Below are 144,179 nucleotides of genomic sequence, written 5' to 3'. Positions count from 1 at the left end.
CAATCTAAAGAATGCCTTTTTTATATATCTAACTATGCATGTTAATATGTATATATTGTATATTATAAAAGTTATGTTTTTTAACAAGGTATATATATATATTATATTTATATATTGAATGAGAGGAGGGGTTATTGTTAAATGCTTTATTTATTTATGTATTTATTTGTTAAAAGAGAATGGACTAGGGGCCTACACAGGTATTTACCCCAAAATGTTGTGGATAAAATCATATATATCTGACTGCTAAACAGCAATCACTAACTCAGAGAGGCTGCTGTATACATTGAGACCCAATCACGGTGCATGTCTGGACACTGTAATGAATGGATCACTAGTCACTTTAAACAATGCCCCTTTAAATAATGTCACTATAATAATGGTTACATATCTTACATTAAGCATATCACATGTATATTGCATTTTATACCCTCTACTGGATCATGCCTTTGCAGCGATGCCGTCGTTCATCCATATATTTATATGTACATATTGTCATTCACCCTTTTTTTACATTTGTGTGTGTATTAGGTGGTTGGTGGGGGCTTGTTAGATTAGTTGTTAGATGTGTGTGTAGTAGGTATTTGTCGGGAATTGTTAGATATTACATGTTAGATATTACTGCACTGTTGAAACTAGAAGCACAAGCATTTCGCTACATATGCATTAACATCTGCTAACTCTGTATGTGACAAATAAAACAAGATTAGAATTGTTCTGAAAAATGAAAAACATGCAAACCATAGCCTCTCTCTCTCTCTCTAATAAGGTTTCTTCAAATATTTAACAGTAGTTATATATATGGTTTTGCAGATATTTTAAAAGTGGATGACATCCAATTTTCAGGTAATTCATATTATTACTAAATGTTGTTTTTATGTCAATTGTATGTATTTTTTTAAGTAAACATGTATATATTTTGTATAAATGTATTTCTATATTATTTAAACGTCTATAGGATACCCTACATTTACCCAGCTGTTACCTGCAATAATTGATTTGGATCATCAACCATCAGAAGTTATAGTTATAGAAGACGATGATTTTGAGGAACAACCGACCAACAGTGTATCTTTACTCGGTCCTACGCCCTGAAGATGATTTAGGTGTAAGTCAAAAAATAAAATGCGTAATAAGCTTTATACATTAAGCATTAAACAAATTGTGTACACTATTTTAAAAACCTAATCTTGTGTTTACAGCTGACAGCCCCCAGACAAGAATACCAGAGGCATTATGGGCTCTACCATTGAATGACTTTGAGGGTAATGAAAACGACAATATTCTACTGTTCTGTACGGCCGGCTTTGCCAAACTCAAAACAGCCCAAGAATCAAAGATTTAGCACACATATACACACCTCCAAGAAGCTCCAGCCCTTCAGTATATAATCCTGCGCCTACACCATATCCTAGTCCTGCACGGTTCCACAGAACAGCAGTTCAAATACACAGAACTGCATCACCTCTGCCCGGGAAGGCCGACTGGTCTGAAACGATTGGATTCAAGAGCATGCTCTCTATGGATATGGTATGAACAGTTTTTATTAGTTAGACATTTTTTGAAAGAATATGTTAAAACTATTTCAAATAATGTTATTTTTTTCAGACTCCAACGATACCTATACGAATCTTGCAGAGTCTATACATCAAGAGGACATCAAACGCATCATCAAGAATTCTTCAGAAAAACAGGCATCAAACAACCAAAGGCCTAACAGTGAGAAACAGAAACAGGGAGTTAGGTGATGTGTTAATATATTTTAAATGTACGGTTTAAAAAAACATTTTCTCTTTTAGTACTTTTATTGGTTATCTAATATAATGTATATTTTATTTCTAATACACTATTTTGTATGTATTTTTCTTTCAGACTCCTCCCAGGCCTATACAAACATAGAAGACCCAATACACCAAGAGGAAGAGGAGGAAGAGGATGCTGATGACATACAGAGTAAAACATCTAAACCGGTTGATACATTCAATTCTGTTAATGTCAAGGATGATTGATGTTGCTGATGAAGGGTTGAGCTATGATGAGGATGGCGTGTTGATGTATGATGCGGCTAAACAGCTTGATACAATCAATTCTGAGGTAGAGCCAATACTCATTGAAGATAGCATCAATGAGGACACTGATCCTGAAATAGAACTTCAAGATAGGTTTCTCACAGCCTTTTACAGGGCTCTAAAAGCCAGAGAGGTCAAGCTACACACACGTATGGTTGCTTTACTAAGACGTCAGTACAGCCAAGATCTATCCTTCTGGCATAAAACCATGCCACGCTTGTTAAGCATCGATCTGATTAAAAAACGCCCAAACAAACGATAAAAGCCATATGTAACATGGATACTTCTAGAATACCACCAGAACTGATCTCCGTAATTAACCAAATTAACGAGAGAGGTCCAACCCCCCCACATCAGCCCTCATCTCCTATAATCATTACACATGAACACCCATTATCACAGGTGAACTTATATCCTTAATTAACCAAGTGAATGAGAGCACACCGTCTTCAGCCCCCAACACACACACACCTCCTATAACTCCTATACATGATGACGATGAGCAACCACATGATGATTTTGAGGAATTTGAAAATGGTGTAATAAATCAGAGGGGGGACGGTATTGATAGAAGTGTCCGTGTTGTGTACCTCAATAAATGTAACAATACAGCGATTCGTCAGTTTTTTTTAATTCACATGTATCAATCAGAGCCATGATTATGCAGTTTTTCATGTGATGATTTTGGATACTCTAGGAGAACTTTTAGATATGGCTACAGATTTTGCCGAACCTCGTGATGTCTAACAGCTTGAAATATGTGGCGATAGTATGCAAAACACAGTATCTCTTGTTTTACCCAACGGCGAAGCAGATCTTGAACAATTTATAGCCCTGCTGTCTTGTTCAATCTAATTTATCCATCATAGCTGATAGTACCTTAGAACTTTTTGTACAAATAGTCTGCCAACCCCCTAGGCAGAGGGGGTCAAAGAAGGAAAATTGATAGTCTCATGCAATCCGAAATCATTTTTAAAAAGCAGGCCTATCTCATAAACGTTAACAATCCTGGTAATCAGTTATGCTTTGCAATAGGCCTATCACATTTACTCAACCTTGGATGTACTGATCTAGAAGCTTTACAAAAGGCTAGTGAGCTCCAAAAGGCTGTAGGTCTAGGTATACAGGAGGATGTGGCTTTCTCTGACATAGTAAAATTAGAACATTTGCTGAACATCGAGATTGTGGTTTTGTACCATATTAGAGCTAATTCAGCTCTCATGAAATTCCAGAACAACCCTCAATCTCATCCTCATATTCTGTACTTTTATGTGAAAAACAACTATTTTTATGGTATTACCAACATCAGAGCTTTCTTAGGAGCACAATATGTGTGTCCATCATGTCATTCAGGCTACAGCCAACAGGGGGGCACTCTTGTCGTTATAACTGTTCAGTGTGTCAAGATGAAAAATGTCGATGCAGCCCTTACACCTAACACCCTGTGAGGATTGTCATCATACATGTCGTTCTGCCTACTGTTACGAAAAACACAACATTGAAACATGGCAAGGCATGTAAATCTGTAAACAGTTGTGACATTAACAAGAAATGTCCAAAATGCCATTACAATTACAACCTTTAAATAGACAACCCCCAAACTCATGTATGTGGTATCATACGCTGCCCAATCTGTAAAGGGCTTCGAAAAGCAGAGACACTGAAGTGATTCAAGAAGTGGAACATGAGTTCTATTTTCAGCCCTTGGCTGAAGATGAACATTAAGAGAAATATATGTTTTATGACTTTGAGAGTAATCAGGAATCAGGGATTAATTTGCCTATTTTTGTATCTACCATGACTTTCAAGGGTGAAAAGTGGTCGGGGCAGAGGGACCCAATTGTGCACTACTCTTTCACTACTCTTTCTATGATTCCTATCTTCTTTTGAACCCCTGGATACAACAAGGCGTTGCACCCAGGGTCATAGTCCAATGTAGTAAAATATTGTGTTTTGTAGACCCCGCCTTCAACCAGAGATACATTGACAGTTTAAGTTTCTTACTCCATGACCCCTGGAGTTGTACAACTATTGCATCGGCATGCATGAAAACCTATCGCACACACTTTTTACCTCCAGTATCTGTAGCTATTCCATCGCCTGACAACTACCGCCGACAATTCAAGTCATACTCTAGCGGCTCCATTCAATGGTTGGAGTACTTATCCCAGGCTAAAAACATTTTTATTCAACATAAAATAAGGGTAAAAAAGATTGGACCCTACCATGTAGATGGTTACACACATTTTGACGCTGTTGAGACAGTGTATGAGTACAACGGTTGTTTCTTCCACGGTTGTAAATCTTGCTTTGTGCCCCAGGCCATGTGTGTCTTAACCCAAAATAATTTTGGGGATATGTACCAGAAGTTCCAAGACAAATTGGAATCTTTACAGGCTGCTTATGGGGTGAGCGTTACGGTTATCTGGGAACCTGAGTGGACAGAACTCAAAAAGTCTGATCCTCATGTTTGAGCTTTCCTTTCCACCTTTGACATACCCGAACCCCTGGAACCCCACCAGGCCTTGTATGGAGGTCATACCAATGCTTTGACATTACGGTATATAGCGCAACCTGATGAGAAAATTGGATATGTAGATTTTACATCCCTTTATCCTCATGTAGTGAGTTCCTCTTGTTAACCCATGGGTCATCCTGAAATTATTCACCATGACTTTGACTTCCCACAAAACTATTTTGGTCTGATAAAAGCAACTGTTTACCCTCCCCGGGGCTTGTTTCTGCCACTGTTGCCTTACAAGGGACCTCAAGGAAAACGTTTCTTTCCCCTTTGTCGCACCTGCAGTGAAAACAACAACCAGGAAAAACCTTGTGATCATTCAGACCCATACACCCATAAACTGGTCCAAGCCCTGACCGGTGTATGCGCCACTGTTGAATTCTCTAAGGCTATAGAAAAGGGGTACCGTGTGGCCAAAATCTTTGAAGTGTGGAACTTTTCCAGGAAATCAGACACTCTTTTTAAAGAGTACATCAAGACCTTCTTGAGATGGAAGCAAATGGCTTCAGGGTATCCAGTCACAGATCAAGAGAGCAAAGACAGTTCATTTCAGGACCATCATGAAAAAGAAGGCATACGTCTTGACCCTGACAGAATAGAGGTCAACAAAACCAAAAGAAATCTGTTGAAAATGTATTTAAATTCGCTTTGGGGAAATTATCCCAGAGAAGTAATATGTTAACAATGTCGATTATTTAAGATCCCGAAGAATTTATGGAATTCGTTTTTTCAGACCAATATGAAATTTCACATTTTTCATTCTTGAGTCAAAACATTGCCCTGGTGCAATGGAGACGTAACAAGAAGTTGCTTCTACCCCCGGGTAATGTAAACGTGTTTCTTGCAGCATTTACCAAGGCCTATGGTCGACTTGAACTATACACCCTCGTGGAGCAGCTGCAGAGGAGGGTTCTTTACCATGACACAGACACTGTGGTCTATGTAAGAAAACCTGGTGATTGGAACCCCCCTCTTAGCAACTATCTGGGTGGGTTAACGAGTGAACTCGAAGATGGTGACCATATCATAGAGTGGTTATCCTGTGGCCCCCAAATCTATGCTTTTAGTACTAAAGACAATCATGTGGTGTTGAAAGCCAAAGACGGGACTCAAAATTATGAAAATGCCTCCCGTGTAAACTTGGAATCAATCAGACACTTAGTCGAGGGGTTCATAAATGACCAGAATAGTGAATTAGAAATGTTTAACTCCTACAAAAAGATTGTTAGGGATAAAAAGGGGTTCCATCTATGTAATGCCCCACTTACTAAAATATTCCTGGTAGTCTATGACAAGAGATTGCTTGTACCTGACGGGACCACCTTGCCCTTTGGTTACTGACTTATGTTACAAGTCCTGTGTGTCTTAACCCTTAAGATATAATGGCTGCTGTAGAAGGTTTTGATCCCAGGTTGCAACTACCATTTTCGGCCTTAATCGCAGGCCCATCCAATAGCGGTAAAACTTGTTTTGTAAAAAGTATTTTAGAGAATGTATTATCTCAGAAACCTGACAATATTTTGTGGTGTTATTCATGTTATCAACCTTTGTTTGATGAGTTGTTGAAGAAAATAAAAATCAAGTTTGTTGAAGGAATACCCGCATCCCTGTCTGATGATGAACTTTTACCTCCTTATAAAAACAATCTGCTGGTTTTGGATGATATGCTTTTTGCCGGAGTGAACATCCTGAAATAGCACGAGCTTTTACTCAATATACTCATCATCAAAACATGTCCGTGTTTTACTTGGTACAAAATGTGTTTCACCAAGGTAAAAAAAAAAGCCGTAACATTAGTTTGAACGCCAATTACTTGGTTTTGTTCAAAAACCCTAGAGACAAACTACAAATAAACATTCTAGCTCAGCAGATGTGCCCTGGAAGGAAATCCTACTTTATGGAAAGGTATGAGGACGCTACCAAAGCACCATTTCCTTATTTAATTTTGGATTTAAAATCAAATACTCCAGAACACCTGAGGCTCCGAGCAGGATTGTTTCCGTGGGATTGGCCGAGTTTACATTCCGAAAAAATGTAAATATGTCTCTGTGTTTAAAAAGAAACCTACTGCTCTTGAGATCCCTAGTTGGGGCTACCCCTAAAGAACGCAAGGCCATCTTGGGTCATTGTTCTTCAGATCTCATATTATCACTATGTGAGATTGCTTTGAATCATCTCAAAGGCCGCATTCCACTCACCGTGACCCAATTTAAAAAATGAAAGAGACAAAAGACTGCGATCAAACTCTTTTCCAATAAAAGAGTCAGTCTTCAAAAGAAAAGACAGTCTGGGGGTTTTCTTCTACCTTTACTAAGTATAGCCGTGCCCTTCATCACCAGCCTTATTGCTGCTAACGTCGGGGTTGAACACAGAGTGTGATGGCCAATAAAATGTACTTAGTGCCTCAACAAGAGTTGGATAGACTTAAACAGCAATTCCAAGATCCTGAAAATATCAGATAAACAGCGGGAAATTATTTGGATATGGCCATGAAGGAAATTTTGAACAGAAAATATTTGAATCCATATGATAAGGTCCAAAAATACACAAACCTCTTGCAAAGGTATTTGGCACTTCGTTAAACAAGATGAGAGAGAGACCAACCATTTATCGCTTTCCCTACCGGAACCCTTAAAGGATGAAGAGCATAGAGAGAGCCATGTAGAGAGAGTAATGCCTGGACCAGAGATCTTACTGGTTGAAGATCAAATGCATGTTGAAGTAAATGTTATGCATGACATGTTGACACGTTCCAGCACATAACAGGAAAAATGTTAGATACATTATGAACAAAATAAAAGACTCAAAGGGGGCCGCTACTTGGAATGACAAAGGAGAGTTTATCTTTCAGGGGGATGTTGTCAGTGGTTCTCATATGATGGACTTGCTTAAAAGTACCACAGCAACCCACAAGATTGCTGATGACAGAAGACCTCCTCGGTGGCGTCAGTTTCTTAAAGCCCTGGCAGTCCTCAACATTCCACTCTCAGGTGTACCAAACTATAAGCTTCGCCAACAGATTTAAACTTTAAAACAAAACACTTCAAAGAGCTACAGCACTCCTAAAAATGTTCTTGGAACCCCTCCCCCTTTTGAAAGGGCCAATAATAACTCATTTATGGATGAGTCCTCACCCCTGAATGCCTCTGGACCTTTTCCTAATCCTGATCTCTCAGGGTGGTTAGCCTTTTGAATGACTTTTGATTAAATTCAATAAAAAAAAAGTTTTTTAATTATACAATTTAACATTTGTGACATTTAAACATTTAATGTGAACATACACCTTGATTATAGAGTATTAAAGGACACATACTTAAACACCTTTGATATTTTCTAACAAAACAATCTACGGTGCTCTCATTACTTCTTAAATCATCATTATAAAGAGACATAACATCTTCAAAAGAAACTCCACAGGCTCTTTGGCATAGGTAGAATACACAGTGTTGACCACATGTAGTAGAAAGGTTATATTGTACTTGTTTGATGCTGTAATAGTTCTTTGATCCATTTTTGTTCAAAAACTGTTTAGTAGATGGGGGAAATGTGAAAATCCGGGGGGAAGCCGTAGGAATCCAAAAGTTGAGATTTGTCTACCTCCTTCTTCATCTTCTAATGTCACACACCTCTCTTATCATCACTCAGTGCCTGGGCTTACCTCCGCTGTACCCGCACCCCACCATACCCCTGTCTGCACATTATGCCCTGAATCTATTCTACGACTGTCACGTTCCTGACCTTATTTCCCTTGTTTTGTATTTATTTAGTATGGTCAGGGCGTGAGTTGGGGTGGGCAGTCTATGTTATTTGTTTCTATGTTTAGGTTTGTTCGTTTGGCCTAATATGGTTCTCAATCAGAGACAGGTGTTTGTCATTGTCTCTGGTTGGGAGCCATATTAAGGTAGGCTGTTTTCACTGGTTGTTTGTGGGTGATTGTTGCTGTGTCTGTGTTTGTTCGCCACACGGTACTGTTTTGTTCCTGTTCATGTTTTATATGTTCTCAAGTTCAGGTCTGTTCACGTCGTTTATTGTTTTGTAGTTTGTTCAAGTGTTTTTCGTCTTCGTTTAATAAACGATAGTATGTATTCAAACCACGCTGCGCTTTGGTTCTATCCTTGCTCCTCCTCAGACGAGGAGGAAGACGAACGTGACAACGATGCCCAGAAATCTGCTCCTTTTATTCTTTGTCCCCAACGCTCGAGGCAACCAGTTTTGATAGCCTTTAGCCGTACCCTCATCCTACTCCTCCTCTGTTCCTCGGGTGATGTGGAGGTAAACCCAGGCCCTGCGTGTCCCCAGGCACCCTCATTTGTTGACTTCTGTGATCGAAAAAGCCTTGGTTTCATGCATGTCAACATCAACATACAACAGAAGCCTCCTCCCTAAGTTTGTTTTACTCACTGCTTTAGCACACTCCGCCAACCCTGATGTCCTTGCCATGTCTGAATCCTGGCTTAGGAAGGCCACCAACAATTCTGAGATTTCCATACCCAACTACAACATTTTCCATCAAGATAGAACTGCCAAAGGGGGAGGAGTTGCAATCTACTGCAGAGATAGCCTGCAAAGTTCCTTCATACTTTCCAGGTCTATACCGAAACAGTTTGAACTTCTAATTTAAAAAACTTACCTCTCCAGAAATAAGTCTCTCACTGTTGCCGCCTGCTATCGACCTCCCTCCGCTCCCAGCTGTGCCCTGGACACCATTTGTGAATTGATCGCCCCCCCCATCTAGCTTCAGAGTTCGTTCTGTTAGGTGACCTAAACTGGGATATGCTTAACACTCAGGCAGTCCTAAAATTTAAGCTAGATGTCCTCAATCTCACACAAATCATCAAGGAGCCCACCAGGTACAACCCTAAATCCGTAAACATGGGCACCCTCATAGACATTATCCTGACCAACTTGCCCTCCAAATACACCTCTGCTGTTTTCAATCAGGATCTCAGCGATCACTGCCTCATTGCCTGTATCGGCTATGGGTCCGCGGTCAAACAACCACCCCTCATCACTGTCAAACGCTCCCTAAAAAAATTCTGCGACCAGGCCATTCTAATCGACCTGGCCCGGGTATCTTGGAAGGATATTGACCTCATCCTGTCAGTCGAGGATGCCTGGTCATTCTTTAAAAGTAATTTCCTCACCATCTTAGATAAGCATGCCCCGTTCAAAAAATGCAGAACTAAGAACAGATATAGCCCTTGGTTCACTTCAGACCTGACTGCCCTTGACCAGCACAAAAACATCCTGTGGCAGACTGCAATAGCATCGAATTGTCCCCGCGATATGTAACTGTTCATAGAAGTCAGGAACCAATACAGTCAGTCAGGAAAGCAAAGGCTAGCTTTTTCAAGCAGAAATTCACATCCTGTAGCTCTAACTCTAAAAAGTTTTGGGACACTGTAAAGTCCATGGAGAACAGGAGCACCTCTTCCCAGCTGCCCACTGCACTGAGGCTAGGTAACACGGTCACCACTGATAAATCCATGATAATCGAAAATTTTAATAAGCATTTCTCAACGGCTGACCATGCCTTCCTCCTGGCTACTCCAACCCCGACCAACAGCTCCCCCCCCCCCGCAGCTACTCGCCCAAGCCTCACCAGCTTCTCCTTTACCCAAATCCAGACAGCAGATGTTCTGAAAGAGCTGCAAAACCTGGACCCGTACAAATCAGCTGGGCTAGACAATCTGCACTCTCTCTTTCTAAAACTATCCGCCGCCATTGTTGCAACCCCTATTATCAGCCTGTTCAACCACTCTTTCGTATCGTCCGAGATCCCTAAAGATTGGAAAGCTGCCGCGGTCATCCCTCTCTTCAAACGGGGTGACACCCTAGACCCAAACTGTTACAGACCTACAGTGGGGAGAACAAGTATTTGATACACTGCCGATTTTGCAGGTTTTCCTACTTACAAAGCATGTAGAGGTCTGTAATTTTTATCATAGGTACACTTCAACTGTGAGAGACGGAATCTAAAACAAAAATCCAGATAATCACATTGTATGATTTTTAAGTAATTAATTTGCATTTTATTGTCTCTTTGAGGAACACCAGTTCAAAGAACACCAGTCCAAAGTGGTTGAAGAAGAAGTACTTGGGTGGGTCATATAAACAAGGATGTTGTCACTGGCTGGGGTGGTTGAAGAAGAAGTACTTGGGTGGGTCATATAAACAAGGATGTTGTCACTGGCTGGGGTGATTGATCTCACAACCAGGGAGTTTTTATCTTATATACTTTCCAATCACCACATCTAAAAGTGTGGCTACAGAGGCCTTGATGGTGTTCACAAAAATAGTACTGACCATCCCATCAAACACATCCTCATGATGTGTACATGTAGAGGGTGTCGGGGGCATGCCTGTGGGGAGTAGAAAGGAGGGCTGTGAGGCATAGAGTCCTTAGGGTCTGGTACCCATGACGTATTGGAGTCGTCATATGGTATATGAATTTCCAAGGTATATTGTTGAACCATTCCTTTGGTATCGGGGCGTGGTTAACATAACAGCCCCGTACTTAGTTTTCTTCAGGGGATGACCCTTCTGGGGGTTCCTTTGAATCAACATCCTTAGGATTCATACGTATAATGCACCTCCTTTGTTTAACAATACACTGCCGGCATTGGCTGGCCAACTTGTCCTCCAAGAGAGCATCCACTAACTCTAACATTTTCAATTCCAATATATCCCAACTATTTAAAAGGAATAAGCATACGCAGCCTAAAATCCCAGGTCAGTCCACCATCATGGATGTTACCGTTGTGGATTTTCTCATTGCTGATATAGAACTCCACGCACCCACATGGAAGTCCGTTCTTCTTTTGTATTTTCACCCTATGAAATATTATTCTTGAGGAATCAGGGGCACCTTCCCAATGGGCCTCGTAGCCCGTGAACAAGCTATACCCCTTGTGAAAACTTTCAGTTCAGGACGAACCACCTTGCGAAACACATGCCAGTCTTCAAGCCTGTAGTCCACTCCTATGGTCTGATCTGTATATTCTTCTCTTTCGACTATGGTATAGATTTTCACTCTACAGGCCGGGTAATCAAACATATACCCGCATAGTTGTCCATTAGACATTAACACTTGATCCCTCAGCACAGTTGCGGGCGGTATTTGGGCTCTATACAAATTTAGAAAACGCTTTTTTGGCGCATTGTATATTGATGCTTTATACTCATCCCTTTCTCTGTTTAAACCCGGGGTCCTGCTTCCAATGTTAAGGTCGTTATGGGCGTGTCAGTAATAGAATGTCTTTCTTCTTTAGTCTTCCGTGGTTTAGCTCTCGAGGTTTTTTGGCGCTCGTTGTGTTCACAGATCTTACTTATACTCCGGCTGACCTACCCCGGAAATTACTGTTTCATATACAAGATCCCGAAACAGCAGAGCCATAAATTCACTACAACATTGCCCTACTCTTTCAAATGTTCAAACACATTCCACAGTTCAACAAGGTCACTACACATCAATCACCATGACAACTTTAGTTCAAACACATGCTTTACTTCAAAGGAACAGCTGCACTATCAGGTTACATAAACACTCACTCGATAGTGTGAGAACATCCGGAAAGGATGTACATATATGGGCATAACCACGTGACACATAACATACATCATCAATCACTTTTTGACACATGCCGAATACTGTATTCTCTCTGGGGACCATGGGGGGAATTACTGTTAAAAAACAAAATAAAAAATAAATATCGATGCAATACAAAATTGGTTAAACTAATGTAAACTTTATGATAATGGAGAAAGATGAAGTCCATTCTTCTCATAGTCTGCTTGGCAAACTGGTCAATGGCCTTCTCACACCATTGAGAATTTTTCTGCAGTGATTTAAGAATTCTCCTCTCTATGGATAGGATTGCAAGGTTCCTCAGACTCTCTTGTCCCATAGTGTTCCGAGAGTAGCTCTTCAGCCTCTTGAGGCAGGAGAAGCTTAGCTCCACCACAGCTGATGTTGCCCTATAGTAGCAACTAGGCGCATGAGCCTGTACAGCTCAGGCATCGCTTCAAGTCCACTGCTCTTATAGTACAGGATTGTGTCACACAGCTTTGCAATGTTCCCTTGAATCTCCTCGTCACAGTAAACTACTTGCAGCGCTGTTTTCAGTGTTTCGTGATAAAAAAAATGGCCATATGTCTGCAATAGGTTTGTCAGAGCATCATCTGGGAATTTTCTACCATCAAACAACTCTGAGAATCGCATGCTGTCCAGGCTTTTGTACCTCTGTGCTATCTGAGACTTGATATTATAATGAATTGAGTCATACAGTGCCTTGTAGGTGTGCGTTACATCCTGTGTACCCTACCGACACTTCCTCCTGTGCATGATCTCTGGATCCTCTGTCATGCTTGCTGCCTTCTCATTTATGGCACTAAATGCTACATCAGACTTGTGCTCCTCCATTCTGCTTGTCAGATTCTCTATGCTTCTCTTACAGTAGGCTACATCCATGGCTTTCTGCTGCACTATGCCAAACAAAACATCTGTGTGAGCAAATATCTCCTCAAATGTTAGAAGTATAACAAATATTTAAAAAATCTTCCAGCTTTGCCTTGAACCCATCTGCACATGACACAGTATCATCGTCCATGGTAGGGTGCTCTATGATAGGTGAATGGGTCCCTCAGTTGCTCATAGTTTTTCAACACAGTGTTGACAATTCTAGAAGTGAAATTCCAACGTGTTGATGTGTTTTTCGGCAAGCGTGCACATCCAGCCTGTTCAAGCAACATCACCCTCTTGGTCGACTTGCAAAAAAAAGTGGTGAAGCAGCCAAGTGTCGCAAAGAAAACTTTGGAAATGATCTTCACGCTCTGACTCAGAACTAAATTGAACCGGTGTGCATAGCAATGAACAAAAGTGGCACTTGGAGCTACTTCAAAAGCCATTACAACAGCACGTTCATAGGTTTGGGCAACTTTCTCCATGAAGTTAACCTCTCTTGGGTAGGGGGCAGTATTTTGACATCCAGATGAAAAGCGTGTCCAAAGTAAACTGCCTGTTACTAAGGCCCAGAAGCTATGCATATAATTGGTAGATTTGGATAGAAAACACTCTAAAGTTTCTAAAACTGTTAAAATTATGTCTGGGAGTATAACAGAACTGATATGGCAGGCGAAGCCCCAAGGAAAAACCCCCCCCCCCCCCCCCCTAAAAAATCAGCCTACCCCTATTTTAAATGGCTATCACTTTTATTATAAGGCCAAGTCCTCCCAGATTGCAGTTCCTAGGGCTTCCACTAGATGTCAACAGTCTTTAGAAAGTTTCAGGCTGGTTTTTGAAAAAATGAGCCAGAAATTGTAGTTTTTCTAAGTGGCTCCCATTTTGGCTGTAGTGTTTCCAAGCGCATGGAAGAGAGCGCGTTCTTTGGTATTTTTCTCTGGTAAAGACAATAACGATGCTCCGTCTTACATTTTATAGTTTATTTACGTATTAGGGTACCTAAGGTTTAATTATAAACGTTGTTTGACTTGTTTGGAAAAGTTTATTAGTAACATTTGGGATTCCTCATCCATTTTGATGGAGGGAAACTGGGTGGATTATTGACTGAAGCGCGCCATATAAACTGAGTTTTTATGGATATAAAGAAGGACATTATCGAACAAAGGGACCATTTGTGATGTAACTGGGACGTTTTGGAGTGCCAACAGAAGAAGATCATCAAAGGTAAGACATTTTTTATATTGCTATTTCTGACTTTCGTGTCGCACCTGCCTGGTTGAAATATGTTTTTCATGTGTTTGTATGCGGGGCGCTGATTATCCTCAGATAATCAGATAATCGCATGGTTTGCTTTCGCCGTAAAGTCTTTCTGAAATCTGACACAGCGGCTGGATTAACAATTACACTTACACACTAAATACAAATATTTATAATACTGTCATTTGAATTTCGTGCTCTGCAATTTCACCGGATGTTGGCCAGGTGGGACCATAAGAAGTTAACTTAAACTCAGACATCTCAGAATTCACAAAGTCAAACAGACTGTGCATCTCGCCCACTTGACACATCAAAGTAGCCTAAGAAATGTTCCTGAATAAAGCCCTGATCATCCACATAACAGATAACTTTATTCAGGAACCGGGTGTGACAGCTGATGTCTGTGGTTTCCTTCATTTGCCATGCGAAAAACGGTGCTGCTTCCACTTCTCTTTTAATCTCACTTTTAATGGATGATGCGATGGAGGCTATAAAAATCATTCTGAATTGATTTCGACATACCAGAAAAGACAGTAAAAAGTTCCATATGTTCAGCAAGTAATGCATCCTAACGTGTTATTAACTCTGCAAGCTCCTTGTAGTTGCCCTTGTTAGCAGAATTTTCCCTCTCGTTGTGTCCTCTAAAATTCAGAGTTCCTCTGTCCAGTGTCTGTGTTCTTTTGCCCATCTTAATCTTTTCTTTTTATTGGCCAGTCTGAGATATGACTTTTTCTTTGCAACTCTGTCTAGAAGGCCAACATCCCGGAGTCGCCTCTTCACTGTTAACGTTGAGACTGGTGTTTTGCGGGTACTATTTAATGAATCTGCCAGTTGAGGACTTTTGAAGTGTCTGTTTCTCAAACTAGACACTCTAATGTGCTTATCCTCTTGCTCAGTTGTGCAGCGGGGCCCCCCCACTCCTCTTTCTATTCTGGTTAGGGCCAGTTTGTGCTGTTCTGTGAAGGGAGTAGTACACAGCGTTGTACGAGATCTTCAGTTTCTTGGCAATTTCTCGCATGGAATAGCCTTCATCTCTCAGAACTAGAATAGACTGACGAGGTTCAGAAGAAAGTGCTTTGTTTCTGGCCATTTTGAGCCTGTAATCGAACCCACAAATGCTGATTTTCCAAATACTCAACTAGTCTAAAGAAGGCCAGTTTTATTGCTTCTTTAATCAGGACAACAGTTGTCACCTGTGCTAACATAAATGCAAAAGTGTTTTCTAATGGGCCTCTGTATGCCTATGCAGATATTACATAAAAAATCTGCCGTTTCCAGCTACAATAGTCATTTAAAACATTAACAATGTCTACACTGTATTTCTGATCAATTTGATGTTATTTTAATGGACAAAAAAATGTGTTTTTCTAAGTGACCACAAACTTTTGAATGGTAGTGTATATATTTTTATTATTTTCGCATGTTATTTTGGCATTAATACCTGTCCCATATCAGTTTGCAAACAATGTAAAAAGTTAATAAAGCCACATACAAACATTGTCTCTTTTTCGCTTTCTTGAATAAGGCAGCTCCAAAATGCAGGTGTTTCAGCCTAGCTCAGTGCTTTCTATGGTGGAGGGGCAGCTTGCGGAAAATACAGAGTGTAGGTGTAGGTAATCTTCTCTAGTTGCAACGTGATTGGCTCAGTGTTCTTTCACTCATGGGGACATTTCGGCACCGCAGAATCTACAGGAAGAGCTAGGCAATTAAAGCCCCCTTGGGTGCTACCATAGATTTACATTAGAAGTGCCCATCCAAGAAGGCTCAAGGTTATTGGCCACAGATAAAATGATGTCAAATCACGTTATATCTACCGTAGCTTTGATTGGAGTTATCATGTCAAAGTCAATGAAGATAAAGTATAGATAAAATGTATCGGTGCTCATCGGCCATTGGACAAAAATTACACAAGTTGGAAATCGCAAATTCAACTATGAGTGGTTTGGATGAATCAGTGGCTAACTGCAAGCGTTGCAAAGCAGTCACTATTTTGCTCCCTCTGCCTGCTATTTTGTGGAGAGGGTGTGTGGTCCAAGTCTGGGTTTAAGGGTCTCTTTTCCAAGCTGAAAAGTATAAACATTCACACGCATCACCATGGGCCAGAAAAGGTTGAATACATTGGCCGTGCTGTCAATCCATCATGATTTCTGCCGCATTCGTAACAACTGGAAACTCGGAACTGGGAAATCTCAGACTTCAGTGAGTTCAAGACAACTGGGAAATAGGGGAAAAACGAGCTCCGACTGGGAAAATACATTTTCAACGGTCATCCAACTCGGAATTCCAGTCCAAAATTCCAGTCCTTGTATGCTGCTGCATAAATGACATAATATGCCAGAGAGATATGTATACTGTATCTAAGAAAGTAATACTAAGTGTACAGTATGTTGTGTAGTAAGTTGTTAGTAGCCCATGTGCCTCACCCTAATAATTCTGACTTGATGGTGCACATGTAATCTATAGCCTGTTTTAGAGAAATCATTTAATATTGTAAGAGCTTTCATTGTCTGCGTATATGCCCCCTTAATTTATCCTACGGTTCTGACTTGGTGTACAGGGAGAATACTGTAAGAATGGCCCATGTCCTGAATTCTGTCGCTGTAAATTTCAAAGGTGCTGAACAAATAGTTATATTGACTACGTCCGTCTTAGCTCGCTCGTTAATCAAAATTACGGATTGCCTCTTATCCGCTCACCGTTGCCTTATACCATGGTTTGAGATGTACAATTGTCAGTAAAAAACACAGTAGCTTAAGCAAGTCAGCCATATCAGTAATGTTTTTTATCAAATGGCAGTAAATGAGGCTGATTGAACTGTTTGTCTGCCAGACAAGGCTCCGCAGATAACCAGATGTGGCGGTGGTAAGGATTCACTCCATGGTGCTGAAAAGAAAGCTCTGCTGTTGGGCAGCTTTATGTAGGCCAGTTTGTGGGCACCGTTTGTCAGCATTATAGTGCAAGTAATGTATTTTTTGTGTTGTGTTGTATAGTGGCTTTGCTGGCATGCATCTAAAAAAATATATATCTTGGCCCACCAAGATTTACATGCTAAAATCGACACTGATTCTAGGGACTCAAGTGAATAGACTGGACCCGGGTTATATGGACACTCAATCAATCGTTTTTCCTGTACAGTGCTATATATGTACTGTATAGTGTCCAATGGCTCCATTTTAAGCTGTTTGATCACAGTAAAAGTCCAGCAACACTTGCTATGACCTTGCTTTTTGTTCAAACACACCTTTTTTTGTATAATAGGGACTTTAGTGAGTAAACTACTGGACCCTAGTTTTATGGACACACAATCAATCGTTTTTCCTGTACAGTGCAATTCGTTTGTGCAACACAACAAAAATACAGCAAGACTTTCCTTAAACATTACATTTTAAACATTGTATCCTTGAAAAATAGTGCCAGTTAGTTAACAATAATCATACAATCAAAATATTGTTTTTAAATGTTCATTGTATTTTTTCGGTAGGCTATTATTATTATGTTCTTTACATTCATTTATTTAAGCTACAAACATTTCTCAATGTGCTCCACCTTATAATATTTGTTATCTTATACAAAGTAGTAATTCTCTTTAGTTGAGATTTTTCCCCCATGTAGTTATAATATATATATTTTTTAACATTATGCACCATGCAAAGCTGCAAAAATTATTCTGTATCATACAGTTTTAGCGCAGACTTTTATTTGGAAGGAAAAATCTGAAAAACTGAAATCTTGACGTTGCTTCCGGGACACTAACATTTCCAGAGATACTTTTGAGGAGATGGAAACTCTATTGAAATCGCATTAACGCCCATTGTGTACGTTTCCCATGCGTCGTCAATGGGCATTCTGGGCTATTTTGGGACAAGAAGAGCTATCTATCAAGGGCTGTATTCCAAACACTTAAAAGACACACCCTCTCCCCTCAGCCCTCAAATTAAGTGGACACTTCTGATGACGTATCATGATGTCTGAAGAGTTTACACTTGCAGGGCAAGGGGCGAGGGAGGAAAAAAAATATTTTAAATGGACCGCCCTTGCCCAAAAATTTGTCACTCGTTCGTCCCATTTACGATTGTGTTTTCAGCCACCGGTCGCTAGTGGGTGTTTTATATGCGCTACAGTCAATTATGATTGCATGTCTACTTATAGTAACCATCACGGTCACCTAATACTCCCCAGTTTACAATTGGCTCATTCATCCCCCTCCTCTCCCCTGTAACTATTCCCCAGGTCGTTGCTGCAAATGAGAACGTGTTCTCAGTCAACTTACCTGGTAAAATAACGGTAAAATAAAAATAAATAAAATAAATAGTAAATATATAATTATTAATATACACCTTCTGTATGATAGCTAGCAAAGGACTTAGCTAACTAATGTTAGCATGCCTAAATGGAACTTCTGAAGAAGGAACATCTTTTATTTCTACAATTTCCAGAAGCGAACCAAACAAAAACATTACTTTTACGAGACGTGTTGATGCCATCATGTGCATTAGTAGCACAATTTCTAACTTATTTACATTTGTTTTTACTTACACTTGTATGTTTATTTCTCCATATTAACGTTGAGGTTTTAAGTCTTGCTGGATACTCGATTCCCTTAAAGAAAATTGATGTTTCGCCAAAAATAATATAATTACTCCTGTCTAAATAAAATCATTCAGAATACTTCACAAAGGAGCATGACTTAGCCACAGAGGCCCTAGCTTCTTTAAAAAGGTTTTTAAAATGATATACTTTTCTTTATTATTTCGTTTTATATGTGCATTTATTAGTTTTTTCGGGTTAGTTCTGTCTTTTCACAGCAAAAATTAAATAAACAATTTTCCTCATCAATCTACACACAAAACCCCATAATGTCAAAGCGAAAACAGGTTTTTAGAAATGTTTGAAAATATATTAACTTTTACTGCCTCAGAAACCCGGATCCGGGAGCACCCCCCACCCCCCACACACTGATTAGCATAGCTAGCATAGCTTCAGAAGTAGATAGTAGCATCTAAATATCATTAAATCACAAGTCCAAGACACCAGATGAAAGATACAGATCTTGTGAATAAAGCCACCATTTCAGATTTTTAAAATGTTTTACAGGGAAGACAAAATATGTAAATCTATTAGCTAAACACGTTAGCAAAATACACCACTATTCTAACTCCATCAGTTTCTTACTCCTTCAGGTGCTATCACCAATTCGGCTCAACTAAGATATTGATAGCCAATAACCTATAAAAAAAACCATCAGATGACAGTCTGATAACATATTCATGGTATAGGATAGTTTTTGTTAGAAAAAAGTGCATATTTCAGGTAGAAATCACAGTTTACAATTGCACCCACCATCACAAATCGACTAGAATTACTAGATAGAGCAACGTGTATGACCAATTTACTCATCATAAAACATTTCATAAAAATAGACAAAGCATAGCAATGGAAAGACCCAGTTCTTGTGATTTCAGACCATATTTCAGATTTTCTAAGCGTTTTTCAGCGAAAACACAATAAATCGATAAGTTAGCATACTACATGTGCAAACGTTACCAGAGCATCGATTCCAGCCAAAGAGCGCTATAACGTAACCACCGCCAAAAGATATTAATTTTTTCACTAACCTTCTCAGAATTCTTCCGATGACACTCCTGTAACATCATTTTACAACATACATATACAGTTTGTTCGAAAAGGTGCATATTTAGCCATACAAAACCGTGGTTACACAATAAAAATACTAGGAAATCAAGCCTCAATATGTCTGACGTCATCTATCAGAGTGATCTAGTTTAATTAAAAGCTAATCATATACTTGACTAAAAAATACAGGGTTGACAGGAATCGAAAGACAAATTAGTTCTTAATGCAACCGCTGATTTACATTTTTAAAATTATCCTTACTTTTCAATACAGGGTTCGCCAAGTGAAGCTATACCAAACAAAATGGCGATATATACGTTTAAAATATTTCGACAGAAACACGGTTTATCATATTAAATATTGCTTACTTTGAGCTGATCTTCCATCATATTCTTGGGCAATGTATCCTTTCTATGTTATAAACGTCTTTTGGTCGATAGATGTCCTCTGTCCTTCGAAATATCCACTAACGATCGAACGGGACACCTAAACGTGTCCAAAGTTTCAGAGTGCACAACAAAGAAATTCCTCAAAATCGCACTAAACGGATATAAATTGCTATAAAACGGTTTAAATTAACTACCTTATGATGTTTCTAAGTCCTATATCGAATTAAATTACAGACGGATACATTTCAAGTTGATAACCGAGCCTGTGAAAATGGCGTCCGGAGGTCCCTTCCTGCGTAAGGGCGAGCGTCGAAAGGGGGGCTACTCTCACTCCTTGGTCTTTTATAACCTCTGAGAGCTACCTAGAAGGCCCATTCCACTTCTCATTGGTTACTGACATCCAGGGGAAGGCGGGTGCAGTTCGTGTCGTTCCATAGGATAGACAGAGACCTTAAAAACTGATCTGAAACCAGAGCTTCGCTCTCAGACCTTTCACTGTCTGTCATGGATTTCGTTCTAGAAAGAGTTCTGGGTCACCCACATTCATAATTTCAACGTTGTATGAAACTAGAAAGTTTTTTCTATCCAATAGAATTAATAATATGCATATTGTACGAGCAAGAATTGAGTACTAGGCAGTTTAATTTGGAGACGACAAAATGCTAATTCGGAACAGCACCCCCTGTAGTCGCAAGAAGTTAAACATTTGAATAACCATACCTTATTTACATAAATATTCAGATCCTTTGCTATGGGACTCGAAATTGAACTCAGGTCCATCCTGTTTCCATTGACCATCCCTGAGATGTTTCTACAACTTGATTGGAGTCCACCTGTGGTAAATTCAATTGATTGGACATTATTTGGAAAGGCACACAACTGTCTATATAAGGTCCCACAGTCAGAGAAAAAACTAAATCATGAGGTTGAAGGAATTGTCCGTAGAGCTCCGAGACAGGATTTGTGTCAAGGCACAGATCTGGGGAAGGGTACCAAAATAATTCTGCAGCATTGAAGGTCCCAAAGAACACAGTGGCCTCCATCATTCTTAAATGGAAGAAGTTTGGAACCACCAAAATTCTTCCTAGAGCTGGCCACCCGGTCAAACTGAGAGATCGGGGAGAAGGGCCTTGGTCAGGGAGGTGACCAAGAACCTGATGATAACTCTGACAGAGATCCAGAGTTCTTATGTGGAGAGAAGGTCCCAGAAGGACAAGCATCTCTGCAGCACTCCACCAATCAGGCCTTTATGGGCGAGTGGCCAGACGGAAGCCTCTCCTCATTAAAAGCTACACGACAGCCCGCATTGAGTTTGCTAAAAGGCACCTAAAGGACTCTCAGACCATGAGAAACAAGATTCTTTGGTCTGATGAAACCAAAACTGAACTCTTTGGCCTGAATGCCAAGCGTCACATCTGGAGGAAACCTGGCACCATCCCTACGGTGAAGCATGGTGGTGGCAGCATCATGCTGTGGGTATGTTTTTCAGCAGCAGGGACTGGGAGACTAGCCAGTATCAAGGGAAGGTGAACGGAGCAAAGTACAGAGAAATCCTTGATGAAAACCTGCTCCAGAGCGGTCAGGACCTCAGACTTGGGCAAAGGCGCACCTTCCAACAAGACAACAACACGAAGCACACAGCCAAGAACACACAGGAGTGGCTTTGGGACAAGTCTCAATGTCCTTGAGTGGCCCAGCCAGAGCCAACATCTCTGGAGAGACCTAAATAATGGCATATTAAAAATAAAAAAAATAAAAGAGCAAACATTCCTAAAAACGTGTTTTTGCTTTGTCATCATGGGGTATTGTGTGTAGATTGATGAGGAATTTTTTTTATTATACATTTTTGAAAAAAGGCTGTAACTTAACAAAATGTGGAAAAGGTCAAGGGGTCTGAATACTTTCCGAATACACTAGACATGTGTGTGCCTTTCCAAATCATGTCCAATCAATTGAATTTACCACAGGTGGACTCCAATCAACTTGTAGAAACATCTCAAGGATGATCAATGGAAACAGGATCCACCTGAGCTCAATTTCGAGTTTCACAGCAAAGGGTCTGAATACTTATGTACCCTTTTTATAAATTTTCTAAAAATATATGTTTTTTTATCAATTAGTATATTTGAGTTGAACTATAATATTTGTTCTCTTTTCTGGTGGATTAAATTGAAATTGCAACCAGCTTTCTATTGCTGTGTAGTGGATATTTTTTGTGTCCTCTGTGTCTCTGCAAATGTGTGACTACATGTAGCGTATTGTTTCTTGTTATTGTGTTAGGATGTTCTGTGACTGCTCTCAGGGAAGAGACTGACAGAAGAACAGAAAGGGGAAGGGAACACATCGTTTCTAGGCTTTGGGCCAAAGTAATAATGTGTGCAAGGTCATGATCAGCCTATTGAACCCTGAGAGCAGAGATGCCTAGTTTGTGCATGAGTGTAAAGAGTGCTGAAGGGAGAGCTTCCCTTCAGAGCTTCTGACAGACTTGTACTTTGAGTATTACGTTTGTTGTAACCTCTCCGGCCGTGAAAATAAAGATCTGTTCATTAACTTTGACTTTGAGTCCTAAGTGGTGAATTTCCACGACAATTTGGTATCATGAGCGGGATGATTGACTCTACCTGTGGAGCTAAGCAGTGAGGGTCTGTGAGGGAACTCCTTTGGCGCATTATATGTGAAGGCGTGCAAAGACAATTCCCGTCTGACAAAAGAAGACGAGGACCTGCCCAGAGCAGACACTCACTGTGGGCTGTCCGGGAGAAAACACATCATCTACGAAACCTGGAAGGACTGACAACTGAATTTCAGTAAGTCAATTGAATGAATTCTGAACAATAAGAACTCTTTTCAGAAGCTCAGAAAAGGATTCACAGTTCCAAGAGGGGACTAGGCTGGGTTAGAGAGACCACGTCGGCAACATTGTCTGTAGGTATTCAGGGGATACTTAGGTAGTTCTGGGAACTACATAGAAGTTCTGTGAACTCCATTTTAGGATTTAGAGAATAGTAAGTGATTGAATGGAATGATTTTTGTATGACTGATTAATTTACTGATAAAGGGAAAGTAGCTCCCAGAATGATTGAGGTATGTGTGTGATAATTGTTAGAGTAAAGTAAATTGATAAGGTATAATTAAAAGTAATAATGGGGAAGGGAACTGTAAAAGTAGATATGAAGACCAAGATTTGTATTTGTATTTTTATGGATCCCCATTAGCTTAGTCTTCCTGGGGTCCAGAAAAATTAAGGCAGTTTATACAATTTTAAAAACATTACAATACATTCACAGATTTCACAACACACTGTGTGCCCCAGATTGGGCACAAAAGGGTCCCAGTAAAGGGATGGCAAAGAAATGTGGTAAGGGGGTACTGTGCCAGACAGAAGATTGGACAGCATGGACTGATGGTGGTTTCCCTTAGGATGGCACCCTGAGCTCTGACAAATTGAAGGAAATAAGTAAGCAGCTGGAAAAGAAAGAGAAAATTAATAAGAAGATTAAAGTGAAGTGGGATGATTTTAGAAAGTGGGAGAGAGAAGCAGATTCTCTGAAGGAGAAAACAGTAAAAGGACTGATGGTAAAGCAAGTGTCACGGCTTCTAGGAGTAGTGGGTGGAGGAGTCAGGCGCAGAGAGCAGAGGTAGTTCAATCGTGATCTTTTATTCCAGAACAACAAGTAACGGTAACGCCAAACACTGAGGCGCATCACTTAAACCAGCCCAAAAACAGGACCAAACAGTCCGGAGAAAACAGTCCACGAGAATACACACCACATGAACAGAAAAACAAGCCCGCACAAAAGCAGGCGGGCATACCTGGTTTAAATAGCCCAAATCAAAACCCAGACAAGAAACAGGTGTAACAAATCAGACAAAACTAACTGAAACAGAAAAGGGGATCGGTGGCAGCTAGTAGACCGGCGCCGCCCGAACTGGAAGAGGAACCACCTTCGACGGGATTCGTGACAGCAAGTGCAAGAGAAAGACGAAGACAAACAAAAGGAAGATGTAGAAGAAGGATGAGAGAAGAGTTTGACCAACTGTATCCAATCTTGGCAACAGCAACGCCACAGCCACCACCCCCTCCGGTTCCTCTGGGAGGACTTCTTGGTGGGGTGACCAACAACCATGCCAAAACCACCCCCTGGGTGCCAGACTAGTGAACCCCGGGTACGGGCCAGTTTCCGTGGAACCGCGGGCAGGTTCCACGACCATGGAACCTGCCCGCACCCCAGCCTATTATTGGCAGCAGGCGGGAGCCTATGTAGAAGAGGTGAAACCCAAAATTGATTAAAAACCCAAGATAACCCAAGATAAGGCCAACACCAAAGACCGACTATGACCTTAGACGAAGGGACAAAGCCGGCAGCCCTCCAGAATCCAGCTCTGATAAGGATGATAAAGACCGCAAAGGAGACGAGCGGCACCTACTCAAGCTCTTCCCACTGATATTATATCCAAACCCTCGGGGGAGCTGCTATGACTGTGGATCGACTCTGGGATGTGGATGAGGTGAAAGCCATTGTAAAGGATGTGACTGACCCCGTGAAAGATGCTATGACGTTTGAAGAAGAGGTGAGAGAAATCATTGCCATGTATAACCCCACCACTTGTGAAATTGAGGAAATACTCTGTCGGTGTTTGAAGTTGTGAAACCAGTGTAAGGGAGGTTGGATCAGGGATGCAACTCACTGCTGTGTTTGATAATGTAAAGACAACATACCCAAAGCACACAGACTGGCAGAAAATACATTCCACCGTGATGAAGGCCGATGAGAGCTTTGAGGACTATCAGGAACGAATGGAGAAGATCTTCCTCCAGAACTCTGGTCTGACCCTTTACGAAGAATCATATGGCAGCCTGCTGTGGCCTGTGACAAGACTTGATAACAGCTTGACCACTACATGCATTGGGTGGGAGACAAAGACCCTTGCTGATGTGACTGACCATGCAGAAAGACAGATCAGGTCGAAGAACTCCAAGACTGGTGCTAAACTACAAGCTGCACAGTTTATGTTTTTCACTGGAGGAGAAGGATGAGGAGGAAGAGGATACTGTGGAGGTGGAGGTCAAGGACGAGGTAGAGGAAGGGAGAGACTGGAGATGCTACAACTGTGGCAAGCCAGGATATTTAGCAAGGGACTGTCCTAGTGATGGAGATTACCAGGGTGAATGTCCAGGACCATCTGAAGATGTAAGGGTTGGAAATCCCTTTGGTGGGTAAAGAACATAGGATGAGGTGGAAACAGAAGAAGATTCCGATGATGAAGAACCACAAGAAACATGCCAGATGCTGAAACGTACCACCTTTTCGACTGAAAGGTTCCTGATGAAATTGAAATACTTGGCCAGATGATTCCAATCCTAGAAGACACCGGGGCTGCTATCTCAGTGTTGAAACAATCTGCCCCAAAAGTAATCCACAATGTTGGAGCATCAGGAATTCCCACTAAAGAATGCCTCACTTACGTTAAATGGAAAGATGGAAGTTGGAAACATCGATTTCTGTACTCCTCCACCTGCCCTGTAAACCTCCTAGGAAGAGATCTGATGTGCAAGATTAATTTGACGATCCTGAGGTGGAAGGTGAACTACAAGAGAGATCACTTACCTCCCCACACCACTATGCATGGGAGGTCCCGGAACATCTTCACTACACAGCAGCTGTCCCCTCATGTGGAGAAGACCCCGAATATCAACTGTTGGGATCTAACTTGAAATATCCTTATTCATGTTAACATATTAGAACTGAGTGTATGGAAATCTACTGAGTGAGAAAGGGGACTGCAGAAAGTTTACATTCTGTCAGAAATCTCATATATCATATGGAGAGGAGAAGGGCAATGGTCTGGTTTCAGTCAACAGATAAGGCCGTGAGTTGGGGAGGAATTTAGGAATTTGGGCCGAGGTCAGGTCAGAGGAAGTGAGATAGAACAGTCACCACTAAAATCCTGCCTAACAACAGAGATGTATTGGCTATCTAGGAGTTTACTCTGCCAAGTAGAGGGTATAAATATATGTACCAGTGTAAACATGTCTTTGTCTTTTTCAGCTGTTTGACCCAGTGGGTGAATAAACTTGTTTTGAGCTTTTCCTAGTTTTCCGTCTGAGTTTTTACTCAGTTTGTCAGAACCTAACACAACAAAGATGGACAAAGCAGAAAAGCAGAGTGGAAGTGACAATTGATGGAATATGCTATGGTGAGGAATTTACAGCTGTCGGAGTTCTGATGTCTGATGTACAGAGAACACTGTATGAAGTAACAGGTGCTGTCCCACATTGTAGTATGTAAAAAAACAATACAGATGACAGCCAATGATTGGGTGGCCTGGGAAAGTGATGGGAAGTGGTCACCATCAACAGCAACCTTTTTCCTCCACTTTCTGTGCTACCACCCAAACGATACCGAAGAAAGAACCTATTCCTGCAGAGAATTTGATGGTCGAGTCTCAAGATAACTTGAACATACCAGAGCTGGATGAAGTGCCAGAACAGCTCTGGGCTGTCTCCAAGACCGATATTGGGAAGATGAGAGGTGCCACCCCGGTGAATGTTGTCCCGAAGTATAATCACAGACCATATAAAGCTCAGTACACTCTTAGCAAAGAAGCAGAAAAGGGTATTATTCCCATCGATCAGGCCCTGGTTAAAATGGGGCTTTGATGCCATGCCCAAATTCTCCCTGTAACATCCTTATTTTACTTGTTATCAAATCAAATCAAATTGTATTAGTCACATGCGCCGAATACAACAGTGAAGACAGTGAAATGCTTACACTGTAGACAGTGAAATGCTTACTTACTAGCCCCTAACCAACAATGCCGTTTAAAAAAATACGGATAAGAATAAGAAATAAAAGTAACAAGTAATTAAAGAGCAGCAGTAAAATAACAATAGCGAGACTATATACAGGTGTGTACCGGTACAGAATCAATGTGCGAGGGCACTGGTTATTTGAGGTAATATGTACATGTAGGTAGAGTTATTAAAGTGACTATGCATAGATGATAACAACAGAGTAGCAGTGCTGTAAAAGAGAGGGAGGGTGGGGTATTCATTAGGTATTGATTAGGTATTCAGGAGTCTTATGGCTTGGGGGTAGAAGCTGTTTAGAAGCCTCTTGGACCTAGACTTGGCACTCCGGTACCGCTTGCCGTGACTAGGGTGGCTGGAGTCTTTGACAAATTTTAGGGCCTTCCTCTGACACTGCCTGGTATAGAGGTCCTGGATAGGAGGAAGCTTGGCCCCAGTGATGTACTAGGCCATTCGCAAAACCCTCTGTAATGCCTTACGGAAGGAGGCCGAGCTGTTGCCATACCAGGCAGTGATGCAACCAGTCAGGATGCTCTTGATGGTGCATCAGTAGAACCTTTTGAGGATCTGAGGACCCATGCCAAATCTTTTCAGTCTCCTGAGGGGAAAAGGTTTTGTTGTGCCCTCTTCATGTCTGTCTTGGTGTGCTTGGACTATGTTCGTTTGTTGGTGATGTGGACACCAAGGAACTTGAAGCTCTTAATCTGCTCCACTGCAGCCCCATTGATGAGAAGGGGGCGTGCTCGGCCCTTTTTTACATGTAGTAAACAATCATCTCCTTTGTCTTGATCACGTTGAGGGAGAGGTTGTGGTCCTGGCACCACATGGCCAGGTCTTTGACGTCTTCCCTATAGGCTGTCTCGTCATTGTCGGAGATCACTGTTGTGTCATTGGCAAATGTTATAATGGTGTTGGAGTCGTGCCTAGCCATCCAGTCATGAGTGAACAGGGAGTAGAGGAGGGGACTGAGCACACACCCCTGAGGGGCCCCTGTGTTGAGGGTCAGCGTGGCGGAAGTGTTGATACCTACTCTTACCACCTGGGGGCGGCCCGTCAGGAAGTCCAGGATCCAGTTGCAGAGGGAGGTGTTTAGTCCCAGGGTCCTTAGCTTATTGATGAGCTTTGAGGGCACTACGGTGTTGAACGCTGAGCTGTAGTCAATGAATAGCATTCTCACATACTGTAGGTGTTCCTGTTATCCAGGTGGGAAAGGACAGTGTGGAGTGCAATAGAAATTGCATTATTGATAGAATAATTTGTATGGTTTGAGATAATGGCTAAAGTGTTCCACTCTGATATTGTATAACGGTGTGAAATGTTTGAGAATCATAAGAAGATGTGTGTAGCTATGTTAGAATTATAATACTAGGGCATTATAGTAAGGATGTAAGCAGAGTGAAGTTGTAAAACAGATAATAGGATTAGGGATTAGGCAAAATATTGGAATTTGCTGTTAGCCTTCAAAATAAAAGTACCTCATTGAAAGTGATGCAGAAGGTTACAATTGGTGTAATCATGCCATATTTAGACTAGATAATGTTAAACAAGGCTGGAATGTGAAGCAATGAAATGGGGTATCCGTCTACTCGGTGACACCCAGAGGAGTACGCAAATATTAGCATTGTAGCTCTTATCGCAGAACTGTGAAATCACCTCCCCAGTCAGCCTATTGTGTGTGTTGACATTCATATTGCATTGTACAGCTTTACCCAAGGTTTGGGGATCAATGAAATGGGGTAACAGTCTACTCAATACCCAATATATTTTTCCCCCAACATCCTCCTCAGAGTTATCAGAATCCAACACACCCACGCAGTATTGGTTTTCCTCTGGAATAGTGTTCAATACATTTACATTTAAGTCATTTAGCAGACGCTCTTATCCAGAGCGACTTACAATACACATAGGTTGACAATAAATGTGGCTCAATTCAGTTCTTTCAGTCCCACAATCAAAGCTACGACACTAATGTTCTCTGGGTGTCATTGACCCACAGGTAAGGCTGTACAGTGAAATAAGTATGCCCCTAATTAAATTCTAAAATCCAATACATCCAGTGTGATTTCAGATTAACAAGTTTTTTGGTTTTAACATTTCAAACTGGTTTAGCATGATCTATTCAATGTCATAATTCTACTATTCGTATTCATTCGCATCAATGATACTTTTATTTTGAAGGCTAACCGCAAAGTCCACTATTGTGGCTCGATTCACAGATGGGCTTGACCACCATTGATCAAATAAGAACCGTCTTATAAATTAGGATTATTTTAGATGAGTAATCTAGCCATAGCTACTGAAAAAGGTTGTTTTGGGGAAGAACATTGTTGCATCCATGAGCTAGCTAGCTTTTTATGACCAGCACTAAGAGCGTGAGACAACTTTACCAGCATCATAGCATACGTAATCGATGAATTGTGACATATGAAATACGAGTGACAGTGTAATCAATGTGTATTAACTGTGTAAAAAAATAAACGCTTTAAATTATTGTGCGACGTGCAGTCATATTCAGGTCGATTGGTCAACACGCTTATTTGACACGTCAGTGTTATTTGACGCATATTTTTTGACATGCAAAGACCCAAATGGCGTTCCATACTCACCTACTTCTTCCTATCATTCAAGGGAGGCGCTTCAGTAAGTTAACGGGCAAACTGCCATGCCACTCTCCCGCTGTATTTCCAGAGTGCACGCTGATACTGTAACTAGCACACTTGTCTCCTCTCTTCAGTCGTATGCTGCATTGTTATGTGAATGATTGGCTGAGACACTTGTTCACATACAGCCAGTAGTCAAGCTTTTCTCATCGGATCTACACAAATTGCGCAGCTCACATTCAAAACGGCAAATTGCGCTGGAAGGTGACTAGTTTGCATCCCTTCAATTGACTGATTTCCTTTTATGAACTCATTAAAATGGTTGATTTTATATTCTTTGTTCAGTATACACACAATCCAATCTGACAAAAGACCAGAAAAAACTGCATATTTCTTGGGACATTTATTTTGATAGCAAACAGCTTATCCGAGCTTGGTAGCCAGTTCCTTGGCCTTTGCCTTCTCCAGCTTTGTGATGCGTGCTGTGGACTTGGGGCCCATGATACCACCTCCCCAGTGACGACGGATCTAGGAAAGGAAGCACATTGTCATGATTTAATTCAGTCTGGTAGGAATGGCATAATAAAGACATTTTAGAGAAAGGCGAAGACTGCAGCAATCTGGTGATTTGTGTACCTCCAGATCCCCCTCCAGTTATGTAGCAACAGGGGGATATCGCAATATTTTTGGACAATCGATATTGACTCCAGTATCAGTTTGTAAAGAGGTAGCGTTAGCTAGAGCTAGCCTGCGGTACCTGTGCCAAAAGGTGGGTATTTTTAATCTTATAGCTTGTTCTCAATCCCACAAAAAACAGTTAGCCAACATGTTCAGCACTACCATTTCCCTAATTGATCAGAACTCGTTCTCATGCTCTCTGTCTCCCTGCAGCATACAGTGAGCAATACATTTGGAACATAAAAATCTCAATACATTTTGTATCGGCACGTAAGTATCGTGAAATTGTATTGTGAGGTTCCTGCCAATTCCCAGCCCTGAAGCCATATACAGAAATGAACACAGGTCTTTAAAAAACATTTCCTTAGTGATCCTAGTGGGTGTCAATATCCCTTTTAAGAGAGCAAATATTTCAAGTCATCTGCAAAACCAAAATGTGAACCCGCAAGATAATCCATTCCATCTTCAGGACACCAAAACATGCTGGCTTGACCACTTGTCAATATTAACAAACAGATGGTGGGCAGACCAGCCACTCACCTCCTCGTATCTGTCATTGTAGTTGGTCTTGATGGCTTCCACCAGCTTGGCAAGGGCACCTTTGTCCTCACTGAAAAGGTAGGAACATGTCATCAGTGCACCGTCACAAAGAACATTTCAGATCCAGTTAAAACTGCACACAATCCTTTGGTTCAGGGTTAAAAAGCTCACAAAGCCACATGTTCAGTTTAAGAAATTCATACATCATTGCCAAAGGATTTAATAAATTTTATAAAGCACAAGCGCAACTTCCTAGAGGTTGGCCTCAGTGCATCAACACCACTTTCACAAATGTTTGGCTATGCCACCTGTTACTTACGGGTTTGTCTGTGTGAAGGCAACTGAAGTGCAGGTCTTTCTGTGCACCAGTCGTCCCAACCTGGCCTTGCCCTTGACAATGCAGTAAGGGACACCCATCTTACGACACAGAGCAGGCAGGAACACCACTAACTACAAAGGGGAAAAGAAAATGTCAAGTATCTATTCTTTATGGATCAAACACTTGACTGTGCTTTTGCGTCTCAACTACAATATTAGTCTTCGCTCAGAATTAAAAAGCTTGTATGTTTTGATCCACATTGAGGATTCAGGTGAAGAAATTCAAGCATCATTGCAAAGAACCAAATTAGCCCATGAATAATGATCACGTCTGCAACAGCTCACCCATAATGAACAAAATAAGCATAGAATGGTGAAAGGAGTCATACCTCAATAGGGTCCACATCGTGGGCAATGACCACCAGCTGGGCCTTCTTGCTTTCCACTAGAGTGGTGACTGTGTTCACACCTATGGGAGAATTCAACATGGATATCAAAAACATGTTCAACAACAAGTTCTGTTGAACTAGTCAAAAACAATTATTGTGGCTGATGCTCAGGGTTAAAAAGTTCAAACTACATGATTGTTTCAGGTGAAGAAATTCAAACATCATTGCATCAAGGCCAAAGTATGTAATCTAAAAATTACTTAAATCCCTCATGCCTCACCTGCACGGAGAACAGGAGGCCTCTTGGTTGGGGTATCTCCCTTTCCAGCAGCCTTCTGCTCAGCGCGGGCCAGCAGCCTCTGCTTCTTCTCCTGCTTGGTCTCCGGCCTGTACTTGTGGGCCAGTTTGAACAGCTGTGTGGCTGCGGGGAAATAGAGAATTAGTACATCCCACTGGATCTGAGGAATTGCAGAAAACATCTGTAACTCCAAGTTGTCAAAAGTTAGGGATCCAGCCGAATAGCTTGAGGGTCTTTCAAGTACAGTAAGGTGCATCAGTGATCTTGGTGGGTGTCAACATTGCTGTTCAGTTAGCAAATATTCTTTCACATCATCTGCAAAACCCACAATATACCAGCCATCTTCAGAAACAATCCCCCCCCCCCCCGTCAATACACAACTCAGCAATATTGATAAGCCCATGTACAGACTTACCTGTCTGGCGGTCCAGTGCCTGGGTGAACTGGTTGATCGCAGGGGGGACCTTCAGACGCTTGTAAAGGATGGAGCGCTGCCTCTGCAGGCGGATGTAGCGGGGCCATTTCACAAAGCGTGTCAGATCACGCTTGGGCTGGATGTCCTGACCTATAAACACGGGGGGGGGGGGGGGGGGGGGTTTAATGCATCTAATCACTTTGGTATGATCAGAAAATAGCCTGAAGCCACTATAATCATGAAAGAAGTGCATCAGCGATCTTGGTGGGTTGTCTGCATTGTTGTTAAGATAGCAAATATTATTTTCATCATCTGCACATGCTGACATGGGAAAATGTCAAAACAGTTGGTGAAAATCTAATAGAAATCCCAGGTTCATTTTACGCACCAATGCCATAGTTCTTTGGTCTCTTCTCGAACAGGGGATTGACCACTTTCTTGGCCTCATGCTTCTTGGCCACTGAAGGGGCTGGTGCCACCTTCTTCCCCTTAGACTTCTTGCCTTTAGGCTATCAAAAACAAGTAGACTGGTCAGCATAACGTTAAATGGTCAAATACATTTCACATAATATAACTTGACTGTGGCTTTAGCTCGGGGTTAAAAAGCTCGTGTTTTGAATCAACATAACAGATTCAGTTCAAGAAATTCAAAGCATCATTGCAAAAGCCATTAATAAAACGTCAGTGGGAACTGGATCATACGCTTGGCGTGAGTTTCCTCATCAACACTAGCGTATTTGGAGATAACGTTAGTTATGGCTACCTAGTTAGCACATTTAACTACCCAACTCTCAAAGGCATACAATGGTTTACTTGACAACTTCCAATTAATTGATAATTTGATATCCTTCACTACTACTGTTATGGACAATGAGTTAACCCAATCTGGGCGCATGGAACAGGCCGTGAGACCCGTAACCAAAACTGACGCGAAGTTAGGCCTTCGAGACAAGTTAGCCCACTTGCTAGCTACGTTACTAGATAACACTTTAGTCCCACATCAACTATACATTTCCCAAGATGCGTAAAAAGTGTAATGCATGATTTAACGTTTCCATAAACTGCATTTCAACAAGTTCCTAGACACGGATTAGGTTAAAATAAAGCACGCTGTATGGGTGGTGTTTCTGCGGACAACTTCTACAGGCAATATCAGTACCAAGTCATGGGAGATTTCGGATAAAACAGCAAAACATTATTACCATACCAATGTGAAATGGGCGCTTGGGTTATGTACGACAAGTAAGAGTAACTTTTATGACACATAAACATTTTAAAAAGAAGATGGTAAGGGATGAAAAGATGTATCTTTTCCCCACCAAACGAAATATCAATACACTCACCATGTTGGATCAGATAGAAAGGAAGACCTATGCATTGTGGGTAATTTAAATTCCGTGGTACCTTGATGTGACGTCATTAACAGTCGACGGCAGGGCTGTTTTTGAACGGGATGTTTCTGTTTTTATAAATAGTATTTTTCAACAATGAATTTGGAGGTAAGTGAGATTTCATGAATAATACTAGACTATATATAGGGTGCACAATCATAGGATATGTCTAAACATATTTGGTTGAGTTCATGCATTTCTATGTTAATTATTGCAAGTTGAGAAAGTCAATACACTTGTGATACACTACTAACGTTAGCCAGTGCCATGCACATGCCGTTTATATTTTTCTGGTTAACAACATAACTTTATGATCGTATTTTATGTTCTTTATATCCTTTATGTGCTTTAAGTGGGTTTGTTCACATTCCTGAATACTATGGCCAGCCAAAGAGCGCTACCTCAAAGCAAGGAGAGCCTTCTTCAGAACTACAACAAAAGACTGAAGGATGATATCAGGTCCATTCTAGACAACCTCACAGAAATCATCAAAACTGCAAAGGTAGCTGTAACATTACGATATTTGTGTGTGTGTGTGTGTGTGTGTGTGTGTGTGTGTGTGTGTGTGTGTGTGTGTGTGTGTGTGTGTGTGTATGTGTGTGCACCACGTGCACAGCATACAACCGGTGTAAAAAGTACAGTGAAACTCTTACATTTAGAGCTCTTTCCGCTCTTTCCCAACAATGCAGTGACAATAATAGTAATATTAATAATATAGATAATATAAAATAGAGTAGCAAATACAAGTAAGAATAAAAACCACATAAAAACTATGATGAGCGTTAAAGAACATGAAAATGCAAGTATGTACTGGTCAGTGCCAGTACCTTATGCAATGTGCAGGGGTACTGGAGTGGTTGAGGTGGGTTTATACATAAAAAGTGACAGGTAGTAGGATATACATGTGAACAGGCCTGAAAAGTTACTGGTAGCAGGTATATATAAATACTCATGGTAATATACTGTAATGACCTGACTGGGTCGTTACAATACTAATGGTAATATATACATGTATTAGTGACCAGTAGCAGGATAAATAGATACAGTAAATACTATTGGTAATGGCAATCGATAATCATTGGACAGCTGCATAATGGAGTAATACATCTAATCAATAATACTTTTAGCAGCAGCGTAGGTTGTGTTTGAGTTTGTATAGACCTGTGGATGGTCTGTGGGAGAGGGAGAGCAGTAGTGGTTAGCAATTTTACCGTGTTATGGCCAGGGGATTAAAGCTATTTAGGAGTCTGTTTGTCTGAGCCATGATGCACTGGTAACGCCTGCCAGACTGGAGCATGGAGAACATGTCTCGGGTGGCTGGAATCTTTGTACGTCCTGGATAGCTGGGAGCTCGCTCCCAGTGATGCCCTGGGCCGTCCGCACCACCCTCTTGTAGGGCCTTCCAGTCGCAGAGTGGTGAGACATAGTGTGTGTGTGTGTTTGTCTGTGTGAGAGAGAGAAACTAAAAAAGTGTTGTTTTTTTACTGAAAGAATGACGGTTCAACCCAAAGAGTCATCTGTATGGTCCAACCAAAATTTGTTGGTTTGTTTTGCTTCAGGTAGAGGATGAGACACAGGTCTCTCGGGCTACACAGGCTGAGCAGGACCATTATGAGATGCATGTCAGAGCAGCCAACATAGTAAGTACATTCATTATACATACATACCACCCAGACTCCCTTGAAACTAAACACGCTTGTCATTAAACCCCAGAGTGTATATTCATGACACTAGTAAAGTAAATGATAAACATGGAATTTAATCCTGGCTCATGTTCATTGGGGCATGAAACAGAAAACATTTGAAAATCTTTTGCAACTAAAAACGTTGGTAGTCCTTCCCTGTTTCAGTCAGTGCTTTCCCCATTTGGTGCATAATGAACATGAGTGCATGTTACAAGGCAAAAGCACCAGTGATAATCCCAGTGCTTTGTTGTTGTGTCTAAAGGTGCGTGCGGGCGAGTCCCTGATGAAGCTGGTGTCGGACTTGAAGCAGTTCTTGATCCTCAACGACTTCCCGTCAGTCAATGAGGCCATCAGCCTGCAGAACCAGCAGCTGCGCTCGCTGCAGGAGGAGTGCGACAAGAAGCTCACCTCGCTCCGCGACGAGATCGCCATCGACCTGTACGAGCTAGAGGAAGAATATTACTCCTCCAGGTACAAGTAGGCTCATACTGTACAGTCGTTGTTCATTTGGCCTACTCCATCATGCCCTATAGCCCCAACCTGCCCCTAAATTATAGCACCTATTCCCCCTCACCGCCGTGCCTTATGAAGGGTTGATCTTACCCCACCACCTCAGTCATATCCATTAGTTCGTTACTGTCTTTGTATGTTGAGTCAACTTCATTAGAATATCCAAATGCCGTGTTCAATAGATGATTGATCTATCTATGGTCAAAAATCAATTGCATTACATTTAACGTGAGAATCTCATCTCATTTAGTTTAAAATTAAATGAAGTGCCTTGTTTGACATGCCTCTGGAAGTTTTTATCCTCATGTATGATAGGTTGTAGGTCTACATGGTAAATGTTACACTCAATCATAAGTGTGGAGTTTCTACTGTATCTGGTTGCTATATTCTTCCTCAGTTTTTTGTAATAGGCTCATGAAAGTGATGAATAAGAGAACATGCATAGAGAGGAGGAAAGGGAAATGTCAGAAAAATACATGTTAAATGCTTTGTAGCATATTTCTTGGACTCTTATGAAGAACAAAAACTATGATACAATCACAAAATCACTGGAAGATTACTTATATTCAGTATATTCAATTGTTGTAGTTTTTCCTCCATTAACATGTCTTTCTAACCCCAAATATAAATTATGGATGTATAGGTTGATTAACCATTGTATAATCACACCAGCCATTTGAAGCTTTCTATGTTATACATTTTCTATAGAATGTTTTTTTGACTGGAAAGTGCTAGACATGTCTCAAATCCAATCTCTATGAGGGTTCCATAAACTTGTTTGAACAGAATCCAGTATCTCTACCGATTCCATCCCTAGCTAGCCTACAAGTTACCAAGCCAGTAACCGTGCAAACTGTGTTCACAAAGCATACATTGTTGCACGAACATCAACTATGGCATTATGTATTAAGTCTATATCAGTCACCTACATAGGACCCACCCTTAAACCCTTTTAAACTTTGAAAAATAAACTAGAGACAAAATAATGTAGTTCGTTGTCTAGTTTGTTTAACTGTGAGAAATCTAGCTGTCTCTGGATGCTGCTTTTAGGCATGCAAGGTGTTGGGGCCACTCTTTTTCTCTGCCTTTGCATTTCCTGTTCTTACCCCTGCATCAGGACCTAATACACTTCTGGGACTATGGTTACAAAGTTAGGTGATTTAGGTGTTTTAAGCACTCAGTTCAAGATGACCCAAAGCTAGTTATTGACCCTTTGCTCCAGGTCATGTTCCATTGATTGTGTTGCATTTGGAAATGGAAAAAACAAGCTATGAACGTGTTCAGTTGACCATTTTGAGATCGCATTGCAGCTGTTAATAGCGAAGACGGACAGGAATGAAGACACACTTATATAGGGATATCATCACAGCACCAGATACTAAACCTACTAGCTAACATTTCTCTGTGATCCTTAGAGCTTAAGCTTGTCCTTTATACTGCTGTTTACTGATTTCTTGTGTGTATCATACCTGTCTGTCTCTTTTGTGCATGTGTGCGCGTGTGTGTGTGTGTGTGTGTGTGTGTGTGTGTGTGTGTGTGTGTGTGTGTGTGTGTGTGTGTGTGTGTGTGTGTGTGTGTGTGTGTGTGTGTGTGTGTGTGTGTGTGTGTGTGTGTGTGTGTGTCTGTACCAGATGTGAGTCAGACACGTCTGCCACTTCCTCTCTGTGCTTTGCTGATTCTATGCCCCCCTATGGTTTTTGTTCTGGTAAAGCTACAGTCAGTGGGACAGTACGGACCTGCCCCTGTGCGAGGCCTACCGGCGCCGGGACAGTTGGGCGTCCCCGGACGGGGGTGACACATCTAGGTCAGCCCAGGAGGGCGTGGAGGACACAGACGGAACCACCTCACAGGAAACTACCCCCAAACACAACTTAAACGGTCACGGGACCACTGGCGCGGTAGATGAGCCCTAAAGCACTGGAGCAGACCATATGGATGGGCACATAGACGGGTTGGGTGACAACGTCAAAAAAATTATGCACACGCATCGATGTGGCCGGAAGGCATGCATTTTTATGATTCTAAATGGTCAGATAGCTAAAGTGACAAGAAGCTTCCAAGTGGGGAATCGTAGGTGACTCGTTTCATCTTGTTCACTAGCTACAGTTCAAGTCGGAAGTTTACATACACTTAGGTTGGATTCATTAAAACTTGTTTTTCAACAACTCCACAAATTTATTGTTAACAAACTATACTTTTGGCAAGTCGGTTAGGACATCTACCGTGTGCATGACACAAGTAATTTTTCCAACAATTGTTTATAGACAGATTAATTCACTTATAATTCACTGTATCACAATTCCAGTGGATCAGAAGTTTACATACACTAAGTTGACTGTGCCTTTAAACAGCTTGGAAAATTCCAGAAAATAATGTCATGGTTTTAGAAGCTTCTGATAGGCCAATTGATATCATTTGAGTCAATTGGAGGTGTATCTGTGGATGTATTTCAAGGCCTACCTTCAAACTCAGTGCCTCTTTGCTTGACATCATGGGAAAATCAAAAGAAATCAGCCAAGACCTCAGAAAACAATTGTAGACCTCCACAAGTCTGGTTCATCCTTGGGAGCAATTTCCAAACGCCTGAAGGTAACACGTTCATCTGTACAAACAATAATATGCAAGTATAAACACCATGGGACCACACAGCCGTCATACTGCTCAGGAAGGAGACGCGTTCTGTCTCCTAGAGACGAACGTACTTTGGTGGTAAAAGTGCAAATCAGTCCCAGAACAACAGCAAAGGAACTTGTGAAGATGCTGGAGGAAACAGGTACAAAAGTATCTATATCCACAGTAAAACGAGTCCTATATCGACATAACCTGAAAGGCCGCATAGCAAGGAAGAAGCCACTGCTCAAAAACTGCCATAAAAAAAGCCAGACTACGGTTTGCAACTGCACATGGGAACAAAGATCGTCATTTTTGGAGAAATGTCCTCTGGTCTGATGAAACAAAAATAGAACTGTTTGGCCATAATGGCCATCGTTATGTTTGGAGGAAAAAGGGGAAGCTTGCAAGCCGAAGGACACCATCCCAACCATGAAGCACGGTGGTGGCAGCATCAAACATGGGGATGCTTTGCTGCAGGAGGGACTGGTGCACTTCACAAAATAGATGGCATCATGAGGTAGGAAAATGATGCGGATATATGAAAGCAACATCTTAAGACATTAGTCAGGAAGTTAAAGCTTGGTTGCAAATGGGTCTTCCAAATGGACAATGACCCCAAAAATACTTCCAAAGTTATGGCTTAAGGACAACAAAGTCAAGGTATTGGAGTGGTCATCATAAAGCCCTGACCCCAATCCTCTAGAACTTGTGGGCAGAACTGCAAAAGCGTGTGCGAGCAAGGAGGCCTACAAACATGACTCAGTTACACCAGCTCTGTCAGGAGGAATGGTTCAAAATTCACCCAACTTATTGTGGGAAGCTTGAGGAAGGCTACCTGAAACATTTGACCCAAGTTAAACAATTTAAAGGCAATGCTGCCAAATACTAATTGAGTGTATGTAAACTTCTGACCCACTGGGAATGTGAAGAAAGAAAGAAAAGCTGAAATAATTATTCTCTACTGTTATTCTGACATTTCACATTCTTAAAATAAAGTGGTGCTCCTAACTGACCTAAAACAGAGAATTTTGGCTAGGATTAAATGTCAGGAATTATGAAAAACTGAGTTTAAATGTATTTTGCTAAGGTGTATGTAAACTTCCGACTTCAACTGTATGTAACCAATAGCTGTAACGATGTATTTGAGAGAGATGTGCTCATTGTGCAAATGTATTTGTGTTTTCAATAAGCATTTGGAGACTAAATGTAGTTTACAACCCTGTGTGTTTTGCCCTATAGTTGCGCACAGGTCGGTTTGGTTGCTAAACAAATCAACCCTTCTATTGGAACAAGAGAATGGACCTCTTCCTCCATCACTGTGTATAACTATGGTTCTAACAACACTCCAAACTGCACAAACATCACACATATTTTATGAAATCAATAATGGTAATCAACTGTAACAGTTCATAAATGCTGTAAGATCTGTAGCAACGTATTTGAAGTTTTAGTGTTGTTCATTCATGAATACTTGGGACAAGATTAGAAGTAATAACACAACTAGTTTGAAGACTTAATTAGCTGGCCTAAACAACTTAAAATGTGTCCCTGGAAATCTAAGATTATAAAGGTGTTGTATTTTGCTCTTTCTGGTGTTAATATGCCCATTATGTACATTGTTGTTGATATTTTGTTAGGTGAAACACATTTCAGTTAACTCAGTGGCAGAGATGTACAGTATTACTAGATGCCATTTTCTTTCGTTCTGTTAAAACATGTTTAAATGTATGACTATAGGACTGCAGGTCATGCAAGTGTATGGATGTTACGTTATTGGATTTTTTTTGCAGCATTATTTTAGTAATTTTGCGATTTAAGTTAGTAAGCGTCTGTTAATTCCATGAAGGATTAGACAAGTCAATAAAACATAATTATAAACTCAAGCTTCGGCCTCTTATCTTTAAAAAAAATCCCAGATATTTCTGGAAAAATCTGAAAATGTATTCTGCTACAACAAAAGGACTTATATTCTAACTTTGACACAAGAATTCTAAAATAGCATGGGAAATGTATTGCAGAAACCAAGGATGGAATGACACCATCACATAATTCAGATTTATGACATTTCACATGCTATCTGCAATGGTAAAATACAAATATATACAATACATAACATTGATCAAGTCACAGACAAAATATGCAAAAAATGCTGGAAACAAAAAGGAGAAGGGGCTATAAATACAAAGGTGTTCACGAGGAAAACAGGCAGATTTTTGTTTTCTGAAGAACATTTAGTGCTGGTTTCCAGGACACAGATTAAGCCTAGTCCTAGACTAAAAAGCATGTTTAGTAGAGATTTGACAATCTCCAGTCCTAGGGCCAATCTGTCCCCAGTATCTGCGATTCATCTTCTTGAACTTCTCGAAGTGGTAGTCATCAGTGGACTTCTCGTTGTTGGGCCTCTTGCGATGGTTGGGTGGTTCCACAGCTGGGACAGACGAGTGCAGATTGACAGTTAGCTTCTCTACTAGGTCAAAATATGTCAGCTAATATATAAACCTCTCTTCATCTCAGAAATACTGTGTTATGCTATCAGTATCAGCTGTTGATTCTCTTAAAACAGTGTGTGAATGTTTATATAGAGTACCAGTTAAAAGTTTGGAAAAACACCTAATCATTCCAGGGTTTTTCGTTATTTAAATGTTTTTTCTACATTGTAGAATAATAGTGAAGACATCAAAACTATGAAATAACACACATGGAATCATGTAGTAACCAAAAAAGTGTTAAACAAATCAAAATATATTTTATATATTTGAGATTCTTCAAAGTAGCCACCCTTTGCCTTGATGACAGCTTTGCACACTCTTGGCATTCTCTCAACCAGCTTCATGAGGTAGTCACCTGGAATGCATTTCAATTAACAGGTGTGCCTTGTTAAAAGTTAATTTGTGGAATTTCTTCCCTTAATGCGTTTGAGCCAATCAGTTGTGTTGTGACAAGGTAGGGGTGGTATACAGAAGATAGCCCTATTTGGTAAAAGACAAAGTCCATGTTATGGCAAGAACAGCTCAAATAAGCAAAGAGAAACAACAGTCCATCATTACTTTAAGACGTGAAGGTCAGTCAATCTGGAAAATTACAAGAACTTTGAAAGTTTCTTCAAGTGCAGTCGCAAAAACCATCAAGCGCTATAATGAAACTGGCTCTCATGAGGACCACCACAGGAAAGGAAGACCCAGAATTACCTCTGCTGCAGAGGATAAATTGCAGCCCAAATAAATGCTTCATGGAGTTCAAGTAACATACACATCTCATTATCAACTGTTCAGAGGAGACTGAATCAGGACTTCATGGTCGAATTTCTGCAAAGAAACCACTACTAAAGGACACCAATAATAAGAAGAGACTTGCTTGGGCCATGAGAAACATGAGCAATGGACATTAGACACAGTAGAGAGGGTGCGTACGGCCCAGTACATCACTGGGGCTAAGCTGCCTGCCATCCAGGACCTCTACACCAGGCGGTGTCAGAGGAAGGTCCTACAAATTGTCAAAGACCGCAGCCACCCCAGTCATAGACTGTTCTCTCTACTACCACATGGCAAGCGGTACCGGAGCGCCAAGTCTAAGACAAAAAGGCTTCTCAACAGTTTTTACCCCCAAGCCATAAGACTCCTGAACAGGTAATCAAATTGCTACCCAGACTATTTGCATTGTGTGCCCCCCCAACCCCCTCTTTTACGCTGCTGCTGCTCTCTGTTTATCATATATGCATAGTCACTTTATATATACATTCATGTACATACTGTACATGTACATACTACCTCAATCAGCCTGACTAACCGGTGTCTGAATGTAGCCTCGCTACTTTTATAGCCTCGCTACTGTATATAGCCTTGCTACTGTTATTTTTCACTGTATTTTTACTGTTGTTTTTATTTCTTTACTTACCTATTGTTCAACTAATACCTTTTTTGCACTGTAAGGTCTACACCTGTTGTATTCGGCACACGTGACAAATACACTTTGATTTGATACCGGTGGAAATCTGTTCTTTGGTCTGATGAGTCCAAATTTGAGGTTTTTGGTTCCAACCGCCATATCTTTGTGAGACGCAGAGTAGGTGAACGGATGATCTCAGCATGTGTGGTTCGCACAATGAAGCATGGAGGAGGAGGTGTAATGGAGGAGGTGTAATAGTGTGGGGGTGCTTTGCTGGTGACATTGTCTGTGATTTATTTAGAATTCAAGGCGACCTTAACCAGCATGGCAACCACAGCATTCTGCAGCGATATGCCATCCCATCTGGTTTGCGCTTAGTGGGACTATCATTTGTTTTTCAACAGGACGATAAAGCAACACACACCTCCAGGCTTTCTAAGGGATATTTGATCAAGAAGGAGAGTGATGGAGTTCTGCATCATATGACCTGGCCTCCAGAATCACCCGACCTCAACCCAATTGAGATGGTTTGGGATGAGTTGGACCGCAGAGTGAAGGAAAAGTAGTCAACAAGTGCTCAGCAAATGTGGGAACACCTTTAAGAATGTTGAAAAAGCATTCCAGGTGAATAGCTCATGAGGACAAAGATCGTCATTTTTGGAGAAATGTCCTCTGGTCTGATGAAACAACAATAGAACTGTTTGGCCATAAGGCATCCCGGAAATTGGAGTAGCAGTGGTTGAGTGTTTTAGCAGCGCGAGTACTACAGTCAATGTGTTGATAGAACTTCGGCAGACTTTTTCACAAATTTCCTTTGTTAAAATCCCCAGCTACAATAAATAGGATATGTGGTTTCCAGTTTGCATAAAGTCCAGTGAAGTTCTTTGAGGGCCGTTGTGGTATCGGCTTGAGGGGGGCTATACACGGCTGTGACTATAACCAAAGACAATTATCTTGGGAGATAATACGTCGGCATTTGATTGTGAGTTATTCTAGGTCGGGTAAACAAAAGCACTTGAGTTCCTGTATGTTATCACAATCGCACCATGAGTCGTTAATCATGAAACATACAATCCCGCACTTCTTCCCGGAGAGATATTTATTACTGTCTGCGCGATGACCTTAGAACCCAACTGGCTGGACGGACTCAGACAGTATATCCCGAGAGTGCCAAGGGCTATTTGACCGAGGCCTCCTCCATAAAGATGATGTTCTTTATCTTAGCACTGAGGAATAAGGGGGGTCTGTAACGGCTGTCGTCCTCCTCCTCGTCTGAGGAGGATAAGTTAGAAGGATCGGAGGACCAATGCGCAGCGTGGTAATTGTTCATCTTGTTTTAATAAAGGTGAACACTCAAAATAAAAAACAACAAAAGTGACAACCGAAACAGTTCTATTTGGTGCAGACACACAAAGACTAAAAACAACCACCCACAAAACCCAACACAAAACAGGCTACCTAAATATGGTTCCCAATCAGAGACAACACAAAACAACTGCCTCTGATTGAGAACCATATCAGGCCAAACACAGAAATAGGAAAACCTAGAAATACAAACATAGACTGCCCACCCCAACTCACGCCCTGACCATACAAAATAAAGACAAAACAAAGGAAATAAAGGTCAGAACGTGACAGGGTCAAACAAGATGTGCTTAAAGATAGTAATAGAAATAAACAAACACCAAAGCTGTTGTGCAAGGTTTTCAGTCACTGGATTTGTTGCGGTAAGATTATTGCCGACATTAATACAGTTTCAACAACTGCAAAATGCAAAAAAAACGAACTACCCCAAGCTCCAAAACCTGGGCACTACCACAGCCGCAGAAGCATTTTGAGACAACTCACTAAATGCCCAGGTCAACCTCGGGGTTCCCATTAAGCATTTTATTGGACAACATCTCCTCTGTCTTCTTGGTCCCGATGTTCTCTGGCAACTCGTACAAGAGGTCTTCTGTGTTCCTTCACCTTCAACTTTCTGTTCCTCCACTACCACCAAGCCCTTCTTCGGCTCTGTCTCAATGTACTTCATCCTAGCCAGGAGGACAGGGGGAGAGAAAATGCAAAAATATATAGCTTCAAGATATAGAACTTCAAAATTGTGACCAGTAGAGAAAATAGAAAAATACAGAACTTCGAATATATGTAACCTTAAAATTGTGACAGGGAGAGAACATGATAAAAATGTATAGCTTCAAAGTATTTAACTTCAAGATTGACAGGGAGAGAAAATGAGTCAGATCCAAGACATCGGTGAGATCTCAATGGACAGTAGTTGTGCTCTCTGAAGACATTGTTTAATTTGGTGCTTTCCCGATAATGTACATGTCAGCGTCCTTTAGCCAGCTGTAGCCCAAAGGCCGGCAGATCATGGAGATTGTCACGTCCTGACCATAGAGAGCCTTTATTTTCTATGTGGGGTTCTAGGTTTAATTTTCTGTGTTGGTGATTTGTATGATTCCCAATTAGAGGCAGCTGGTAATCATTGTCTCTAATAGTGGATCATATTTAAGTAGTGTTTGTTCCCACCTGTGTTTGTGGGATATTGAATTTTTGTATTTTGAGTTAGTGTATGTAGCACTTCTGTAGTCACGGTTCGTTGTTTGTTTCTTGTTTTGTTGTTTTTGCTAAGTTTCACTATTAATAAATTATGTGGAACTCAACATTCGTTGCGCCTTGGTCCGTCTCAACAAACGATCGTGACAGCGATATTGAGACGTTTCATCTTACTATCCAAAGGTAACGTATGCTGCTGGCTATATACTCGTATCCCCTGTGGACCGGTTCATACATAAAACGTTCTCCCTTCAGGCTGCAAAGGCGTCGATTTCCTCCTTAACTCGATTTAAATGCGAGAAGGCAGAAAAAAACAGGGGAAATATGCATACTTTATTTATGAACACTACTTTCCACAACCATGCTATTGTGGCTAATGTTACTTCCTAACATTGCATACAGGGATCACTGTAGACTATAAAATGAGGAATTAGAATAGTAGAATGGACATGATGAACCTTCTTATACAAGAGTTCTAAATGTAACAAGTACCGCTATTGTATCATATAACAGCACTCCAATAGCACTTTCCAAGAAAATAACAATTTAGATATTTATGGTATGTTTACATATATTATAGAGGATATTTATACAGAAATGGGTATGAAACCTATATAAACTGTATTTATAATTATTTGACAATTTTAGGTTGACAATAATTTCATTACACAATTTCTGATATCACATGCCTTACTTTAATTATGCCTTTACTGCCATTCATTCCAATTAGACTGGTTTGGATTTCTTCCTGACCAATACGGCTTCCATTTTCATCCCATTCTGGAACTTTGAGAGTTTATGACATAGCCCCTCTAGTAATTTATCCTAATATTGGGCGCATTTGAGTGGCTAAAGCAACCGACTAGACCAAAGTCGAGGAGTGAAGTCAGAGGAGGTAAATCTGCAATTGCCAAAAGTCAGACACAAATGCCCTTTTCCAACAGAAAAGCTCAGATCAATATGGCAGTGTTACAATTATTTATAATAGGTTTTCTTTAAAATGTCTAAAAAACATTTATCTAACACCCATTCACAAACTGAAATGATATGTGTGTACATTATACAATCAATTAGTGAGAGAGAGCCTCAATCTCATGTATTTATTCACTGTAAGCTACACATGGTTCTCGTTTCAATCCAGGGACGGTGTTATGGACGGGCCAGGCTACCGTATCTCCTTGCCCGTCCAAATAAGATATTGAAATATTTATCATTTATTTGACCGAGACGCACATGGACAGAAAGAAGCATCAATCTCAGTTTAAACATCCGAGCGAGCGAAAACAGCGCCCCACTGTCTCATTATGTGTAGCCCATGTATCTGATGCTGTCTGGACCAAAAGAGTATGACATGTCATACTATTTCTGGCCAGACCGCACCTGATACATGGGCTACATATTGAGGGGCGCTGTTTCACTCACTCGGATGCTTTCTCCAGTGACATAGTTTCAGCAGAGAGGAAGAGGCGAAGCGAGAGGGCTCACTCTCGCCAACATCTGTCCAGAATAAGACAATGCGTTTTTATGGGGATAATATGCTAACCTAAGCTTGTTGCCTGCCTTCCGGCCTTTGGGACAAAAACTCTCATTGTTAGGGTAGAGACATGAGCATCTTGTCATTATATACAGATCTCTGGTTTCACCCTTTTGCGAATTGAAGATGAAAGTTGGCAGGTGCACAGTTAGGATGCTGGATTGCCATAAATTAAATTGATGATTCGCCAAAATTATATAATTACTCCTGTCTAAATAAAATAATAAAAAGTTCACCAGGGAACATAACTTAGCCACAGAGGATCATTAGCCTATGCCTATTTGGGAAGCACACAATTTGGGTAGTGCGCGTGGCAATAGGTCTAGCTGATTGAGTTGCGTCTGTCATTGAAAAGCGTCTAAAATATGTGTGAAGATAATATGTGTCTTGAGTATAATATAAAGTTGCATCAAGAAGAAGAGGGCGATATGCTGCGTCTTAAGAAGAAGAGAGGGGGGGGGGGGGGTTATGGTACGTAATGTATGATTTCTGATTGTCTTAACTCCCCACTTACACCACTAATAAAATTCGCTTCTCAGTCATTTTTTCTTCACTTCACACAAGTCAACAAAGTCATTTTTTTTTTTATCCATTGCGAATGGATGTATTTGAAAAATCTTTCCAACACTCCAGTTACGGTGACCACATTTAAAATACCCAAATGCGGGACAACAGGAGGATTTTGCAGGACAGTGTAGCATACATTACGATTTTTGGGGGGCATCACTATAGCCTTCATGTATTTTGTTTCAATCCATGCACATTCTTTCGGTTGAGTTTTGGCTTAATATTTGTTTCTGTTATGCAGAATACTAATTAATCATTGTGATCTTCCAAGACATTGATTCAGCTTTGATCTAAATTTGACTAAACAAGCATCATTGTGAGAAGTGGCGGAGCAACAGAGAGAATAAAGTAGACGGCACGGGTCAAAATTTTGATTTATGACCCTATGTCCGGATGACGCGTACATCCCCAAATATGGGCATCCGGCCAGGACATCCTGTTCCTGTTGTCACGTGTTAGAGGGTGTGTTATTTTATATCTATATTGCATCTATTCCTTTGAAGTTGTCATAATGATTGATGTGTATTGACCTGGTTGAACTGGGGGGGATGTGTTTGAACATTTATTTATTGCCCTTAGGGTTGTTGTCTATGAAGTAGGAATGTCCGGGGGGGGGTTGTATTTGCAGCAGACGCATTATAAATAAAGCCCAGAACAAGACATGCGGCCCCAGAACACTAAACAAGATTTTAAAAATAAAACCCAGAACATTAAACAGAAAATGATGTCTCCTAGGCCAATTCTCGGGGTGCTATGCGTCTCTTGTCATGAACCCAATGACAAAAGCATTGAAGAAGTTTTGGGTGAGGCCCCTGAATGTTTTAAAGGAGTTTTGGGTACGAGTGAGGGACATATGTCTTACATATTCCAACCTGAGGATTCTGCGGTTAAGATATTCACAGACAGCGGCCCCAAACCCCTTTATCATGCAAAACCCGGGAGTTTTTCTCCTGCGCTGCGGATGAGAGAATGGCTTAAGATAAAGCTAGCGCTCTGTCAAATTGAACAGGCTTTGAGTGGTACAAGCCTGCCAGGATATGCAATGGAAGAACAGGTGTGCGGCCGCAGTGATCTGAAGGCCCTAAGAATCGCTTCAATGGCGTATAGCCCCGACTCCAAAGTGACAATTTTAGCATGTGAACAATTTGATAGTACAAATGCGACGAAGTCTGTCAGTTCATATGTATTTTCCAAAGCCTGCAAGGATGTAAACTTTTATATGCCAGTGTTTAGCTACCTTTACAGCCCCGGGGTTCCCCCCCCCCACATTCCACTGAAAAGGCAGCGCGCGAAATTCAAAAAATATTTTTTTGAAATATTTAACTTTCACACATTAACAAGTCCAATACAGCAAATGAAAGATAAACATCTTGTGAATCCAGCCAACATGTCCGATTTTTTAAATGTTTTACAGCGAAAACACCACGTATATTTATGTTAGCTCACCACCAAATACAAAAAAGCACAGACATTTCTTTCACAGCACAGGTAGCTTGCACAAAACCGACCAAATAGAGATAGAATTAGTCACTAACCAAGAAACAACTTCATCAGATGACAGTCTTATAACATGTTATACAATAAATCTATGTTTTGTTCGAAAAATGTGCATATTTCAGGTATAAATCATAGTTTTACATTGCAGCTACAATCACAAATAGCACCGAAGCAGCTAGAACAATTACAGAGACCAACGTGAAATACCTAAATACTCATCATAAAACATTTATGAAAAATACATGGTGTACAGCAAATGAAAGATAAACATCTTGTGAATCCAGCCAATATTTCAGATTTTTTAAGTGTTTTACAGCGAAAACACAATATAGCATTATATTAGCTTACCACAATAGCCAAAAACACAACCCATTTATCAGCAGCAAAAGTTAGCGATCGCTAACAGCAAAAGATATATAATTTTTCACTAATCTTGACAAGCTTCATCAGATGACAGTCCTATAACATCAGGTTATACAATACACTTCTGTTTTGTTCGAAAATGTGCATATTTAGAGCCGAAATCCGTGGTTATACATTGTGAAAACGTAGCAACTTTTTCCCAGAATCTCCGGATATATTTCTGACACTCACCTATTCTGACCAAATAACTCATCATAAACTTTACTAAAAAATACATGTTGTACAGCAAATGAAAGATACACTAGTTCTTAATGCAATCGCCGTGTTAGAATTCTAAAAATAACTTTAGTACGACATACAGCTTACGTTATAGCGAGACAGCGCCCAAAATCAGGGCGGAAAATAATACTAAACATTTTCGACAGAAATACGAAATAACATCATAAATGTTTCCTACATTTGCTGAGCTTCCATCAGAATATTGTACAAGGGGTCCTTTGTCCAGAATAATCGTTGTTTGGATTTAGAATGTCCTCTTCGTCTGTCGAATTAGCAACCAAAGCTAGCCAAGTGGCGCGAAGCTGTCCATCATCACCAAACGCAGAGAACGGAACACGCCAAAACTACCGATAAACTTTCAATAATCTGATAAAACTATATTGAAAAAACATACTTTACGATGATATTATCAGATTTATCAAATAAAATCAAAGCCGGAGATATTAGCCGTCTATAACGAAAGCTTTTCAGAAGGCAATCCAGAGTTCCTTCCCGCGCCTTCCTGAACAAAGGAAATTGGGGTCATGTCATTCCAAGAGCTCTCTTTTGACCTCAGATCAAGCTATACACCCCATTTCACCTCTCACTGCCTATGGACATCTAGTGGAAGGCGTATGAAGTGCATGTATAGCCATAGATTTGAAGCAAATTAATAGGAAGGCCCTGGAACAGAGCCTAGATTTCAGATTTTTCACTTCCAGGCAGGAAGTTTGCTGCAAAATTAGTTCTGTTTTACTCACAGATATAATTCAAACGGTTTTAGAAACGTGAGAGTGTTTTCTATCCAATAGTAATAATAATATGCATATTGTACGAGCAAGAATTGAGTACGAGGCAGTTTAATTTGGGAACGATTTATTACAAAGTGAAAACAGCGCCTCCATATCCCAAAGAGGTTGATTGATTATCCCATATTCATAACCATGATGAATAAGTATTTTCCAAAATCGTGAACAACGATTACGGCGCTGGCTGCATCTATCCTTAAGACATACCCAGGATCTACATGCCAGACGTTTGATCTATCCCTGGAGTCAAAACTTACGGAGCCTTGAAGGGGCGTGCGTGGGATATCCTGCGAGCCAGAGAGCCTGTCTTGACGCGGGAGAATTGGAGACGGATGCCGGTCAGGGCTAACCAGGCCCTTTATCTATAATAAATGAATAGTACAAATGTTTAATTAATTATAGCATGTTTTAAACTGTATGTACTAAAGATTTAGAATTAAATAAAGGAATTAAAAAATGTATCTCACCCTTTAACGAACGGAATCGATCGTTATCTCTCTCGCCCCGGTCTGTCGAGGAGAATAGGCATTTCTGGGAAAATGGTTATGTGCGTTTCAAAACAATGTCTTATTTTATATGAATACAGTCTTTCCTACAACGGCTTGTTATAAACATTAAAGGTTATTAACCTCTTGACGCTAAACGGACTATTTCTCAGGTCCAGATCGTAGAATATGCATATAATTTACAGATTAGGATAGAAAACACTCCAAAGTTTCCAAAACTGTCAAAATATTGTCTGTGGGTATAACAAAACTGATTCTGCAGGCAAAAACCTGAGGAAATCTAACCCGGAAGTGATTTCTATTTTTATATTTTTTATATGTGTTTCCTGGCCCGTCTTTCTTCCATTTAAAGGGGTATCAACCAGATTCTTTTTCCAATGGCTTCCTCAGGCTGTGACCAGGCTTTAGACATAGTTTCAGGCTTTTATTTTGAAAAATTTGCGAGAATTTTCAAAAGTATTCAGGTTTCCTCTGATTAGTTCCTGCGCGCGAGAGGGGTAGCTCTCCATTTTCTTTCTCTCTTTTATTGAATAGGTTACGGTCCGGTTGAAATATTATCGATTATGTTTGTTAAAAACAACCTGAGGATTGATTATAAAAAACATTTGACATGTTTCTACGAACATTACGGATACATTTTGGAATTTTCGTCGAACGGAACGAGGCTTTGGTTTTCTGAACATAACGCGCAACCCAAATGGTGTTTTTTTGTTATAAAAGTAATATTTATCGAACAAAAAGAACATTTGTTGTGTAACTGGGAGTCTCGTGAGTGCAAACATCCGAAGATTATCAAAGGTAATCGATTAATTTTATTCCTTTTCTGACTTTCGTGACCATGCTAATTTGGGGCTAGCTGTTGTAGCATTGATTGATACACTCACAAAAGCTTGGATTTCTTTAGCTGCAAAGCATATTTTCAAAATCTGACACGATAGGTGGATTAACAACAAGCTAAGCTGTGTTTTGGTATATTTCACTTGTGATTGCATGATTATAAATATTGTTAGTAATATTTTGCGCCCTACAATTCAGCGGTTGTTTAGGAAAATGATCCCGCTAAAGGGAAAGTATTATAAATATTTTTAGTAATATTTTTGAATCTGATACGTTTGGGAATTTTCTTCTGCCTTTCAGGACCGGAACGAGGCTGTAGTTTTCTGAACATAACGCGCAACCCAAATGGTGTTTTTTTGTTATAAAAGTAATATTTATCGAACAAAAATAAAACATTTATTGTGTAACTGGGAGTCTCGTGAGTGCAAAAATCCGAAGATTATCAAAGGTAAGCGATTAATTGTATTGCTTTTCTGACTTTCGTGACCATGCTAATTTGGGGCTAGCTGTTGTAGCATTGATTGATACACTCACAAAAGATTGGATTGCTTTCGCTGCAAAGCATATTTTCAAAATCTGACACGATAGGTGGATTAACAACAAGCTAAACTGTGTTTGCTATATTTCACTTATGATTATAAATATTGTTAGTAATATTTTGCGCCCTGCAATTCAGCGGTTGTTTAGGAAAATGATCCCGCTAAAGGGAAAGTACTGTCTGGCAATGATGTACAACTGTAGTCTAACAATGTTTATACATAAAACATCCGTGCATGTGTCATTATTGCGCAGTAAAATTGTTTTTGATTAATTATAAGATGTTTTAAAAAGGTCTGTACTAAATATTATGAATTAAATAAATGGTTTTAAAGAGGTATCTCACCGTTTAACAAAAGGAATATCACGCGCCATCTCTCTCCCAATCTGTCCCTGAGAAAAAAAGGCTTTCCGGAAAGAAGTGCGTGCGAGTGTATGTGTGTGTGTTTTAAAAACAAAAGGGGAGGGGTGTGTGTCTCTGCATGGGTCGTTTGAAACCAAAAAGATGTCCGTCTCTTCAATGGGTACTTTCGATTCATTTACAACACATGCCTTTCAAATACGTGTTTATCTCACCCCCAAGGACGTGGGGGGCTAAAAATTCAAACAACCCCAGGCAGAATATATCTTGTCTAGACAAACTCCTACGGTTTAAACCATATGTTATTTATAATCAGCCCATATACAAACGGCCCCCACCCAGGTCTATAAATTTATATCGGACACCCCCAGAGCTGCTAACCATGATGGTGTAGGAAATCAAACGGAAATCCTGCCAGACAGAATAGGTCAGACAACCACCTGTGGTTTTGGGGACTCTAAACATTCAGATATTATCTGGCCATATTCTGCATACGGGATACAGCCCGAAAAAACGTCACCCCCGATATGTAAGCTCATTACCGAATATCTCTCCTTTGAGCCAAGACCGCGGAGCGAGTGACAACAGATACTATCCCCTCTGCTTGAAAGGCATTAGCGCAACTCCAAACACCAGGCCAACAGCCCAGGAGAGTTATCAACCCAGAACAGCTAAAAGACCATCCTTGAATCCATCCTAATGGAGCTTTCTGAAGGTGAGTTAGTGAAAATAATGTATTAGATTTGGAGGCGGGGAATTGTTTGAATATTACTGATATTATTGTAATATTAAACCGGCGTGATATGTTTTTTTAAACGGGGGGCAATGATTTTTTAGGTAATATGTCAAATGCACGTATTCTTATAAGTTAAAATGTATATATATATAGGATAAATATATGTTAATATTATCTAACGTTTGTAGGGTATCCATCCTTTACGCAGTTGCTCAGAGGGTTAAATGATCTGGAACAGCCTTCGTTAGAAGGGGGTTCAGAGGAGCAAAACGCATGCAGCCAGTCCCCATCACATTATTGTAGACGTAAGTCCAATAATCACATACACAAAAATATTTATACATTAAAAAGAAAAAGTGTGCACCCTATTTTAACTTCTTTGATATAGGGGGCAGCAATTTCACTTTTGGATGAATTGCGTGCCCATAGTGAACTGCCTCCTACTCTGTCCCAGATACTAATATATGCATATTATTATTACTATTGGATAGAAAACAGTCTGAAGTTTCTAAAACCGTTTGAATGATGTCTGTGAGTATAACAGAACTCATATGGCAGGCAAAAACCTGAGAAAAAATCCAAACAGGAAGTGAGAATTCTGAGAATGGTCAATGTTAAAGTCATCGCCTATTCAATTCCCTGTAATATATGGATCTGTTTGCACTTCCTACGCCTTCCACTAGATGTCAACAGTCTGTAGAATGCTGAATGAAGCCTCTAGTGTGATGTGGGGCCAGATGGGAGGTTTCGGTCATTGGTCTGGCAAATTGCCAGTTCTTGGTCACGCACTTTCCTCATGATATCCATAACTTATACAGACATGAAGGAATGCTCCGGTTGGAACGTTATTGGATATATATGATAACAACATCCTGAAGATTGATTCTCTACTAAATTTGACCAGTTTATTCGACTTGTAATATAACTTTTTGAAGTTTTCGTCCGACGTTTGCCATTATCTGCGCGAGCGTTTGGACACGTGTACTACACATGTATCTTTCATCAAAGTTTATGATGAGTATTTCTGTTATTTGACGTGGCTCTCTGCAATTACTCTGGATATTTTGGAGGCATTTCTGAACATGGCGCCAATGTAAACCGAGATTTGTGGATATAAATATGCACATTATCGAACAAAACATAAATGTATTGTGTAACATGAGTGTCATCTGATGAAGATCATCAAAGGTTAGTGATTAATTTTATCTCTCTTCTGCTTTTTGTGACTACTATCTTTTGCTGGGAAAATGGCTGTGTTTTTCTGTGGCTATGTACTGAGCTAACATAATTGTTTGGTGTGCTTTCCCCGTAAATCCTTTTTGAAATCAGACATGTTGGCTGGATTCACAACATGTGTAGCTTTAATTTGGTGTCTTTCATGTGTGATTTCTTGAAAGATTGATTTTTATAGTAATATATTTGAATTTGGCGCGCTACATTTTTTCTGGACGCTACCGTCCCACCTATCCCATATCCTATACCGCTCGGTCGCATCCACAATGATATCTATTTTCCTGGACTTCCTCTCCACCTTGGCAGTGCCATTAATCACCATAGCTATATAGGCCACAAAGTCAATCTTCTTAACTTTTCAAATATCTTGGTCCTGCTGGTAAAAGGCAACCCCTGCAGCCTGTAGTGAAAGCCTACCCAGCACCATGGACTCTTTAGGAGCACCATTCGAACTCTCAACCCTGACGAACCTATGCGCCACTACCCCCAAAACCGGACATTACGTATTACTTACTCTGTTTTTGTATAAAGGGTCAAATGGGTGGCTACTTTGAAGAATCTCAAATATGTAACATATATTTTGATTTGTTTAACACTTTTTTTGGTTACTACATGATTCCATATGTGTTAATTCATAGTTATGATGTCTTCACTATTATTCTACAATGTAGAACATTTAAAAAATAATGAAAAACCCTGGAATGAGTAGGTGTGTCCAAACCTTTTGACTGGTACTGTACAAACGTATGTGGACACCCCTTCAAATTTGTGGATTCGGGTATTTCAGCCACACCCGTTGCTGACAGGTGTATGAAATCTAGCACACAGCCATGCAATCTCCATAGACAAACATTGGCAGTAGAATGGCCTTACTGAGGAGCTCATTTACTTTAAAGGTGGCACCTTCATTGGATGCCACCTTTCCAACAAGCTAGTTCGTTAAATTTCGCCCTGCTAGAGCTGCTCGGGCAACTGTAAGTCCTGTTATTGTGAAGCAGAAACATCTAGGAGCATCAGCAGCTCAGCCGCGAAGTGGTAGGCCACACAAACTCACAGAACGGGACTGCTGAAGCACGTTTTGCGTAAAAAGGTTCTGTCCTCGGTTGTAACACTTACCAAGTTCCGAACTGCCTCTGGAAGCAATGTCGGGACAAAAACTGTTCGTCAGGGGCTTCATGAAATGGGTTTCCATGGCCGAGCAGCCGCACGCAAGCCAAAGATCACCATGCGCAATGCCAAGCGTCGGCTGGAGTGGTGTAAAGTTCTCCGGCATTGGACTCTGAAACAGTGGAAAAGCATTCTCTGGAGTAATGAATCATGCTTCACCATCTGATGGACGAATCTAGGTTTGGCGGATGCCAGGAGAACGCTATCTGCCTGAATGCATAGTGCCAACTGTAATGTTAGGTAGAGGACGAATAATGATCTGGGGCTGTTTTTCATAGGTCGGGCTAGGGCCTTTAGTTCCAGTGAAGGAAAATCTTAATGCTACAGCATACAATGACTTTATAGATGATTCTGTGCTTAGGGAAGGCCCTTTCCTGTTTCAGCATGGCAATGCCCCCGTGCACCCCGTGCACAAAGCGAGGTCCATACAGAAATGGTTTGTCGAGATCGGTATGGAAGAACTTGACTGGCCTGCACAGAGCCATAACCTCAACCCCATCGAACACCTTTGGGGTGAATTGGAACACCTGAATGGAAGCAAGTCCCTGCAGCAATGTTCCAACATCTAGTGGAAAGCCTCTGGGAAGCCTTCTGGGAAAGCCTTCCCAGAAGAGTGGAGGCTGTTATAGCAGCAAAGGGGGGACCAACTCCATAGTAATGGCCATGATTTTGGAATGAGATGTTTGACGAGCAGGTGTCCACATACTTTTGGTAATGTACAGTTTTGTTTACTGAGGTTAGGAGATTGTACCGTCGAGGTGATTGAACTTTAGAATCGACAGTCAGTAACACCCGTAAGCAGTGGCGATTTTAGCAGGTATATCTTGGTGGGGCAAAAAATAAATGTGGGATGCATGCAGGCAAAGCCACTACACAACACTAACAATACATTAATTGCACGATACCACTGCTACACCTGGCTATCAGTGGAGCCTTGTCTGGCAGCGAAACATTTCATTCAGCCTCATTTACTGCCTTTTAAAAAAACATCGCAAAAATGGCTGACTTGCTTAAACAAATGTTTCTACTGACAATTGAAATGTACAAACTAGGGTAAAAGGGAACGGTGAGCGGATAAGAGGCAATCTGTAATTTCGATTAAGACATTGAGTGAGGTAGGACGGACGTAGTAAATATAACTATTTATTCAAAAAAATGTAAATGTACAGTGACAGATTTCAGGACATGGGCCGTACTTACAGTGTTCTCCCTGTACACCGAGTCAAAACCGTAGAATAAATAAAGGGGGCTTATAAGCAGACAATGAAAGCTCTTACAATATTCGCTGATTACATTTCTCAAAAACAACATAGGCTACATGTGCACCACCAAGTCAGAACAGTAGGCGAAATTAAGAGGTGAAAACATACCAAACAGCTACCGACAGCTTACTACACAACATACACTTAGTATTACTTTCTTAGCTACAGTATATATATCTCCATGGCATATTACATCCTTTATGCAGCAGGGTACAAGACATTTTTGGACTCACCTTGTTGTGCTGTGCTCACTTGAACAGGAAGGTGGCGCGGTGGTCCTTCGCAGGTAAATTTTGTCATCAAAGTCTCGCATTCTCTGGATTTATGGTGCTTTCAAGACAACTGGGAACTCGAGAAAAAAAGTTGAATCATGATGACGTCAGTGATCTTCAGGTTGTATCTCTAGAAAGAGGCCCGAGTTCCCGGTTTACTATTCCGAGTTGGATGAAAGTTCACAACATATTTTCCCAGTCGTAGCAAATTTTTCCCGAGTTCACAGTTTTCTTGAACCCACTAAAGTCAGATTTTGCAGTTTCGAGTTAACAGTTGTTTTGAGTGCGGCACAAATCATGTTTCATTGACAGCATGGCCAATGTTGAATGTTTATAATTTTAAACTAGGAAAAGAGACCCTTAATCTTAGACTTGGGACCAAACAGCCACTCTGAATAGCAGGCTAATGATTGCTTTGCAATGCTTGCAGTTAGCCACTGATTCCTTCCAAACCACTCATTGCTGAATTTGCGATTTCCAATTTGTTGTGTAATGTTTATGTCCAATGGCCGATGAGCACCGATACATTTTATCTACAGTGCGGCAAAAAAGTATTTAGTCAGCCACCAATTGTGCAAGTTCTCCCACTTAAAAAGATGAGAGAGGCCTGTAATTTTCATCATAGGTACACTTCAACTATGACAGACAAAATGAGGAAAAAAAATCCAGAAAATCACATTTTTATGAATTTATTTGCAAATTATGGTGGAAAATAAGTATTTTGTTACTTCCCTTGTTTTGGACCGCACTTGCCCAGAAATTTGTCACTCGTTCATCCCATGATGATTGTGTTTTTACATGCGCTACAGTCAGTTATGATTGCATGTCTACTTACATTGAATATATCATTATTAATATACGCCTACTGTACAATAGCAAATTAATTAGCTAAATAACGTTAGCCTGCCTAGCTGGAACTTCTGAAGAAGGAAACATTTTTATTTCTGCAATTTCCAAAAGCTAACCAAACAAAAACATTACTTTTACGAGATGTGTTTGTGCCGTCATGTGACTTAGTAGCACAATTTCTAACTTATTTACAGTCATTTTTACTTACACTTACTTGTATGTTGACTTCTCCATATTGACATTAAGGTTTTAAGTTTCGGCTGACTTTTCTTAGCGGATGTACAATCATCGCAAATTGAATTATGGGGAGTTTCAGGCCCCGAAGCCCCGACGTGAACACAATTGTACTCACAACTCAATCAAAAACGAGGGCTGAGGTGCTTATGTTGAGAACTTCCCTTGTTTGGCTAATCATTTGGACCAATGTCCAAGATGGTGACGGGGATTCCCCCAAGGGCATAAGGCTAGGATAAATGGAGGAGTGTGTGTATTTTATGAGTTTGAAACGCAGCCGTAGACTTGGTGGTGACGTAGTGTCCCCATGAGTGACAGAACACTGAGCCAATCATGGTGCAACGCTCCGTATTTTCTGTTGGCTTGCCCCACCACCACCACAGAAAGCACTGAGGTAAGCTGAAACACCTGCATTTTGGAGCTGCCTTACTCAAGAAAACAAAAAAGAGACCATGTTTGTATTTTTTTTTTTACATTGTTTGCAAACTGATATGTGACACGTATTAATGCCAAAATAACATGCAAAACAGGCAAGGCCAAAATGTTATTTTTTTTTTCTAAAAATGTGGGGTTCAAAGCCCCACCTGCCTGCCTGTGTCGCCACTGCCTGAAGGTTTTTACTAGGCTCACAGACTCATGGCTGAAAAGCCATTCAAGTTCCCTATGGGGGGTTATTCATGCCAGAATTAAGCCTCGTGAAGCTACTGATACCTCTCACCAAGTCACCTAACGTCTTCCTAGCGGCATAAAATAACGCCATGAATTAATATAGACTGTCAATGTAACATGTCACTTTGCGTGTAAGTTTATTATGAATGATCTTACCATGAACTCTTGAAAACGTCTACATGTGTTACGTGTTAGTTTAAGTGTCTGTTTAGTTCATCAATTTCATTTGTCGATTTAGCTAAAATAGGCCTATCACCTCAATGCAAAAATTATTAGGATAGTCGATATCGCAGCCACCATTAGATATGTGTGTGTAGATATGCGTATTTCTCGCATCAATACAAACACAAGGGCTTCTTGGTAGCCTAGTGGTTAGAGTGTTGGGCCAGTAACCAAAAAGTTGCTAGATTGAATCCCAAAACTGACAAACTTTTTTAAACGTTTTGCCTGAGCAAGGCAGTTAACCTGTTTAGGATGGGGGCGCTGTTGTGACTATTTATGCTAATCGTGTAATTTTTGAAACGGCTTCCCACAAAGTTCTTGATCGTACAATATGCATATTATTATTATTATTGGATAGAAAACAGTCTATAGTTTCTATAGGAGTTGAAATTTTGTCTCTAAGTGGAACAGAGCCCATTCTACAGCAATTTCCCTGACATGGAGTCAGATTTCAGAAATTTTGGCCACTGTTCTGGAGTCAGTTAAAAGGGCACTGTTATTGCTATGACTATACGGACACTGCTTACGTCTTCCCCTGGATGTCTTTACGTGATGACGATTTGAATGGGGTCGATTGCGCGTTCACAGGCACTATAAATTAAAAAACCCTGAGGCTAGTCACTCTTTTGGAGCTGCGTCATGCGCCTAGAGGACACCGACCCGCACCTGTTCCAAGCATTAGTGGAGGGAGTAATATTACTCTGGTCATGTTTCTACTCGTTATGGGAGTTAAAAACATCATAAGGTAGTTAATTTAAAGCGTTTTATAGCAATTTATATCCGTTTAGTGCGATTTTGGGACATTTATTTCTGAAACGCTGTGAATTGCTGGGCACGCTTCCAGTTCATCCCGAACGCAGTTGGCATTTCCACATGGCAAGAGGACAGCTTTCCACCAAAAGACGATTGGACCCAAGAAAGGATCCTTTGCCCAAGATACTGATGGAAGAACAGCTCAAAGTAGGACATTTTTATTATGATAAATCGTGTTTCTGTCGAAAAATGTTAGTGGCTTAGGACGCCATGTTTTTTGACGTAGCTTCGCTTGGCACAAGCTGTATTGAAAAGTAAGGATAATTTAAAAAATGTAATTCCGCGATTGTATTAAGAATTAAATTGTCTATCAATCCCTGTCCACCCTATATTTTTTAGTCACGTTTATGAGTATTTATGTATAAGAGTAGATCACTGTCTAAGTGGCGCACAGACATTTTCTGACCAGCTGAGCTACATTTCACATTGTCTAACCATGATTTTGGTGGCTAAATATAAACATTTTCGATCAAACTCTATATGGATTGTGTAATATGATGTTACAGGAGTGTCATCTGAAGAATTCTGAGAAGGTTAGTGAAAAAATTAATATATTTTGGCGATGTTTACTTTTATCGCTCACTTTGGCTAGAATCAATGCTGGGCTGCTATGTGCTATGTGCTATGCTAATATAACGATTTATTGTGTTTTCGCTGTAAGACACTTAGAAAATCTGAAATATTGTCTGTATTCACAGGATCTGTGTCTTTCGATTAGTGTATGCTGTGTATTTTTACGAAATGTTTGATGATTAGTAAGTAGGTAAACACGTTGCTCAATGTAGTTTTTCTAGTCCATTTGTGACGGTGGGTGCAATTGTAACCTATGCCATCTACCTGAAATATGCACTTTTTTCTAACAAAACCTATCCCATACCATAAATATGTTATCAGACTGTCATCTGATGAGTTTTTTTCTTGGTTAGGGGCTATAAATATCTTAGTTTAGCCGAATTGGTGATAGCTACTGGTGTTGGTGGACAAATAAAAGATGGTGGATTATGCTAATGTGTTTTTAGGTAATAGATGTACATCTTTACATATTGTGTCTTCCCTGTAAAACATTTTAAAAATCGGACATGTTGGCTGGATTCACAAGATCTGTGTCTTTCATTAGCTGTATTGGACTTTAATGTGTGAAAGTTAAATTTTTAAAAAAAAATTTTTTTTTTGAATTTCGCGGCACTGGTTTTTCAGTGGGGGTGGGGGGGGAGTGCCGCTAGCGGCACCCTCATCCTAGACAGGTTAATCCAATGTTCCCGGGCGACAAATATGTGGATTTCGATTAAGGCAGCCTCTGATTCAGAGGGGTTGGGTTAACTTCTTTGGGGTACCCCCCCTTCTTCTCAATTTCCGCCTAAAGACATACCCTAATCTAACTGCCTGTAGCTCAGGCCCAGAAGCAAGGATATGCATATTCTTGGTATCATTTGAAAGGAAACACTCTGAATTTTGTGGAAATGTGAATTGAATGTAGGAGAATATAACACAACAGATCTGGTAGAAGAAAATACAAGGAAATAAACATACATTTTCTGTTTTTTATTGTTGCTGCATCATCTTCCAAATGACCAAGAACAGCCAAACATACAGATAGGATGCTGGGGATGATTTGATTGAAGAACATAAGATGGCAGCAATAGCTGAGAAAAGTTTTAGACAGATAACTTCAAAAATGAGCGAGCTACATGACATTGAGCATGAAGTCACCCAGGTGTCCCACACAAATGTACCCAAGTGGCCGAATTGGTACAGTGATACATTTAGGAAGGAAAGAACTATATACAAAATACATAAATGCTATTCTAACACACCCCACCCAAAAATATATAAAATATATTTAAAAATAATAATAAACAAATAACAAGGGAAACTATTTACACATGTTCTATTTACAATATTGTGAAGAGCCTCAGTCCTCTACACAATATTGTGCTGGTGTCATGGCCCATAGCAGTCTCTTTCTGCTGTAAAGCAGAGGCTTACTGAACAGGTGGTGCAGGTGATGGGGCGTCTCCCTACTGTGCCCTTTTTGCCCTGAGGCACATTCATGCCTGCAGAGATGAATCTGGGCAGGTGAACACCACTGGTTGGAGCAGAAGGGACAGAAGGTGCTGCAGTGGACTTGGTGTAGCTAGCAAGCTCCTGGATGAGCAGCTCCCTGAAGGCTAGCTGTGAGATGGGGGGCTGTCCACAGCTCTTGGCCATTTCCTTCTGGAGGATGAAGGCATTCACCACAGCAATGTCAATGAAATGATAGAAAAATGTCTTGTACCATTTCATGGTCTTGTGGAGAACATTGTAGTATCCTATCAGCGCATCTGACAGGTCCACACCTCCCATGCCCTTGTTGTAGTCCTTCACAGTAGCTGGAATGGGGAAATTTTTTGTGGTCCATGCCCCGGTACCGTCCTTCACACGCCTGACGATGTGATCACCACTGAAGGACTTGTGGATAGTTGTGCACAGGACCACCTCTCTGGTATCCATCCACTTTACAAAGAGCAGGCCATCTTCACGAATCCATCGCATGGTACCCCGCTCAGCCCGCTTAGGCATGTCGTTCACCTTTGTTTTTAGAAATCCCACTCTCTTGGTCCGAATGGTGCCACAAGCCCACACATCCCGCTTCCTCAGCTCTGTAAACAGGGTAGGGCTTGTGTAGAAGTTGTCCACAAACAGTTTATAGCCCTTCCCCAGCAGTTGAAAATCCAATAACTCCATAACGGAATCATAACTCAGTCCATTACCGGTAGCAAAACTGTTTTTCCCCTCATAAACAAAAAAATTGCAAGTGTAGGCACACACAGAATCAGCCAAAACAAACAGTTTGTAACCATATTTGGTTGGTTTGTTACGCATGTATTGTTTGAGGCTCATTCTGGCCTTTGAGGCTACCATCCTCTCATCGATGGACAGGTTCTGGGCAGGCTGAAAATAGGTCTTGCAGGCCTCAACGATGTTGGGGTAGAGAGGTTTGATTTTGCAGAGCCTATCAAACCTTGGTGTGCCTCTCTTCTTGTCATTCTCCCCATCAACTTCTGAGTCACTGATGTGAAGCGCCCGTGAGATAGTCAGAAACCTTTTACAAGACATGACAGTCATGGGGAAAGGCAGTTGATAGAGAGCTGACGTTTTCCAGTAGTCCCTTAGAGTTTTCAACTTCACCAGCCCCATGTAAATGACCATTGAAAGGTAGCAGAAAAGGTCTGACATGGAAGACCTCTTGGAAGGCCTCTTTCTTTCCTGCCTGCTTCTTAGCCCCGTACTTATTGGTGTTCGACACCAAGGAATCAACAACTGACGAGGTGAAAAACAGTTGAAAAAGTTGAAGGGGGCTGTACTTTGCAGTCATGTTTAACCTCTAATTCCACACAATCCCGGATCCGGGAGCACCCCCATCAGTAAAAAAGCTGACTAGCATAGCCTAGCATAGCGTCACAAGTAAATACTAGCATCTAAATATCATTAAATCACAAGTCCAAGACACCAGATGAAAGATACACATCTTGTGAATCCAGCCATCATTTCTGATTTTTTAAATGTTTTACAGGGAAGACACAATATGTAAATCTATTAGCTAACCACGTTAGCAAAAGACACCACTTTTTTTACTGCACCATTTTTTTCCTGCATAGGTAGCTATCACAAATTCGACCAAATAAAGATATAAATAGCCACTAACCAAGAAACAACTTCATCAGATGACAGTCTGATAACATATTTATTGTATAGCATATGTTTTGTTAGAAAAATGTGCATATTTCAGGTATAAATCATAGTTTACCATTGCAGCCACCATCACAACTCTCACCAAAGCGACTAGAATAACTACAGAGAGCAACGTGAATTACCTAAATACTCATCATAAAACATTTCTGAAAAATACACAGCGTACAGCAAATGAAAGACAAAGATCTTGTGAATCCAGACAATATTTCAGATTTTTTAAGTGTTTTACAGCGAAAACACAATATAGCATTATATTAGCTTACTACAATAGGCAACCACATAGCAGCATTGATTCATGCACGTTAGCGATAGCGAATAAACCAGCAAAAGATATTACATTTTTGACTAACCTTCTCAAAACTTCATCAGATGACAGTCCTATAACATCATATTACACAATACATATAGAGTTTGTTCGAAAATGTGCATATTTAGCGGCACAAATCGTGGTTATACAATGAGAAAAGTAGCCAGGCTGCCAACAATATGTCGGGAGAAATCTTGGGAGAGGCACCTAATCTAATCGATAACTAATCATAAACTTGACTAAAAAATACAGGTTGGACAGCAAATGAAAGATACATTAGTTCTTAATGCAATCGCTGTGTTAGATTTTTAAAATTAACGTTACTACGGCATACAGCGTGCGTTAAAGCGAGACCGCACCGAAATGAATGGCGGAATATGCATTTCACTTTTTTCAACAGAACAACGAATTAACATCTTAAATAGTTCTTACCTTTTGATGAGCTTCCATCAGAATCTTGGGCAAGGTGTCCTTAGTCCAAAAGAATCATTGCTTGGTTGTAGATTGTCCTCTTCAACGTTCGATTTAGCAGTAAACATTAGCCATGTGGCAAAGACGTGTCCGACTCACTAAAACGCAGGACGATTAAATATCCGAAAATCGCAATATACCGATATAAACTGATATAACTCTGTTTAATATAACAACATTATGATGTCTTTAACACCTATAACGAATAAAACATGACCGGATATATCTAAGGCCTATAACCGGAGCATTCTAGAGCCACAGCCAGATGTCCTTCCTGCGTCAGAGCGAAGTGAACAAAGACCGGACCCTACGTTCCCAGGCTATTTATAACCTCTCAGTTCTGCCTAGCAACCCCATTTCAACTCTCACTATTCGCTGACACCCAGGAGAAGACGTATGCAGTGCATCTCAACCAATAGAAGACAGGCAAATTAATAAACTGACCTGGGAACAGCTTGCAGATTTCAGCATTCTCACATCCTCATAGGAAAAGTGCTCCAACTCCTGTTCTGTTTCACTCACAGATATAATTCAAACGGTTTTAGAAACTACAGAGTGTTTTCTATCCAATAGTAATAATAATATGCATATTGTACGAGCAAGAATTGAGTACGAGGCAGTTTAATTTGGGAACGAAATTATTACAAAGTGCAAATAGTACCCCCTATTGAGAAGAAGCTAGTTGAGGTCCTGGCTGCCTTTTGGGTCTAAAAACAGGTGGATTTGGTTCCACATCATCTTCTAACACAGAGTGCCGACGGCTCTCTGGCCCTCTGTCTGCAGGTTTCTCTCTTCCCCACCTCCGCTTCTTTGTCACTGACTTCACACCTCTAGATGGCCGGGTAGGTGTGGAGCTGGAGACAGCAGGGGTCCGGCTGGATGAACCAGCTTCAGAGGGAGATGGACACCTAGACATTGGCGGCTCTTAATCAGAATCACTGCCACTGTGAAAGATTTAAAAAATCAGTAACAATACTTTCACGTATGAGCCCTGTATCAACATGTAAAATAAACAGATATATATAGAGTACAGGGAACATAATCACAATGGTGAAGTGCTGTTCCATTCCATGTTTATGTAAAATAAATGTAAAATATATATAACACACACACACACACACACACACACACACACACACACACACACACACACACACACACACACACACACACACACACACACACACACACACACACACACACACACACAGTATAGCCAATGTGTACTTTACACATTTCATTACAGATGATATATTTATATATTGCAAATAAAATAAGAAAATCCCCCCCCAAAAATCTCAAATGAATAATATTTGATATTATTAATTTCAAACAACGCCATTAGCATTAGAACTTACCAGTCCAGCATGGCATCCTCGCCGTGCAGAAACATGTCTTCCGCCTGGGAGTCAAAACTTGCTTCGCTGAAAGATTCATCTTCCTGAAGCAACTCGGTCTCGCTTTCTCTATCAATTTCCTCTATAATTTGGATTAAATATGTATAACTAGACTTTGTTTTAGTTTTTCCTGATTTATTCGCCATAATTTAAATATATAAACTTGCTGAAAATGCTATTGACTATGTACTGCTATGCGTAACACTCGTGGCTCCGTCAAGTAGGATTTGCAATGGCGAATGAACCTCTTTTACGCCAGAGTTTACGACAAAGGCTGGTTTTCGAGATTTGAATATGATCAGTGGTCATTGGGCCAAAATACAGTCAATCAACGATAGACCGGTCCTACCATTGGTGCGCAATGAGGTCATTGATTGGTGTCTTCAAATCGGTTTGTTTCGGTCAATACGTCCCGGGAAAAGAACCATCAAGTATGGTTGTGTTAGTAACAACCAGAGGATTGCAATGAAACCAACCATGACTGGATAAACGTTTGTTTAGTGTGTGTAATTACCACGAACGCTTCGTCCAAAGTTGAATGAGACGGAAATCACGATGCAAGCGGTTTACAAATGTTTCGTGTTAGGCTATAAAAATGTATTTTATCAAACAAAACGAACATTCACTGTGTAGTTAGGACACTTGGCATTGCCACCAGAGGAAGATCTTCAAAGGTAAGCGATTTATTTTATTGTTATTTCTGACTTTTGTGACGCTAATGCTTGGTTGGAAAATGCTAGTAATACTTGTGTGTGCGGGGCGCTGTCCTCAGAAAATCGAATGGTTTGCTTTCGCAGTAAAACCTTTTTGAAATCTGACACAGCGGCTGGATTAATAAGACGTTCATCTTTTAAATGATGTAAAATACATGTATTTACAAGAATGTTTAATATAACGAATGATGTATTTAGAATGTTAGCGCTCTGCTGTTTCACCGGATGTTGGCATGGTGGGACGTTAGCGTCTCACCTACCCTAGAAAAGTTAAATGCAGAAGACACATTTCAGTTGAATGCATTCAGTTGTACAACTGACTAGGTATCCCCCTTTCCTTTTCTTTGTTGGAGGTAGCCTAGAGCTGCGGTCTAAACACTTAAAAGACACACCCTCGTCCACTTACCCTCGCCTTATGCCCTTCAGGGAATCCCCGTCGCCATCTTGGAGGGTGGTCCAAATGATTAGCCAAGCAAGGGAAGTTTGCAACCTCAGCCCTAGTTTTCAGTTGGCTTTGCGAGTGTACAATTATGTTCACTCCAGAGCCTGAAACTCCCCCTAATTCAATTTGTGACGATTGTACATCCGCTAAGAAAAGTCAGCGAAAACTTAAAAACATCAATTTTTATTTAACCTTAGTTTAACTAGGCAAGTCAGTTAAGAACAAAGTCTTATTTACATTGACAGCCTAGGAACAGTGGGTTAACTGCCTTGTTCAGGGGCAGAACAACAGATTTATACCTTTATTTATACCTTTTCAGCACGGGGATTCGACCTAGCAACCTTTCGGTTACTGACCCAACGATCTAAGCACTAGGCTACCTGCCACCCAGGGTGAAGCCAACATACAAGTGTAAGTAAAAACGAATGCAAATAAGTAAAGAATTTTGCTACTACGTAAAAAGTAAATGTGTTTATGGAAATTGTCGAAATAAAACATTTCCCTTCAGAGGTTCCAGCTAGGCAGGCTAATGTTAGTTAGCTAAATAATTTGCTAGCTATCATACAGTAGGCATATATTAATAATTATATTGTAAGGACCCTGGGTTTATAAGCGCGGAAATCTACTCTGCCGCTCGAGCATGCTTTTGCGGCACAGTCGATAGCGCGCCGGACCTCGGGCTAGATGGTCGAGGGTTCGAGACCTGCTCCCTGCTGTTTCATTACAATATATTTAATATAAGTACACATGGACTCATAATTGAATGTAGCGCATATAAAGGACCCACAAGCCACAGGCTTGGCTGAAAACACAATCATTGTGGGATGAACGAGTGACGAATTTCCGGCCAAGGGTGGTCCATTTAAAAATCATTCCTTCCTTCCTTCCTCGCCCTGCAAGTGTACACTCGCCAGACGTCATCAGAAGTGTCCACTAAATGTGTGGGTTGAGGGGAGCCTAGGTCTCTAGTGGTGCATTCAAAACATCTCGAAAGTCGGCAATCTCTGACTTCCGACTTCAGTGAGTTGTAGACAACTGGGGAATCTGAAAAAAAACGAGCTCAGACTGGGATTTTTATTTTGTTTTGAACAGTCATCCAACTCGGAATCTCTAGCATCTTTCTCTGACCTGAAAATCACTGATGTCATGATTTGATCTCGTTTCCCCCCCCACTTCCCAGTTTACCGGATTAACAGACACAATCACTGTCACCATGCAATCCTTCGTCTATACATTTCTGTGGATGTTTTCTAATTAAAAGCAGGGTTCGAATTGAGGCGGTATGTGAGGATATAGGCCTTGTTTTAGAGACGTGCACAAAGCATGTTTGCTTAGCCATGGTAAAATCAACGGTCCAGATTTTAAAAATCGATCTAGGCTATAACAATGATTAACTCCACTATTATTCTCGCAGTCTACTAGCCTATCGAAGGTCTTGCGCAGTCTAAACATTACAGGAAAATGGCGTCGGTTTATTAAATTCTCTGCAATCTATGCCTAATGCAAAATACCAAAAAGTTAGAATCGGTATGAGTCTATGCATCGACCAAACAGTTTAACAGGTAAAAGAATATATCATTCTGGAGAATCCCATTGAATCAGGCTATTCATTTCAGTGCAGTTGCGTTCTTACGCATATCCTTAGACTAAACGGAACCGAAAACACTCCAGCCTGTTTGGATCACAGATCACATTTAAACTGTTTGTCATTTATTTAGCCCACAATTGCCTAGATTTGATACACATGAAGACCTATATTTAATCTGGAATTGACAAACAAAAGCCTGACTAGGATCCCGACTTTCCCCCACGTCATATTTATTACCAATTAAGCTAAATGTAATCCTATTCATTTGCATAGGCTAACCATTGCAATTAATGCTATTTACCATCTGCTTTTTATGAATAAACGGGCATCAGGGTAAACATAATATAATTTCAATGCCCCCCACACACATTAATGTTACTTACCTTACAGATCACATAGTGAGCTAATTTCCACTCCATGCATATGCAAATACATTTTATTCATACACTGGCTTGTCTGGCTGGCATGTTTTCATTTTAAACAGGCATTCCCTTAACTACACTGAAATAATTTTAGTCCCCAATTATGATTTAAAAAAATCATAGCTCATTAGTGCACCCATGTGGTTGAATATATATTAATTGTATGTCTCATACAATTAATAATGTTGAACTAACAAATATCATCAAGGGATACGTTACAATTTACAATAACAAACACCTTATGAAACACCTGTGAAAACCAATCTAGCAATATTTCAGATTTAAATACATAACCATTGTTTTGGTACTTGTGTCAATTTACTTTCAGATTTTTTTGTACACTCACATGGCAATTATAGACTGAAATACAGAATTCTGGTGTGTGGTTTAGAGAGGAGGTGGGTATTGTGCGGATGGGAGGTTCTGCCTGTCACTTATTTTTCAATAGGTAGTGGACTAGAAAGAGGGAAACTGCAAAGTCCAGGCGCTGCTGCCCTCTTTGTTCTGAGTGTTTGCAGTGCTACTGTTTTTAGCTGATCTGTGCAGCTCACATTACGTGCCCAGTATGATAGTTTTCTTGCTTATTCTTAGCAGACAATGACAACATGACAATAACAGTAGCTGAGGTAATGAAAAGTTGGAAGGTGGTTGGTAATGGAGGACATCAGGTGGATCCATGTCTGGGTGTTAGGCAGAACACCTAAGTCCTGGAGAACAGGAGCAGAGTAAAGGGAACAGGGTATGAGACAGATGTAAACAAGCAAACACACATGTTAAATGATTATCAGGTATGGAAAAATACAGTTCTTGAATGATTTAATTTAAATGTTTGATTAGACATGCAATAATGTTAATGGCAGACAAAAGAAAGGATACCCGTCTAATTTTTGATGTCAGTGGGGTTGGTAAGGGGTGGTCCCTGGAAAAGATAGAGAGATGAGTTGGGAGAAACTCCAGGGTGGTGTCACCGGAGTCATACACCTTAAAACAGTACCTACCTAGAAGTGGCGGTTGCTTATCGTGACCCAGTGGTTAGCCTTGAGATTTACTATTTGGAGAAACCCCTTGGCCAGTGTTGGTACTGCTGACAGCATGGCGATGCCGCCCACCATGAGACAGCAAATGCAAATAGTTATCTGAGATTTTTATATTCACCTTAACGGATGTTGACCCCAGCTAGAAGCGAAATAGCACCAAGCTTTCCCGGGTCTCTCCTTCCTTTCATCCTTCTTCCAAGCCAAGTCATTCGCCCAGTCAAAGCACTTGGTCCCCTTGATTCTTCTCAGGTGGATCTCCTCCTTCTCATGCGCCCTTTCCATGTTCAGTCTCACCTTGATTGAGAATAGAAATAAATGCAATTATACTTCAAATTATTACAAATACATCTCATATATCTCTTGGAAGGCCAGAAAATTAATTAACAGCAGATAATAATTTTTACCTGGTCAAAAACCTCCACATCCTTCTCAGTCCGTGCCTGAAGGTGGTCTTCGAAGGAGTTCTGATATGGTTTGACAACTTCCACCACATCAGGTGGTGTACCAGTGACCTCAAAGTACGTTATACAAAACAGCAAAAGAAAAACACTAAGTCAATCAAAAAAAAGTATACTACAGTATATACAATACTGTTATATACAATTGCACTGTTTACGTCAGTTAACTGCTGTGGTTCCCCTCCATATAGCAGGCGATATAGGAGGCCTGGACACTGCCGTGTTGTGTGCAAAGATAATTACCTTCAGATTGTCCTCCCACCATTCCTGGTACCCGTCAAAAGACTTGCCCATGGCAGTCCCGTTGGTCCGTTCTTCCAAACGTAGAGTCACCATACATCTACACATTCACATTATATATAACTCACTATACTATCAGTGTCAATTTCGAAAAAAATCTAAATTACTGGACACCTATGCAAAACAATGCTAAAACCATTACATTAAGATGACAGACTAAAACCAACTACGGTAGGCTAGAGCTAACTACTACAGCGCTTAGCCAAGCTAAATTTGGTTAGCATCAAGTTAGCGAACTGTTAAACGCTATTTTCGTACAAATATTAACCATTTTGGGCTCCATTCCAGAGGGCTCTACATGGAACCAAAAAGTTTTCTCCTTTGGTGATAGCCAAAGAACCCTGTTGGAACCCCTTTCTCAAAGAGTGTACTCAACAAGTTTAGCCTGTTAAGTTTACACCATTCCATTCTGTACTCAAACATCTGCCTGGTATTCAAGATAACATGCAACATAGCACCACCACCTTTGAAGATATTTGTCAACCTCTGCTCAGACTTAAATCGCAGTGTTCCAAGAACCTCCACCAGGGGTGACTATAGTATACTCAAACGGACAAAAAGGAGACACAAGAGGCACCCCACACTCATTTTAGATCCCAAGGGGTCTTTATTTTCATATTGTATGCTCTCACCACTGTCTTACTTGGAACTCCACACACACACACACACACACACACACACACACACACACACACACACACACACACACACACACACACACACACACACACACACACACACACACACACACACACACACACACACACAATAGCATCTTGCTTACATTTATCACATTTTAGGCATCCAGCTGAGGCCTTGGATGGATCATGTTACACTGAGATGGCACAGGGGTATGTGTACAGTCATTTTTAGTATGGTGGCAAAGTAGTTGAACAGGAGAAGAGGATGTGGTTACTTGTGGAGGGAGAACAGTAAGGGTGGTGGGTTGAGCACCTGCCAGGAAGCTGATTGGTTGCTCTGGCTAATCACATCTTGACTAAAAGAAAGAGATTTAGAAATTAGTTCGACATTGCCTTAGTTCAACAGCTGAAAAGCCGTCATTAACATACTCCCAGAGATAGCAATATATTTAGTATTCACTGAATAAAGTAGCCTGCCCATCCCCTTTTTCAATTGTATTCATCCATTAAATAAATGATACCATAGCACATTCAATTACATTATTATTGTAGACTATAGAGTACTCCTGTATCTACCTTGTACAATAACGTAATCATTGAATGAAATAGCATACCCATTCACATTTAAATTGATCAATTAGATAAATAATACTAGCACATACAGTTTCATTGTTGTAGAATAGGCTACCACTGTATCCACACCATGGACCCCAGGAGTGCAAATGGGGATCCATAATAAATACAAATATTAGGATACCGTTGTGATATTGTTAGGCATGATTTTACGTCTTCGATCGAAGTTACATGTTGTACCCAGTTTCCCTTCTTCAGTGAAAAGTAGTTATTTAATTTACAATTGAATGCATCCATTAAATAAATAATCCAACACATCAAAGTACGTTATTGTACACTAGCCTACTCCGCTATCGACAGTAAATAATATTGCCTACGTGCTTTCGACAATACGTTATCAACCACATTTTCCTTAACACTGTAGACCTAAATATTTCCTAACGATATCGCAACTTAAATATAGCCTACTTACTCCTCAATTGGATCAAGGACATCTTGGTAATTATTTTCATCGTCTCTAATAAGGAAATGATCTGGGCCAGATACTCGAAAATCGCTTCTGCCACTTGTAAAAAAAAATAAACAAATGAATGTCTATGTTGCCGCCTAGCTCTCAAATAACGTGCCAGTCTCTCTCTATGAACGGTCACTGCTATCCGGATTCCTTGGGACGTCCTCACCCTGACCCTAAACTTAACCATTTTACACTTGATAGAGATAGGGACATCCCAAGGAATCCGAATAGCACGGATCCTCTGGAAAAGTCTATGAACTGCTCTATTCGACTGAAGGGACATCCCAAGGATCCTAAATAGCACCTATGAACTCCTCTGAAAGCCGTGGACACAACTCTTATTGGTTGTCTGATGTGGACCAGGTAACAACACAGTCTGTGATTGGCTAACAACATTTAGATCTGTATACAGCGAGATAAGATGACATACCATGCCATGAGGTGTTGAGGGAAAGACAGATGATCTATTATCTATCTCACTTGCTTTGGCAATGTTAACACATGTTTCCCATGCCAATAAAGCCCCTTGAATTGAATTGAATTGATCTATAGATTGGGCATAATCTTTTCTAGGCCATTAGCGATAAGCGGAAATACACAAGCCGTAGGCTACACTATAGTTCAAGGTGGCTACAACGGAATGTCTGCTTGCACCGGAAAAAAATGTAAATTTCTAACATTTATGGTTGAGATTTAATTAATATAACTATAAACTATGCACATTATGACTTTCATTAACACGCGATGCAGGCGTCACACAGGCGATAGTAACGCTTTGAACACACCGACTGTGTTTTTGCGTTTTGGGACACCGGAAGTTATTTAATTTGGAATGCTGCGTTTGCCTTGCAGCATTGCGTAGCAGAGGCAGTTGCAGTGCTTAATCGAACATATGCATCAATTTGTATGCGTAGACATCACAGAAAGTAACAAAATGTGAATGTTGAATTTTTGTTGCACACATATCCAGTACATTTTGGGGGGGGGGATTACATAATAAAACAGTTTGAGTGCATAATTTCTTTACATATTTCATTCATTTATTTGCCAAGTAGCATACATAACAATTTATTGTGAGAGCCTATAATATAATGTCCCTCCAAAATGCATCGTTTTTGAGGGAAATGCAATAATAAATAGTCAAGAAAGCAGAGACTAGGCTCTTTCAACAATGAGACCAATGCTGAGGAAGGTGGTTTTGATCGCGTTGTTGGGCTGGGACCAGCCGTGTAACACGGAACCCAAACCGGTTGCGTGCATGCGCCATCGTGCATACATTTATTTTGTCCCCACACACCAAACGTGATCATGACACGCAGGTTAAAATATCAAAACAAACTCTGAACCAATTACATTAATTTGGGGACAGGTCAAAAAGCATTAAACATTTATGTCAATTTAGCTAGCTAGCTTGCACTTGCTAGCTAATTTGTCCTATTTAGCTAGCTTGCTGTTACTAACTAATTTGTCCAGGGATATAAACATTGAGTGGTTATTTTATACTGAAATGCACAAGGTTCTCTACTACGACAATTAATCTAAACATAAAACGGTCAACCGAATCGTTGACTGTTCTGACATCGCCTGGTGTTGGTAAATATAATTCCGGCAAAGCATGTATTTGTTGTCATCCTTAATGTCTGATGCTAGTCTGGAGAGGAAAACAGGGCCTTCAAGTTTGCAACAGAGCTGTTATTTCGGTGGCTCTGTGGCCAAACCAAAGTGCAGAAAAATGTTGTCTCGTCTTTGATTTCATTCTGAAACAATATGCCTATGTTGGCTGATATGCGGTAGCTAGATGATTAATTAATTGATCATCAATTTCTAGAATGCGTAAGGAATGTCAGGCAGTTAGCTACAGGGTTGACGTTCTATGACTTCAATCACTTTCTGACTTCACCCGTTTTGATTTGAACAAAATCTTTTTCATGCATGTTTGCCCGGCCATGGTAATAGTGGTCAGAAAGTGACTTTTTGGACCGGAATGCCAAAACATTCATGAGTTAGAGATGCTCAAAGTTGACCCATTTTGGTAGCTACAGATTGTACACTAAACATAAAACGGTCAACCCGAATCGTTTCTAGTCATCTCTCCTAGGCTTTTTCTTCTCTGGACTTTATATTGCAATTGGCAACTTTCATAAATTAGGTGCATTAATGCCACCAACCTCGTTCGTCTTTTAGTCACCCACGTGGGTATAACCAATGAGGAGAAGCAGATGACCTGCTTCTATAAACCAATGAGGAGACGGGAGAGGCAGGACTTGCAGCGCGATCTGCGTCACAAATAAAACTGACTTCTATTTTAGCGCTTGGCAACACAGACATTCATTGGCGTGCGCGAGCAGTGTGGGAGCAATAATTTACTAATATAGATTTCTACATTTATTTTGCAACGAACGCAATGCGAGCGGTGTAGTCAGCCTGTAAGGCGTTCGTAACATGTCATGTCAGGTGGTACCGTTGCTTAGGCTTATATATGTCCCTTATCACCCCCCATAGTTCCTGTTCTGCTGACATTGTGCATTAACAACACTGACGTAAAACCAATCTGTACGACGGCAGCACCAGCAGCTAACAGTAGTACAATCACTAGTTAGACGTTAACTTACTGTTTGCCTATCTTTAACCGAAGTTTTCCCGTAAATGAACTGTTCTGACATCGCCTGGTGTTGGTAAATATAATTCCGGCAAAGCATGTATTTGTTGTCATCCTTAATGTCTGATGCTAGTCTGGAGAGGAAAACAGGGCCTTCAAGTTTGCAACAGAGCTGTTATTTCGGTGGCTCTGTGGCCAAACCAAAGTGCAGAAAAATGTTGTCTCGTCTTTGATTTCATTCTGAAACAATATGCCTATGTTGGCTGATATGCGGTAGCTAGATGATGAATTAATTGATCATCAATTTCTAGAATGCGTAAGGAATGTCAGGCAGGTAGCTACAGGGTTGACGTTCTATGACTTCAATCACTTTCTGACTTCACCCGTTTTGATTTGAACAAAATCTTTTTCATGCATGTTTGCCCGGCCATGGTAATAGTGGTCAGAAAGTGACTTTTTGGACCGGAATGCCAAAACATTCATGAGTTAGAGATGCTCAAAGTTGACCCATTTTGGTAGCTACAGATTGTACACTAGCCCAATAATGGACTAAAGGAGGCTGACTTTACTCCTTATAGTCCAAGGACCTTTCATAAAGCGAATTGGCTCTCAGTCAAATACTCCTCCGTGAATCGATTCTCAAGTGCTAATTACCGTACGGTTCTAGAAACATAATGGACACTATTTTCATATTACATCAAAATAATTTCACAAATGCAAAATATACACTTATTGTATACTGTTTTAACACAGTTGCTGCCAATAGTATTTTTTCAGCGACATCATTGTTGTGGCGTCCGTCTTCTGTTTACACACAGGTGTTCGGAGACGCAGATAACTAATTAGCACATGCCAACTGTCCGTCTGTTGTCGTAAACAACCGAGGTAATATGGCCATGTGGGAACCCTAAACATCTTTAGCAATATGAACGGGCAAATTGTATGCCAGATAATGTGACATAAACCAATTTTATAGATATATATATATACACACACACACACACACACACACACACACACACACACACACTAGATGACTAATAGGGGGCGATGGGTTGAATCCACCGTGCCTCCAGCTTGGCACACCCTCACCGTCGTAAAACAATATTTTGGAAGCTATAGCAATGCATTTATTAATGTCTACATCTGTTTTTTGCCAAATGTATTATATTACAGACACCTTAATACATACTTTTAAATTATATTATGTCAGTGTAACAGTTTAACTTTAGTCCGTCCCCTCGCCCCGACGCGAACCAGGGACCCTCTGCACACATCAACAACAGTCACCCACTAAGCATCGTTACCCATCGCTCCACAAAAGCCGCAGCCCTTGCAGAGCAAGGGGAACCACTACTTCAAGGTCTCAGAGCAAGTGACGTCACTGACTGAAAGGCTATTAGCGCGCACCACCGCCAACTTGATAGCCATTTCACATCGGTTACGCTCACCTCCCTTTCCGCAGCAACCAGTGATCCGGGTCACAGCACCAATGTAACAGTTTAACTTTAGTCCGTCCCCTCGCCCCGACGCGAACCAGGGACCCTCTGCACACATCAACAACAGTCACCCACCAAGCATCGTTACCCATCGCTCCACAAAAGCCGCGGCCCTTGCAGAGCAAGGGGAACCACTACTTCAAGGTCTCAGAGCAAGTGACGTCACTGACTGAAAGGCTATTAGCGCGCACCACCGCTAACTTGATAGCCATTTCACATCAGTTACACTAGCTAAAAACGTTTTTTTTTTTTATAAAAACATTATCCTTACAAGTGTAATTTTTTTATATTACTAATGTTACTTAAATACATGTAATTTTGTCCTAAACATTTAATTGAAATACTGTTCCATTAATTCCATTAATTTCTATGGAGGACTGCTCCTACTTGGAAGTGGCATAATGGCCGACCGGTGGCTTCAAAGCCTCTCAATGGCCAATACATAGCATCTACAATCCCAGGGTTTATATACAGCATTGGATAAACTAAGATATTTGGTGTCCATTACAGGAAAGCCCCATACGAACCGCCGCCATAGATTTTTCATCTAACATGTTCTTGGCTATACTCGATTCGGTGAAAAAAAGTGTCTTAGAAATGTCAGTTTCCAGTTGCAGGTGGTTCGACAAAAAACAAATTCAGAAAGATATTCAACCCATGTTTTGTGTTAAACGACTAGTTCCTGCAAAGATAATGGGAAATGCTAGATGTGCGGCAGCTAAGATGGCGAGAATCTCCTCACTCGGAAACAAAACATGGATTTATCTTTCTGGTTGAGTTTTAGTTTAATATCAAACTTGAGTTTGATATCATTTGAAAGTTTACAAACTATTCTATGTTTCCTTGAAATATCTATATTTTTTTGTTATTTAACCTTTGACATCAATTATCATTTTCTTTACTCACAAATGTTGTATTTTAGCCCTATTTTACATCAGCTCAGGTGTTTGTGTTGTGCCCGTCATCAGACACAGCATACTCTTGAATACAGGATGGGTGTTATTTCAATCATTGAAATGTTATTCATAGATTGGACCTATCCCTTCAGACCACTGCAATTTCGCTGGTGCACCATTAACTTTTAAATTGAATTAAAACGTCCAATTACTACCAGAAAGATAGCCGCCCATCCACCCACCATTGAATGTAAACTTGAATGGTAATGTCTATTCAATTATCAATATTTCAATAGGTTACCTATGGAAGATTGTCAGTTTAATGTATAACAATTGATATTTCATTGCAAGTGAACATACTCTGATGTATGGACCTCCTATCTTTGTGGTACTATTTCAAAAATGTACGTTAAAAGTAAAAAAATAAATAATAATAATAATTACAATGTCAATCAGAAAATAGTTGGACAACCCTGTTTGTAAGCTTTCAAATTATATATTTGCCAGTGATTAATACTTTGAGCACCTCAATCTCTTGCATGTTTTAGTATTCAGGTCCAAAAAGTCACTTTCTGACCACTTCTACCATGGGCAAACATGTATGGAAGGTTTCTTTCAAATTTAAAGGGGTGCAGTCAGAAAGTGATTGAAATCATATGGAACAACCCAACAGCGAGTTGTTGCATTGTTCCATATGATTTCAAGTTCAAAGCTTTGTTTGAGTGAGTAGAGTAGCCGGCTAGCTAAATCAAAGAGCTTCATTGTTAGCTGAATTCCCTCCAATCATGAATTCTCCATACATTTTGTAATAGCAGACACACACGTTGATTGAAGTGTAACTGCTTGTAGCCTTTGACTGTCAGCTTGCTTCCATTTCATGTTTTACCTGCCCATACAAAATGTCATGGATTAATATCTTTTTGTTTATTATTTGATCTTTAGAAGAAGTTTAATTAACATGAGTGACCAGGGGGACATTTGTCCCCACCTGAATTCCATAGGGGAGGTAACCAAGGAGGAGCTTCTGCAGAAATCCAAGGTGAGCATGAATGGTTTCAAGAGAGCTTTGCTGCGTCAAGCTTCTGGAATATGTATGGAATGGATGCAATTTGTGACAAGTCATGCGTGTCTTTTAGTTTTGAGTCACATCTTCTAGATTTGCCTTTGCAAAATGTCAACATTTTTTGAAGACATTCTGGTGGTCTGACAGAATCACATAGGAGATGGTGCTGTACTGTTAGTTTTCTGTCCTGTTCTGAAGGGATCCTGCCAGTCATGTGGAGTGGGAGCTCCCAACCTCTGGGCCTGTCTGCAGGTAAACAACGGGTTATCTGTGGGTCTGTTTTTCCTCAAAATATTTTGAGATAGATTCAAAGGCCATGACATAATTCTCAGGATGTGTTATTATGACACTTTTATAACACTCTTTCAGATGGATTATATATATTTTGTTTTTACCCCATAGATGTTTATTTCTAATGTATTACTTTATTACTCTTGGTCAGAGCGAGTGTCAATATGTTGGCTGTGGAGAAACCTTTTCAGATCACAGCACCCTACATGCACAGGTGAGTTTTTCGCAGAGCTTTTTTTCCTTGGGTAGTGAGAGATGCCATTTCTAGAATGCATGCAACAACGTTTTCCAAAGCTTAGTGTGTGTGTGTGTGTGTGTGTGTGTGTGCTCATCCCCCAAGGCAAATAAACACAACCTGACGGTGAACCTGACCACTTTCAGGATCTGGTGCTATGTGTGTGAGAGGGAGGTGTTTCTGGAGCAGAGGCCTGCAGTCGTACCTGCAATGTCTGCCACACACATTCCCCACCACTGTAAAGCTAAGGAACACCAGGTACGCCATCGCACAAAGGTCAGCTGAATTATAGTCAACTATACTATGTTTACGTGCCATTTGGGCTCTGGTCAAAAGTACTCCCCTATTTGGGATGGGCCCTATATCAAATATGGTTAACGCCTTCATATCTTTCATTAATAAACATTAATAAACTATTCATGATTACTGTATTATGTGCTATGTATAAAGCATTTATTTAATATAACATTTTACTACACTATTCTGTTTAATTTTGATTAGCTCATAATTTATATTTGTGAGCTGAAATGCAGGCTTGTTCTATTAATATATTGTGTAATTGGCTTTCCACAGGCAAAGACTGATGTCATTATTTGTTGTTTTTAACGATTACTTACTTTCGCAGGATGCAGTTCATCAACCAGTGAGTCACCACCACCCGTTGAAGGCAGTCCCTATCGCGGTAGCCGAAGAAGAGTGGTCAGAGTCGGAGGAGGATGCGCTCAAACCCAGAGGTAACCTCAAACCCCCTTCTCTCAACGTCATGGAATCTATTCAATAACAGTAAAAACTATAGTCCCACATATCCACAGTTAAACTGATGCCCTTAGCGTTACATCATTGTATTTTTATCTTTATGGATGACACAACCATAGCTATCAAATATGATCTGCAGCTTAAATTAACATATTATGTTACAAATGTAACATCAATCAGGCAAAGGCCACCCGTTAGAGGTCTAGAGCTCTGTAGAATTGGTTCTTTCATCCTTTGACAGGCTTTGCAGGTCTATTCCTTAGTGAATTATGCCAAGCTGATTTGGATAGAGACTTCCAAAATGATCTGAGAGCCAGATGATCAGGGTTAGGAGAAATATAATTGTTTTTGAGCCTAAGAATAGGTACCAGACCAGGTACCAGATCCTTTTAAGTAACGGTAATAGACTGAAGTTCATCATTAACTGACAGGTTCTGTGTCATGCATGTTCTCCAAATGTTAGGTATAAACACAGTGGAGTGGCCTTACCATATAGTCCTAATGTTATAAATATACCTGTATGATGTTATTAGAGCTTTTTTAAACCTACATCTCATCCTCTCAAAGGTTTGACAGGGATGAAGAATATTGGTAACTCCTGCTACATGAATGCAGCGCTTCAAGCCCTGTCCAATTGGTGAGGTCACTTCCAGTCTTATTTCCTCATTAGTCTGGGGATTTATGGCAGATAGATTGACATGTTTCTGAGACCTGTCACTGAAATGTTTGAGTGTGAATGAGTGTGCGAGCGAGCATGTGTACCTTCATCTCAGCAGAAGGGATTGTATTCGTTTTCATAGATTTGAACATTGACTGATCAGTTCTTTCTTTCTTCTCCTCTAATCTCTCTCCTCTCCAGTCCTCCTCTCACTCAGTTCTTCCTGGACTGCAGTGGACTGGTGCGGACTGACAAAAAGCCTGCACTGTGCAAAAGCTACCAGAAACTGATCTCTGAGCTCTGGCACAAGAAACGGTACTATACACACATGACACTATATTTCTTATCTCTGTTGCAGTACTTTTCTCTCTGTAGAGTACCTCTCAGTGTGCACATTTTTGCAATAGAGATTCATAAGATGATATCCAAGAATGCAGCAAGATACTGTCTGACTTATGTAATAGAAGAAAAAACAGACTTTCTCTTTCCTCTCTCTCTATTCTCTCTGCTCCAGGCCCAGTTACGTAGTCCCCACCAGTCTGTCCCAGGGCATCAGGCTGGTCAACCCCATGTTCCGTGGCTACGCCCAGCAGGTAGGGGCAAGCTCCCAGCAGGTAGGGAACAAAACAATGCCCCGACCCCTCTCTCTGACCCCTGACCTAACCCACCTCTCCCTATGTCCCCTCTCATCCCCCCCAAATCACCCCTGTTACCTCAAATGAAATTTCCCCTTGGGGACAATGAAATTGGATTGGTTGATTGATTGTTGTGTAGCTGATTGGCATCTTGAAGTTTGGTGCCAAGACGATGAAATGGTCCCCCCCCCAAATGACACCCTAGTCTCTATGTAGTGCACTACTTTTGACCAGGGCCATAGCAGTGCAGTATATAGGGACTAGGGTGCCATTTGGGATGCAGTCATTATTTAACTAACCCACAGTAACCAGATGAAGTCCGTTCATCAATGTTGGATTGATTGGGATGTTGGAATGGGATTGTGTGTATTTCACTTGTTTGGTTTTGATTATGGAAAATCCATTTATCTCGATCTAAAAATGGTGTTGAGTTAAGCCTGTGTGTCTCAATGGCTGTCTCTGTCTGTCCCTAGGAGCTGCAGGGAACATTCATACAATACTGTCCGCACTATACACACACACACACGTCTCAGTGTATAGGACTGCTCAGCACACTCTCCCTCTGTGTTTTCTACTGTAGGACACCCAGGAGTTCCTGCGCTGTTTGATGGACCAGCTCCACGAGGAGCTCAAAGAGCCACTGGCAGTGTGTGGCGGGGAGGGGGATGAGAGGAGGGATGGGGGCGACCGCTCCCCCTCCGAGGACGAGTTCCTCTCCTGCGACTCAGGCGCCAGCAGCGACCGGGGGGAGGGAGGGGGGCTGGGGGAGCCCGAGCTGCTCATTCAGGACGAGTGTGGGGTGGGGCCGAAAGTTGGAGGAGGGGGGACAGGCACGGGCGGAGGGGTAGGCACAGGGGGGCCCATCTCAGAGAAAGAGAGGCTGAAGGAGAAAAGGGTGTTGGGCTCGCCCCTCCACAGGGGCTCCCAGGAGATGGACGAGGACGCGGATGTGGATATGACAGCGGCCAAAGAGGGTGGTCTGGAGAGGGGAGCGGAGGAGGAGGAGGGGACCCCCCCTAGCCCTAGGCCACAGGGCCCGAGTCAGACACAGGGGCAGACGCAGAGCAACAGCACTCCAGGTAGGGGCCTGGTAATGGTGGAAGTAGAACATAAAAAAATATATTTAAGTGTGTGCGCGAGCAACTATGTATACGTGTGTGTGTCTCTGTGTGTGTTTCTGTGTGTGGAGAGACATGTTATAGTGATGTGTGAGTAATCTCTAAAAGCCCCCTCTTCCTCTCCTACCCACCTCTACCTAGAGCCAGACAGCCCCGTCCGTACTGTCCAGGAACTGGATCCTAAACTCTCCCCCAGCCCCACTCGCTCCAGCCCCTTCCGCTCTGCAGGGCCCGCATATTCTTTTAAGAAAGGTATGGGGGGTTCTGGTCAATTCACATACACGTACAGACACACATTCTGTCACGCAGTCTACCGACACACACAGATACACACTGTCACGTACGCTCATTCTCTCACACACACACACTCTACCCCCTCATACACAAACTACGTTTCCCATAATCCTCCACAGCCCAGCTGTTCCTGGGTGCCAGGAAGCAGAAGCAGTCTCGCTACCGCAGCGTCATCTCAGACATCTTCGACGGCTCAATCCTCAGCCTGGTCCAGTGTCTGACTTGTGACAGGGTGAGCTGTGTGTCATGTGTCGTAGCACAAGGGTGCGCCATTTACATAACTCAGCTCCACTTCTATTGAAACCTTACAAAACTGTCACATGCATATTGAACGTTGACATGTTGCAATTTGTAGACATTTTACAACATGTTCTTATGCCTAAACGTGATCCTACTTTATCCATGAATATGATGGATTCTGCTTGTTTGAATTATCACTGTTTAGATTGTTAAGGCCATCTCTCGCTCGCTCTGGCTGTCCCCTCCTCTCTTCTCCCTCCTCATCTCTCCTCTCCCCCTATAGGTGTCGACCACAGTGGAGACCTTCCAGGACCTGTCCCTGCCCATCCCAGGTAAGGAGGACCTGGCCAAGCTACACTCCTCCATCCACCAGAACCTCCCAGCCAAGACCGCGGTGTCTCTGGACGTCTACGGCTCCCAGGGCTGGATCACCTACATCATGGACTCCATACGCAGGTGAGGGAGCTGGGGGGTAGGGGGATGGGGCTGGAGGGTTGGGGGTGTTGGGGAAGGGGATAGACTGGGAGTGTGGTGTAGAACAGGTATGACGGTCTGTCATGTAGAACAAGGAATCATGTCAGCTCTATTCAATGAATTTCTATCTGCCACATCTGGATTATATTAACTTTATTTTTCCGTGAGGGAACTTCTTGTTTGGATCGGTTAAAAAACAAGAACAACATACAACATAAACAGTTTACACAGTAGACCCACTAGGCACAAATAGTAATAGTCTGTCACCAGACACTTCCTTCCTGCCTGGGGACTGTTAACTCGAAATGACACAACGACAAGGTTCCAGTTTAACAAAGTTTACTCTACTATATGAACACACTTACAAGGTAGCCATTACACTCAAGGCTAGGTCCAACCACCACAAGACTTCCTGCGCATGCGCACTCTTGACTGAGTGATAGCCCCGTAATAACAGAAATATAGGGATACTTAAAACATGAACTTAACAATCTCCCCCTTTTCTTTAAAGACAAAAAAAACATCAACAACATAATTAAATGTCCAAGTATTATTCAAGATCCCCATTACAAATGGGTTGTGTTACAGTTTTTATTTGTATTACTCAAGCTGCCACTTTCCATTACTGAGAGCCTGTAGGAGCGAGAGCCTGTAGGAGCACAAGACCGGATGCTCCCTTTTTAGTCAGACAGTCAGCAAGCTGTTCCTTTGTGGTCGACCACAGAATCCGCTGGATTCTCTGTGCTTGAATAAGTTCCTTGATGCTGCTAATCTCAGTCTTTTCTCTGTGACAGACTTGGTTGACTTCACAGCATCAACTAATGAGTAGTTGTCAGTGACACAAACTACAGGTAGGAAGTGCCGTTTTGTCCCACCAGTGATAACCTAGCGAAGCATCACGGAAGACAACTAGTTTCAAAGCGTCATCTTTTCCAACATGCTGAAACTTTAAAGTCACTTGTTGTGATTCCAGTTTACGAACAACTTTGTTTGCCTCATGAATGGTTTGTACAGTGGCGTGTTTTGTGTTCGATGCCAAGTTGCTACCATCAACCCAGGTCTACTCTGTCTCGCAGCCCATAAAATTTGTCCCATCTTTGACCTCAATTGACCAGCTTCAATTCCACATAGAGGGGAATTCCTTTGTAAGGCTCTTGAAGAATCCATGTGGATGGGTTGAAGATTCTTGATATACAGTGGGGAGAACAAGTATTTGATACACTGCCGATTTTGCAGGTTTTCCTACTTACAAAGCATGTAGAGGTCTGTAATTTTTATCATAGGTACACTTCAACTGTGAGAGACGGAATCTAAAACAAAAATCCCGAAAATCACATTGTATGATTTTTAAGTAATTAATTAGCATTTTATTGCAAGACATAAGTATTTGATACATCAGAAAAGCAGAACTTAATATTTGGTACTGAATCCTTTGTTTGCAATTACAGAGATCATACATTTCCTGTAGTTCTTGACCAGGTTTGCACACACTGCAGCAGGGATTTTGGCCCACTCCTCCATACAGACCTTCTCCAGATCCTTCAGGTTTCGGGGCTGTCGCTGGGCAATACGGACTTTCAGCTCCCTCCAAAGATTTTTTATTGGGTTCAGGTCTGGAGACTGGCTAGGCCACTCCAGGACCTTGAGATACTTCTTACGGAGCCACTCCTTAGTTGCCCTGGCTGTGTGCTTCGTGTCGTTGTCATGCTGGAAGACCCAGCCACGACCCATCATCAATGCTCTTACTGAGGGAAGGAGGTTGTTGGCTAAGATCTCGCAATACATGGCCCCATCCATCCTCCCCTCAATACGGTGCAGTCGTCCTGTCCCCTTTGCAGAAAAGCATCCCCAAAGAATGATGTTTCCACCTCCATGCTTCACGGTTGGGATGGTGTTCTTGGGGTTGTACTCATCCTTCTTCTTCCTCCAAACACGGCGAGTGGAGTTTAGACCAAAAAGCTCTATTTTTGAATCATCAGACCACATGACCTCCTCCCATTCCTCCTCTGGATCATCCAGATGGTCATTGGCAAACTTCAGACGGGTCTGGACATGCGCCTGCTTGAGCAGGGGGACCTTGTGTGCGCTGCAGGATTTTAATCCATGACGGCGTAGTGTGTTACTAATGGTTTTCTTTGAGACTGTGGTCCCAGCTCTCTTCAGGTCATTGACCAGGTCCTGCCGTGTAGTTCTGGGCTGATCCCTCACCTTCCTCATGATCATTGATGCCCCACGAGGTGAGATCTTGCATGGAGCCCCAGACCGAGGGTGATTGACCATCATCTTGAACTTCTTCTATTTTCTTCTATTTTCTAATAATTGCGCCAACAGTTGTTGCCTTCTCACCAAGCTGCTTGCCTATTGTCCTGTAGCCCATCCCAGCCTTGTGCAGGTCTACAATTTTATCCTTGATGTCCTTACACAGCTCTCTGGTCTTGGCCATTGTGGAGAGGTTGGAGTCTGTTTGATTGAGTGTGTGGACAGGTGTCTTTTATACAGGTAACGAGTTCAAACAGGTGCAGTTAATACAGGTAATGAGTGGAGAACAGGAGGGCTTCTTAAAGAAAAACTAACAGGTCTGTGAGAGCCGGAATTCTTACTGGTTGGTAGGTGATCAAATACTTATGTCATGCAATAAAATGCAAATGAATTACTTAAAAATCATACAATGTGATTTTCTGGATTTTTGTTTTAGATTCCGTCTCTCACAGTTGAAGTGTACCTATGATAAAAATTACAGACCTCTACATGCTTTGTAAGTAGGAAAACCTGCAAAATCGGCAGTGTATCAAATACTTGTTCTCCCCACTGTAGCTCTCCTGTTGCATCAGTATTTTTCCATCAACTGTAATAAACTCTATGCCAACATAACAAAAATGATCATGCTCCTCACGGCCAACCTAGAAAACAGCTTTGAGGTGTGGAATCACAGTTGAAGCAAAGGTCTGTGAGCCACCCCAGATAAAGTCATCAACATGACAGGCAAGTACTCCAGTCACATTGCAGTCTTGATCAAGCCAATAGAAGACTGCAGGATCCACTTGTGACATTTTTCCACCTGTATTCAGCATTGTTGCCTTGACTTTGTTGTACCAGTAGAGTGATCCATCTGCCAGTCCATACACACACTTTTTTAGTTTCCACAGTGTTCCTTCACTTTTAGCTTCGGGCGGAGGTCGGATGTGATTGTCCCTTGACAGCTCTGTTCCCTGCAAAAATCCTGATTTGATGTCTATGGAATTAAGTTTCCATTTTTTCTGGCAGATCACTGACATCAGCAATCTGAGTGACTCTGAGGCGCATGTCGGTGAGTCTTTTGGGAGTTCTTTAGCAGCCAGCTCCTCAAAACCTCTAGCCACTAGACGTGCTTTGGGCACTATTCCAGTTAAGGATTCTTTAAGGGTACACACCCACCTTGTTGAGACGCACTTTTGGCCAATGTCTTTGACTTCCTCAAACACTCCATTTTTCCTCCAATTACTGAGCTCATCTAGCTTAGCTGAGTCAAATGACACGTCCTTTGTTTCAAGTACATCATCATTTTGAATGTCATTCTGTTTTTCTCGATTTTCAATTGGTTCAATTCTGATATTATCTACAAGTGGCAGGTCAGCTGACCCTGTTGTACCAGAAAGTGTAGCTGGTTCAGAGTACTGCAAGTTGTACCAGTTCTTGTGTTTTGCTTTTCCTGCTCGTCCAACGACGGTTGCTGTATGTGGAATACCACTTTCTCTGTCCGTGTATTTAACAGTTTGTCCAGTTTTCAGATTGGAACAACCATGTTCTCTTAACACATGTGGCTGTTGAATGTTTTCCTCATTTGAACCCTCAATAGTATTACCTGTGGCATGGTTGAAGGTCTCTGCTCCATTTCCTGTGTCAGTTTCAGTGTCCATATCATTGGATGTGACATCTGGTAGGTTTGTGTCTGTTACTGTGTCCTTTTTGTCATTTTCATTAGGAGACTGATTCTCAGCAACAGCCCCTCTATCTTGTTGATCATTTACTTTCCGCAATCTTGAGTGATGCACCCTGACAATCATGCCTCCGTGCCTCACAAATATCACCACACCATCTTGACCAATGACTACTCCCGGTCCTTTCCACTCTTGACAGTCAACTCGTTTGTAGTACACTTTGTTTCCAGTTTCGTACTTCTCATCATCATTATTCCCTGAACTGCTGAGTAACTTCTGAAGTCTGTCAACTGTATCATGTCCAAACTGTTTGTAAAGCTTTAACAATACTTTGTGTTTTTCTTTAGTGCTCATGTTCTCTGTGACTGTCAGAATCTTCATGTGCTCTGTGTCAGTCAGAATCTCATTTTTGCATGGACTCTGTGTGATGTCTTTGTCTAAAATGTTTACACAATAGTGGCCTGAGGTAGTAAGTTCAAGAGTCACTGGTTGTTTAAACATCACTGCCTTGTCATTTTTTATGTCTAGTACAGCCTCTGCCTTCTTGAGGGAAGCTTTGCTTAATAGTAAGGGGATATCTGTAGGGACCACCTCTGTTTCAATGTGACACTTAGTCTGACCAATTTTTGCTGGTATCTTAACTCTCTTGGTAGAATGGACAATTCTCCCGTCTCCAAATTTGAAAGCTCTGTTGCTTGGTGTGTCAATCATATTTTGTACTTCTTTCATATTTAGTTCACTAACATAGCTATCAAGCCATTTTGCACCACACACTGTCTGTGTACATGCAGTATCAATCACAGCAGATCCTAAGGATTCAACTATAAAAATCTCAGTATCAGAAGCAGATTCATTTGAAAACAGTGTAATGTTACACTGCTCTATCTCTGTGTTTACATTTTCCTCTGTTAGTTTAACTTGTTCATTTTTATGAGGACAGTCTTTAACCCAATGGTAAGTGCTTTGACAAATAGCACATTTCGATCTCCTTCCATATGTGTCCAGTGGATTTGTGCCGGGAAATGGCGCCCTCTTCTGGTTGTCTTGAGAACGTGACTTGTTGGCGCCTTTTCTGTGCTGCTCGGTGTAATATGCTGCGTCACTCACTTGCATTCCATCTGTTATTGGCGCGACAGACGTCTTCTCACCAAATATTATTTTTAGTGCCGACTTCATAGATGCAAAAGTCAGCACAGTACAAGCAGTCAAAGCCAACTGTTTCTCCCTACCATCTAGACAAGCAGTGTCTAGCAACTTGAACCCTAACACTGCATCTGGGAGAACCATGTCGTACTTGCGCATTCTATTGTACCTCTGTTCGAAATCAATGATGTAGTCCGCCATTGCAACCGAAATATCTCTCGTAACACTGTCAAAGTTTGAATATGCCTCGTAGGCACGGTCTTTCTCTTCTTTATGAAATACAGAATCCAGTGCTGTGATCAAAGTTCCCATACCGTCATCCTTGTTCAAATCCTCAACGGATATTTCCAGTGCTGTATCTCTCGCTCTTCCCTCGAGCGATAATACCACCGCAAGTGCTTGCTTTTTCGAGTCCAGATTAGTAACGCGTGTCCAGATTCCCAGTTCATTTTTCCAACTTTCGTACGACCTCTTCTCGTCGAAGCGAGGTGGCACGTTGTAGTTAGAAGCCATCCTCTGCTACCAATGTTAACTCGAAATGACACAACGACAAGGTTCCAGTTTAACAAAGTTTACTCTACTATATGAACACACTTACAAGGTAGCCATTACACTCAAGGCTAGGTCCAACCACCACAAGACTTCCTGCGCATGCGCACTCTTGACTGAGTGATAGCCCCGTAATAACAGAAATATAGGGATACTCAAAACATGAACTTAACAGGGACGAGGATACACAAATAAACAGGACAATAACTTCATACACAACCGTGAGTGCGATAGAGCAGGACTTCCCCAGCAGAGTTGGGGGACTCCGATCATGCAGACTCGCCGCCCGCATTGATAGCAGTGGTTCATAACATCATAAAGTTCACACAGCAGCATTATGGAGAATCGAGCCTCTGCCTCACTTCTTCCTCCTCCCCTGCCGACTTGTAGTTGACTCTCAAAGAAGTAGCTAGTTAGCGCCGTCTCTCTCTGTCCGGCGGGCTATTCACAGTTCCAACGTCATCTATGTATTAATCTTGTAACAAGTATGAAAGTATATGTAACAGCCACATTGTGCTTACTATGTATTCACCCTCCCCCCATGTCTCCCCCCTCTGCAGGTTTGTGGTGTCCTGTATACCCAGCTGGTTTTGGGGTCCTATGGTCACACTGGAGGACTGCCTCGCCGCCTTCTTCGCCGCTGATGAGCTCAAAGGTAAACTAGTCACGATAAAGTTGTTGTCTAATAAGATGCCTAGATTTCAGCTGTATGATCCATTCATAATCAGAACATTAAATAAATGGTCAGTAATTTCTTCATTCATTGTTTTGCAGGGGACAACATGTACAGCTGTGAAAGGTGTAAAAAGTAAGTATTTGTGGAATTTGTAGATCATTTTAGCATTATAAGATCAATATGTCTAGTTGGTAAAACAGAGCCCATTACAACACAACACACATTTCTATTCTTTTTCACTTACCTTCCAGATTGAGAAATGGTGTAAAATATTGCAAAGTACCTCGGCTACCTGAGGTAACGGCTTCTATTATATCATACTTTGACATCCTGCATAGAAGATAAAACTACCTTATCAAAATGATTGAAGATGCCTAAGTTGTGACATTTCTTGATTTTTATTATGAATAATTTTCTTTCAGGAAATCTATAGGGTCGTTCCATTTTATTTCAATCACTTTCTGACTGCACCCCTTTTGATTTGAACAACACTTTCCATATATATTTGCCTATGGTAGAAGTGGTCAGAAAGTGACTTTTTGGACCTGAATGCCCAAACATTCAGGGGATAGAGGTGCTCAAAGTTGACCCATTATGCATACCCCAACATACCATAAGACATCCATGTCTTCACCTTTGGAAAATATTAATGATTGAATTTGATATAATTTGAAAGCTTACGAACAGGGTTATCAAACTATTTGATACTTTTCTTGAAATAAATGTTTTTTAACCCTCAAGCTGCTGAGATATTTTGCATACATCAATTATCAACATTTTGATCCCAGAAGAAACTATTGAAAAAAAGCAACAATCAAAGCAAAATATCTGCTTATTTCTTATCAAAGCTGCATTAGACATGTAATTAATGTTGTCTAAAATAAGAAATAACCAAAACAGATTGTTATTTTAGTAAATTTACACTTCATTTGCATTTCCTGTAGAACTGAAATATTCATTTTCCCTTTATACAATGTGTAGCTTTTTTCCAAAGTACAAACCACATTAGTGCTAAAACGCTAGTTTACCAGAATCAAATTATGGTATCATTTTAATTAGCGGAATTTTTATTCATTTTGTCATATTTATGTGGTTAAAACGACTGCCATTTAAGGCAGTACACCAAAATATGAAATGTACTTAATTTTATTGACAAAAAGTGATTTATTCATCCATCGATCCTGAGAGACTTTGACCAAAAATGTGACTTAGTTTTTAAACATTTATATACCCCACAGCCAGCAATTGGGAGTGGCAGGCAGTGTTGCCAACACATTTTCAGGGGAAGTTGCTAGAGGCAGGTCGATTTGTTGCTAAAAGTTGCTAAATGACATTGTGATGTCATTGCGTGATGACGTCATTACGTAATAACGTAAAACTGCGTAGAATTCACAATGACGTTACTCAAATTGACTGGCCATCTCGGCGAAAAATATGATTTGACATTTGTTAGTTTAGATTTGTTTGTTTATTACATCTTTTTATTTGTAAAAGTAATATAAACACAACACATTTTTTATGATCAGATTTTTTAAAACACAACACATTGAATTATTGAACAATTACACATTACACATGATTGAACAATTGCATTTGATTTATTTTCTTTTTAACTAGTAAACCTACACATTCTGAACAATTATAGTTTTAAGCAGTGCATTGGTAGTTAACATGCTACCTAACTGATCAACAATTATAGGTACCAGCTAATAAGCTATATATGCTATCTTATTGAACAAGCAACTTAACTCAAATACTGATGTGTGCGCTAGGCATCTCTCTCCAGCTCTCTCCAGGTTGTTGTGCTGCTTGTCTGGCTAGCTGCACACTGGTTTCCTCCAGATATTGCCCCTGTTCTCGCTCACACTGCAGTGCACACTGCCACCATCAGCTGTGTGTCTCCGCCAGTTCCAGAAAGTCCACTCCTTGCATACGTACTGTAAATATGATGAATCATAGATTGGCAAGGAAATCCACTTCATCATCACTGTCCAACTGCATTGTCACGGAGCTGGAACCAGCAGAAGAGGATGGAGTGACCTTAAAGCTGTATGCTGCTGTGGTGCCAAACTGCTGCAAAACTTCACTAGTTTATGCTGGTAACAGGTATCACCAGCCAGCTTCAGTCCATACCGCACCAGGAGTATGGACTTGAGAGTGTGCAGTGACATTCTATTTCTTAACTTTGACTTGAACACATTCATTTGGCTGAACAGCCATTCAACCTCCGCATTTAAGTGTGGCAAGGAGAGGGCAGTGAGCGCAGCTTTGCACAGTTCTTCAAATGGATTTGACCTGGAAGAGTCCGTGTAGTTATTGACTTCACTCCAAAACTCGACTGTATTGTCAGTTGAGTCCCACCTAAACAGATGGATGTTTCTTCATTGGGAAACAATTTGATCAATTGTTTGGGGCTGGTACCCCAGTAGCTCAGGTACTTTAATAATTTTGGTGGAGCCTTTATTGTGCTTTAGCGTTTCCTTAACACTGAACAAGGCCATGTTTCGCAAGGCTTCTAGGTTGTCTGGGAGCCTTGCTTGCAGCTCCTTGCTTAAAGCAACAATGTAGTTGATGCACCGTCTCCATATGACCTTTTTGTCCTCTGGCGCAAGACTGAGTTGGTACAACGTGCTCTCAGAAAGGTACCCAAGGAATAGTGATGGACAGAGATGTCCATCAATGGCATTCTTCAGGACATACATTTTTGCCTTAGGGTTGACTACTCTGCTGCAAATTGATATTAACCTTTTGTCAATAGGGGGAGCTGTTAGCATTATTTTTTTTTTTACATTTCCAAATTAAACTGCCTCGTACTCAATTCTTGATCGTACAATATGCATATTATTGTTATTATTGGATAGAAAACAGTCTATAGTTTCTATAGGAGTTGAAATTTTGTCTCTGAGTGGTACAGAACAATTTCTACAGCACTTTTCATGACAGGGTTCAGATTTCAGAAATTTTTACCTCTGATCTGGGGTCTGTTTATAAGGCCACAGTGAATGCTATGAAGAAACCGACACTACCTACGTCTTCCTCTGGGTGTCTGTACGTCATCACGTTTTCAATGAAGTCTATGGGACGTTCACAGCCATTATAAATGACAAAAATGTACAGAGACCCCTCTTTCTCAACGTGCGCCTCAAGCGTGAAGGCCATCGGACCTGCCTCGTTCCAAATCGTTTTCTAACCAGCAGTATTTCTCCGGTCATGTTTTCAGTCGTTATAGTTGTTAAAAACATCATAATGTAGTGAATTTTAACCGTTTTATATCAATTTATATCCGTTTAGTGCGATTTTGAGGAATTTCTTTGTCGTGCACTCTGAAAGTTTGGACACGCTTTAGGGTGTCGGTCGTTGGTGATGGACATTTCGAAGGACAGAGGACATCTATCGACCAAAAGACGTTTATAACATAGAAAGGATACATTGCCCAAGAATATGATGGAAGATCAGCTCAAAGTAAGCAATATTTAATATGATAAACCGTGTTTCTGTCGAAATATTTTAAACGCATACATCGCCATTTTGTTTGGTATAGCTTCACTTGGCCAACCCTGTATTGAAAAGTAAGGATAATTTTAAAAATGTAAATCAGCGGTTGCATTAAGAACTAATTTGTCTTTCGATTCCTGTCAACCCTGTATTTTTTAGTCAAGTATATGATTAGCTTTTAATTAAACTAGATCACTCTGATAGATGACGTCAGACATATTGAGGCTTGATTTCCTAGTATTTTCATTGTGTAACCACGGTTTTGTATGGCTAAATATGCACCTTTTCGAACAAACTGTATATGTATGTTGTAAAATGATGTTACAGGAGTGTCATCGGAAGAATTCTGAGAAGGTTAGTGAAAAAATTAATATCTTTTGGCGGTGATTACGTTATAGCGCTCTTTGCCTGGAATCGATGCTCTGGTAACGTTTTCACATGTGGTATGCTAACTTATCGATTTATTGTGTTTTCGCTGTAAAACGCTTAGAAAATCTGAAATATTGTCTGGAATCACAAGATCTGGGTCTTTCCATTGCTATGCTTTGTCTATTCTTATGAAATGTTTTATGATGAGTAAATTGGTCATACACGTTGCTCTATCTAGTAATTCTAGTGGATTTGTGATGGTCGGTGCAATTGTAAACTGTGATTTCTACCTGAAATATGCACTTTTTTCTAACAAAAACTATCCTATACCATGAATATGTTATCAGACTGTCATCTGATGGTTTTTTTTATAGGTTATTGGCTATCAATATCTTAGTTGAGCCGAATTGGTGATAGCACCTGAAGGAGTAAGAAACTGATGGAGTTAGAATAGTGGTGTATTTTGCTAACGTGTTTAGCTAATAGATTTACATATTTTGTCTTCCCTGTAAAACATTTTAAAAATCTGAAATGGTGGCTTTATTCACAAGATCTGTATCTTTCATCTGGTGTCTTGGACTTGTGATTTAATGATATTTAGATGCTACTATCTACTTCTGAAGCTATGCTATCTATGCTAATCAGTGTGTGGGGGGTGGGGGGTGCTCCCGGATCCGGGTTTCTGAGGCAGTAAAAGTTAAGAGTTGTACCAGATTGTTCAAAAGCTTGACAGGATCTGTTTGCTCTACCTCAAATGACTTCACTGCAACTTGTACGTCAGACAGGATTGATTTCAAGAATGTCAGGTAGACATAGTTAGTCTTGTCCATGTACATGGCGTGGAGCACATCCACCATGTAGCAATGCTCACTGGCCTTGGTCAACTCAAAGCGGAGTTTCAGTTCTTCCCGCAGGGTCAATCGATAGCCAACGTGTGGCACACACTTTGGTGATCTGCAGGGATTTCTGGACACAATTAATTGTGGCATACACTGCTTTGTACGCCTCGCACCGTTTTGGGGAAATCAAAAACTAGTTGTAGGTTTCCCTGATTAAGTACTCAACACTCCTAGGGATGGTTTCTTTGGATGCTGCACTGACAGCCAATTGTACTGAATGGCACACACGGGACATTTGGGCAATGCACATTTTTCCTTTAAAATCTTGTGCACCCAAGTCATCACGGACGCATTATCAGTGCCAATACCCTGAAGATTCTCTTTTTTAAGGTTACACTTCTCAAGAAACTCAACTACCGCCTTTGCTATTGATCTGGCATCTTCCCCCTCCAATTCAACCAGCCGGAGAAATGTGGACACAACGGTTCTTTTTTAGCACTGAAATACCGAATCACCACACCCAGGTATTTCAAGACACTGACATAAGTGGACTCATCCAAAAGGAGACTGAATTTCTCATCCCCCGCATCTGATGTTACCCTTTTGATAAAATAAGGAGCCAGTACTCCCCTAATCATTTCTGTGCATGGAAGTTTGTTGCTGCTAGAGAATCTGGAAAGGCAGCTTTGCAAGTCATACCTAAATGGTCGCATGCTAGCAGCGAACAATGCTCCGCAATGGCCATTGCCATAGTAGCTTCTGCGCTTTTGCAGTTATCCACATTCTTAACCAACTGTGGTAATGTAGACTGCGTTGCGGGGTTGTACGGTTTTGATTTATTTATATGCTTTGCTCTAGCACAATGTTTTTTGATGTCATACATTTTTGCAAGCATATCTGATTTGCAGTACGCACAGTATGCCCGACAATCATCCCCAATTACTGGCTTCAGCCACCCTTTAAATTCAGGTACAGACTCCCACTTTTTTGTACTTCTGGCTGTACAATTTTGATTGAGACATGTTGATTGATGTTGTAAGTTCTGTTCAAGATCAAACATTCGTGACCAACTATATTCCTTGGGTTTGTCTCGTCGAACGCATACTACTGCTGCTGGAGTCAGCCAACAATAATTTGCAATTTGCTGAAATTGCTGCAGGCCTGCTGCTGCCTGTGCACGAGCTGAGCGCCTGCTGCTGACGTCACTCACAATGCACTTTTGCAGCCAGGCACGTGTGTTGTGACTGAGTGTGTGACAGAGAAAATCGTTTTTGTGTCATTTAGAGGGAAAATGCGTGCATTTTAGCGCTTGAGTCACTTTTCAAAAGTTGCTAAAAGTTCCAAATAAAAAAATTTAAGTAGCTAAATTTGTTGCTAGGTGCTGTTTGAGAAAAAAGTTGCCAGGGTAGTCTGAAAAGTTGCTAAATCTAGCAACAAAATTGCTAAGTTGGCATCACTGGTGGCAGGGCCTATATGCTTCAAAAAGCCTGAATCCTCAGTCACTTCAAACCAAATGTAATAGCACCCAAAATGTCATACGTTGCAAATATATAATATTATACGATTTTTCTTCTACATGTATACATTGAGGGTAGCTGGTTTCTGTATTACAGTTCTACCAATAATTCATACCACTGACACTTGTCAGCTGTTTTGACTGCAACTAAGCAGTGCATTCGGAAAGTATTCAGACCCCATGACTTTTTCCCCAAAAAAATACGTTACAGCCTTATTCTAAAATTGATTAAATAGTTTTCCCCCTCATCAATCTACACACAATACCTCATAATGACAGAGTAAAAACCAGTTTGTTAATAAATGAAATCACATTTACATAAGTATTCAGACCCTTTACTCAGTACTTTGTTGAAGCACCTTTGGCAGCGATTACAGCATTGAGTCTTCTTGGGTATGAAGCTACAAGCTTGGCACACCTGTATTTGGGGAGTTCCTCCCATTCTTCTCTGCAGATTGTCTCAAGCTCTATCAGTTTGGATGGGGAGTGTCGCTGCACAGCTACTGGCTGGGCCACTCAAGGACATTCAGAGACTTGTCCCGAAGCCACTTCTGCTTTGTCTTGGCTGTGTGCTTAGGGTCGTTGTCTTGTTGGAAGGTGAACCTTCACCCCAGTCTGAGGTCCTGAGTGCTCTGGAGCAGGTTTTGATCAAGGATTTCTCTGTACTTTGCTCCGTTCATCTTTCCCTTGCAAAATTCAAGCGGGCTGTCATGTGCCTTTTACTGAAGAGTAGCTTCCGTCTGGCCACTCTACCATAAAGGCTTTATTGGTGGAGTGCTGCAGAGATGGTGGTTCTTCTGAAAAGTTCTCCCATCTCCACAGAGGAACTCTGGAGCTCCAATCAGAGTGACTATCGGGTTCTTGGTCACCTCCCTGACCAAGGCCCATCTCCCCCAATTGCTCAGTCTGTGTGCCTTTCCAAAATCATGTCCAATCAACTGAATTTACCACCGGTGGACACCAATACAGTTGTAGAAACATCTCAAGGATTATCAATGGAAACAGGATGCACCAGAGCTCAATTTCGAGTCTCATAACAAGGGTCTGAATACTGAATTTCTGTTTTTTCGTTTTTTTATAAATTTGCACAAATTTCTAAAAACCTGTTTTTGCTTTGTCATTATCGCGTATTATGTGTAGATTGATGAGGAAATAACTATTTAATACATTTTAGAATAAGGCTGTAACGTAACAAAGTGGGAAAAAGTCAAGGGGTTGGAATACTTTCCGAATGCACTGTGTATATACAGTGGGGAGAACAAGTATTTGATACACTGCCGATTTTGCAGGTTTTCCTACTTACAAAGCATGTAGAGGTCTGTAATTTCTATCATAGGTACACTTCAACTGTGAGAGACGGAATCTAAAACAAAAATCCAGAAAATCACATTGTATGATTAAGTAATTAATTTGCATTTTATTGCATGACTTAAGTATTTGATACATCAGAAAAGCAGAACTTAATATTTGGTACAGAAACATTTGTTTGCAATTACAGAGATCATACGTTTCCTGTAGTTCTTGAACATGTTTGCACACACTGCAGCAGGGATTTTGGCCCACTCCTCCATACAGACCTTCTCCAGATCCTTCAGGTTTCGGGGCTGTCGCTGGGCAATACGGACTTTCAGCTCCCTCCAAAGATGTTCTATTGGGTTCAGGTCTGGAGACTGGCTAGGCCACTCCAGGACCTTGAGATGCTTCTTACGTAGCCACTCCTTAGTTGCCCTGGCTGTGTGTTTCGGGTCGTTCTCATGCTGGAAGACCCAACCACGACCCATCTTCAATGCTCTTACTGAGGGAAGGAGGTTGTTGGCCAAGATCTCGCGATACATGGCCCCATCCATCCTCCCCTCAATACGGTGCAGTCGTCCTGTCCCCTTTGCAGAAAAGCATCCCCAAAGAATGATGTTTCCACCTCCATGCTTCACGGTTGGGATGGTGTTCTTGGGGTTGTACTCATCCTTCTTCTTCCTCCAAACACGGCGAGTGGAGTTTAGACCAAAAAGCTCTATTTTTGTCTCATCAGACCACATGACCTTCTCCCATTCCTCCTCTGGATCATCCAGATGGTCATTGGCAAACTTCAGACGGGCCTGGACATGCGCTGGCTTGAGCAGGGGGACCTTGCGTGCGCTGCAGGATTTTAATCCATGACGGCGTAGTGTGTTACTAATGGTTTTCTTTGAGACTGTGGTCCCAGCTCTCTTCAGGTCATTGACCAGGTCCTGCCGTGTAGTTCTGGGCTGATCCCTCACCTTCCTCATGATCATTGATGCCCCTCGAGGTGAGATCTTGCATGGAGCCCCAGACCGAGGGTGATTGACCGTCATCTTGAACTTCTTCCATTTTTTAATAATTGCGCCAACAGTTGTTGCCTTCTCACCAAGCTGCTTGCCTATTGTCCTGTAGCCCATCCCAGCCTTGTGCAGGTCTACAATTTTATCCCTGATGTCCCTACACAGCTCTCTGGTCTTGGCCATTGTCGAGAGGTTGGAGTCTGTTTGATTGAGTGTGTGGACAGGTGTCTTTTATACAGGTAACGAGTTCAAACAGGTGCAGTTAATACAGGTAATGAGTGGAGAACAGGAGGGCTTCTTAAAGAAAAGGTCTGAGAGCCGGAATTCTTACTGGTTGTTAGGTGATCAAATACTTATGTCATGCAATAAAATGCAAATTAATTACTTAAAAATCATACAATGTGATTTTCTGGATTTTTGTTTTAGATTACGTCTCTCACATTTGAAGTTTACCTATGATAAAAATTACAGACCTCTACATGCTTTGTAAGTAGGAAAACCTGCAAAATCAGCAGTGTATCAAATACTTGTTCTCCCCACTGTATAAGGTAATTCAGATTTTGTACACAGACATACTCATATCTGCAACAGATATGTATAAGTTAATATTGTCTCCAGAGAAACCTACATTCAAATAAATATTTTTTCATTGTCTCACATCAGATAGCGCATTGACCGTATGCACTGATCTGTCTGATAACTCGCAAACACTCATGAGACACACGCAAACACTCATGAGATAGATAAAAATAAGTTTGGCTACAATATGCTGTCCTTACATTCGAAAATGTTACCAAGGTGACATCATCCACTGAACACCCCTTTCATCCTCAAAAGAGTAATTCTTACCTTAAAACTGCATATGGCTGGGATCCCGTTAACGCCAAATTCAAAACAACAGAAATCTCATAATTAAAATTCCTCAAACATAGAAGTATTTTACACCATTTTAAAGATAAACGTGTTGTTAATCCCACCACAGTGTCCGATTTCAAAAAGGCTTTACGACGAAAACACCCCAAACGATTATGTTAGGTCAGCACCTAGTCACAGAAAAACACAGCCATTTTTCCAGCCAAAGAGAGGATTCACAAAAAGCAGAAATAGAGATAAAATTAATCACTAACCTTTGATGATCTTCATCAGATGACACTCGTAGGACTTCATGTTAGGCAATACACGTATGTTTTGTTCGATAAAGTTCATATTTATATCCAAAAAGTCTGAGTTTACATTGGCGCGTTACGTTCAGTAGTTCCAAAACCTCCGGTGATTTTGCAGAGAGCCACATCAATTTACAGAAATACTCATAATAAACATTGATAAAAGATACAACTATTATGCATGGAATTATAAATAAACTTCTCCTTAATGGAACCGCTGTGTCAGATTTAAAAAAAGCTTTACCGAAAAAGCACACCATGCAATAAAATGAGTACAGCGCTCAGACAACAAATCAAGCCATACAGATATCCGCCATGTTGTGGAGTCAACAAAGTCAGAAATAGTACTATAAATATTCACTTACCTTTGATGATCTTCATCAGAATTCACTACCAGGAATCCCAGTTCCACAATAAATGTTTGATTTGTTCGATAAAGTGCATAATTTATTTCCAAATACCTCGTTTTTGTTCACGCGCTTAGCCCAGTAATCCAAATTCATCACGCACGAGCAGACGAAACGTCAAAAAGTTCCGTTACAGTCCGTAGAAACATGTCAAACGATGTATAGAATCAATCTTTAGGATGTTTTTATCATAAATCTTCAATAATGTTTCAACCGGAGAATTCCTTTGTCTGCAGAAACGCAATGGAACGCAAGCTAACTATCACGTGAACGCGCATGGTCAGCTCATTGTACTCTGCCAGACCCCTGACTCAAAGAGCCCTCATTCCCCCCTCCTTCACAGTAGAAGCATCAAACAAGGTTCTAAAGACTGTTGACATCTAGTGGAAGCCTTAGGAAGTGCAATATGACCAATATCCCACTGTATATTCGATAGGCGATGAGTTGAAAAACTACAAACCTCAGATTTCCCACTTCCTGGTTCGATTTTTTCTCAGGTCATTTATACTCACAGACATCATTCAAACAGTTTTAGAAACTTCAGAGTGTTTTCTATCCAAATCTACTAATACTATGCATATCTTAGCTTCTGGGACCGAGTAGCAGGCAGTTTACTCTGGCCACCTTACTCATCCAAGCTACTCAATACTGCCCCCAGCCATAAGAAGTTATAAACATTTGTCATGAAAAAGTCTTCACTACCTAACTCTTCATCTAGCTAAGGTGTTTTGTGGTGGTGGAATCAATATTTATTAAATTCAAAATGTGCATGAAAATTTGCTTGCTAATGCTAGTGTCTTCTTGCTGTCTGAACCAGTCTCAAATCAATCCATGTGGAAGGAAAGGCGGGATGCTAACAATGCCAGTTCACACACTCAATTCTGAACACTCCCTCTAGCTAGTTTAGTGAAGTTCTAGCTATGCATGAATTCGTTTTCATGATATCTGTTCTGCCGTGATAGTGCGCTGACTTCTACAGCACAGTTGACTGGTCTGTGCGACGTTATCGCATTGGCCTAGAGTTCTGTATTGCAGTTCTGTTAAGTATTTATACCATTGGCAGACTTTCTATACCATTAGCAGATTTTTATACAGTATATCAAAATGACCCCAGTCTGTAGTTTGTCGGTTAATACAAATTATTTCATTTTTTAACCTTTAACATCAATTGTCAAAAAATGCATAAATTCTTTAATTTTTGCATATTTTGTAATTTAGACCCTAATTTACATCATCTGAAGTGTATGTCTTGTGCCCGCCATCGGTTGAGACACAGCATACTCTTGAATACAGGGTGGATGTCATTTCAATCATAGAAATATAATTCAGTAGGGTGGCGCGGTGGTCTAAGGCACTCCATCGCAGTTGCTAACTGTGCCACTAGAGATCCTGGTTCTAGTCCAGGCTCTGTCGTCTCCCGGCTGCGACCGGGAGACCCATGGGGCGGCGCACAATTGGCCGAGCGTCGTTAGGGGAGGGTTTGGCCGGCAGGGATGTACGTGTCCCATCGCGCTCTAGCGATTCCTGTGGCGGGCCGGGCACATGCACACTGACACGGTCGCCAGGTGTATGGTGTTTCCTCTGCTTTCGGGTTAAGCGGGCAAGCAGTGCGGCTTGGTTGAGTCGTGTTTCGGGGGACGCATGGCTCTCGACCTTCGCCTCTCCTGAGTCCGTATGGGAGTTGCAGCAACGAGACAAGACTGCAGCTACCAATTGGATACCACAAAATTGGGGAGGAAAAAGTGTTAAAAGTTTTTTTTTTTAATTGCTGGTACACAATTTACATTTTAAATAGAATTGAAATTTAAACTTCCAATTACTACCACAAAGATTGCTGCCGGTCCACCACTATTGAATATCAACTTAAAGAGATGCTGCCTTTAAAAAGCAACAAATCCCTTCATGGCATCGATATGAGTCAGGAACCGTTATTCTAGTATCAAATTTTACTACAAAGCGTAAACAGAATCATTTTGGTCAGTCAGTCTGGTCTAAAACGGAGTTTGGAACATCTGTGCGCCACAACGGGTAAAATAAGGTTGGGTTTTGATTTAACAATGTCCATTTGCCCACTAACATGAGGTGAACAGCTGCTGTGGTTGCTCTCGATCCAATACCATAGACAGTGAGACAGACCTGCCCAGCAGTTCCGACTTTGTTTACAAAGACAATACATTGCAATTTTTTTTTACTGGAGAAATACTGCACCAAACACCCTAGTTAAAGTAAAATTGCGCAATTAACATCCTCGGCCAAAACGTAAATTCAAGAAATCTGTAATTAATTTAATCTGCGATTCATTCTGGGGATTTTGAGAAAGTGAAATAGGCTTCCGTGTCTACAGTGTCTCATGGGGGATGAACATCTTTAACCAAACGCGGAATCAGTTAGAAAACACACCTACCAGACTGAAGTCTAGTTTTTCTTATGAGCAACAGAATAACACACGTGTCAATCGGCGTGTTCAGTGGCTCTTTAAATGGGAGTGTCTATTCTATTATCTATATATCTATGGTTTCAATAGGTTTCCTATAAAGTGTAATTTAAAACAACTGATATTCCCACTCAAGTCAACATTCTCTGATGTGTAAACCTCTAACCATCTTTGTGGTACCTTCCCAAAGTAGAAATTTAAATTTTAGTACATTTATCAGTTCCAAAAAGTCACTTTCTGACCAAATCTGAGCAAATATGTATGGAAGGTTTCATTCAAATCAAAAGGGGTGCAGTCAAAAAGTGATTGAAATCAAATGGAACCACCTTATAGATATCCTGAAAGAAAATTCTTCATTATGAAAATTCTGTTTTCAGATCCTGTGCATCCACCTGAAACGTTTTCGCCACGGGGTGATGTACTCCTTTAAGATCAACAGCCACGTGGCCTTCCCATTGGAGGGCCTCGAACTCCGACCTTTCCTGGCCAAGGACAACCCCTCCCAGATCACCACCTATGACCTGCTGTCCGTCATCTGTCACCATGGCACCGCAGGCAGTGGGTGACCCTTGACTGAATTACCTAACATTAAAGACTCCCTCCAGCTATTTTTGAAATGTTTGTTTGGCTGATATTGGTTGTGATTCACCGCAGCATAGTTATAGTGTGTCGGGTGTTTTCTTCATAGCTTACTATCTACATTTCTGCAATTCCATTACTCAACCTCTTTTTCACTGCCTCCCCCCTCTCTCTTCTTTCTTCTTCTGTCTTTCTCCACCTATTCTCTCTCTCTCTCGCTCTCTTCCCCTCCCTCCTAGGTGGTCACTACATAGCATACTGTCAGAACGTGATTAACGGTCAGTGGTACGAGTTTGATGACCAGTATGTAACGGAGGTCCATGAGACGGTGGTGCAGAATGCTGAGGCCTATGTGCTTTTCTACAGGTGAGACTTCAACCTTCATTATGTAAAAACACTTTATATGTTTTAATGTTTGGTTGAACTGAATAATGTATTTGATTTTGTGTATGTGTGTGTGTGTATACGTGTGCATGTGTGGGCCTGTGTCTGTGCATACACGCAGGCAGATTGCGATTTGAGTCTTTTCCATCTTACCGTGGAAATGCATTGTAATGCAGCCATCAATACACTCCTATCCCCCGTGGACTGGTTCGTATCTAAAACATCCATTCAGGCTGCAAAGGTGTCGATTCGATTTCCTCAACTAGATTGAATGGTGAGAAGGTGGTAAATAACAGGGAAAATATGCATACTTTCTTTTATGAAACACCATTTTCCACCACCATGCTAAAGTGGCTAATGCCTAGGAATGCTAGTCACGAATGTTGCGTATCGCGTTCAGCCAATCACGTTGCAGCATTCTGTTGTTTACCCCTGTCTGAACGCAGGGCGCAACATCAGGAAGTAGCATTAGCCACTAGCATGGTGGTGGAAAATGGTGTTTCATAAAGAAAGTACACATACTTTCAGTTTTCTTTTCTGCCTTCTCGCTATTCGATCTAGTTAAAGAGGAAATTTCCTTCGCCTCCAACCCCTTTCGATGCGTGGAATGGATGTGGGTAGGTCTACATAAGGGTGCTAATTTAAAAAGCTCTGACGAAGGCCGTGAGGCCGATGCGTAAAGCTTAATAAAGATCAGTGATACGATCAAAAGCAGTATGCGGGTTCCTTCTTCTTTTTCTTCATTTTATCCGGCTGTTGCCATGCACCTGCAAAGAAGATAGCTCAGATTTGACTTTACAAACAACAAGAGGGCTTAATTGGAGTTTATTTCTTCGGAGCCTAGACCTATATAAAATAACTTAACTGGCTGAGGTAGGCTATGAAGCTTAACAGCCTAATAGAAGTACAATTTTTTTTATTAGGTCTACTTACAATTGCAACTGGTCAAAAATGTAGCATCCTACATAAAACAATCATTTGAAGAAAAAAAGTCTGCACTTTCGAACTAAAACAATGTAACTACCGTAATTTCCGTACTATAAGCCGCTACTTTTTCCCACGCTTTGAACCTCGCGGAACAATGACGCGGCTAATTTATGGATTTTTCCCGCTTTCACAAATTCATGCCGCCAAAAAACTGAGCCCCGTCACATAATGTGACGTAAATCGAGCGCGCTCAAACTTCCCATCATTCTGATTACGGTAGTCATTTTGTCACCCTCATCATGGCAATGACACGGAGAAATGCATATGATGCAGCTTTCAAGTTGAAGGCGATCGATCTGGCTGTTGGGAAAGGAAATAGAGCTGCTGCACGGGAGCTTGGCCTTAATGAGTCGATGATAAGACGTTGGAAACAGCAGCGTGAGGAACTGACTCGGTGCAGAAAGACAACAAAAGCTTTCAGAGGGAAGAAAAGCAGATGGCCCGAACTAGAAAATGAGCTTGAAGACTGGGTCAACACACAGAGAGCAGACGGCCGAGGTGTTTCAACTGTGCAGATCCGACTGAAAGCCAAAACAATCGCCACCGCAATGAAGTTTGAGGATTTTAGAGGTGGACCATCGTGGTGTCTAAGATTTATGAGACGTAAAGGCCTGTCCATCAGGGTACGGACGAGTCTGTGTCAGCAGCTCCCTCCCGACTACGAGGAAAAAGTTTCAAACTTCCGCAAATTCACTGATGCAAAGATAGCGGAGCATTCCATCGACCCGCACGACATCATAAATATGGATGAGGTTCCTCTGACGTTTGACCTGCCTCTCACTCGGACTGTCAACAGGAAAGGCGAATCATCCATCACGCTGAAAACAACTGGGCATGAAAAAACGCACTTCACCTGTGTTCTGAGCTGCACGGCATCGGGAGAAAAGCTTCCACCGATGTAGATTTTCAAACGCATGACGATGCCAAAAGAAAAATTCCCGAGAGGAATTGTTGTGAAAGTCAACAAGAAAGGATGGATGACGGAAAGCCTAATGCATGAATGGCATACGGAGTGTTACGGCAAGCGACCGGGAGGATTCTGTCACAAGAACAAGGCATTGCTCGTGTTGGACAGCATGAGGGCCCACATAACAGATTCTGTGAAAGAAGCCATCAAGAGGACAAACTCAATTCCAGCTGTGATTCCTGGGGGCACAACAAAGTATTTGCAGCCACTCGACATCAGTGTAAATCGTGCATTTAAGGTGGCGCTCCGTGTTCAGTGGGAGGCTTGGATGACAAGTGGGGAGAAATCCTTCACTAAAACGGGCCGCATGCGAAGAGCAACTTATGGTCAAGTCTGCCAGTGGGTCCTGACAGCGTGGAGCAATGTCAAAAGATCCACTATCATCAACGGGTTTCGAAAGGCTGGACTGCTGCGTGTTGAAGAGGGCAGCATGAGCTCAGCGGGGAATTTGCCTCCGGATGAAAGTGACAAGAGCGACAATGAAAACGATCCAACATCGGATGAAGCAATTCTGAGGCTATTCAACTCCGACACCGAAGGAGATGACTTCAGTGGTTTCAGTGCACAGGAGGAGGAAGATAGTGACCAATGACTTTCTTGGTAGGCTACTGTTTACTGCTATTTTTTTAATTTTTGTTACAAGCCGTGTTTCGTTAAAGCCTATTTATTTTTGTTACAAGCCGTGTTTCGTTTAAAAGCCTATTTATTTTTGTTTAAAGTGTAAAGTTCATTTGTTTCAATGTACCGGTAGGCACCTGCGGCTTATAGACATGTGCAGCTTATTTATGTACAAAATACATATTTTTTTTTAGATTCAGTGGGTGCGGCTTATATTCAGGTGCGCTTAATAGTCCAGAAATTACGGTAAAAAGAAAGCGCGCATTTGTAATTCCCAAGCTCTAAAAGTAATTGGAAAGGTAGATACAATATATGTATACAGTATACAGTATATGTAATACATTTCTTACCGAGTCGTGATACCCACAGATTTGCCTTTGCCGATCGCTCATCATCTTCATTCATCTTCATTCATCAGTGAGTCAATGGCTAGAATAGTCATTGACTCACTCGCGCGTTGAAAAGGAACGAGCTCTGGAACTCCACCTCCGACAGGCAGTCAACATACAGTACGTGATGGGTTCGTCAGGTTTTCGGTTCACCCTGACATTTCCATTCCTCTTCTGACAACAGAACTTGACCAACTGCTCACCAGGCACAGCAAGGGCCGCCCGGACAGTTCTGCTGTTCTGCTATTCCAAGGATGTGTAACCGAAGAGAGAGAGGCACAGAATACATAGCCTTCCCGCTGTGGCCATCTATTTCAGCACCGTTTCGCGCTGCTCTGAGACAAGCAGAAACAAAAAATGTCAAATATTCCATGATATTCTTAAGATATGTGTTGACTGAATATAAGCAAGTGATGTCTGCTAAATAATCAAGTTAGGTTTCTCCAGAATTAAATCATTCTAAATAACTGGCTTGATTTACAAATTAGTGAGAGTGTCTCACCCCATGTTCAAGAATCCCCAAAATGCCGTTACTTTTTAAACAAAGCGATTATTCTTAATTAATTTAGAATTATATGAAGGCCCCTTAGATATTCTCACAGATCCTAATGGAAAATGCCCCTTAGATATTAATATATAGTCCTCCAATCCTCTAAATGTAATTATTGGCGGAGAGTTACATCATAATTTATTTATATTTTTAGATATACTGTTTGTAACGGCTGTCTAATTCCTCCTCCTCGGATGAGGAGAAGGAGTAGGGATCGGACCAAAACGCAGTGGTAGATGAATACATGAATGAATTTATTTAAAGACAAGACGAACACGAAAAAACACTTTGAAAAATTACAAAACAACAAAACGACGTAGACAGACCTGAACTTGAGAATTTACAATATAACACGAAGAACAGGAACAGACTAACCAAACGAACGAACACGAAACAGTCCCGTGTGGTGCGACAGACACAGACACAGGAACAATCACCCACAAACAAACAGTGAGAACAGCCTACCTTAATATGGTTCTCAATCAGAGGAAACGTCAAACACCTGCCTCTAATTGAGAACCATATCAGGCAACACATTTAACCCAACATAGAAACACATAACATAGAATGCCCACCCCAACTCACGCCCTGACCAACTAAACACATACAAAAACAAGGAAAACAGGTCAGGAACGTGACACTGTTAAAAATTGTGTAGGTCTTATTTATTTAAAGAGCATGTTGAAGTTAGAAGCAAAAGCCTACAGAATTAGGCACTTCATTTTTTAAATCATTTAATTAAGGAAATGTGTTCATTTTGTTTATTAGGCTACTGTGCAGTCTACAATACATACTGTAGTTAACATGGGACTCTTCAAATACCGATGTTGATTTAGTTATGGATCCTTAATGAATTACTATGGGAATAAATATCACTAATTTACAGAAATATTGGAACAAAGTTATCTAATGAAGGCAAACCATTTAGAATCCTCCAATCCTGTAGCCTACTTCCAACCATCATGTTGAACAATCGCCATATTTTCCATTCCATCCTAACGGAAACCCAGAGGGTTTTGTTTTTTTGTTTTTCTCTGAATAGAAACACGAATCAAATTAATTAAGCCAGATTTCTTAAAATCAATCCCTTAAACTATGTCATTACAAAAAAGGTTTTAAATTCTCTGGTAATGCCAATACGGAGTACTATCTAATGTTTCTCAAAGATGCCATATCAAACTAGCAATAACTTGCAGTAACTGAAAAAATGGCTTAGAATGAAATGACGTGCCACAGAATGGTGTGCCGCAGCAAGGTCTGCCGCAGTATGACGCAACTTTTAAAGGAGGAACAACTGTCGGTAGAGTTATTAAAGTGAGTATGCATAGATAATAAACAGAGTAGCAGCAGCATAAAAGGGGGGAGGCAATGCAAATAGTCTGGGTAGCCATTTGATTAGCTGTTCAGCTGTTCAGGAGTCTTTTGGCTTCGGAGTAGAAGCTGTTGAGAAGCCTTTTGGACCTAGACTTGGCGCTCTGGTACCGCTTGCCGTGCGGTAGCAGAGAGAACAGTCTATGACTAGGGTGGCTGGAGACATTGACAATTTTTAGGGCCTTCCTCTGACACCGCATGGTATAGAGGTCCTGGATGCCAGGAAGCTTGGCCCCAGTGATGTACTTGGCCGTACGTACTACCCTCTGTAGTGCCTTGCGGTCAGCGGCCGAGCAGTTGCCATACCAGGTAGTGATGCAGCCAGTCAGGATGCTCTTATTGGTGCAGCTGTAGAACTTTTTTAGGATCTGAGGACCCATGCCAAATATTTTTCTCCTGGAGGGGAATAGGTTTTGTCGTGCCCTCTTCACATCTGTCTTGGCATGCTTGGACCATGTTAGTTTGTTGATGTGGACACCAAGGAACTTGAAGTTCTCAACCTGCTCCACTATAGCCTTGTCGATGGGAATGGGGGGAGTGCTCGGTCCTCATTTTCCTGTAGTCCACAATCATATCCTTTGTTTTGATCACGTTGAGAGAGAGGTTGTTGTCCTGGCACCACACGGCCAGGTCTCTGACCTCCTCCTTATAGGCTGTCTCATTGTTGTTGGTAATCAGACCTACCACTGTTGTCATCAGCAAACTTAATGATGTGTTGGAGTCGTGACTGGCCATGCAGTCATGAGTGAACAGGGAGTACAGGAGGGGACTGAGAACGCACCCCTGAGGGGCCCCCATGTTTAGTATCAGCTTGGCGGATGTGTTGTTACCTACCCTTAACATCTGGGGCGGCCCGTCAGGAAGTCCAGGATCCAGTTGCAGAGGGAGGTTTTTAGTCCCAGGGTCCTAACCTTAGTGATGAGCTTTGAGCTCACTATGGTGTTGAACGCTGAGCTGTAGTCAATGAAAAGTATTCTCACATAGGTGTTCCTTTTGTCCAGGTGGGAAAAGGCAGTGTGGAGTCCAATAGAAATTGCATCATCTGTGGATCTGTTGGGGTTGTATGCACATTGGAGTGGGTCTAGGGTTTCTGGAATGATGGTGTTGATGTGGGCCATGAACAGCCTTTCAATGCACTTCATGGCTACACACGTGAGTGCTAGGGGTCGGTAGTCATTTAGGCAGGTTACCTTAGTATTCTTGGGCACATTTTGGTATTACAGACTCAGACAGGGAGATGTTGAAAATGTCTGTGAAGACACTTGCCAGTTGGTCAGCACATGCTCGGAGTACACGTCCTGGTAATCCATCTGGCCCTGTGGCCTTGTGAATGTTAATCTGTTTAAAGGTCTTACCCACATCAGCTACGGAGACGGTGATCACACAGTCGTCCAGAACAGCTGATGCTCTCGTGCATGTTTCAGTGTAATTTTAGTAATTTAGCTCGCCTGATAGGCTTGTGTCACTGGGTAGCTCGCGGCTGTGCTTCCCTTTGTAGTCTAATGGTTTGCAAGCCCTGCCACATCCGACGAGTGTCAGAACCGGTGTAGTACAATTCGATCTTAGTCCTGTATTGATGCTTTGCCTGTTTGATGGTTCGTCGAAGGGCATAGCGGGATTTCTTATAAGATTCTGTATTAGAGTCTCGCTCCTTGAAAGTGGCAGCTCTGCCCCTTAGCTCAGTGCGGATGTTGCCTGTAATCCGTGTTTTTGTGTTTGTCCACAGGAAGAGCAGTGAGGAGTCGGTGAGGGAGAGGCAGAAGGTGGTGGATTTAGCTAGCATGAAGGAGCCAAGCCTGCTGCAGTTCTACATCTCCAGAGAGTGGCTGAACAAGTTCAACACGTTCACTGAGCCAGGGCCCATCAGCAACCACACCTTCCTCTGCCAGCACGGAGGTCAGTACTGTACTGGACCTAACACCACAACCCATCCTAAGCATCAACCACACTCGATCCATATAAGACCTGGGCTCACTTCAAGTAGTACTTGTTTTCTTTCAAATACTTTAAGCTGCACTTGATTGAGCTTCCTGGCGCAGTGGAAGCAGTAGAGTACTGAGTAGTCCCAAAAGTGCAAACTCTGTCCATCTGGTCTGAGGGCCTTTCCTGTTCAAGGTATTCTATTTCTGTCCTCACTAACCCCACCTTTAGGTTGAAAGTGGTTGAAAGCACAACCACTTTCAACCCCAATTGAACTAATCTCCTACTTGTGTTTTGTCCAGGGATCCCGCCCAATAAGTACCACTACATTGACGACCTGGTGGTGATCCTGCCCCAGAACGTGTGGGAGTACCTGTACAACAGGTAAGATGAGACTCGCTCCTCAGTCTGTCTGGCTGTCTGACTGGCTGTCAAACTTTTTATCTTCCTTCCTTTCTGTCTGACAGACTGACTGACTGACTGACATGGTGAAGGAGTTCAATGGTCTATAAATTCTGTCTTTTCTGTCTGTCTTCCTGTCTTTTCTGTCCGACTGTCTTCCTGCCCACCTGTCTGTCTGTTTGTCTGTCTGTTCATCAGACTGTCTGTCTAACAGACTGTATATCTGTCTCCCAGTTTTGGAGGAGGTCCAGCAGTGAACCACTTGTACGTGTGTGCCATCTGCCAGGTGGAGTTAGAGGCTCTGGCCAAACGCAGGAAGGTGGAAATAGACACCTTTATCAGGGTAAGAGTGTGTCAGTGTTTTTCTGCATCAAAAAGGGGCTTAAGTGGTTGGCATGGCACGGTCATTTTCATTCCTTTTTTTGTTGTTGCAGTTTTAAAGCACATTTCCTGCAATTCGGTACTGAACAAAAATATAAACACAACATGCAACGATTTTACTGAGTTGCAGTACATATAAGGAATCAGTCAATTGAAATTAATTTATTAGGCTGTAGTCTTGGGATTTCATATGACTGGGCAGGGGTGCAGCCACGGGTGGGGTTGGGAGGGCATAGGCCCACCCACTGGGGAGCCAGCCCAGCCAATCAAAATGAGTTTTTCCTCACAACAGACAGAAATACTCCTCCGTTTCATCAGCTTTCAGGGTGGCTGGTTTCAGACAATCCAGCAGGTGGAGGTCCTGGGCTGGCGTGGTTACTCATGGTCTGTGGTTGTGAGGCCGGTTGGACGTACTGCCAAATTTTCTAAAATGACATTGGTAGAGAAATGAACATTACATTCTCTGGCAACAGCTCTGGTGGACATTCGTGCAGTCAGCATGCCAATTGCACACTCCCTCAAAACTTGAGACATCTGTGGCATTGTGTTGTGTGACAAAACTGCACATTTTAGTGGCCTTTTATTGTCCGCAATACAAGGTGCACTTGTGTAATGATCATGCTGTTTAATCAGCTTTTTGATATGCCACACCTGTCAGGTGGATGGATTATCTTGACAAAGGAGAACCGCTCACTAACGGGGATATAAACAGATTTGAGAGAAATAAGCTTTTTGTGAGTATAGAACATTTCTGGGATCTTTTATTTCAGCTCTTGAAACATGGGACCAACAATTACGTGTTGCGTTTATATTTTGGTTCAGTGTACACATTCTGCCATGGACCTGAGAGAAAATGTTGCCGTTTTAAAGCTCATTTCCTGCAATTCTATGCATTTTGCCATGGCTAATGCTGTGTTCTTTTGCTCAAACATAATAACAAAATCTGTACAGATAAGTTAATTGTTTTTGGAGTTTTCAATTCTCCCTGACTTTCTAGCTTTTATTTTGGTGATTGTTAGTTCTCGAAGATAATATTCTAAAAGAAAATATATAGATCCATTAATATTTTCTAAATACGTTATGTGGTTTAGTCGTTTAAAGTTTACACAAAGCATTTTTCCATTTCATTTTTTAAAAACTGTTTAGTTATTAAGCGGCCCGCCCAAGGATTTCAATGGTCGAAAAACCCCTGTGTGTTTGTGCCCTCTCTCGGTCTCTCCAGTTGAATAAAGAGTTCCAAGCGGAGGAGGCTCCTACAGTTATCCTGTGTATCAGTATGCAGTGGTTCAGAGAGTGGGAGAGCTTTGTCAAGGGCAAAGACAATGGTAGGATTCTATGAGAATAGATACCATGCATTATAGTACCAACAGAAGCTAAGAGCTGAATTACCTCAGTACCTCAGTACACCATCATTATCATATTGTATCCTCTGTGCAGACCAGATATGCAATAATAATATATGCTATTTAGCAGGCGCTTTTATCCAAAGCGACTTAGTCATGCGTGCATACACTTTACTTATGGGTTGGCCCGGGAATCAACCCACTATCCTGGCGTTACAAGCGCCATGCTCTACCAACTGAGCTACAGATGAATAAATACAGTCTGCAATGTTCCTCAGTAACAACACTAAAGCTTTTGTTGGTGTTTGTTTATGTTGGTCATTGTTTTCTCAGAGCCCCCTGGTCCTATTGACAACAGTAAGATTGGTGTCATGAAAGGGGGACACGTACAGCTCAAGCAAGGTAAGCAGTGTATGCTCATACATATTCACATTGTGTGGGTTGGTTGGTCGGTCTCTGGGTGCGTGCGCTCCTGTGTGTATTGGAATACACCTTGTGTGTGTGTGTGTGCGCGCGCGTATGTACACACAGTGTACAAAACATTATGGACGCCTACTCTTTCCTTGACAGACTGACCAGGTGAATCCAGGCAAAAGCTACGATCTCTTATTGATGTCACTTGTTAAGTTAAATCCACTTCAATCACTGTAGATGAATTGGAGGAGACAGGTTAAAGAAGGATTTTTAAGCCTCGAGACGGTTGAGACATGGATTGTGTGTGTGTCATTCAGAGGTAAATGGTGGGCACGACAAAAGATTTAAGTGCCTTTAAACAGGGTATGGTAGTAGGTGCCAGGCACACAGGTTTGTGTCAAGAACTGCAACGCTGCTGTTTTTTTAACGCTAAACAGTTTAATGTGTGTATCAAGAATGGTCCACCACCCAAAAGACATCCTGCCAACTTAACACAACTGTGGGAAGCACTGGAGTCGGCATGGGGCAGCATCCCTGTGGAATAGTTTTGACACCTTATAGAGGCCATGCCCTGATGAATTGAGGCTGTTCTGAGGGCAAAGGGGGAAGGTGTACTTAATGTTGCCTTTTTCCACATGTTATGTCGCTCCACAGCTATTTTCAGGTCTCCAGAGTTTTTCGATCAGGTTCAAGTCTGGGCTCTGGCTGGGCCACTCAAGGACATTGAGACTTGTCACGAAGCCCCTCCTGTTTTGTCTTGGCTGTGTGCTTAGGGTTGTTGTTCTGTTGGAAGGTGAACCTTCGCCCCAGTCTGAGATCCTGAGCCATTTGGAGCAGGTTTTCATCAAGGATCTCACTGTACTTTGCTTCGTTCATCTTTCCCTCGATCCTGACTAGTCTCCCAGTCCCTGAAAAACATCCCTACAGTGTGATGCTGCCATCACCACCATGCTTCACCGTAGTGATAGTGCCAGGTTTCCTCCAAACGTGACACTTGGCATTCAGGCCAAATAGTTCAATCTTGGTTTCATCAGACCAGAGAATCTTGTTTCTCATGGTCTGAGAGTCCTTTAGGTACCTTTTGGCAAACTCAATGCGAGCTGTCATGTGCCTTTCACTGAGGAGTGGCTTCCGTCTGGCCACTCTACCATAAAGGCCTGATTGGTGGAGTGCTGCAGAGATGGTTGTCCTTCTGGAAGGTTCTCCCATCTCCACAGAAGAACTCTAGAGCTCTGTCAAAGTGACCATCGGGTTCTTGGTCACCTCCCTGACCAAGGCCCTTCTCCCCCGATTGCTTAGTTTGGCCAAGCGGACAGCTCTAGGAAGAGTCTTGGTGGTTCCAAACTTCTTCCATTTAAGAATGATGGAGACCACTGTGTTCTTGGATTTTCAATGCTGTATAAATGTTTTGGTACCCTTCCCCATATCTGTTCCTCGACCCAATCCTGTCTCGGTGCTGTACGGACAATTCCTTTGACCTCATCGCTTGGTTTTTGCTCTAACCATGCACTGTCAACTGTGGGAACTTATATAGACATTTACATTTACATTTAAGTCATTTAGCAGACGCTCTTATCCAGAGCGACTTACAAATTGGTGCATTCACCTTATGATATCCAGTGGAACAACCACTTTACAATAGTGCATCTAACTCTTTTAAGGGGGAGGGGGGGGTTAGGAGGATTACTTTATCCTATCCTAGGTATTCCTTAAAGAGGTGGGGTTTCAGGTGTCTCCGGAAGGTGGTGATTGACTCCGCTGACCTGGCGTCGTGAGGGAGTTTGTTCCACCATTGGGGTGCCAGAGCAGCGAACAGTTTTGACTGGGCTGAGCGGGAACTGTACTTCCTCAGAGGTAGGGAGGCGAGCAGGCCAGAGGTGGATGAACGCAGTGCCCTTGTTTGGGTGTAGGGCCTGATCAGAGCCTGAAGGTACGGAGGTGCCGAACGACAGGGTGTTGTCCAGGATCACGCCAAGGTTCTTAGCACTCTGGGAGGAGGACACAATGGAGTTGTCAACCGTGATGGCGAGATCATGGAACGGGCAGTCCTTCCCCGGGAGGAAGAGCAGCTCCGTCTTGCCGAGGTTCAGCTTGAGGTGGTGATCCGTCACCAAATCATGCCTTTCCAAATCATGTCCAGTCAATTGCATTTACCACAGGTGGACTCCAATCAAGTTGTAGAAACATCTTAAGAAAGATCAGTGGAATCAGGATGCACCAGAGTTAAATTTCGAGTCACATAGCAAGGATTTGAATATTTATGTAAATAAGGTATTTCATACATTTGTTAATATATTTTTTTGCAAAAATTTCTAAACCTGTTTTCACTTCGTCGTTATGGAGTATTGTGTGTAGATTGAGGGGATACAACTATTTTTTATCCATTTTAGAATAAGGCTGTAACATAAAACAATTTGGGAAAAGTCAAGGGGTCTGAATACTTTCCGAATGCACTGTATATCAAATAGCTAAATGACCAAATGATCCTTGTGGGGTACTCCTAATGTTTGATATACTCCGTGTAGTGTATGTTAACACGCCTTGGTGTGTGCCCCTAGGGGCTGACTATGGTCAGATCTCAGAGGAGATGTGGCAGTATCTCCTCGGTATCTATAGTGGAGGGCCTGAGATTGCAGTGAGACAGACAGTGCCGGCCACCAACACAGACAGCCTGCATGGAGAGAGGAAGATAGAGGCAGAGACCAGGGCACTCTGAGAAATGGTGAGTTACAGCACACACACACACATACAAGCACCCAATACACACGTTGTGTTTATAAACATATACAGGTAAGCACACATACAAACAAGCACACTCAATCATACACATACAGTGCATTCAGAAAGTATTCACACTCCTTCACTACTTTCACATTTTGTTGTGTTACAGCTTGAATTTAAAATTGATTCAATTTATTTATTTTTGGTCACTGGCCTACATACAAACAAGCACACTCAATCATACACATACACTACCCATAATGTCAAAGAGGAATTATATTTTTAGACATTTTGACAAATTAATTTAAAATTTTAACCTGTCTGACTCTAGCGTTCCGCCAGCGGAACTCCTCCCACATTCCACTGAAAAGGCAGAGCGCGAAATTCAAAATATATTTTTTTGAAATATTTAACTTTCACACATTAACAAGTCCAATACAGCAAATGAAAGATACACATCTTGTGAATCCAGTCAACATGTCCGATATTTTAAATGTTTTACAGCGAAAACAGCACGTATATTTATGTTAGCTCACCACCAAATACAAAGAAGGACAGACATTTTTCACAGCACAGGTAGCATGCACAAAGCCAACCTAACTAACCAAGAACCAACCAAACTAACCAAGAAACAACTTTATCAGATGACAGTCTGATAACATATTTATTGTATAGCATATGTTTTGTTAGAAAAATGTGCATATTTCAGGTATAAATCATAGTTTACCATTGCAGCCACCATCACAACTCTCCCCAAAGCGACTAGAATAACTACAGAGAGCAACGTGTATTACCTAATTACTCATCATAAAACATTTCTTAAAAATACACAGCGTACAGCAATTGAAAGACACAGATCTTGTGAATCCAGACAATATTTCAGATTTTCTAAGTGTTTTACAGCGAAAACACAATATAGCGTTATATTAGCTTAGCATAATAGCAAACCACACAGCAGCATTGATTCCAGCCAAACATAGCGATAACGTATTCACCACCAAAATATATTAATTTTTTCACTAACCTTCTCAGAATTCTTCAGATGACAGTCCTGTAACATCATATTACACAATGCATATAGAGTTTGTTCGAAAATGTGCATATATAGCGGCACAAATCGTGGTTATACAAAGAGAAAAGTTGCCAAGCTGCCCAGAAAATGTCGGGCGCCATCTTGGAGAGGCACCTATTCTAATCAATAAATAATCATAAACTTGACTAAAAAATACAGGGTGGACAGCATATGAAAGACAAATTAGTTCTTAATGCAATCGCTTTGTTACATTTTTAAAATTAACTTTACTGCGCAATACGGCGTGCGCTAAAGCAGGGCTACACAAAAATTAATGGCGGCTTATGCATTTAACATTTTTCAACAGAACAACGATTTATCAGCATAAATAGTTCTTACTTTTCGATGAACTCCCATCAGAATCTTGGGAAAGGTGTCCTTTGTCCAGAACAATCGTCTTTTGGTCGAAAGATGTACTCTTGTCCTGTCGAAATCGCTGCTAACGTTAGCCATGTGCCGGAAAGATGTCCAACTCTTGAAAACGCGTCACAAAGAAATGCCAGAAAATCGCAATAAACTGATATAAATTGCTATAAGTCGGTTTAAATTAACTACCTTATGATGTCTTTAACAACTATAACGAATAAAAACATGACCGGAGATATAGAACTGGCTAAACGAAAGCTTGGAAGAAGGCCACTCTGGTGTTCATACTGCGTCAGGTGCACGGTTGAAAAGAACGGTCCTTCCGTTCCACGGTCTTATAAAGGGTCCCAGATTGCGCAATCGACTCCATTCAAATTCTCACCACTTACTGACATCTAGAGGAAGGCGTATGCAGTGTTTGTAGCCCCACAGCGTTCACAGGGACTTATAAACTGACCTGGGAACAGGGACCTCGATTTCTGAAATCTCACTCCCTGGCAGGAAATGTGCTGCAGAAGGAGTTCTGTTTCACTCAGAGACATAATTCAAACGGTTTTAGAAACTAGAGAGTGTTTTCTATCCAATAGTAATAATAATATGCATATTGTACGAGCAAGAATTGAGTACGAGGCAGTTTAATTTGGGGACCAATTTTTCCAAGATCGAAATAGCACCCCCCATGGGCTCAAGAGGTTTTAAATGTCTTGAGTCAATAAGTATTCAACCTTTTTATGACAAGCCTAAATAAGTTCATGAGTAAAAATGTGCTTAGCAAGTCACATCGTAAGTTGCATGGCTTGACTGTTTGGAGTAATAGTATTTTTAAATGTTTTTTGAATGACTACCTCATCTCTGTACCCCACACATACAATTATCTGTAAGGTCCCTCAGTCGAGCAGTGAATTTCAAACACTGATTCAACCGCAAAGACCAGTGAGGTTATCCAATGCCTAGCAAAGAAGGGCAGCTATTGGTAGATGGATAAAAAATAAGGCAAAAAGCAGACATTGAATATCACTTTGAGCATGGTGAAGTTATTAATTACACTTTGAATGGTGTATCAATAAACCCAATCACTACAAAGATACAGGCGTCCTTTCTAACTCAGTTGCCGGAGAGGAAGGAAACTGCTATTGATTTAATGGCTGATTTAATGGCTTTAATGGCTGTGATAGAATAGAACTGAGGATGGATCAACAACATTGTAGTTACTTCAAAACATGTATCCTGTTTGCAACAAGGCACTAAAGTACTAGTGCAAAACATTTGGAAAAGCAATTCACTTTTTGTACTGAATATAAAGTTTTATGTTTTGGACAAATACAACACATTACTTAACAAGTCACATAATAAATTGCATGGACTCATTTATTTATTAACTCAGGGGTGTGAATACTTTTGTGTGTGAATACTTTTGTAAATGAGATATTTCTGTATTTAAATGTCAATGAACTTGCAAACATTTCTAAAAACATGTTTTCACTTTGTCATTATGGAGTATTGTGTGTAGATGTGAGATGTTTTATTTATTTTGAATTTCATTTTGAATTCAGGCTGTAACACAACAAAATGTGGAATAAGTAAAGGCCGAGCAATTGCCGTACCAGGCAGTGATGCAACCAATCAGGATGCTCTCGATGTTGCAGCTGTAGAACCTTTTGAGGATCTCAGGATCCATGCCAAATCTTTTTAGTTTCCTGAGGGGGAATAGGCTTTGTCGTGCCCTCTTCACGACTGTCTTGGTATGTTTGGACCATGTTAGTTTGTTGTTGATGTGAACACCTGCTCCACTACAGCCCCGTCGATGAGAATGTGGGCGTGCTCGGTCCTCCTTTTCCTGTAGTCCACAATAATCTCCTTAGTCTTGGTTACGTTGAGGGATAGGTTGTTATTCTGGCACCACCTGGCCAGGTCTCTGACTTCCTCCCTATAGGCTGTCTTGTCGTTGTCGGTGATCAGGCCTACCACTGTTGTGTTGTCTGCAAACTTAATGATGGTGTTGGAGTCATGCCTGGCCATGCAGTCGTGGGTGAACAGGGAGTGCAGGAGGGGACTAAGCACGCACCCCTGGGGAGCTCCAGTGTTGAGGATCAGCGTGGCAGATGTGTTGCTACCTACCCTCACCACCTGGGGGCGGTCCGTCAGGAAGTCCGGGATCCAGTTGCAGAGGGAGGTGTTTAGTACCAGGATCCTTAGCTTAGTGATGAGCTTTGAGGGTACTATGGTGTTGAACGCTGAGAGTTAGTCAATGAATAGCATTCTCACATAAGTGTTCCTTTTGTCCAGGTGGGAAAGGGCAGTGTGGAGTGCAATAGAAATTGCATCATCTGTGTATCTGTTGGAGCGGTATGCAAATTGGAGTGGGTTCTAGGGTTTCTGGGATAATGGTGTTGATGTAAGCCGTTACCCACCTTTCAAAGCACTTCATGGCTACGGACGTGAGTGCTACGGGTCTGTAGTCATTTAGGCAGGTTGCCTTTGTTCTTGGGCACAGGGACTATGGTGGTCTGCTGAAATATGTTGGTATTACAGACTTAATCAGGGACATGTTGAGAATGTCTGAAGACACCTGCCAGTTGGTCAGCACATAACCGGAGCACACATCCTGGTAATCCGTCTGGCCCCTCAGCCTTGTGTACGTCCGGAACAGCTGATGCTCTCATGCATGCCTCAGTGTTTTTTTGCCTCGAAGCAAGCATAGAAGTGATTTACCTCGTCTGGTAGGCTCGTGTCACTGGGCAGCTCTCAGCTGTGCTTCCCTTTTGTAGTCTGTAATAGTTTGCAAGCCCTGCCACATAAGATGAGCGTCGAAGCCAGTGTAGTATGATTCAAACTTAGCCCTGTATTGACGCTTTGCCTGTTTGATGGTTCGTCGGAGGGCATAGCAGGATTTCTTGTAAGCTTCCGGGTTAGAGTCCCGCACCTTGAAAGCGGAAGCTCTACCCTTTAGCTCACTGCGAAGTTGCCTGTAATCCATGGCTTCTGGATTGGGTATGTACTAGAGGTCGACCGATTAATCGGAATTTCAAGTTTCAAATTTCATAACAATCGGAAATCGGTATATTTGGGCGCCGATTTGCCTATTTTTATTTTTATTATTATTATTTTTTACACCTTTATTTAATCTTTATTTAACTAGGCAAGTCAGTTAAGAACACATTATTATTTTCAACGACGACCTTGGAGGCAGAACGACAGTTTTTTAACCTTGTCAGCTCGGGGGATCCAATCTTGCAACCTTACAGTTAACTAGTCCTAACACCTGATTACATTGCACTCCACGAGGAGCCTGGCTGTTACGTGAATGCAGTAAGTTAAGGTAAGTTGCTAGCTAGCATTAAACTTATCTTATAAAAAACAATCAATCAATGACTGTCATTGCTCCAATGTGTACTTAACCATAAACATCAATGCCTTTCTTAAAATCAATACACAAGTATATATTTTTAAACCTGCATATTTAGCTAAAAGAAATCCAGGTTAGCAGGCAATATTAACCAGGTGAAATTGTGTCATTTCTCTTGCCTTCATTGCACGCAGAGTCAGGGTATATGCAACAGTTTGGGCCGCCTGGCTCTTTGCGAACTAATTTGCCAGAATTTTACGTAATTATGACATAACATTGAAGGTTGTGCAATGTAACAGGAATATTTAGACTCATGGATGATAAAATACGGAACGGAATAAACATTTTGTTTTCGAGGTGATAGTTTCCGGATTAGTCAAAGGTATATGGTTTAGAGAGAAATAGTCGACGCGTTATAATTCCTGTAATAACTTGCGGCGGAACTTGAAAGGGGTTCCTTCGTTATTTTACGGTTCATGTCTTCCATAGAGAATGTCTTGATCTACTTCAAATAAGGTCTGTGTTTCGCGGAGGAGCAGACTGACAGGGGACCATGCAGACAAGTTCTGCTTTCTGCACTACAACCTAAAACTTAACTGGGAATATTGAAGACTTCTTTAAGAAGAAGAGAAGAAGAGAAGATTAATCTTCTCCTTTCCCCCCTCTGATAACCAGGTGGTGAATCGCATCTCTGCATGTCTGGCAGACATATCAGTGTGGATGACGGATCACCACCTCAAGCTGAACCTCGGCAAGACGGAGCTGCTCTTCCTCCCGGGGAAGGACTGCCCGTTCCATGATCTCGCCATCACGGTTGACAACTCCATTGTGTCCTCCTCCCAGAGTGCTAAGAACCTTGGCGTGATCCTGGACAACACCCTGTCGTTCTCAACTAACATCAAGGCGGTGACCCGTTCCTGTAGGTTCATGCTCTACAACATTCGCAGAGTACGACCCTGCCTCACGCAGGAAGCGGCGCAGGTCCTAATCCAGGCACTTGTCATCTCCCGTCTGGATTACTGCAACTCGCTGTTGGCTGGGCTCCCTGCCTGTGCCATTAAACCCCTACAACTCATCCAGAACGCCGCAGCCCGTCTGGTGTTCAACTTTCCCAAGTTCTCTCACGTCACCCCGCTCCTCCGCTCTCTCCACTGGCTTCCAGTTGAAGCTCGCATCCGCTACAAGACCATGGTGCTTGCCTACGGAGCTGTGAGGGGAACGGCACCTCCGTACCTTCAGGCTCTGATCAGGCCCTACACCCAAACAAGGGCACTGCGTTCATCCACCTCTGGCCTGCTCGCCTCCCTACCTCTGAGGAAGTACAGTTCCCGCTCAGCCCAGTCAAAACTGTTCGCTGCTCTGGCACCCCAATGGTGGAACAAACTCCCTCACGACGCCAGGTCAGCGGAGTCAATCACCACCTTCCGGAGACACCTGAAACCCCACCTCTTTAAGGAATACCTAGGATAGGATAAAGTAATCCTTCTAACCCCCCCCCCCTTAAAAGAGTTAGATGCACTATTGTAAAGTGGTTGTTCCACTGGATATCATAAGGTGAATGCACCAATTTGTAAGTCGCTCTGGATAAGAGCGTCTGCTAAATGACTTAAATGTAAATGTAAATGTAAGACCCATGAAAGCTGGTGGTTCGTTTTAACATATGTTCTCATGTTATTTGAGACTAAATTGATTTTATTTATGTATTATATTAAGTTAAAATAAAAGTGTTCATTGTTCATTCAGTATTGTTGCAATTGTCATTATTACAAAAATGTGTGTGTGTGTGTGTATGATATGATATATATATATATATATATATATATATATATATATATATATATATATATATATATATATATATATATATAAATAATCGGTATCGGCTTTTTTTGTCCTCCAATAATCGGTATCGGCGTTGAAAAATCATAATCGGTCGACCTCTAGTATGTACGTACAGTCACTGTGGGGACGACGTCCTCGATGCACTTATTGATAAAGCCAGTGACTGATGTGGTGTACTCCTCAATGCCATCGGAAGAATCCCGGAACATGTTCCAGTCTGTGATAGCAAAACAGTCCTGTAGTTTAGCATCTGCTTCATCTGACCACTTTTTTTAAAGACCTAGTCACTGGTGTGCTTCCTGCTTTAATTTTTGCTTGTAAGCAGGAATCCGGAGGATAGAGTTGTGGTCGGAATTACCAAATGGAGGGCTAGGGGGAGCTTTGTACGCGTCTCTGTGTGTGGAGTACAGGTGATCTAGAATTCTTTTCCCTCTGGTTGCACGTTTGATGGAAATTTGGTAGAACTGATTTAAGTTTCCCTGCATTAAAGTCTCCGGCCACTAGGAGCGCCGCCTCTGGGTGAGTGGTTTCCTGTTTGCTTATTTCCTTATACAGCTGACTGAGTGCGGTCTTAGTGCCATCATCTGTCTGTGGTGGTAAATAAACAGCCACGAAAAGTATAGCTGAGAACTCTCTAGGCAAGTAGTGTGGCCTGCAATTTATCACAATATACTCTACTTCAGGCGAGCAAACAGCCACGAAAAGTATAGCTGAGAACTCTCTAGGCAAGTAGTGTGGCCTGCAATTTATCACAATATACTCTACTTCAGGCGAGCAAAATCTAGACTTCCTTAGATTTCGTGCACCAGCTGTTGTTTACAAATATGCACAGACCGCCCCCCCTCGTCTTACCGGAGTGTTGTTCTATCGCGCCGGTGCAGCGTGTATCCCACTAGCTGAATATCCATGTCGTCATTCAGCCACGATTCCGTGAAACATAGGATATTACAGTTTTTGATGTCCCGTTGGTAGGATATTCGTGATCGTACCTCGTCTAGTTTATTGTCCAATGATTGCACGTTGGCGAGTAGTATTGATGGTAACGGCAGCTTTCCCACTCGCCTTTTCCGGATTCTGACCAAGCACCCGGCTCTTTGTCCTCTGTACCTACGTCGCTTCCTCTTGCAAATAACAGGGATGTCGGCCCTGCCGGGTGTTTGGAGAATGTCTTGTGCGTCTTGTTTGTTGAAGAAAAAGTATTTGTCTAATCTGAGGTGAGTGATCGCTGTCCTGATATCCAGAAGCTCTTTTTTGCCGTAAGATACGGTTGCAGAAACATTATGTACAAAATAAGTTACAAATAACGCGAGAAAACCACATAATAGCACAATTGCTTGGGCGCCCGTAAAACTGCTTCCATTTCTTCCTGCGCCATTTTAGAGTCCACCTGTGGTAAATTCAATTGATTGGACATGATTTGGAAAGGCAAATATCTGCAGCATTGAAGGTCCCCAAGAACACCGTGGCCTCCATCATTCTTAAATGGAAGAAGTTTGCAACCACCAAGAAATCTCCAAGAAACGATATTCTCTGGTCTGATGAAACCAAAATTGAACTCTTTGGCCTGAATTCCAAGTGTCATGTCTGGAGAAAACCTGGCACCATCCCTACGGTTAAGCTTGGTGGTGGCAGCATCATGCTGTGGGGATGTTTTTCACAGCAGGGACTGGGAGACTAGTCAGTATCAAGAGAAAGATGAATGGAAGAAAGTACATAGAGATCCTTGATGAAAACCTGCTCAGGACCTCAGACTGGGGCGAAAGTTCACCTTCCAGCAGGTAAACAACCCTAACCACACAGCCAAGACAACGCAGGAGTGGCTTCAGGGCAAGCCTCTGAATGTCCTTGAGTGGCCCATCCAGAGCCCGAACTTGAACACGATCAAACATCTCTGGAGAGACCTGAAAATAGCTGTGCAGCGACACTCCCCGTCCAACCTGACAGTACTTGAGAGGATCTGCAGAGAAGAATAGGAGAAACTCCCCAAATTCAGGTGTGCCAAGCTTGTAGCGTAATACCCAAGAAGACTCAAGGCTGTAATCGCTGCCAAAGATGCTTTAACAAAGTACTGAGTAAAGTGTCTGAATACTTATGCAATATTTCAGTTTTTTAATTGCAAAAATTCTAAAAACCTGTTTTTGCTTTGTCATTATGGCGTATTGTGTGTAGATTGAGAAAAAACTAACAATTTCATCAATTTTGGAATAAAGCTGTAATTTAACAATGTGGAAAAAGTAAAGCGGTCTGAAAACTTTCCGAATGCACTGTATATACATATACACACACACACACACCACTCAGGTCTAAGGAGAAGGCAGCATAAACATGACCATTTTTCCTAAACACTTCAGTACTGGACCTCTTGGCTCCTTTAACGGTCTGGTACCATTGTTCTCACGTAGCTCAGGTCGTTCTCATGAGTTACTACATTCCTCCATTGTGGGATAGGGTGTGTGTGGTTAATGGGTGTGCCTGAATGTGAAAAGATCAAGGAAGGCAATGCACTCGATGTAGTTAATAAATATCTTGTAATTCTGGACAACTGTGATTGCACAACCTGAGATTACAGATACTGTAACTAGATTGCACATTAAGACGGAGGGTAATTGGTCTTGCACATTAAAACATGCAATTCTACCAAAAAATACTTAATCCACCAGAATACACAAAATTCAAGTCCGTTTCCCTTTGCCCTTGATGTATTTTCCTCTTTTTCTAAGAATGTTTTCTTTCCTTCCCTTATAGGTTGACTGTGTTTGACTCCCCTGTACACGAGCCCTCACTGGAGCTGAGGGGGTTGATTTGCACCTGGGTGAAGAGAAGCCTTATTGTGAGCACTTTGTAAAATGTAGCAACGCGCCTTGTTCTATTACCTGTGCAGGAAGACATATTGGTCAATTATCATCATAGTGTAGTAGAAAAGGTGTTATTTATTGAACAAACTCTTAAGATGTTTTAGTAAGAAAATATACATTGCGTGACACCATGTCTTCGAAGCTGTTTTGGTAGTTGCAGTAGGTTGGTGACATCAAAATCTAAATTGCTGCTGTACTACTGTAGTAGGTGTGTCATATCGTTAATGGTGTCCTGCACTCGTACGAGAGGCAGAGGGGGGGGAGGGAATGGCGTGCCGAGGGGCGTGACATCATCAGTGTTAATTGCTACTTGACAACTCGGGTGAACTTGTACTAATCTTTTTTTGCTGCAGGCCCCAAACAACAAACATTCAATGACTACACGTTTGTCACTCCGAGACAATGGAAGAGGATGGATGTAAAAAAAAAAAAAAAAAAAAAAAAAAAAGGCTGTTGAATGCTGCGATCTTCTTGAACTGTTCCACTCCCTTTCCGAGGAGGACTGCAAAGTTTTCAGATTGTCGTGACTCGTGGCGTCTCTTCGCATAGTCGATTTATTTATTTAAGTCATACAGATCGAGGCTTATCCCATCAATAATCCTTAGTAGTGTAAATGTACATACCGTATGAACAAGCAGACTAGGTTATTGTCTCTCTCTCTCTCCATTCCTTAGTGTAGGAGAATAGAAAGGTCCCAGGTCTATTTGTGCTGTCTTACCAACCCTCCGTTGCCGGCAGCCCCAGTTTAGGATAGGAGGAGAGGAAAGAGAGGGGGGAGATCCCGTCCACCTGGAGGGGTAGGTGTGGAAAAGGTGTAAAGAGGTGTGTCGGTCACCCATCTAAAGTGAGTGTTGCTCAGATGTCCATGTCTCGTACTTCTCCTCAGGTCAGCAAAACTCCATATCCCAGAATTCACCACTCCCCCAGTTTACTAGCCTGCACCTGTCTGCACTCGTCTTTCTGCTTGGAAAATATGGGCGGCAGGTAGCCTAGCTGTTAAGAGCGTTGGGCCAGTAACCGAGAAGTCTCTGGTTCGAATCTCTGAGCTGACTAAGTGAAAAGTCTGTCAATGTGCCCTTGAGCAAGGCACTTAACCCTAATTGCTCCTGTGTGTTGCTCTGGATAAGTGTGTCTGCTAAATGACTTAAAATGTAAAATATCATAATCCCCCTCATCCCTCTCACCAGAAAGGTACAATTACCTTTACTGTGCATGTATATACTGCACGCTAAAACAGAGGTTCAAACTTGTTTTTGGTAGGTAGGACGATGTTATGTACTTTGACAAGAGATGATGCAAGTGGTGATGTCATTATGAGCTTCCCCTGATTTCCCTGAGTATGCCAACTAACCGTTTAATGGTTAAATGACATGCGTTCAAGCGTGTCAATGGCTACTGTAGCAATGCTATGTAATGGATGCTGTCTAGTCGGTCCAAACAGTGTTTGAACCTAAAAGTAGAGGTTTGAAAAATATCTGAGTGATTCTGTGCTGCCGTGCTGGTAAGTGGTATGTCAGTGTCCAAAGAGTAATTATGTAGTTTTTTTAAAAGATAACTTAATTTTTCCCCCCTTTTTAAAATATATATATATAATGTATATACTTTTTTTGTACTGTATTTTTGTAAATTCTGTACAGATGTGAAACCTCCATGTCTATGTTTGTTTTTTTATGGAGAAGTGCAATGAAACATTTCTGGCTGTCTATCTGTGCTCAGACACCTTAGAGTTATTATTGTTGTTGTTATTATTATTAAAGTCTGCTGATAGGTTGCTAAGCATTGTACATTTGTTATGACAGTGGACTACAGTGACGATTCTTGTGCTGCAGTATTATTCAAACGTTTTTATAACGCTATGTGATACTTATCTTAATTCACCTCACTTCTGAATTCCTGGTTGTTGTGTTTATGTTGGGTTGTTTGCACACACACACACACTCGCGTGTAAGAGTTTTATTTTCACTTGTTGATGATTTAACATTAAGACATTGCTGTGGTGGAATTGATTGCGTAGATAATGACTCGCCTCTGTCTTTATCCAAAAGAATAATAGTAATTAGTCAACTTGTGTTTCAATGACGATAGTGTCTGTCATGGTCACAGTAATGATGATCTATTGATGCTGTTTGTCTTCGGTGGTACATCCAAACTCAGATGAGTGTCTGTAAAACTGATGTAATGATTATATGATTAAAAGGCTTCTTTCATTTGCCTGTGTATTTTGGTGTGTAATCATATTTTCACACTTGTTTTCACACATAGCCGCAGTACAGTGTTGAATTAGAACCAGGAGATATTTTTGCAAAAAATATATATATATATTCATATTCCAGAGGTCTTACTGGCATCTAATTTAATAAATTGTCTCATTCTGAACTAGGACACAATATGATAAATGTCTCTCATTTTGAAATATTGTTGACTACTTATCTATCCCACTGCCACACCCCAAAGTATACACTAATTAGTGGTTTAATATATGGTTATAATGATCAGCGCTAACAGACTGCCATCTTTTAAGATATTTCATAATAATGAAAGAGAATGTTATGATTCATAATCTCGGTATTAAAATATCATTTTTAATGTTGGAATGATGGCCAGATCAATAGGTAATCTGGAAGACCAGACATTTCCAATTGATTAAGCTTTTAGGGGCATTTAGAGCCACTGATCCCTTATGCTGCATGCTGGGTAAAATAATCTAATTGGACACTCCCTTGATGCTTTGGTGACCTTTTATTGTCTGTGTGTGAGCGCCTGCACATGTTCGCGCACGTGTTTTGTGTATGTGTGTTGGCACGCATGTATGCTTTGTGAAACTTGTGTGTGAGAGAGCGAGACAGAACAGTGGTGTCTCACTGTGTGAGACTATGATGTCATAGTCTCATCCCCTATGCCTGGCTCTGGCTGTATCATGCTAATCCAGACCGAGGACTAAGGAGAGAAGGGAGGAGAGATAATAACAGGAGGAGAGAGGATAGAAGAGCACACTGATCATCCTTTGCAGAAAGGAGCAGTGAAACAACATACAAGGAAAGTGGGAGGGGTAATGTATACCTCTCATTCTCTCTTTGACCAACCCAAATAAGACTGCTGCTGGATCGCTCTACTGTTTCAAAACATTGGCATGTGTGCCTCTGACTGCAGCCTCTGACTACTGCATGTGTGTGACTGTCTACACCAGCTGTCTGAGAGTAATGACATATGTTCCTGTACAGATAGTGTTTGGGCACAACAATTCGGTGTTCTGTGCATCTAACTGCAGAGGTGCAAATATTGTACGAACAGTGTGTTTATCATAGATGTTACTTCATTTTCTGACACAGTAAAGATTAGAGTTTCAGCTGTTACAGACATTGAATGACTCAGGAGAAACCAAACCTCATGAAATGAATGAGTGATGATAGTTAAATAGCTGCTGTAGAATTACTTTAAGCCTTTGGCTGTGATAGAGCTAAATGAAATCATGGAGGATCTGTAGTAATGACAGGGACGCTGTGCAGTCTACTGTACCAGTAGATCTGATGGGACCGGGGTGGGGCTGTCCCGTCCTCGCCCCAGTAACTGACATCATTGGCTCATTTGGATGTAATGGCTCTTTGTATGCAAACAAGTTGCCTTTGCATGATGCACACAGGCTGATCATGATGTGATGATAGACAGAAGGTCACAGTCTACTGACAGTAGACATCATAATGCTCTTATCTGGTTAAATTGAATGGTAATGTCTGGGCTGTATGCTTAGGGTTGTTGTCCCAGTCTGGAGCAGGTTTTCATCAAGGATCTCTCTGTCCTTTGCTCCATTAATCTTTCCCTCGATCCTGACTAGTCTCCCAGTCTCTGCTGCTGAAAAACATCCCCACAGCATGATGCTGCCACCACCATGCTTCACCGTAGGGATGGTGCCAGTTTTCCTCTAGACGCTTTGCATTCAGGCCAAAGAGCTCAATCTTGGTTTCATCAGACCAAAGAATCTTGTTTCTGATGGTCTGAGAGTCCTTTAGGTGCCTTTTGACAAACTCTAAGCAGGCTGTCATGTGCCTTTTACTGAGGAGTGGCTTCCGTCTGGCTACTCTGCCATAAAGGCCTGATTGGTGGAGTGCTACAGAGATGGTTGTCCTTCTGTAAGGTTCTCCCATCTCCACAGAGGAACTCTAGAGCTCTGTCAGAGTGACCATCAGGTTTTTGGTCACCTCCCTGACCAAGGCCCTTCTCCCCCGATTGCTTAGTGCCCGACCTCACTAGTGCTCTTGTGGCTGAATGGAAGCAAGTCCTCACAGAAATGTTCCAATATCTAGTGGAAAGCCTTCCCAGAAGAGTGGAAGCTGTTATAGCAACAAAGGGGGGACAAACGCCATATTAATGCCCATGATTTTGGAAAGAGATGTTCGACAAGGTGTCTACATACTCTTGGTCAAGTAGTGTACATGCTAAACAAAGATCAATCCTGAAAATGTAGCAGTGTCCCAGTGTATGTTCACCTAGTGTACAAGCATTACAAATCAACCGTACAGCAGTTTGTGTTAGGAGATACATGAGTAGTTAGTAATGTGAGTATCTGAGTCTTCTGTGTGGCAGAGGGGTTTGTTTGATGATTAACAACTAATGGTGTGATTGTGGTAACGTACAGGAACTCAAATCCTATTGTTCTCCCGATCTGGAACACCGCACTCTCATTGTCACTGCTGTGTATGACCTCCCTAAGCTGACACTGCGACGGCTCTCAAGGAACTACACCGGACTATGTGCAAACTGGAAACTGCAAACTGCATATCCTGAAGCCGCATTTATTGTAGCTGGGGACTTTTAATAAAGGAAATCTGAGGAAAATGCTGAAATGAAATTCTATCAACACATCTCCTGTGCTAAACATGCATCATGGACCCTGGATCATTGCTAATCTCCCTTCTGGGATGGCTACAAGGCCCTACCTCCGGCAAATCTCCATTCTGCTTTTCTCTACCTACAGGCAGAATATTAAATAGGAAGCACCCGTGGTAAGGACATTTCAACATTGGTCTGACCAATCGGAATCTATGCTTCAAGATTGTTTTGATCAAGCCTTTGAGAATAGTATCGATGTATACACTGACTCGGTTCATCAGGAAGTGCATAGAGGATGTTGTTCCCACTGTGAAGATTAGAACTTATTCAAACCAAAAACTGGAAAGACGGCAGCATTCGTGCAAAACTGAAAGCGTGAACAACCGCATTTAATTATTTAATTTTTTTACCTTTATATAACTAGGCAAGTCAGTTAAGAACAAATTCTTATTTTCAATGACAGCCTAGGAACAGTGGGTTAACTGCCTGTTCAAGGGCAGTACAACAGATTTGTACCTTGTCAGCTCGGGGATTTGAACTTGCAACCTTTCGGTTACTCGTCCAACTCTCTAACCAGCCGCAATTTAACAATTGCAAGGTGACTGGGAACATGGACGTGGACAAACAGACAAGCTATGACCTCCGTAAAGCAATCAAAAAGGCAAAATAACAGTACAGGGACAAATTGGAGTTGCAATTCAACGGCTCAGACACCAGACGTATGTGGCAGGGACTCCAGACAATTAATTACGGATTATAAAGGGAAAGCCAGACACATCGCGGACACTGAGGAAAACCACATCGGGCCGACGACGCAAACCCCCGCCACTCATGAGGACTGTGAGCTCTCGTTCTTCTTGGCCGACGTGAGTAAGACATTTAAGTGTGTTAACCCTCGCAAGGCTGCCGGCCCAGAAGGCATCGCATGCCGCGTCCTCAGAGCATGTGCAGACCAGCTGGCTGGAGTGTTTACAGACATATTCAATCTCTCCATATCCCTGTCTGTTGTTCCCACTTGCTTCAAGATGTCCACCATTGTTTCTCTACCCAAGAAAGCAAATGTAACTGAACTAAATGACTAACTAAGTAGTACTCACTTCTTTCATCATGAAGTGCTTTGAGAGGCTAGTTAAGGATCTTATCACCTCCACCGTACAACGAAAGATGAGAGAGCCTACAGGGAGGAGGTGAGAGCCCTGGCGGAGTGATGCCAGGAAAATAACCTCTCCCTCAACGTCAACAAAATCAAGGTGCTGATCGTGGACTACAGGAGACCGCAGAGAGAGTATGTCCCCTTCCACATCGATGGGGCCGCAGTGGAGAGGGTCAAAAGCTTCAAGTTCCTCGGCATGCACATCACTGATGACCTGAAATTGTCCCTTCACACAGACCTTCTGGGGAAGAAGGCGCAGCAGTGCTTCTTCAATCTCAGGATGATGAAGAAATTCATCTCGACCCCTAAGACCCCCACAAACTTCTACATATGCACCATTGAGAGCATTCTGTCGGGCTATATTACCGCCTGGTACTGCAATCGCACTGTCCACAACTGCAGGGCTCGCCAGAGGGTGATGCGTTCAGCCCAACGCATCTTCGGAGGCACATTGCCTACCCTCCAGGACATCTACAGAACCTGGTGTCACAGGAAGGACCATCTATATCAGGGGTGGGCAACTCCAGTCCTCGGAGGCCTGATTGGTGTCACAGTATCTCCTTCCCTAGCAAACACAGCTGATTAATCAAATTGCATTAGAAACTGAAGATCATGATTTAGGTGATTATTGGAGTCAGGTGTGTTAGCTGGGGCTGGGGCAAAACTGTGATGCCAACTCAGTAAAATCTTTGAAATTGTTGCATGTTGCGTTTTATATTTTTGTTCAGTGTAGGAGGCGACAGTACAGGTGGGACCGAGAGCTGGGACCGAGAGTCTCCGGGCTATCAGACTGCTAAACAGTCACTGCTAGCCGGCCTCCTCCCAATACCCTGCCCTGAACCTTAGTCACTCTTACTAGCCAGTTACCACTCGATACTCTATCCTGCACCTTAGAGAATGCTTTGCCCTATCTACTGTACATAGTCATTTAACACTGGTCACTTTAATAATGTTTACACACTGTTTTACCCACGTTATATGTATATACTGTATTCTAGTGAAGGCTCATCCTATATAACTACTGCTGTACAAACCTTTTCTATTCATATACTGAGTCCATACCGTGCTTCTACACCTGCATTGCTTGCTGTTTGGGGTTTTAGAATGGGTTTCTGTACAGCACTTTGAGATATCAGCTGATGTAAGAAGGGCTATATAAATAAATTTGATTTGATATGCATACCTTAATACACTGAATATACCAAACATTAGGAACAAATCAAATCAAATTGTTATTAGTTACATGCGTTGAATACAACACCTTACAGTGAAATGAGCCCCTAACCGACAGTGCAGTTTCAAAAAATACAGATAAGAATAAGAGAGAAAAGTAATTAAACAGGAGCAGTAAAACATAATAATATATACAGGGGGGTGCCGGTACAGAGTCTATGTGCGAGGGCACCAGTTTGTTGAGGTAGTATGTACATGTAGGTAGAGTTAATTAAAGTGACTATGCATAGATGGCAACAGAGAGTGGCAGTGGTGTGGAGGGGAGGGGGTGGGGCAATGTGAATAGTCTGGGTATCCATTTGACTAGATGTTCAGGAGTCTTATGGCTTGGGGGTAGAAGCTGTTTAGAAGCCTCTTGGACCTAGACTTGGCGCTCCGGTACCGCTTGCCATGTGATAGCTGAGAGAACAGTCTATGACTTGGGTGGCTGGAGTCTTTGACAATTTTCAGGGCCTTCCTTTGACACCGCCTGGTATAGAGGTCCTGGATGGCAGGATGCTTGGCCCCAGTGATGTACTTGGCTGTTCGCACTGCCCTCTGTAGTGCCTTGCGGTTGGAGGCCGAGCAGTTGCCATACCAGACAGTGATGCAACCAGTCAGGATGCTCTCGATGGTGCAGCTGTAGAACCTTTTGAGGATCTGAGGACCCATGCCAAATCTTTTCAGTCTCCTGAGGGGGAAGAGGTTTTGTCATGCCCGCTTCACGACTGTCATTGTGTGCTTGGACCATGTTAGTTTGTTGGTGATGTGGACACCAAGGAACTTGAAGCTCTCAACCTTCTCCACTGCAGCCCCGTCGATGAGAATGGGGGCGTGCTCGGTCCTCTTTTTCCTGTAGTCTACAATCATCTCATTTGTCTTGATCAAATTGAGGGAGAGGTTGTCCTGGCACCACACGGCCAGGTCCCTGACATCCTCCCTGTAGGCTGTCTTGTTGTTGTCGGTGATCAGGCCTACCACTGTTGTCATCTGCAAATTTAATGATGGTGTTACGCACGCCTCTTGTAGGAGGGAACGCAACACCCTGCTACACTCAACTCCCCGTGGAGTGAAAGAGGTATGTGACTGTAGGTGCGAGTAAGGATGACAGGCAGAGAATATTACTGTTTACATTAAATGTATTCTTCTTTCACACGGTAATTTGGGGAAAAGGGGCTGGAAGGAACCAAAGCGAAGAAAATAAAAGTTAAAGAGCCCCCTCTCCTACCTTACCTATCTACCCACTACTTACTTATACTTAACGCCACCTGGCGCGCTGACCTTTATACAGGGGGTGGTCTGCCCAGGTCTTACCTAATGTGCATAGACAGAGTACATACTACGGGTATATGTATGCCCGCAAGCCTCTTGCCTAAGCACTCCCAAGGTGCCTTCTCCTTCCCCTTGGGAACAAAAACAGAATAATTACTAATGTAAAGTGAGCAATTTCCATAATCAAAAAAACAGTCCTTTTGACAAAAACATACCCCTGCAGGACCGGCTACAAAATACTTTAGAACAAATTATACAGACCCACAACGAAACACAGGACACACAAAGAAGCTCTCTCCCCTAACAAAGGAATGCTGGCTTTTCAAGCTGCAGAAGGAGTTGGTAATTGCAGAAAGCTGTATCCCCTGACGAGAGGGCAGGGTCAGAGCTCCAATTTGCAATGGGGGCCGTCCAATCAGCTGCTTGGGGGAATCCAGGAAGACATTTCCTGAAATACACATATGCATATACACAACACAGAATCTGGGGAACGTAACAGATGGTGTTGGAGTCGTGCGTGGCCGTGCAGTTATGAGTGAACAGGGAGTACAGGAGGGGCTGAGCATGCACCCCTGAGGGGCGTGCATGTTGAGGACCAGAGTGGCGGATGTGTTGTTACCACCTGGGGGCGGCCCATCAGGAAGTTCAGGATCCAGTTGCAGAGGGAGGTGCTTAGTCCCAGGTTCCTTAGCTTATTGAGGAGCTTTGAGCGCACTATGGTGTTGAAACGCTGATCTGTAGTCAATGAATAGCATTCTCACATAGGTGTTCCTTTTGTTCAGGTGGGAAATGGCAGTGTGGAGTGCAATAGCGACTGTATCATCTGTGGATCTGTTGGGGCGGTATGCAAATTGTGGGTTTAGGGTTTCTGGGATATGGTGTTGATGTGAGCCATGACCAGCCGTTCAATGCACTTCATGGCTAATCAATAGTTGGTCAGCACATGCTCACAGTCCTGGTAATCCGTCTGGCCCTGCGGCCTTGTGAATGTTGACCTGTCTAAAGGTCTTACTCACATCGGCTGCGGCTAGTGTGATCACACAGTCTTCCAGTACAGCTGATGCTTTCATGCATGTTTCAGTGTTATTTGCCTCGAAGCGAGCATAGAAGTAATTTAGCTCGTCTGGAAGGCTCGTGTCACTGAGCAGCTCTCGGCTGTGCTTCCCTTTGTAGTCTGTAATGGTTTGCAAGCCCTGCCACATCCAACGAGTGTCAGAGCCAGTGTAGTATGACTCGATCTTAGTCCTGTATTGACGCTTTTCCTGTTTGATGGATAGTCGGAGGGCATTGCGGGATTTCTTAGAAGCTTCCGGGTTAGAGTCCCGCTCCTTGAAAGCAGCAGCTCTAGCCTTTAGCTCAGTGTGGATGCTGCCTGTAATCCATGGTTTCTGGTTGGGGTATGTAAGTATGGTCACTGTGGGGACGACGTCATCGATGCACTTATTGATGAAGCCAATGACAGATGTGGTGTACTCCTCAATGATATTGGGGGAATCCCGGAACATATTCCAGTCTGTGCTGGCAAAACAGTCCTGTAGCTTAGCATCTGCTTCATCTGACGACTTTTTTATTGATCTAGTCACTGGTGCTTCTTGCTTTAATATTTGCTTGTTAGCAGGAATTGGGAGGATAGAATTATGGTCAGATTTGCCAAATGGAGGGCGAGGGAGAGATTTGTATGCATCTCTGTGTGTGGAGTATAGGTGGTCCAGAGTTCTTTTCCCTATTGTTGCACATTTAACATGTTGATAGAAATTAGGTAAAACTGATTTTAGTTTCCCTTCATTAAAGTCCCTACTGGGAGCGCCGTCTCTGGGTGAGCGTTTTCTTGTTTGCTTATGGCGGAATACAGCTCATTCAATGCTATCTTGGTGCCAGCCTCTGACTGACTGTGGTGGTATGTAAACAGCTACAAAGAATATAGATGAAAACTCTCTCGGTCGGTAATGTGGTCTGCAGCTTATCATGATAAACTCTACCTCAGGTGAGCAATGGCTCGAGACTGCCTTAGATATCGTGCAGCAGCTGTTGTTTACAAAAAGACATAGACCCCTTGTCTTACCAGACGCCGCTGTTCTATCCTGCCCGTGCATTGAATAACCAGTCAGCTGTATGTTGATATTGTCGATGTTCAGCCACGACTCCGTGATACATAAAATGTTGCAGTTTTTAATGTCCCGTTGGTAGTTTAATCTTCCCAATAACTCGTCCAAAGATTGCAAGTTTGCGAGCAGAATTGAAGGGAGTCGAGGTTTATTCGATCTCCTATTCCTCAGAAGGCAGCCTGCCCTCCGGACTCTCTTTCGCCACCTCCTCTTCAAGCAGATCACTGGGGTCGGGGTCTGTTCCCGAGGGAACCGTATGTCCTCCACCTCGGGCTCGTCAGAGTCGTGAAAGAAGAAAAATTATTCTGCTAGTCCGTGGTGAGTAATCACAGTCCTGATGTCTAGAAGTTATTTTTGGTCGTAAGAGACGGTAGCGGTAACATTATGTACAAAAATAGTTTAAAAAATAAGTTACAAACAACGCAGATAAACAAACAAAAAAACACAATCGGTTGGGGGTACGTAAAACATCTGCCTTCTGCTCCGGCGCCATTCCTAATATTGAGTAGCTGCCTCAATTCGTTGGGCAAGGACTCTACAAGGTGTCAAAAGTGTTCCACAGGGATGCTGGCCCATGTTGACTCCAATGCTTCCCAAAGTTGTGTCAAGTTGACTGGATGTCCTTTGGGTGCTGGGCAACCCTTGATACACACACAGGAAATGTTTGAGTTTGAAAAGCCCAGCAGCGTTGTAGTTCTTGATACAAACCAGTGCGCCTGTCACCTACTACCATACTGTTCAAAGGCGCTTAAATAGTGACATCATTAAGGGATCATAGCTTTCACCTGGATTTACCTGGTCAGTCTATGTCATGTAAAGAGCAGGTGTCCTTAATGTTTTGTACACTTTGTGTGTATTTAAGTGATAATGCCAGAGAAGCCGGTGTTTGGAGGATATATTGGCACAGGTGTTGTCTCGGACCCGCAAACCGTGCCACTATATCCTCCAAACACCGGCTTCGAGGGCATTATCACTTTTATACAATGAGTTATCAACATATTCAAATAATGATTAACATATTTTCATTAAAAACGTTGTTTTGATGAATTTATTCATACACTTTCATCCTTCTACAATATATAGTCCCGACACAAATCTAGGGTTGCTACCCAAGCCGGCTGGTCGTTCGTTCTATCAGTTCTGTTGCCAGAGACGCGACCCAGTCGTTCTCTCTTTTTGTTCTGTATCTATGGGCTGTATCTGTATTCGTTCTAAAATACTTGCTGGCAATGTTCTTATGCCTTGCTTGCTAGCTAGTGTGAGAGCAAAATTACAAGATTATGTTATAATACTGCTGACACACTGCTCAGCTCAGCCATAGAATGATGCAAACCATTCAGATGAAATCAGTCACAACCAATAGGTAGCACTTAAATACCAATATATGGACACATTTCATCTGAATAGATTGCAAACTCCATGTCCTTTCACAATGGATTTACAATTCTTCCAATGCACCTCACTCAGCCCGCGCAAACACACACATATTTTTAAGTGAAATATTATTACACACATATCGACAAAATGTCCATATCAACAATCAAAAAGACTGAAAAATGCAGTTCAAAACAAGTGTCATCAAAATGAAAATCGAGATTGATAAATCAAATGCATCAAATGAATGTTGTCTATTCTCATGTTCATTCAACAGTAGCCTAATCCTCAAATTGCAAAGTAAAATGCATTTAGACCTTCCTTTACTTGTGAATGAAGTCAATTCATCTGTCCTTCAGGGTAAACCTCTTGGTGACAGACAGCATTGTAGGGCCAAGGATGACAAAATGATCAAACCTGGCTTTCATTTGAACACTGATATTGTAAAACATTCCTCTCATCTCTGATCAGATGTCTGCTCCTGGTTCCTGTGTCTGTCGGGCAGTCTGGTGCATTCAAACAGATGCTTTTCTGCCTCTTTCTCTGATTTATGGTCAGGAAGCTCTAGTGTTGGTCTCCCTCTCTGAATTTATACCAAGGTTCTTCTTGGAAATCAAACTTTGTTTGAGGTGCAGCAGTTGTCAGGTTGTTTTTGCTACAGTAGCTAGCTAGCTTCGTTCAGTTCAAGGGACATGCTCAAACGTGCTGTGTTTACCCGAGGCTTACCCACACATGTTTATGCAATACGCATGTGCAAAATATGAAATAGGCTCAATGCAACAAATGAAGCTAGGCAAAGCAGCGAGGCCTATGCTGACCCTGTCCATTAAGTCACTGTAGTAAGGAATAGCTGCTCGCATCAATGGTTTGAATGAATGGATAGGAAGACGTGAATACCCTAGTGCCTTTCCTTTTGATGCAGTTTTGATGCAGTTTTAGCACATTTTGAGCATAACAATCAACAGAATCATTGAGAGAAAAAACAATTTTCATAACAGCTTTTTTCTTATATTATCACAGGGTAAGCATTGCCTATCCTGACTGCATGTCACTGGAATGTGTGTGTTCGACCCCAGCAGACAACTGTATTAGATAGCCTTGTTGTGTCTGTGTGACTGGACAGGAAGGACTGGGAGGCCAGACTTATTAACCCCTAGTTTTCCTTTTCTTCTCTCTTTCTTTTCAGGCTTGTCTCTGTTCGACAACCTGAGCTAAAACATTCACTGACCTGAGGACCTCACACCGAGGACAACCCTTACATGACCAAAGACTGACCAGGACCACGTTTTTGTATTGAAAACACTAGTTGGAGCCAGAGTAAACCGTACTGCAGATTAACCATATCCTGGATTAAGGAGAGAGAGGGACAAATATCTAACACTTTTTCCATCACTCTCCCTCCCTACTGGCACTAGAGAAGGACTTTACAGAACACACTAATATCTGATGTAAATATTGACATTGTGTTGGATGCCTGTCCTCATCTGAATTGCACTAAGAGAAAGAGAAGAGAAAGTTATGGGAGCTCATCCATAACCCTTTGACTCCTCAACTGGCGGTGACCTTAGAGCTGCCCTAGGGGCTGGGTTCGATGTGAGGCAGCTGTCTGCTGCGGTCGACATGCAACCAACGTCTGACTTCTCTTTTTTTACTCCCTCAGTTTTTTTCTCGTTGTAGCTGCACCTCTTTCTCTCTCGGCCTGGGGCAAGGATTCAAATAGTCCTCCTGTAAATCCATTCTGAGGGAAGACACACACACTCGCTCACTCACTGGAGGTCTGAGTCAGACTACGCCACTGAGAGAGAGTTGTGTGTGTCAGTGAGTCTGTCATGTCTGTTTCACTTACTTACCTGTCACATCTGTCTGTCTGTCCGTGTGAATAAGTGTGAGTGACATCACATACGTAACAGTTCGCGGTGTCTGTCTCGCTATCTGTCTGTGGGAATCAGTGACTTCATGTGACAAAACGTGTGTGTGTGTGTGTCTATCAGCATTCAACGATACGAGCCAATTCCACTGTGTGTGTATCGCTCTCCATAAACCCACAATGGGCTGTGCCATGTGCTCACAGTTGATTGATATGTGGAGTGTGTCGGTGAGGAGAACCAGCCGAAGGGCCATGGAACTGACTGCCCTTCCCGAGGCTCTCCAGGGGGGCTACCACAGAGTCACCGGCCTCCACTACATGTCCTCCTTCTCCGATGCAGAGGACTGCTGCGATGACAAGAACAGTCACAACAGCACCACCGGCAGCTCCTTCACTATGGACTGGCAAGAGACAGATGACTGACACTGGGGTGACAAGCAGTGTTTCCCAACTCCAGTCCTCGGGTACTTGTCAACTAATCATCAAATAAAATCAATTTTTATTAGTCACATGCACCGAATATAACAGGTGTAGCCCTTACAGTGAAATGCTTACTTACGAGACCCTAACCAACAGTGCAGTTTCAAAAAATACGGATAAGAATAAGAGATAAAAGCAACAAGTAATTAAAGAGCAGCAGTAAAAAATAAAATAACAATATATACAAGGGGGTGCCGCTACAGAGTCAATGTGCGGGAGCACCAGTTAGTTGAGGTAGTATGTACAGTTGAAGTCGGAAGTTTACATACACTTAGGTTAAAGTCATTAAAACTCATTTTTCAACCACTCCACACATTTCTTGTTAACAAACTATAGTTTTGGCAAGTCGGTTAGGACATCTACTTTGTCACAAGTCATTTTTCCAACAATAGTTTACAGACAGATTATTTCACTTATAATTCACTGTATCACAATTCTAGTGGGTCAGAGGTTTAAATACACTAAGTTAACTGTACCTTTAAACAGCTTGGGAAATTCCAGAAAATTATGTCATGGCTTTAGAAGCTTCTGATAGGCTAATTGACATAATTTGAGTCAACTGGAGGTGTACTTGTGGATGTATTTCAAGGCCTACCTTCAAACTCAGTGCCTCTTTGCTTGACATCATGGGAAAATCAAAAGAAATCCAAAACCTCAGAAAAAAATTGTAGACCAAGACTGGTTAATCCTTGGGAGCAATTTCCAAATGTCTGAAGGTACCACCTTTCATCTGTACAAACAATAGTATGCAAGTAAAAACACCATGGGACCACGCAGCCGTCATACCGCTCAGGAAGGAGATGCGTTCTGTCTCCTAGAAATGAACGTGCTTTTGTGCGAAAAGTGCGAATCAATCCCAGAACAACCGCAAAGGACTTTGTGAAGATGCTGGAGGAAACGGGTACAAAAGTACCTATATTCACAGTAAAACAAGTCCCTATATCGACATAACCTGAAAGGCCGCTCAGCAAGGAAGAAGCCACTGCTCCAGAACCGCCATAAAAAAGCCAGACTATGGTTTGCAACGGCACATGGGGACAAAGATCGTCATTTTTTAAGAAATGTCCTCTGGTCTGATGAAACAAAAATAGAAATGTTTGGCCATAATGACCATTGTTATGTTTGGAGATAAAGTGGGAGGCTTGCAAGCCGAAGAACACCATCCCAACCGTGAAGCACGGGGGTGGCAGCATCATGTTGTGGCGGTGATTTGCTGCAGGAGGGACTGGTGCACTTCACAAAATAGATGGCATCATGAGGGAGGAACATTTAGTGGATATATTGAAGCAACATCTCAAGACATCAGTCAGGAAGTTAAATCTTGGTCGCAAATGGGTCTTCCAAATGGACAAGCATACTTCCAAAGTTATGGCGAAGTTAAGGACAACAAAGTCAAGGTATTGGAGTGGCCTTCACAAAGCCCTGACACCAATCCTATTGATAATGTGTGGCGTATGTGAGCATGGAGACCTACCAACCTGACTAAGTTACACCAGCTCTGTCAGGAGGAATGGGTCAAAATTCACCCTACTTATTCAGGGAAGCTTGAGGAAGGCTACCCGAAACATTTGACCCAAGTTAAACAATTGAAATGCAATGCTACCAAATAGTAATTGAGTGTATGTAAACTTCTGACCCACTGGGAATGTGCTGAAAGAAATCAAAGCTGAAATAAATCATTCTCTGTACTATTATTCTGACATTTCACATTCTTAAAATAAAGTGGTGATCCTAACTGACCTAAGACAGGCAATTTTTACTCTGATTAAATGTCAGGAATTGTGAAAAACTGAGTTTAAATGTATTTGGCTAAAGTGTATGTAAACTTCCGACTTCAACTGTACATGTAGATAGAGTTAATTAAAGTGACTATGCATAGATGACAACAGAGAGTGGCGTTGGTGTGGAGAGGGGGAGGGCAATGTGAATAGTCTGGGTAGATGTTCAGGAGTCTTATGGCTTGGAGGTAGAAGCTGTATAGAAGCCGTTGATGAGTTGAATGAGGTGTTCTTGTCCGGGGCAACAACGAAAATGTGTACTGTTTGGGGTACTGGAGGTCAAAAGGTTAGAGAGGCGGCCCAGAACCAGAGGGTCGGCAGTTCAAATCCTGAGTCTGACAGGAAAATCTGGTCTGGACTAGAGTGAACTGGCAACCTGAGTCTAATTAGTACCAATATCCTATAGAGACCATATCCTGCCCTTGTTTAATTGATGCAAAAAATGCACTGAGTACAACCCAGGGGATAACACGTTAAAAGGGATTCCACTTATTTTCAACGTGGTCCCCGATGGAATACAGACAAAACAACATTAATCCCTATGCATCACATAGCATAGAATAAGTAAATAAATCAAAAAAGATACAGGAAAATCTAATAAAATACAGTCAACTTATCCTGATCCCATCCTTTTGTCTTTCTGGACTCTATACACGTCCTTCATCAATAAATCTACAACTTTAGTGTGGCTTGTGAATGTGCCACTTATTTATACACTTCATTATTCTTTACAAGGCTACTCCTCTTACACCGTTTTAAGATAGAAATGCCATTCAAACTTTAAAACATGCAGACTGGTGTCGTGTCTTTGACTATGCCAGATTGATTGCTATGACATGCTATTCTATAAAATAATTTCTCCGTAATTAATATTACCTGATTGAACTAATCATGTAAATATTAATTAACTAGAGAGGGACACCACGAAAGAATATTTATAGAGCTGTTATCTTTCGAATAAACTCTTAAAGATTTAGTAATATTTTACTAAATAGCCGTCACATTAATCGTCATTTTATTCAGTCTCATCTGAAAGTTGTAAGTCCTTGATTATCTGCAAGAATCCTGGCTAACAAGTTGAATCAGCAATACAAAATTGGGTTTAATTATTTATTTACTAAATACCTAACTAATCACACAGAATCACACATATACAATTAAATCATAACTTGATCACAAATTACGTCATACAGAAAACGTCCCTAGCGGGCGGAATAGATATGACAGCTTGTTACACAAAGGGAATGGGCTGAGTCTTAGTGAAAGAGCGGGAGATTCGGAACAGGGCAAAAGCTGTGCTCTCGTAAATATAGTATCTTATGCATTCTAAATTACCGCCCATTTGACAAGGAAAATGCAATACATATTTACTCTGAGCTGCGCTTCAGTAGGTTGGTGGTAGATGGACCGTGTCGCCAACCCGAGTCCTCTGTCCTTTGAAGAATGTCTCTGGTTGTCACGGGATACGTGTAGTAACGTTGTGGGTAGTAGACGGGATACTCGGACTGTCCTTCCTAACCTGCGTTTGTAGCAGCTGTTGCCAACTCAACGGCTAGGAGATATCACTTCTGTAGTGAACACGAGTTCAAAGTTCATACCATTCACAATCAAAGTCCATGCTGATGTTGGCCTAGTTCTGTAGTTATTGTCTGAACCATCTTGACATCGGATCGTCATCCAAAATGTACCCGGAACAGGAAGTTACATTTTTGTCACTGGCTTTATATAGTGGAGGAAGAGAGGTGTGTCTGAAAAGTTTCTAACCCATGCCTCTTCACAGGGGCGGGCCACTGGTTGAGCTGAGGAAAACTTATGAAAGCACAGATCTCTCATTTGGAAGCTAAATTTACATTTAATCTCTTCACAAATAATCTCATATTCAAACATTTGAATTAAACAACAATTCCATGTGAATCCGATACCTCTGACATTTATACTTTCCACAGTAGAGTTTGTCATACTATCATTGATGAGAATGTGTCAGAGGGCAACCGAACTGACATAATATACCTTAAGTACCACCGCATATGTTCAGTGGGTCAGATTACCAGAATATAGTTCATTTCCCCCCACCTTCTGATGTTACCCAGAATCTCTATGTTAACCCATGGGTTTCCTTATGTCACATCAGTTATAGTGGGGAGAGAGAAAAAGGGGGAAAGAGGTATTTATGACTGTCGTAAACCTACCCCCAACCCAACGTCATGACACTGGTCTGAAATATTGTGCTTACATACACTTTTTGAAACCATTTATACTTTTTAAACTATTGAACTTTTATTAATCTTCATACACTTTAATGAGATTTCTTCAACATTCTAAACCTCCCATTATTAAAAAATACCATTCTGAAGCTGTTCTATTCAACATTCTATTCACTGTAAACACTAACTTTTGACGTAAATCAGCTACTTTCCAAACAACTTAGACAAACACGTAGAGGGTATGACATCTTGATATACTTCTCTGCTACTCAAATCTGAAATCAGAACAGAATTATCTTCTATCAATCAAAAACAGCTGTTTTAGTAACCGCATCAACTTTTAAAAACAGACATTTTGACCACTTTCCCAACAAGTTAGACAAAAACTTGGAGTGTATGAAATCTTAGTCTACTTCTCTGCTTTTCAAATATAATATCAGAACACTTCTTCCACTACCACAAAAATACTTTTAAAGAGCTGAAGCAAGGCATACAATTTTACTTAATGTAAAATGACCATCTACTTATCAATAAAACTGTATTACAGCTAGGATGGTCTCGGGGCCAGACCTCTGCTTTCACATTACTGATGTAGCAGAGGCATAAATTCCTGTCTGACCACGTTTCCACTCTACAAAGATAATCATGCAGGTACAATATCAGAAATGTTGACAGACAATTTGTTCGTTTTACATGGTGGAAGTTTTTGTGTCTGTAAAATGAATTATGTGACAAGTTGTGGTGGAAACGATTTCTTGCGCAATTGTAGATAGAATAACCATAATGTCGAGGTACATTTTTGGAGTCATGCTATGTAAAAAATTTATAAAAATGAAACATGAAAAAATATATAATTTTTAGATAAAACTAAACTAAATGTATTGTCACCAAATAATTCATTAAAACACGGTTTTGCAATGAGGGTCTATAGTAGCCTCAACAGCACTCTGTAAGGTAGCACCATGGTGTAGCCGGACGACAGCTATTTTCGGTCCTCCTCTGGATACATTGACTTCAATACAAAACCTAGGAGGTTCATGATTCTCACTCCCTTCAATAGACTTACAGAGTAATTATGAAAGGTTGGAGGACGTCCTCCGGAAGTTATCAGAGCTCTTGCTCAAATTAGTTTCGAGAGAGAACTATATTTCGTTATATTTTTTGTTAACTTTCACTTAGGAAGTGAATGCAGCTAGGTAATTGAGCCTACTCAAACAGAGAGGGATGCTATGTTAGCTAGCTCTTCCAAGTCAAGCTTTTGGTTTAATTAATTTATTGCCATTGGGGCCTGCTGGTGTAACTGCTAAACTACTTGCTGCCTACACTGTACTGCATGATTGTAGTGGGTTTACTAACTTTTTGCCTGGTCAAAGACAGCTGATGTGTTGCTCACTGAAGTCCACAAAGGGAAAATGTGAGAGAAGGAGAGCACGTAGATGTGAGAAGGAGTTCTACAACGAGAAAGAATATCATGCTGTTTGTATGTGGCTGCT

At 41.6% G+C, this 144,179-nt stretch overlaps 3 protein-coding genes, 2 long non-coding RNA genes and 6 other non-coding genes across 18 annotated transcripts in view; 3 read left to right on the top strand and 8 right to left on the bottom strand.

Moving 5' to 3' along the window:
• Nucleotides 1-2,681, top strand: part of LOC139551925 (uncharacterized) — a 2,969-nt gene extending 288 nt beyond the window's left edge. The window contains exons 2-6 of one of the 3 annotated variants that reach the window (XR_011670330.1): nucleotides 814-846; nucleotides 959-1,108; nucleotides 1,203-1,530; nucleotides 1,609-1,719; nucleotides 1,873-2,681. This is a non-coding gene — a long non-coding RNA (uncharacterized lncRNA). Of the gene's footprint in view, nucleotides 1-813; nucleotides 847-958; nucleotides 1,109-1,202; nucleotides 1,531-1,608; nucleotides 1,745-1,872 lie in introns of all 3 variants that reach the window. The other 2 variants (XR_011670331.1, XR_011670329.1) reach the window with 2 other exon arrangements.
• Nucleotides 2,682-30,130: 27,449 nt separating this feature from the next.
• Nucleotides 30,131-33,777, bottom strand: LOC139551695 (large ribosomal subunit protein eL8). Its single transcript, XM_071362961.1, has 8 exons — nucleotides 33,724-33,777; nucleotides 32,769-32,889; nucleotides 32,381-32,530; nucleotides 31,948-32,088; nucleotides 31,668-31,747; nucleotides 31,280-31,410; nucleotides 30,961-31,030; nucleotides 30,131-30,270 (listed from the first exon to the last, which is right to left on the bottom strand). The coding sequence occupies exons 1-8, from the start codon at nucleotides 33,724-33,726 to the stop codon at nucleotides 30,166-30,168; spliced, it is 801 nt and encodes a 266-aa protein (XP_071219062.1). The 5' UTR covers nucleotides 33,727-33,777; the 3' UTR covers nucleotides 30,131-30,165.
• On the bottom strand, nucleotides 31,108-31,173 carry LOC139552892 (small nucleolar RNA SNORD36). The gene has a single exon (XR_011670553.1). It is a non-coding gene; the product is annotated as a small nucleolar RNA SNORD36 (small nucleolar RNA).
• LOC139552927 (small nucleolar RNA SNORD36) lies at nucleotides 31,500-31,576 on the bottom strand. Its single transcript, XR_011670584.1, has one exon. It is a non-coding gene; the product is annotated as a small nucleolar RNA SNORD36 (small nucleolar RNA).
• Nucleotides 31,830-31,897, bottom strand: LOC139552891 (small nucleolar RNA SNORD36). Its single transcript, XR_011670552.1, has one exon. It is a non-coding gene; the product is annotated as a small nucleolar RNA SNORD36 (small nucleolar RNA).
• On the bottom strand, nucleotides 32,217-32,285 carry LOC139552898 (small nucleolar RNA SNORD24). The gene has a single exon (XR_011670559.1). It is a non-coding gene; the product is annotated as a small nucleolar RNA SNORD24 (small nucleolar RNA).
• On the bottom strand, nucleotides 32,629-32,697 carry LOC139552899 (small nucleolar RNA SNORD24). The gene has a single exon (XR_011670560.1). It is a non-coding gene; the product is annotated as a small nucleolar RNA SNORD24 (small nucleolar RNA).
• Nucleotides 32,968-33,044, bottom strand: LOC139552890 (small nucleolar RNA SNORD36). The gene has a single exon (XR_011670551.1). It is a non-coding gene; the product is annotated as a small nucleolar RNA SNORD36 (small nucleolar RNA).
• On the top strand, nucleotides 33,768-38,001 carry LOC139551696 (mediator of RNA polymerase II transcription subunit 22). Of its 2 annotated transcripts, XM_071362962.1 has the most exons (5): nucleotides 33,768-33,879; nucleotides 34,125-34,273; nucleotides 35,331-35,411; nucleotides 35,719-35,927; nucleotides 37,678-38,001. In XM_071362962.1, the coding sequence occupies exons 2-5, from the start codon at nucleotides 34,151-34,153 to the stop codon at nucleotides 37,877-37,879; spliced, it is 615 nt and encodes a 204-aa protein (XP_071219063.1). In that variant the 5' UTR covers nucleotides 33,768-33,879; nucleotides 34,125-34,150; the 3' UTR covers nucleotides 37,880-38,001. The 2 variants fall into 2 exon arrangements, with proteins under 2 accessions (XP_071219063.1, XP_071219064.1); XM_071362963.1 differs by lacking the exon at nucleotides 37,678-38,001 and having other exon boundaries at nucleotides 35,719-36,949.
• Nucleotides 38,002-43,778: 5,777 nt separating this feature from the next.
• Nucleotides 43,779-69,512, bottom strand: LOC139551694 (uncharacterized). Of its 2 annotated transcripts, none has more exons than XR_011670301.1 (3): nucleotides 68,780-69,512; nucleotides 56,921-57,036; nucleotides 43,779-44,497 (listed from the first exon to the last, which is right to left on the bottom strand). It is a non-coding gene; the product is annotated as an uncharacterized lncRNA (long non-coding RNA). The 2 variants fall into 2 exon arrangements; XR_011670302.1 differs by having other exon boundaries at nucleotides 56,921-57,029; nucleotides 68,780-69,510.
• A 5,385-nt stretch (nucleotides 69,513-74,897) lies between these two features.
• LOC139551976 (ubiquitin carboxyl-terminal hydrolase 20-like) lies at nucleotides 74,898-126,625 on the top strand. Of its 4 annotated transcripts, XR_011670353.1 has the most exons (26): nucleotides 74,898-75,016; nucleotides 78,278-78,374; nucleotides 78,597-78,650; nucleotides 78,841-78,903; nucleotides 79,030-79,200; nucleotides 79,550-79,658; nucleotides 80,248-80,317; nucleotides 80,540-80,653; nucleotides 80,853-80,952; nucleotides 81,554-82,052; nucleotides 82,233-82,343; nucleotides 82,505-82,617; nucleotides 82,909-83,081; nucleotides 89,269-89,363; nucleotides 89,483-89,516; nucleotides 89,636-89,681; nucleotides 102,285-102,465; nucleotides 102,726-102,852; nucleotides 109,479-109,648; nucleotides 109,975-110,056; nucleotides 110,309-110,417; nucleotides 111,678-111,780; nucleotides 112,132-112,200; nucleotides 114,771-114,934; nucleotides 124,305-124,389; nucleotides 124,768-126,625. XR_011670353.1 is itself a non-coding variant. In XM_071363302.1 (25 exons), exons 2-24 carry the CDS (start codon nucleotides 78,294-78,296, stop codon nucleotides 114,926-114,928), a joined length of 2,814 nt encoding a protein of 937 aa, XP_071219403.1. In that variant the 5' UTR covers nucleotides 74,898-75,016; nucleotides 78,278-78,293; the 3' UTR covers nucleotides 114,929-114,934; nucleotides 124,305-126,625. The 4 variants fall into 4 exon arrangements, 3 of the variants coding, with proteins under 3 accessions (XP_071219403.1, XP_071219402.1, XP_071219404.1); XM_071363302.1 differs by having other exon boundaries at nucleotides 79,030-79,182; nucleotides 124,305-126,625; XM_071363301.1 differs by having other exon boundaries at nucleotides 124,305-126,625.
• The last annotated feature ends 17,554 nt before the right edge of the window (nucleotides 126,626-144,179 follow it).

The sequence above is a fragment of the Salvelinus alpinus genome, chromosome 24 (assembly GCF_045679555.1).
Source record: "Salvelinus alpinus chromosome 24, SLU_Salpinus.1, whole genome shotgun sequence".
In the NCBI taxonomy this organism is placed as follows: Eukaryota; Metazoa; Chordata; class Actinopteri; order Salmoniformes; family Salmonidae; genus Salvelinus; species Salvelinus alpinus.
Note: the sequence above shows the minus strand (reverse complement) of the source record. Positions and strands in the feature narration are given on the sequence as shown.

Excerpts from the sequence above, each read along its gene's own strand:
- LOC139551695 (XM_071362961.1), bottom strand. Across the intron at positions 31,748-31,947 it reads GCCTCCTGTTCTCCGTGCAG|GTGTGAACACAGTCACCACT; the intron begins GTGAGGCATGAG and ends ATTCTCCCATAG. Across the intron at positions 31,031-31,279 it reads GCCTTCACACAGACAAACCC|TGAGGACAAAGGTGCCCTTG; the intron begins GTAAGTAACAGG and ends CTACCTTTTCAG.
- LOC139551696 (XM_071362962.1), top strand. The coding sequence starts at position 34,151 with ATGGCCAGCCAAAGAGCGCTACCTCAAAGCAAGGAGAGCCTTCTTCAG. Across the intron at positions 34,274-35,330 it reads AAATCATCAAAACTGCAAAG|GTAGAGGATGAGACACAGGT; the intron begins GTAGCTGTAACA and ends GTTTTGCTTCAG. Across the intron at positions 35,928-37,677 it reads GAAGAATATTACTCCTCCAG|CTACAGTCAGTGGGACAGTA; the intron begins GTACAAGTAGGC and ends GTTCTGGTAAAG.
- LOC139551976 (XM_071363301.1), top strand. The coding sequence starts at position 78,294 with ATGAGTGACCAGGGGGACATTTGTCCCCACCTGAATTCCATAGGGGAG. Across the intron at positions 82,618-82,908 it reads AGTGTCTGACTTGTGACAGG|GTGTCGACCACAGTGGAGAC; the intron begins GTGAGCTGTGTG and ends CTCCCCCTATAG. Across the intron at positions 102,853-109,478 it reads GCCTATGTGCTTTTCTACAG|GAAGAGCAGTGAGGAGTCGG; the intron begins GTGAGACTTCAA and ends GTTTGTCCACAG.